We start from the raw sequence: 112,821 nt of genomic DNA on the forward strand, positions 1-112,821 counted from the left end.
AATCATGATTTCAGGCAATTTCTCATAGGCCTACTGGTTAGTCTTGCATAAAAAAGAGAACAAAATGTTATCACCACATTTTAATGGGTTTTTGAAGGGTTGTGTAGCCTATTATCCAAAATAGAGTACAAGCCGCAGACTGAATGTTTAATTGAAGAAGCCTGGAACATTGCTTATAAATAATTCGAAATTATGTGATTGAGAGAAAAAGAACAACAACTGGCAAGTGCTCAATTCTTTAGCAACATAGCAGGTGTTTCGTAACCTTAAAAAAAATGTTTTTTCTTGTACAACTTGGAATTTATGTTTGAGGAACAAAGTCAAGATGAGACCTGTGGGCAACTCTGGCACGACCATAAAAGGCAGTGAGCACAGATGACAGTATCCACACCAGATGCATGATGCATTCAAGACAGGACTATCATGATGTTTATATTTGTTTCACACAAGAGTTTCAATATAAGTCACAGTAAAATAGAATAGAAACTGTCATGTTTTACATCTTGAAGGCATCCTGCATGGGGCAGATCAAAAAGATCATACAGCACACAACATGCACAACAGACTGATCATATAAAAATGCCAAACCATAACAACATAGCCTACTACAGTATGCCATTCTTTAGATCTCATGAGGACTTCCCTTCAAAAAACAATGACAGTAAGTTGCATAGTACAAACATGATTTCCTATTTATGCAATTTCCTGAATTGCAAGTATTTCAAACTGACTTTAAAACAGCTCCTCACGTGTAAAATTGATGCTCTAACTGGATTCATTAATTTCAGTCGTGACGTTTTGTGGCGTGTCCCCTGATATGTGACTTGCATTTTGTGGATACTCCTTCGAGAAACTTTTAATACCAACACCTTAAATTTCATAGTTAGAAGGTTTACTGTAAAGTGAGTATGGGGCAGACAAGTCCATCATTGCAAAATCTGTGAGATTTGACTAACATTTCATTTCTGTCCAGAAGGGGGCAGTCAATCAGACATTAGACCCAAAGACTGTATAAAGATTAGACTTTTTTTTACAGTCTATGGATTAGACCAGCAAAAGTGGAAGACATGGAAATAGAAGTTAACTGGGTATGAGAAAGACAATTATTTTCCCCCTGATTTTTTTATTCTTCTTGAATTTATTAGATTGGAGAAGATCGGTCAGTGCTGATGGGAGTACAGAAAAATAAAAAGCCAACATTTTCATCATATATTCAAAAGTCTCGCATAGCTTTTCTTTTTAATTCACTCAGAAATTCTGTACAGCTCATACAATTTCATACAATTATTCTCCTACACACACACTCGCACACGCACCCACACAGACACACACACACACATACACAGACATAAACAGAACATACAAGTGCATACATGAGCACACGCAAACAAATACTTGAAGCAAACATAAGGGTGAAAGGTTGTCCACAGATTAAATGCATATAGCTGTACTTTGGAAATGGATCATCTTGCATTCCATTTCATGCTATAGTTGATATGCATAGGAAAATCACAACTAAAACAGTAAAGCTTTCATTAGACATCCACAATCAACATTATATGCCAATTCCAGGGATATCTTGTTTATTTTTTGTGAAATGGATAAAATAAGTATTTTTTTGTTTGAAAATGATGATAAAAAAAACCCAGCCTTATTATTTTTTCACCATTTCACAGCAAATTCTTACAATGCTACGGAGGCAAGAGTACCAGTTTAGGGTCCTGGATGCCTTCATGATTTTATATCTTAAATTATATAATTATTATAATCAAGAGACCATTAAAACATAACCCAATCATTTTAGAGTCCATTAAGGTCATGCATAGAAGTTCACATATAAGTATGGGTTACACTGTGGTTTCACTTTTCCACAAACCACTCTTCATTCCAACAGAGCTCTGGGATTGGTCTGTGCTGCTCATATCTTGCTCCAGCTCTAGCACATTGTTTTTCAACGTGCCATTTGGGGCAGCGGCCCCTGGCACAGTGGTAGTGACACTGTTCAATGGGTAAGAGCAGCGCTTCGTATCTCGCTCTGCGGCCGCAGCCAGTTTCAAATTGTCTTTGCTGGCACATCGTCTCTGAGCACCGTGCATGGCAGCTCTGCTGGCCATAGAGGGCAGCAGGGGGAAAGGTTTCCGGCTTCCACTGCTGCCTCCGTCGCTTCCCTCCGAGGGGCTGGTGGCCACGGACTCTCCCACCCGCTTCCCATTTGTCAGTGGACTGGCCTGGTTCTCTGAGAGGCTGTGGTGGATGCTGCCATTCTCACTTGTGGCCTGTTTGTAAACCCCATGTGCTGAATTCAGGTGCTCTAAACCTGTGGGCCCTAAAGCTCCAAGGCTGCCCCCACCTGCAGCAGTCCTTAGAGCTTTGAGACGATAGTGACCTCTGCCCTCACCTCGATGGTGATACTGGCTGCTCCCTTGTTTAGTTCTGCTACTCACTTTCCGTCTCTGCTGATGCACTGGGGCTGCAGAGTTAATGGTGGGCAGAATATTGTTTGTAGGCTTGTTGATGTTGTCAGTGCTGGTGCTGGTGTTGTTGCCTGCAGGGGCACGGGAGGCGTTGTTTGGATTGTCTTGTGCCACCTGCAACAGGTTGGTGAGCTTGCAGGGCCCAGGTCCCACACTGCTGATTCCACTCGGCGTGGATGATGACCGAGCTGATGAGGAGTTATGAGAGTCACCAGGTGGATGGCAGTTGATGAACAGTTGGGATCCCTGCTCAGATGTCTGCACCCCACTCCCTGTAGTGCAGGTGTGTGTGTAAGTAGATATGGGATGGGAACGGCGGTAGCCTGGGCAACATGCCAGCCATGAGGCCTGCACGTCCAGACGTCTGAAGCAGTGGTGCACCACCAGAAACACCCCCAAGACTGTTGCAGCCAACCCATAGAGACAGCTGAACAACAAGCCAGTGTGCCCCGTCAGCCACATGGCCATGGCTCCACAACACCACAGAACCACAAACAGGAAGTGGGTGGCCACCAGAACCAAGTACTGTGTCTTCAGTGAGTATTGGTCCTCGGGAGCCACGGCAGGGTTTATTGGTCCCACCGCTGAGTCTGTGGAGAGCAGGCTGGTGCTTCCTGCCAGTGCAGGCTGGCTCTCAGTCACGGGAGAGGTCAGGGTGGTTCCTGTGCATTCTTTGGCCACACGGTGCCTCAGGCGAAACACAGTGCACAGGAAATAGATCCAGGTCACCAACACAGCGAGGCCAGCAGGGATAAAGAAAGACCCTAGACTGGGGCGCCATACCAGCCAGCAGCTGCAAGAGGCACAAAAGATGTCAGGAGGGTCAGTGTAAGACAAGGACATCTCTGTGTATCAAACATGTCAAACAGAATTATTCACTTTAGCCAAAGACAAAACAACACAAAGTCAAGGGATGAATACTTACTAAGGGCTGTTGTCTCCATAGTTGTTGACATTGACAGCTGCTGTGATCCCACAAATGATAAGAGGGACTCCACCAGCTATCAAATAGAACCTTTAATAATAGAGAAAAAACATATCAAACACAAGGTCCCAGCTGCATTTTCAGAAATAAAGAGCAGTTCTTGTTTGTGCCACAGGATGCTGTGTGACCTTTGGCTGCTATGATGTTTTTAAAGTGTGCATGTCGGTGTCATTTTCCCTTTTTGTGTTTTTATGTCTCTCTATAATCTGATCAGAGCTGTGTGATCCTTCACTCTCTTAGTGAGCAGCGTGTCACAAAGGTCAGTATAGGCTGTGATTTATTTCAGCCCGGTCCCATGTGGCTGAGTGGGCAACAAAGGGGTGTCTGGGGGGCCAGCAAGGTCAGAGGCACAGTGTATGATCGCAGCTTCGGGATCACAGGGGCAAGGGCAGGGGCAGGGGCAGGGGCAGGGGCAGGGGCAGGGGCAGGGAGGAATAGAAGGGAATATTTGGAGAGACAGTGAATAGACCCTGAATCACTCTGCTGAGATTTATGGTGCCCCCACTTCTGCTTCTGTTGGTATGTTGGTTTCATACATTCCTCCCCTCCCCTGTGTTCATCTAGACTTATGGCTCTTCTGTGCCTTACAGCGATACTCTCTTATGTCCCTTCAAGGTTTCCTTTAAAACAGAAGGACTTTGGTTGTTGGGCACAATGACCGCCTTTCATGGTGCGCAGTCTGGGTGGTCGCGCGCGACAACTCTCGCATCAGTCTACAGCATAAACCGTATTGACAGCAAACAACAATCTCATGGTACAGGAAGCGGATGAAGGTGAGTTGCGGCTCGCTCCCTGACCTGAGCATAGGTCGCTGAGTGGGCGGAGCAGGAGACTCTCCCTCCAGCTGGCGCGGCAGCCTCCACACGGCCTCTTTGTAGATGACCCTGGCGCTGACTCCGATCCACAGCAGGGTCGACAGCGACGAGTAGTGCAGGGCGATGCCCACCTGTCGCACACAGCAGTCAGATCAGACATCAGGCTAACACACTGCTCGCTAACCAAAATGAGGGAGTGTGTGCTTCAATCGGGACTTACTGCTTGACAAACAACCGGGTAGCTGGTCAAGCTTATGCCTCCTGCGTAGATGGCTGTTGTCATGGCGATGTGGAAGCAGGTATTCAGTAACGTGTGCCAGCTTTTTCTTGATATGTGAATAGAACTGCAAGGACACAAGAGTGAAATAATGAGTAGTTGACGATAGTAACAAACAACAGCGAGAGGCATGTTAATGCGCACACACACACTACAGTACCTGTGATGTAATATGTGTGTGATGATGATTGTGAAGAGACACAACAGGAGCACTGCAGTGCAGGCATAGACCACAGGGTGGAGTACCCTTACAGGGACGAGTGTGGAGTTGGGGAAGTCGGGCACCTCCTATAAAACAATCCCATGCAGGTTAAATGAAAGTCTCATTGAACCTCAGTGATGCATGAGAGTAAATACTCAACTGTCCTACCTGCAGCACGGCATAGTTGCTAAGCAGAGAGCAGCGCATTGTTGAAGTGCTGCTGTCACTGTGGACCAGCTGACAGCCCTCCTGGCTCCAGCCTCCCTGCCTCTCCAGTCCCCTCAGGCTCCACTGGGCCGCTACAGCATCAGTACCAGGGGACAAGTGCCGCAATGACACCCAGATGGGCTCTGAGTGGTTCCACATGCTGCAACCGTCTGTCACAGAAAGGGAAAGGGATCAGTTGTACTGATGAGGAAGTTTAGAAGAAGTAGTTGAATGTGTATTCGATTTAAAAACTGGTCAGGGATGCTTTCATATTGTTGTCTAAATCATTTTGTGATGCATGATGCATTTCAAAAAATAACTTGAGAGGACTGCTTACCAAGGCCTACAAAAATGACAGGAGTGTTGACACTACGTCTGCGGGAGTGTTCCCCACTGTTACTCGAGTTTCCAGAGAGAGGAAAGAAGCTGCCAGTTCGGAAAGCTACAAACTGTAGCTTACAGTCAGCAGTAGCATCAGGAGGAAATAGAGTAGGCGGGATAGTCACAGATGCCAGGGCTACTGAATTCTGGAGAAAAAAAACACAACACAAATCAAACTGTGTTGAAATCCAACTGCAAATGTGAGTATAATAAATGTCTAATAGAGGCTGAAAAGGCAGAGGGCTCAGTCCTCACCTTCAGGAGAAAATTGTTGAGGGAGGTGTTATGGGAGCCAGTGCTGCAGCGGAAACGAAGCTGTTGCTCATGGGCCGACTCTGCCATGTCTATTCCCACTGTTCCCGGTGAGGCCTCACGACGCTGATATGCAGTGCATGTTATGCCAGTGAAGTGGGCTGGACGAATTAGGTGGGCCTCCATAACAATATTCCTGGACACCTGTAATGAAAAAAATGAATATAAGTGGTGAAGGATTATTTGATTTTTGAACTTAGTCAGGAGTCTAGTATTTGATTCATTTATATTAAATTGATGGGATCTATATCTACATTAAAATTGGCTATTTTTGTTGTGCTATATGTAGGCAAAACATTGTGAAAATGTTTACAGCATAAGTTCACATTTACACCTTGTTATGCACAATTCACAGTTTTCACAAATCATACATATAAGTATCTAAAGAATTTCTTTAAAAGATTGTGTTAAAAAAAAGAAGAAGCACAAATTAAGTTGATAATTGAAGTTAACAATCTCTACCATGGAGAAGTCCTGAGCATGACTGTGTAGCTGAGGCCAGGCCAGTGTTTCTAGAGAGTAGACTATGGAGCTGCAGGCTCTCTTCTCTCTCTGCGCAAGAGCGAGGATCTGGTCATCTACCTGCATCAGGTTACTGCCCATCTCCACCAACACCTCTGACAACTACAACACATAAACACAGAGAGTTTACAGCAAAAGGATGATAATGTCAAGAGAATATATAACATAAACATACATCTTTATTCAATTTTAAATCTGCAATTATATTCAATTTTAAATCAGCAATTTTTTCTTTCTTTTTTTTACCTCTCGTAGCTGCCTGACATATTCCATGAACTTCTCCATCATTTGTGCCACATACAGCACATCTACTGAGTCAGTAAATCCTGCAGCCTCCAGGGTGTACGTGCGCACCTGATACGCCAGAGTGAGTGCATTGGAGGCATTCATGGGTCTCTGTAAAGCAAGAGCAAATACATGGTGGGGACAAAAGGTGTGTCATTAATCTTAATCCGCATTGTGTTGTGTTGAACATGAACAATGTACTGTGTTGCACTGACAACAGCACTGACCAGAATGAAGGTATGCAGGACGCGGGTGATGCCATTGGTGTAGTGACAGTTTGAGTAGTCGCCCTCCTGCCACTTTCCTGCACGGTCACAGTAACGAGAGGCTTTTTTCTGTTCCATACCCCCCTCCATAGACAGGGAGGGGTAACGCAGCTGCAGGCAGTACTGATGGGAGGTGATGCCTGCCAGGGTTCTTGGCCACCTGGGCATTGAAACCACGGAATCATTAGGATGCTGAATCCTTAGGTATGTGATAAAAAGAAATACTGTTAACTGTTACTGACCTGAACTCCCCACGGTTGTTCACAACCTTATCCTCTGGACAGAAGGAGGCGCTGTTCTCCAGCACCACTATTTCCACACTGAGAGAGGTATTGCCCCGCCCAGTAGAAACCACACACTCCCACTCTCCACTGGCCTCCACATGTACGTTGAATAGAATAAGCTCACTGGGTAGAGATGATATAGACTCATTATAACATACATTACCATTATCATAGGTGTGTTTTTTTTAAGAATAGACTGCTCAGAGGGTCTATATTGCTCTAGTAAGCGCACCTGGTGATGAAGGTGCAGTCATGCAGCACACTATTCTCCAGCTGGACGCCCATGTCTGGGTCAGAGGTCACCAGCTGACCGTTGTGACGCCAGTGTAAGGTGGTGATCTTGTCCACCAGGGCAGCAGTGCAGTGGAAGGGCAGCCGATCTCCTTTGAAGACCACCTGACGCTGGGACGGCAGCAGCGACAGGGTGTGCAGCTCCAGAGGACCATCTGAGCGCCATGGTGGGAAAAGACACAGATGTGACCCTTACACATCACTTTGAATTATCTCTGTTGCTCTCTCCTTATTCAACCTCAGCTAAATGTTTCCACAGAAGCTATTACGACTCTGCTGTTCTAGAGCAGATTGGATGCAGACAGCAGCGATTCATAAATGAAACCCACAGGATTAGTTGTCAACACAGTTACTTTTAGAAATATGTCCCTGCTGAGCTGCTGGATTAGGTCTCTTTCAACCCTTTTGGTTGACTAATTCTTGAAATTACTGAGATGATCTTCAGCTCTGCTTTGTGCGTGCTGTCATTGTCATTCACAAGCTACAAACAAAGCGTGACCTAGCCAGGCTCTCACCACAGCTCAGCTGGTTTTCCCTCAGTCCACGCAGGGGCTTTCCCCTCAAGTTCCTCGGGTAAGCACACAGGGTTTCGTCTCCCAACCGGGCTGAACTGCTGCGAAAGAAGCCCGGGACCCAGCGCAATCCACAGTCACACGACAGGTGGTCTGAGTTGAAGTTCCTGGAGAGAGAGGTCAGACACAGTGTTATCACTAGTTGCCTTTTATAGAAAAAGGCACTCGAGGGCTAAGTGACACTCAGACTTGAATTACAACCACCACAACGATACGTATCTGTTACAGTACATACTGTATGTATTATCGTCCCTCTGAAATAATTTGAGTGGTTTTTACAAAGAGTATCTTTTAAAAAAAACAAGAAAAAACATTTTCAGGCTTGAAATGTTTGCAGACTTATGTTCTGATGTACGACGTCTGCCTAAGATGAAATACATCTACAAATTATACATGAATATGTCCAAATTCAAATAAATACATGTCAAATAAATCATTGTATTTATTTGAGTTTTTCTACAGGCTTGAAGGGATTGTAAAACAGTTAGCAAAACCATTAGAAAAATAAATTTTAACTGAAATAAATGTTATCTTTGACTGGGGTATTTATTGTGTTATTCAGATATGGAATGGCATGCTATGAGAGGGATTTCTTATGAGTAGTGGGGTGAGTCTAATACTCACACCAGCTTGAGGGACGGCAGCTCCTGAAACACTCCTGGATCTATGGTTGATATGATGTTGCCAGAGAGGTTCCTGGAAGAAAGCAAATTAAGTACAAGGAAGTTAACTGGATAGCTCCCCAATAATACAGAAATCCATTACTTTCAGGGAAAGTCACCTACAGTTTTGTGAGATTGGCCAGGCCCTGGAACATGTCTGCAGCCAAGCAGCCAATGCGGTTGTTGGATAGGTCACTAAAAGTGTGAAAAGACAAAGGAATGTGTTTTCAAATATTCAAATAAAGAACTTGTCTCAGTCACAGATAATGATATCTTGGCTATGTTGTTTTTCTGATAGTAGATCAAATATAATACATCCAACAAACAAGTAAGACCGTGTTGGACATCCTTCTCTCTTATTTATAATGAAGTGGGTAATGATGAAGTATTTTCTTTGGGTCTAGTACCTTATCCTACAGCAGTCTCCTCCTTTACTAGAAAGTTCAAAAGCTAAATAAGCATGCCAACAGTCCCTGCCACTTTCCCTTATCACAACTCCATGGGACCCCAGTAAAAGTTTATCACCAATGGGGTAAAAGCAGGGCCCCTGTTCTGCCGTCCACCCTTGAGTGTGATGTATAGCCACAGCCAGAGAGGGATCTGCTCTGTTGCACCTCTGACATTACCCAGCAGAGAGCTGTCCAGAGCATGTGTTTATCTCCCCCTGTTTGTTTTGAGAAGCCCCAGACTTTGCAGGGAAAACACAAGTAGGGGGAGGAGGGAAGGGGAGTCACGCGGTGCAACACAGACGACCAACTTCGACCAATGCTGCAACCAGGCCTTGGTATCCAAAAACACAAAGCGCAGCGAGCGGCTGCAAACAGCCACCTCGTCACATCCAATGACGTGTGAGGAGTCTAGCTGCGTGGGCTAGTGATGGGAAATTATTGCTCTTTGAAGGGAGTCTGATCTTAAGGGTATGCTCCTTTCTGAGAGTCGTTCATCGTTCTTTTCTCTTTTTGGCTAGACCACAACAGCGGGGCCAGTCATATTAACATCCCTGTCTCTGACACACTGACTGAGTGAGTGATGAAGTTAGACTTCAGGTCAGCCAAGTGTTAGCGTTCCCCCACTGGCCGTTGCTCTTTCAAAATAAAATGGTGCAAACAATGCAACCTTTTCCAAACTCATTACACACTGAATGGAATATACCTGTCACAAACTGACCGCAATTTCACACACTCATGCCAGCCATATACTAGGATGAAATGTGCACACAATGACAGGACAAACTGCTCTCACCAAATACATGTTGATTCCCATCAACTGCACTACAGCAGTTGAACAGAAACACATCTTCTGTGGACATAACACCACTGGGGGTCTGTGGTTTCCACCAGAGATGACAATGCATGGATCAGCAGAAACATTTCAGTGGAAGTGGCCTTTATGGTCACAATGGCACCAGAAGCTCAATATACAGTAACACAACATCCACCGTGAGCTCCCAGAACAGTACACTCTCTCACAACCTCTTTCAACCGTTACTGTCAATATTGTACAATCACCCAAGAAAAACCTACAGGCCCTCTCATCCATGGCATACCAAACAATTGGATTCAAAATTTCCATGCCTGTGTTTATGATTTATGTTAATATGTTTGCTGCTGTGAAACCGAATGGAATGTGAGTCACGTTAATGTCTACTTACAGTTTCCGAAGCTCAGGCAGGCCTTGGAAGGCTCCAGGCATGATGGTGCTGATTAAGTTGTGTTTGAGGTCCCTGGGGAGGAAGAGAAAATATTAGGTCAGTGAGAGAATGCATGTTGTGATGATGTGGAGGAAGATCTTCAAGGAATATGCTGGGATTTGCTTTCTTGCACAGAGTGAGATCAGAACATCGATACTACCCCCGTGTCTGTGTGGTGAGTCTAAATGCCTGCACCAGGCGGCCCATTATCTTATCCTAGCAGGGGGGACAGTTTGCAACATTCAACAAACAGCACCAGTAAAATGAACTAATTAAATAAATAAGATGTTATATCTGTTTTGCTTAAGCAATACAGTACAAAAATCAAGCTGGGGTGGGTTGGGTTTGTTTACTTCCTGGCCACTAAAAGCTCTCCGGCAGAGTTACTGCTCAAAGCATAGCAGTAGTCCAGAGCCTCCAGTAAAATGGTGGATTATCATTTTATTACTGTGGTTTATGTACAGATTAATTGAATAGGATATAAATGATGTTACTTCATGAGCTGTGGAGGTGCTGGTAAATTCTGTTACCATAGCCTATGCTGTTTCCCACTGCTTCTTTAAGCTAAGCTAACTGGCCACTGGCTGTAGCTTCACACCTAATAGACATTAGGATGTTATCTAGCCCCACACTCTTGTTCCTCTGAGAGTCCAAGAGAAGACTTGACTAAGTTTGAATTGAAGGGGAATGGAGACACATTCCCTAAACCTGGCCCCTCCACTGGGATACAGAGGGGCATTTCTGCACACAGATCAGAAATCTTATCCCATCAGCCACCTGGGCTTGGGGCTAGCAAGATGAAAATACTTGACCAAATGAAATATTGGTGGAATCTAAAACTGCATGGGTTCTGTCATTCCTCTGCTTATTTCACAATGACTTTTCCACAATAAACTTGGCCATTGCAAACCATAAATATTAATTCCTTTAACTGCCTTTGAAGATCTAGTTTCATACTATCTGCAGTACTTTTCTTCACTCTTTTTTCCATGTGTTTCTATTCAGCCAGATGCCCCCTTTGCATCAGCAAACCTGCAATAGATTTTGAATTCACCACGTTTTTTTTACTGGCCAGGTGGGAATAGTGAGGTTAAAGCGGGTCAGGAGATGGATGATTATCGGCAGGACATGGACAATGTGGGTTGGAATGTGATCCATGTTTCTACAGCATGAAAAATGCCTGCTCCCACTGGGGTAATCGCAGAGGAGGATTTCCTTACGGGAGTAGGCTACAGTACACGAGCATCAGAGTGGTGGCTGCATTTTTATCTATTTTACTTCTGACCAACATGCCACTGTGGTAGGCAAGACCTCGGGGGACTTTCTGGTCCTTTTTTCCACAAAGATTATCTGTCATCGCAGTTCTCGACCACGCTGTCTAACACCATGTACAACCTCAGGCATCTCTTAACCATTCTCTTGTCCACTTTCCAAGAGATGAGCTATTTTGATCAAACTAGGGCAGGAAAATTGTTTTACAAAATGGCTTCCAGTAGAAAATTAGACCATGCGGTATGGCTGGGATAGAGTCCGAGATCAGGGGTTTTGCTGTTGGTCCAAGCTCTCGCCAAGCCATTGCTCATATCTGGATTATAGACAAGAGACAGGTTATAATGATGGAGCAAAATCTATCTGGCCTTGGACCAAAGGGCTGAGGTCTGTCTGTTGTGTTTGTCTCAAAGCAGACAGCCTTGGATAGCTCAGCCCCACTCTTTGAATGCATGCCAACTTGTCAGACAGAACTTTTTGCAACAACTTCACAGCTTTTTTTTTTTAAAGGTGCGGATATGTCCACCTCTATGACTGTGACCAAGAATATACCACTGGGGGGAAAAAAAGAAAATCTGGATACAGTTTTGGCGTCAGATCAGATACAAAAGAGAGCGTGTTTGAAAGAAGGACTGTGTGTGTATGTGGCCTTGTGGTGTGGCTCTGTCACAATCTATCCCTATGTGGTAATTATTGTGTGCCTATGTGTCCTGCCATGGATGTACATGTATTTCTGTGGATCAGTGGCTGATTTGTTCACCAGGGTGGGTGGGGGGAGAACAATACTGCTGTTTCCAGTGTGTCCTGGGGTTCATTAGTGCAGCGATAAAACACAAGGCACTGCCCACTGTTTCCTCTCTCTGATAGCCGTCTCACCCTCCCTGTCTCCCCTTTCATACACATATACAATGACCTCAATCTATAACTCAAACATGATTTCACACATGGTTTAAGATGATAAAGAAGTTGAATCTCAAGTATTACCGCTTTGCAATCATACTCTCAAACCACATGTCTTTCAATAGGCTTTATGCACAGCTCCACTACTTCCTGAACTTAGGCCAGCTCCTTTGTTTCCTGTCTTACATTATTGGACAGACTGATTAATACAGGTGTGTCTGACCATTGCTGTGAGGTCAGACACACCTGGATTAATCAGTTTGTCCAATAATGTAAGACAGGAAACAAAGGAGCTGGTTTAAGTTCAGGAAGTAGTGGAGCTGTGCATAAAGCCTATTGTCTCAGAGAGTAACGATTAACATTTTTATACTGGAATACAGAATGTCTGTGCTTGCCTTGTATACAATATCCTGTGTGCAAATGTTGCTCATTCCTTCATAAAAATGTAATAAACAAATAGTAATAGCATGTAATTTCCTATAAATTTCAAGACAGGAGAGCCAAATGTCAATTATGAACCTTCAGCCTTCATGGTCTATGTTGCCAGGTGAGCCACCAGGATGCCCCCAAAATACTATGATACATTTGTAATTAATCTAAACCCTACAGATGATTTTACACGAAATACCCCGAATGAAATACTACATTTAACAAAGGCTTCTGATAATTGTACAAATTATTTAATGAATGATTACAAATAACACTGAAGCTGATGTTTAAAATTAGCTGGAGGATTTAAACATTTTAAATGTGATTTATTGGGGCATTCACAAGAAGGACAAGAAAGCAAAAAATGTTCCTCGCAGGCTAGGGTACATATACAGTACATTCTTAAATAACTAAACAATTTAGACATATTTCTGATAGTGTTTGTTGGATCGTCATCTTCTCACTCTTGGAAAAGTGATCTCAATCTCATCTGATTAAACAGTAAAAGACACAGAAATAATAGAAACAATCCTGAAGTCAAATAAACAGAACACACACACACACACACACACACACACACACACACACACACACACACACACACACACACACACACACACACACACACACACACACACACACACACACACACACACACACACACACACACACACACACACACACACACACACACACACACACACACACACACACATTGTTTACCTGGAGACTTACTGTTACATTAATAACTCATACATGCGTGAGCCTGAGCCAGACCAGACATATACACACACACACACATTCACACAGAGACACAGGTTTTATGACAATAAATTATGCTCTGAGACACCGACAGCATAGAGTGTCCTACTGTAAACTGTCTGACGGTGAGCCTTCTGCTCTTTTGGTCGATGAACTCTGAGGCCAGTCTTCACCAAACAATACACCCCTAACAGCTGCATTTCCTACCCCTCTTGAAAGACTACAGTGCTGTGTGTGTCAGCAGCCCACTACCTCTGATACACTCTCTTATCACCAAGCTGTGGAATTTGAAGGAGCTCACCAGAGTCGACAGAATCTGAAGCCCGAGCCAACTGCTCAGCCCCATGCCGTAGCCCAAATGTCAGCGCTGATTCTCCACTGTAATCCAGGGAAAATCTCAGCTGTGTCCCCTTGCCACTCGTCCACACTCACAGGTTTATTTCCAGCTTAATCTCAAACCTGCAGCAAAGCGCAAACTGCAGCACCAGCGGGCCCTTCACACTCATAGGCGATGACTTGTGTGCGTGCCCTCTGTAGTAGACAGACAACAGCCTCCCGGCTCGGTGGCCTTGACACTGATGACAACAGCTGTCACCAAGCAAGAGGATAATAGCGGAGACAAGAAATACTTCAAAGCCTCACGCTCGCTCAGCATGAAAGTATCTGTTAGAAAGGTTAGAAGTTGAACTTGTAGCGATTACTTTTTTTCATGATCTTCCACTGTAGCCGGATTGGTCGATTGGTGGTGACACAGTACTATTATGACTGAGGCCTTCCTCTTTGAGTTATGCTTTGTAACCTTGGGAGTGCAGCGCTTTATCCCCTTCACCACATGTGGCCTGTGTGATTGGGTTGTGACAGATTCAAGCTCACTCCCAGCCCAAAAGAGCCCATTGTCTGCTGCCACTGGGCCTAACACCAGTGGCTGCCATTAAGGATGTCTTTTTTTCCCCACAAACTCCTCCTGATCAATGGGGCTGGTCCTCTGCCATTCTGAAGAGTCATTTCTCTGTGGGTATATGGGATGAGCACCTGGGCCCCATGCAGACTGGAGAGGACCGACGTGCTTGTAGGGCAGCGGGAGGGTAATAATGAAGACATGGTCTGTAAAGCGCTGCAGACGTGGAGTGCTCCATTATCAGGAGCACAGCGGCAGGGACTGGAGTGCTCCACTGACATTGTTTAGGCCCTGGCCCCGGAGGGAGCTGGGAAAGTGACTGAAGCCAGGGAATAGCCACTCATTATCACCAGACTGGAATCAAGAATTTCCCGTCCCTGGAATTTTTTTTTAATGGAATGACATGAATTACAGGGCTAATTTCTATAACTTTAAGTGCACGTATCTCCGTGCAGACCATAATGAGCAAATGCCTGAGGACAGAAACAACTGTGGATTAAAGGTATGTTGGAAAAAAAAACAAGGGGTGGGGGGAGGTTAACTAGCACCTTGGCTCCTGGCAGAGGTCAGTGGAGACCATTTTTGTGCCGCGTGTCATTTCCTGTCTGGTTGGCGTCTCTCATTGAGGCCCTTGCTCATTTATTTTTACAGTTTCCTTTTTCTCCTTTTTTTACTAGTTAGCTTTCCCCTGTAGGGAGGGGCAGGTGGGTTAGGGGATTCAGTACTGTGCAAAACTGTCCCTGTGTATGGCCCCGCAGACCCCACCTCCCTACTCCTCAACACACTTGCTCACAATGGGGGCTCTGTAACACAGGCCCCAAACGTACTCCTGCCTTCCCCCCAAAACAGGAAACCAGGATATGCCGAGCTCTTGTTTTTCTACTAATTTCCTGCTTTGCTGCCCCTTCCCCAGATTATTTTCTTAATTTTGTTCTGGTTCCTCTCAGATTGGATATACCTAATCAGCTTTTTGTCTGCGTTCATCTGGAGACCGATTGTTCTGGTGAAGCTAAAAGAGCAAAAATAGACAGTCTGTACTATATTCATGGAGCTGCTGTTCTTTGGAATAACACTAGGCACATACTTAACTCTTTAAAACACGCTAACCCACCTGTGGGACACTTTGGCCTTGGTAGCGCTACTTTTAGTGTGTTTTGGTCTACTCTGTACCAAATCAGTCTTCACACAACCTTGACAAATTATACACTGTCTGAAAGCTGTAAGTCTCCTGATTCTATCTGGGCAAAGCAATTTAACTATTGATTTAAACTTGTGCCTAAAGCTCCAAGGTGTTTTACACATAAAGAGTATAAGCCTTTTTTATGCCATTAGTGCCTCTGTGCCTGTGGTTCAAGATTTCTTACACTTATGACCTTTGGTTGTACAATGACCTCTCAGAGGAAACCAGAGCTATGATCTCAGAGGGTTGAAGAACAATAACCTTTTTATTTTGGGTACAGTATTTTTGAGCTCATGCACAAAAATGGCAATGTCTGTTAATAGGTTAAGATATTTCCTTGAGACCTGGACTCTCATTACTGACAGTTACATAAACTGTGGATTCAACTGCACAGCCCATAGCGGGATGTACAGAAATAGCAATATACGCTTTTAATTCAAGTGTAAAATTTCATAGGTTGATTATATGTTTCTATAGTCTGCAGCAAGAGGAGCTGAGGATTATTCTGCCAAGGAAAACTCTGGAACCGCGCACTGTTATTGAGTTCAGGACTTTTGGGGCAGATGAGAGAAGGGGCTGGTGCCCGCTTTGGAGGCTCTGTTGATTTTCATGAGCTCTTCAAACACGCACAGTGAGTCATAAACAGTCAATCTCAGTCTACGGTTTTACTGCAACAAACTGTAGATTATAATCATTGTTGATCAGATTTATGGCCATGAAAGGTCAAAGTTAATATTCTGAAAAGAGAATAGGCTGTAAAATACATGTCTTTTCTCTGTTTTCCTGCCTTTCCTCTTAAAAGAAATATTACGGAATAGCATAAATGTTATTCTTGCACCCAATTGAGTGATTTTAACTGAAAGACCATAGTTATAACATAGCCTCAAAGAATAAAGTCTATGACTGGGAAGGAAACAGGAACAAACACTTTTCATTCAGATTATCAATGAAAGGATAAAGTTGTGTGCGCCAGAGAACTTTCAGCCAGTAGGTGGACTACAGCTCGTCGAGTGAGAGAGGGGAGGAACAGCGAGAGACCCTGTGAGCCGGGAGAGGGGAGATGCAAAAATAAAGCAGAAAAGGAACACAAACGGAAGTGGGGGGAAGTAAGTCCAGGGAAAGCTCAAGTTCCTCCGGAGGAAAACGGCATTGAAACCATATCAAGTTTGCAGAATGAGTGTGCGAGAGAGTTACTGGCGTATATAGCGTACGATTTGGTAATGGGCTTATGAGGGGGCTCGCTCGCTGTTTCAATAAACCCCCAGAGCCATGACTGAGCTAGGCTTGCAATACAAACACACCCCGTTCCTTCAGTTTATCTGAAAGACACATCTGGAGTCTATCAACTCCAGCAGCACCCCCCCTTTCTGTTTCCACTCTCCAGCACGCTTAACCCCTTCCTCACCCGCTCCACCCCTTAATGTCATGCACTCTCATTAGGTGACCGTTTCTTAACCGGGGGCCATTCAGTGGCGTGTGCGGGAATACATACAGTACTAACCCAAACGTTCATTTTTCTGTGAGGGAGAAATGAGACTCCCATGTGCGACCTCCACAGCTGGCCTTAGCTCTCCTCAGAGTGGTGGGCTGGTACAATCTGAACCTTGTCTGGTCTAGACAGAGGGGCTCCTTGCCATTCTCCACTGTTTTTACATGCTATAGCGTTGCCCACCTCTGTTTGGTTCCCACTCATCAAGGCAATGTGCTTAGCCTGTGTGGAAATAATGTTAATCTCCCGCTAAGGAAAACAACTTCAGATTTATATAAGACAAACTGCAGGAGTGTGCTTTCTTCCTTCCCTCCCTCCCTCTCCCTCCTTCTTCCTCTCTTTCCCTCTCTCTCCAGCCACCATACCATCTTTAGCCATCTCGGCTCCACTTCCCCTGTGTCAGATGGTAAAGTTGTTTAAGTTGGACTACATCCTAACCCCAGCTGCTCAGAATGGCAGAGGCGATTTCAAGGTTGGTTTCAGAGAGGCTTAGGCGAAGACTGAGTGGCCTGTCTCCCCTTTTGTAAAACAGATACTATCAATTCAAAAAGTAACATATTGGCCGAAGCATTCTTAACCATAATGTGATAATAGTGTGCATATTTTCCATCATGCAGACATTTTTCTAAACATATCTGCACATTCTCATGGCCTGTGTGACTTATTGGTCACAGGTTTCTATGCAAACTTCCCTTAATTCTTGTTGCTCTACGAGCATAAATCACGAGCAGCTCCTTATTTCCTGCTCTTGAATGAAGCTGAATGAAGTCAACAGGAAATTTTTGGAAATTTCACATGATATTTCCTGAGCGTAAGTCCTCTGTACCGCAACAAGAATAAAATCACAGATACCTTCATATTGTGCGGATCATTTCAGACTCTCTTGTTGACAAAGTCTATCATGCTGCCAACACCTTGAGCCTCTACACCAGTCCTAACCACAAGCCTCACTCCTGCCTTTCAGACCTGTCCACTGCGAGCGCCCTGCTGCTCCCTCATCCATCATCATCACTGCCCTCTGCTCTCCCTCTCTGCTCCCTCTCTCCCCGTAGGGCGAACAGCCCTGGTAATGAGGGCCCCTTGTGCCCTGCCTGCCTGTCCTGTGTCCCATGGTGCAGTGGGGCCCAGTTGGACAAGAGCCAGACTGCCTCGGCCCTCTTTGCTCATTATTCTCATTACCTCGCCTCAAATCAGCGCAGGACAGGCTGCTGGGATCTGTCCACAACTCATAAAGGTCCCGGCTCGTTAGTGGGGCTGCCAGTGTCAGCTCCCATCAGAAAGGGTGTGCACAGAGGTGGAGGTGCTCAAATAGGTACACGAGTACAGTATCAAAGCCCCGATGGATGGTGCGTTTGAAAGTGACTTATTTTGCATATAGCTATAGCTCCGCCACAGAGGAAAGGTATGATTCAACTTGGTCCCAAAAGCTGGAAAGAAACAAGGTATTCCACGATCCAAATGTAGCTGTTGGATGGTAAGCCTATTTAAAAGAGCTACAAAAACACAGTAGTCCAGTAAGAGGGCAAAAACAAACAAGGCTAAATTGCTCCTCTGCACTTGGGTGGTTTGGCAGGTTATGAAGGCAATAGTGGCTTTGAGGAGGTTTGTCCCAATGAAAGGGCTAACTGTGTAGATTGCTGCACTGTCTGGCCCAGGCCTGGAGGAGGGTGGCCTGTCTTGGAGCTGTATTCTCCCACTAACAACAGCAGATCAGACTGCATTCAACTCTGAATAGATGTCTGGTGTGAGTGTGCGGGTGTGGGTGTGCGTCTGCTGAGAGAGTTACCAGACCCATTTGAAATGACTGGACAAGCAGCGAGGGTGCCCATACTAGGCAACACACTCAAGAGCTACAGTACACACTGAAGTCACAACAGAGATGGTCTGAAAGTGAGAGAAAGTGTGTGTGTTGATGAGTGTGTGTGTGTGCCTGCAGTCAGGGGAGCAGACTGTGTTTATCCTTGTCTCGTAGGGGAAGAGATGCAGTGTAATTCCCTGATGTGTGTTTACTCAGCCCTAGTGGGCTGGCCTTTGATTACAGCACTGACCACATAATATGAGTAACTGTTCACTACTGCTCCAAATGACAAGCACATGTCGACAACATACTGGAAACAATGACAAGACCTGAGGAGCAATGGCAGGCTTAAGGGGACAAAAACAGAACTGGAATCTCAGTGTGAAAATACGAAAAAGCAGAAACTGCTATTCCCACTTTCAAACTTTAACTGCAAAATCACATCTGATTTCATCCCTTCAAACCCTTCCATCAATGGTGAATTTCAATGTGGCATTTTTCACATCAGACAGCAATTTTCCCATGAGCTCAGATGTAATTATAAGCTGTGCAAGGCTCAATTAAAGGTTGAGGACGTCAGAGTGAGTGAGCAGACCTCCACTGCTGTGTGTCAGTGAGCCAGCGTCGAGGTTGAGGCAGAGGAGTGAAATGAGGCCTGCATGATTTACGTTATGTCCTCTCCTTACACCAGACGCCCACATCTCCCTCTGTGGAGGATAAGTATGCATGTGTTTTGAGTGTGCGTGTATGTCTGTGTGTGTGTGTGTGTGAGTGTGTTTGTCTGCCTGCTCTGTGTCTCTCCCACAGGTCGTTTAGTTATGGACCTCCAGGAAAGCTCCACCCTGTTGCCCCCTGCTAGTTTTATCACTGCTGCAGGTACGAAGGCCAGTTAGTGGGTAAGCTCAGGTTACCCGACCCACCGACCCTACGGCGCTACAGGGAACCTTGTCCGCGCTTACAAAAACAAGCAACATCAGCTCATTTTACATCAAACACATCATGCTACAGGTCTACTTTGGCTTTACTTTACTCACTTATTCTCCCAAACAGTATTAGTCACAGGACCTCGGCGTGGTGTCTTCCTGTCAACAGCTTTATCAGCGTCTTCAGTGCAAGACAGCTCGTTTGGGAGCTGAGAACTTGGCCTTGAAACTATTCACCCATGGCATTCACATGCCAGACATAAAAACAGCAGTTTCAGCAAATCTGGCTTTTGTTCTTTGACTGGCACGTCTGCTTTGAGCTGCAGTAGGTAGGGTAGGTACTAACAAGGTAACAACTGCAGCAAATTACCATATTTTTCTTTCTTTCAACATTTTTGAGAAGCCCGTTAGCTTCATGGGTGGCAGCTCCAAGTGGCATGTGGAACTAATATCCCTTCAACATACCCCGCCTCCCTCACCACCTCTGACATAATAAGTATGTCGGCCAGACTACAGTATCCAGACTGAAGCTGCTCCATATGTGTTGTTAGCTACCAGGATGCTATAAACCTTTACTAGGATGCTCTGTAAAACGGCACACCTTGCATTGGAAATTTGTGTGTGGGAAACACAAACTAGAAAGAACTAAGTCCCACATCAGAGAGTCAGAAGCTATCAGGGAGCCACAGGGGTGGGATGTAGGATGTAGCTGGTAAACATGACTGTGATGACAGTGAAGTCAACCAAAACAAATTAGATCATGTTGTATATTTAACCATCTGCGCATGATGCTAGTTCTGTAGATCATCTCCCACTCTCCTAACAAATCAACACCACTCATTAGGCAGAGCCCGTTCTAAGCTACATGTTAAAGTCTGATCGTTTTCTGCTGTTTTGCTAACCCTCCTCCCCGGCCATGTGTATTTGTTTTCAACAAAGCAGGCAAGAAAGCAATTGATATAGCGGTAGATAAGGTTATTTTTCATATACGCGTTACAGTGTGTAATGTGTATATTTGTGTAGTCTTGTGCGTCATAAACAAGAGATTACGTTTTAGGAGATGCATTTGTGTCGCAGTGCTGCCAAGAGGAGAGCTGGGGGCGGTGGCACTGATCTTGCAAGGTTGGTATTCGGCCAAAAGATGCTACATGGAAGGCAGAGAGCCTCCATTCTCCCTCGTAATGAAGCTTTTTAATTACGGTAAAAATGTAGCTTACAGTAGTTAAGCAAAACATCCTGCATATTTTCTCTTGAACATGTGGGCATGTGAAGTATATCCATCACCTCAGCATGTTAACATTAGTTAATAGTTTGCATAAACCTAGACACAGGGCAAATTAAAACAGAGCCTTGCAACTTGAAGCTAAAAAGGTGCTATTCTGTTTTCACTGTGGTCTGTTTCCTGTTTGTCACCAGGGATGCTGTTGCTGTCATAACTCCCAGGACATTAGCCTGTCCATCACCTGTCTCACAGCCCATTCAGAGAGATTACACTGCTACTAAGGAGGGCCAGACCGTCTGCGAGCCACAGGCGAAGCTGCCAACACACACCTCCTCCCTGAGATCTCCCTTATCTTGTCCTTTGGAGTGAGGCTTACCTGATAATGAAGCACTGAAGTGTAATTATGTGAACTTTTCAACATAACTCTGTGATAAGCAGTCTGAGTGTATCATCCTCCCTGCTGGACAGAAGCCCACGATTGGATAGAAGCACACAAAACTGCTCAGATCTCTCTGATACCTGGTCTGCTTCTCTACAAAGGCCCTGAGGCACAGTAAGATAACAACTCCCACATAGATGCATCACATAAATCTAACAAAAACAAAAAACATGACAGTGTAGGATATGCTGAAATGCAAAAAGTATATAAAGGATAATAAGAAATGCATTACTCACAGCTTCTCCAAGGTGTTAAGTCCATAGAAGGATCCATTTTTCAGAACTCGAATTTTGTTGTGGCTCAGTATCCTGAAAAGAAGAAAACCCACAATATTGTTAAAAAATGTTCTGCGGAGAATACAGTGAAGCCCATTTTTTGAAGCTGTACTGAAATATGCAAAATCACTATCGTGAATCAGTTTCACTCTTAAGGGAGAGGTCAGGTTTAACCAAAACACAAAGCGAGGTGGTTATGAGAGCAGGACCAGAGCCAAGGTGAAATGTCCACTCGGCGTTGCAGTCGCACGAGAGATTAGCGAAAACAAGCAAGAGCAAAAACATCATCCAAAGATGTTTCCAATTAATGTTGAAGATGGAATAGGACATCGAGATTAGGAGGGAAGCTGTAATCTTGATAATCATTTTGCATACATTGCCACATCAAAAGCATGTATTTCCGCATCAAACGAATGGCGGCACAGGCCATGTTAATTAGCCCTTTCCCTACTGGCGAATCACTTGGCTCGGACTGAGGGCTCCAGGACACACTGGATGTGAGGTTGAGATCGCTTTGTCTGACAGGGGATCATGGGAAATGGATAGTTAACAGTAATCACTCTGCTCTGAGGGACTTGCCATCGCCAGAGTGAGTGCGGACAGACTTTCTGTGTAGACACATTAGTTCACCAAGATAATCATGTCTGGACACTAATTATGAATCTGGAGTCAGCAGTCAGTTAGCCTAGCTTACCATAAAGACTAGAAGCAGGAGAAAGCAGCAACATAAAAAAAAACACTCCTCCCACTGAATAACCTTTTCACTTTTGCCTTTTCACAGCCGCCTAAGCCTAACTGTACCCATGGTGACATGTTCGGAAAATAACACATACACCTGTGTTTGGCGCATGTGCATGGTTATTATGATCCACCCCAGTCTCTTCCAAAGCACATTCACAGTGTATATTAATTCACTCTGCCAAATAACCTTTAAAGGAAACAAAACTGCTGTGTAGATTACATTCACTGGCAACCTTTTTTTTTTTTTCCAGTTCAGGAAGTGTGATGTTCTTATAGTGCGAGCGGCAGGTCAGGGTGGATGGTTACAAAACACAAAACGTTCACACCAGAGGTCTGGGTTCGTTGTGTGTTGTTAGGTGTGGGCCACTAATTCACTCGGGAGAGGTTAGGGAATATTTTGCTTTTAGTGAAAAAACCCTGAATCCTCATGCTGCAAGTATTGACTTTTTCACAGTTAAACCAAGACCAAGTTTTACTATTGCAATGTTGTGGCATAGCCTACAAAACATAACTTTCCAGTGACATGATTCAGTATTCATACTATGATGTCTCCAGCGTAGTGGATGCACAGACCTGCCCAGGTTTACTCAGCAGGGGCTCAGGGAACAGCGGGAGCCTTGTGCTGGCGACAGCCCGCCATCATTAACACACCCTCAAGTTTCACATCATCTTCGCCCCTACCACATGGCGCTTAATGGGCTGTTTGCGACATTAAGTGTGTTCTTAATCGAGAGAGTGGAGCTGTGTGTGCGCCTTTAAAAGAGGGAGCTGACTGTGAACAGTCTGTGAGATTTACAGATTCAGCAGCAGCAGTCGGCCCCCCTGTTTCCTGCCACATCAATAAAAACACTGCCTTCAGCTCTGCGCCTTCCAACTCAGTTAATGGCCAGATTTAATCATCCAGTCTTGGTATACTGGGACAAACTGGCCTGACTCACTTTTTCACTTCAGTAACTTTACTGACAGCCACAACATCAGGACGGGAAGAAGACTCAAGACGGGAAAGTTGGTGATCCATCCAAGAAACAAACAAAAGGAAAAGCAACATGGAAAGTAAATCATCCTCTGCTCCAGTTATCCAGGACACCTCAGCCAATATCTTCCTGTAATTATCTACTAAAATTAGAAACCAGAATTGTAACTGGGTGGCAATCGAGAGACGAGAACTGCTCCACTCATAGTGTCTAATGATATTCAAACCAAGGCCTCACTGACTGTTTTACTTAGCAGTTACAACACAGTCATACTCATTCTGTTGAGTTGTGCTGTGAAAATATGCTATCAGACTAATTACAATCCCAAAATCCACATTAATTCTCGATGTTAACGCCTTGGAAATTAACGTCATCTAAGATCAGAGCCTTATTTCTAAGTGGGAAAAAAAACAAACATGTCATGTTTGCAAATCCGCATTGACTTGTTGGAATAAATCAGAGTTATTAAGTCAAGACATTTATAGAGGGTATGTTAGACAAAAGGCTGTCCTCTGGTGGTGTAGCCTGAGTTTGAACCTGTGACTCTTGGACCTTAGGGTCTCTTACTAGACTTTGGGCACAGTATCTCTTCTATAACTGGATGCAGGCCCCAGATGAAAGCTACAGAAGATCCGGAACTGCCTGAATAATTCAATACAGATAGGAGAGGAGAAAGTCACATCTGGCAAAGAAACAAGCCATTTAATTCAACACAGACAGTTTAGATACAGATAGTTCCTTTTTGACTAAGCTTATTATGCAGAAAAAAATCTATTAGTCTGAGGCCTGTGCACGTTTAGTTTTGGTGTTGTCTGAATGTGCGTACGTGTAACCCTTAAGAACGAAACAACATATCTCTCATGTAGTTACAGTAGGCTATGGATTGCAAAGTTTCAACAACTCAACAACTATTCAGATGTGAATTGTGTGTTGTGCTTGTGTGCATTTGTGTAAAAAATAAAAAACATAATATATTCACATGTGGCCTCCTATCACAATAATTCTCATTTGTCTCAAGTTTAGACATTTCAGCACATAATATTTCAATTATCTTGCTACTCTGTACACTGGGACTTGAAAGCTGACTTTCATAAATAAACAAAGACCACAAAATGAGCTAACTGAAACCCTCCCACAAACAACAAAAGGCACACATTTCCAGGAACGCAGGGGAGTTGCAGAGGCTGGACACTACTGTATAATCCCCAAAGCCTGATGTTTGGAGCACAGTTGTAGAGAAGGACATTGTTCTTTCATAAACAATGAAGAGTGTACAACTCTGAGAAAGAGAGAGGGGCAGAACTCTGTAAACAGACAGAAATAGTCTGCGTTCCCATCAGGCTAAACAGGAAACCCAGCCAATTAGCTGTTTATTCAGAACCCGGTTTCAGAGGTCAGGGGTTGGAGAGAGAGCACTTCCTGGACAGCCTTCAGACAGACAGAGCTGTGTCCGGAGGCAGGTGACAGCTGAGGCATATGAGAGTGCATCACTTCATCACGGCAGTATACAAAGGTTAACAGAGCTTTACAAGCACAGAAGATGAGTAGCTTCTTAATCATAGACTTCCACGCTACCAGGAGCCCTGATGTCTGCTCAGTGCCGTTTCTGCCGAGGCTTCACTGGACACGAGTGGCTTGTTTCTACTCCACATCAGCGACAGATCAGATGGCAGATTGAGTTAATCTGCTTTCAAGAGCAATAAGCTGCATGGTACATGGCACGACAGTGTGTTAACTCAGTCCAGAGCATGGATGGTATCTCAGAACTGCATTTAGTATCGCTCATTCACTTAACTCTTTCAGACCACAAAGGCCTCTGAGAAATTCAGACGGGCTAATTGAATCCATCTAATCAATGTGAAAAACCCAGGGCCACATGTTAGACTCCAGGATCCCATTTAACCATTTCATGTAATTCATTTACATGAAGATCAAAAAACAGAGAGTCATAAGGAGCCATGTCAAACAGAAGCAAAGACGCAGCTTGCACTGCGTGGTGCACTCATATGTAACATAGGGGTTAATCAGGGTCAGACACAGAAACACATGTACTCTATTTACCACCTCTTTACTTCATATTTATGTTTTCCACTTAACTAAAGCTGATACTCAATAGGTTATTGAACAGTGACAAACCTGAAAGTCTTACAAAATCATTAGCCTCTTCTAACTTATGGCCAAATCCTATTAGAGCAGAGGCGCCCCTCTCCATCTTCAAGAATCTCTTGAAAACTCATCTCTTCTGAGTGTTCCTCCTTTCCTACAACCCCAACATGTTCAGGTAGTATGCACTTTTAGTGTGCTTTTTTAATATAATCTGCTTGCACTTATTAAATCTAAAAGTAGCACTTATTTTTATTTACACAAAAGTTCCTTACTGATGTTCCTCACTTGTAAGTCCTGTGCTCATGGAAACTGTCACTGTGTCGCACCTGAGTCCAACCAAGTAGTTTAAATAAGCAAATATTCCAAATGCATTTCTTCAGTTTGACTGATTATGCCCCACAGTTTCCATAATTTGTTGACCGTAGTTGATGTTGTTGAGCTCTGGGCACATTTCTGAGAAGGCTGCTTTCTGTTGAAAAGGGGTATGAACAGGAGAGAAACATGTGGATTTAAAACCTTAAAGAAATACTCTGTCACGCCAACTGCAACCTTGAGAAAATTGCAGGTAATCCGGTAAATGAGTCTGGATAGTAGATTTGGTTTCTTTAGAACCTCTGTGGTACTAAATTGCAGCGTTTCACCGCAGAAAATCAAACTGGGGAATAATGTGCTCTTTTTAATATGACATACTGTAGATTCAAAATGAATGAAAAATCCCTCACATTCCCTTAACCCAGATGTTGGCAGCGCTCTATCCAAACAAATCTGCCATTGACAAAGTAAACTTGTGGATTCATTACTGTGAAATAAAAAGTGTGGCTACTGCTAGTATTTCTTTCTGTTTCAGGATCAAGTGCCATAGCGCGGTGTTAGCTCGGGGTTTCCTTGGTGCGTGATGGAGTGTAAGAAAGTAAAAGCCATACAAAGAGTCTTGTCTAGTAAACCACAGCAGCTCCTCCCTGCACTGTGCCACTCACTTTGTTGGTTTGCTCAATTTGCTTCCTAAACCCACAAAGCCTTTGAGGGCCACACAGGGGCATGACAGCATGTCGCAAATCGTATTTGCTCACTGATTTACTTCCGCTCTTCCCCCTGGCTCTGAACTGTAAGGTTGTCTCGCTGTTACATACCCCCTCAGGTCAGCGGGAAGGATCAGTGTGTGTGTGCATATGTGTGTGTGTGTGTGTGTGTGTGTGTGTGTGTGGATACCTGTGTGATCTGTAAACTACAACTGTCTGTCAAATGATTTTCCTACAGCTGCTTTTGGTTTTGGGTCATTGTCAACCAGTCATTTTGACTGAGGAATCCTCAGTGTGGTGGAGCTGGGACGGTCGGCTGTGTGGTGCACAGCAGTGACACAGGGAGCAGCAGTTGAACAGAGCTCTTTCAGCTTTTTCACATCACAACCTGGTGCAGAGGGACAGAGAAGGAAAACACATCCTTCTAACTCCAGTCCTGACCACAGCTCCAGCGCTACAAACCCAAACACAACAGGATGTCCTGTGTGCAGTCAGTTACCACTGAAAGTTTGGTGTCAATATCTTTGCACCCTTCATCCTGCCTCTCTGCGAGACACACTTACAGCTCCTGTTTTTTTATATAAGTGGGAAGCATACACAGGAAATGCTCCATCCTGGTTTGGCATTTAGTCCAGGACATGAATGAGATGCATTGGAGTAAAAAAAAATAAAAAATGCTGATTTCAATTGGTCTCTGTTGCCTTCCAAATATTTAGGCATGCTGGTCAGACACTGAGTGCTGTGTAGCTGTAGGCCTCCACAGAAAACCACCAACATAAGCAGAAAAATTGGGGTTTATTAAGAAATGATCAGCAGGCTAAGCTCCTCGCTCCAGTTATAATCTCTGAATAATAGTTTTTAGCTTCATTTGATAATCAAAAAAACACCTCAAACCGCTGCAGTGTGACTGGATGCTGCATGGTCACTGATGAAACAGTGCAGAGATCAGACGCCCCACCTCCTGTCTCACCCCGGGCGTTGCTCTGACGCTGAGAGGCCAGCAGAGAGAGAGAGGCGCAGGTTCGGTGTAATAAAGAGAGTCAAAACAATCCGACGGGCCACTGTGTAAACATCATTTAACTTTGGATAGGTCTCTTATACCCTCAAGGACCACACGCGAGGTGAAAGACAAGAACCTTTGAAAGAGATTGGTAACGTGCCACAAATCCAGTCCTAATTCGGAGACCAATGGGAGCCAGATAATGAGAGTGGTTTTCAATGAGAAACTTAAAGCGTCATTATTGAATTAAGCCTGCTTTAATTAGCATGCTGACTTGATAATGCACACGCTGGTCCGTGTCACAGCAGTGCTTAAGTTCATATAAATAAAAAAAATAATTTAGCCTGGAGGGAATTTTCCTTAGACGTAATTAAATTCTGCTGAAAGCAACACGATTATCCACTTTTACACTAACAGCACAGCATAGTGTGAGCACTTCAGTCAGTGTATGTTACAGCTGAGAACTTTCTATACAAGATCATCAGTGTTGCTTTCTTTTCATTTTTTTTTTTTTACTGCATTTTCCCTCTTTACTTTCCATCTCAGTAGCTCTTACTTGCCAGAGTTGCTTTTCAAGTATATTGGCATTTGACAGAGGAAAACTAAGTGGACATGGCAGCGTTTCTCTTTATAAACACATCCCACACATAGTACTCAGTGTAATGAGAACATACATAGTGGATCTAAAAAAATATTGTGGTTGAACCAAATTATGGATTAAAAATGGCATTCCTGTATTTGGCTGTTACTCGGTTGCCAGGCCTCTTTTCTCCATCTGAATGCCCAGTCTAATATATCAAAAGCTTTTGGAGAGCTATGTCACATTATAGTACAACCTCAGTGACAAAGAGTTGGCCTAAGGGACAACTATGAGCTCAGGATACATCAGAGAGAGGGGATAATATCTTCATACCTGCGTTGTATGATTCATTCAGAAATTATGGTCAGGAATCATGGTTATCATAAACACATTTGTGTATCTTGCCATGATGTGCCAAAAAGATCAACTACGGTTTCAGTGATGTGGACACTTGTGTGCATTTATACGCACACATACAGCACAGTGCACAGAACCACTTGCTGAGCTGGGGCTCCTGTGGTGACACACTTGCAGCAGTAATTGGTGTGGACCTTCATTAGTGGCTGAGAATTCTGGGTCATGACATGTCACATGATGTGTGTGTGTGCGTGTGTATGTGTGTGTGTCACTGGTACATACAGCTGGTATGGTGCATTAGGAGTCCTCACAATCACTACAGAAACACTTTCAGCAAATCAAGGTACATTTTCTGTTTTGATTCAAACAGGACTTTAGACTTGTCAAACAGCGAAAACACAAACGTTATTATCAACATTAACAACGTCTCTGTTTTGGTAAAGTGTCATCGTATGTCATCACAGTGTGACTGTGAAGCAGCACACACAAACAACTGCAGCAGTTAAATGGTCTTCAGCCTCCACATGCACAGCAGATTTCCAAAAACATAAAACTGAAAAAATGAAATGCAGTAGTAGTATAGTATAATAAAACTATAACTACATAATTGGTTTGACCAATTCTTCTGCTACTACTGACTTCCTGCCACTGTCTTGAAAAACTCAATGGACTGCGTAATCACCAAGGACAACAATGGAAATAGGTTTTTTGTATTATTATGTTGTCAATTAGCCAGATACATCTAGAGATTCTCACACTTGCAGAATAACAAAATGAGTATAGCACATTGTTAAATGTTTAAAGTGTCCTGGTTTTTCACTTATCCTAGTGCCTGTTGTCAGCTCCTGTACGCCATCCAAGAGCAAGAAGTAATCTATAGTTTTATTTAGATGGAAGATAACATGTTTTGAATAAAGTGTTTAATTTTGTCTCAGATGTCTGAGGTTTGGCCGGCTTAAGAGTGGCTTTTTTTGTGTTTATAGCTTTGGTAGAGTAAATTGTCATTTCAGGAAATGTGTGTATGCGGGCTGTGGAAAAAGAAAATAAAAAACTGTAAAAAATTCATATCTTTTAGTCTGCGTCACACAACCAGCATAATGAATATGGTTCAGATGCTTTGATTATAACAGGATTGTAGATTTATGGATTTGCTACTGTGCTGGCTGTGCGTGGCATGATCTGAATCTTGAGAGAATTATAATTATTGTCATTCATTTTACGGTATGTAAATGATCCGGTTGAGTGAGATTTACAGCGACTGTTAGTGCATTCATGATTGTTGACAGCTGACAATATTTGTGTTGGGCTTCGAGAATCCTGCATCAGCTGAACCCAACCCTATAGTCTCCCAGGCTCTCTCCTGCTAATAGCCCAAAAGAAGAAGAGGAAGGTCGAGGGAGGAGGAATGAAAGAGGCTACAAGCAGAGAGATCTCTCAGACTGGGAGGTGGCTGTGTCATCTTTGTTACAATAAGTACTTTATAAGAGGCCTCCAGACTGTTCAGCGCCTGGGTCCGTCCAAATAGCTTAACCCTTTCGTTGTAAAAAAAAAAAAAGATAGAGAGCCACCTAAGCCAGCGGTCCCAGGAGCCCCTTGCACCCTGAGCTGGTCACGGCACTGAATTTAACAGAGAGACTAAATGCCCTTGAGCACAACAGGCACTTTAGCAGCAAATGCATGTCAAGATGTGAATGTGCCCATTGTGCCTGACCCACCAGAGGGCTCGGAGCAGCAACCAGGGAACGCTGCCAAGCTACAAGCCCCATTTACCGCCTGTCATGGAAAGACGCATCCATGTAATTGCATGCAAAATATTTTTGGTGAAATCATTTTGCGAATCCTGATTGTGAAATGTCATCATCAAACGGAGAGGAGGGCGACAGAGGCCACACTGAGGAGCGGAACACGTCCGATACACGTTAAATAGACAAAATGTGAGTTAGATGATTTATAGTCTGTAGTGAATCTTGCAGTACTTAGCTTTATTATCATACTTTCCTGCCTTGGGGCTAGATATGGGGAGTGTGCTCCTGCATTTGATATGTGCAACCACTTATTATAGAGTATCCTGCATTGTGCTTGGGTTACCAAGCTGGGAGTAAGGCTTTGTGGTTTTGTGGTTTGTGGCTTTGTGTGTGTGTGTGTATGTGCAGATTTAGATGCACAAGTGTGTGACCTATCAGATTTATTTATACGGAAAGTGTGTATGTTTAGCTCAGTGTGTGCTTGTGTGAGTGTGTGTTTGTGCATAAGTGGTCCAAAAGCTACTAGTCTAAAATTAAAATCTGGGTTTTTGAAATGTCTCTAATTAGAGAGGGGAGCACTGAAACCTATTTTGAGAGCTGTGGCCACGCACGCCCTTCCCATATGTGTGTGCATAGGCAAACAGACTCACACACAAACACAATACACACTTTAGAAAAAGGAAGGTCCCCCACTTAGGGTTGGTCTTATTAGACAATTCATCGAGTTTTGTGAACAGGAACCGTCCGTGAAGTGTTTTTCTTGTGTCGTCTACACACAATTTACTGGAGCTGGACAACCCGTGAATTTTTAAGACAAACAAGTAGCTGCTATGAATATTAACAGCCAAGGAGCACCAGCTGAAATACCACCGCCTTACAGTAAAGCTGCAATAAATTATTGCAATATTTAGAGTCAAAGACAAGTCAAGACAAACCAAACTGGAAAGTTTATGGCTGCAGAGCAGGAACACAATAGTCAGTTTAATCACTGTCTAAAGTGTTTTTACACTTTTAATGAGGCAATTTAGTGAATTTAGCCTTTTGAGACAGTGAGTGGAATGTGGTGTATGCCTGGCTAACATTGTCTCATTGTTCTGTCTCATAACCAGCCTCTGTTTTCTGCTCCTGAGCAGAGAGTGCTGGTAAATCAGGCTGCTTTTACAAAGAGTTGGCTAAAATCTTTCTGCTCCAGATACTCTCACGGTAGCTTTAGGGGCATCTGTGAGAAGGCTGTGTTTTTGTTTTGTAGTTTGTAAGTTTTTTCTCTGTGTGACAGGAGCATTTTGAGAACCAGAGTCCAAGTCACCCCAGTTCAAAGTACTGTATGTCAAACGCTCTAGCCACACCTGGATTTAAGAATGCATGTATCATAAAAAAAATATGGAAGACTGACATGCTTTGATTTTAGTTGAAATAGCACACATGCATGCTGTGTCTTTAAACATCTGCCAACTCCATCAACAAATCTTAGTAGCTTATTGTTTATTTCACAACTTATTCTGCCCCACTGGGGCTGTGAGACAGATGGAGCAGTGGTTAAGAGAGAAACTGTGGTGACAGAGTTTGTGGTACTACGTTAGAGTAGTATGCTAGAGTAATAAGTAATAGCATACTCAACAGTATAATAGTTTGGAGTCACAAGAGAAGTTTCACAGATGCATTACTGTAGGTTGAATTGCATGTACTGTAATCAGATGATTAAGGAAAAGCAGCAACAATATATTAATAAACTAAATACTCAAATTTAATATGTAAGCACCTTTGCACTATAGAGGAAAAAGTCCCAGACTTGTTTACTCGGCCGTTCATGCACTATGATCCTGGGATCCAGACTTATAGGAGGTAGGAGTTTGGGAAAGTTTAGGGCAGCAATGTTTAGTTGAGAGTTAGATTAGAAGGATGACACCATTTTCATTTCAATCTGTAAAGTATGAAGCAACAGCCAGCAGATTATAAGACTGGAAACAGGGGAGACAGCTAGCTTGTTATATGGGCCTATCTGTTATTGTAATATGTAGACAAATCAAAATGTTAAAACTCAGCTACACTAACTGTTCCCTGGTTCATGCTTAAGCACTTAGAGTACTGAACTTCTCAATGAAGTAAAAGACAAAAAAAAAATCACAAAAGACAAAGTGAAACCAAAACATTTAGGTCCTGTTCTGTTACAACCCTGCTCCAAATATCTTTTCATTTTAAATCCCACTTACTATCTCATCATAACCTTATGCAACATTATGTTCCGTAGCTCACTCCATATGTCTCAAAGGATCTAATATCATTGTTGACTCAATATGACTCTAAACACAATTTCCGATAAGCCCAAGACCATCACAGGTTAAAGATCACAATTTTCAGACAGCGGAAGATTAAAGCAGAAGTAAGTGGTCCGGTCGTTTTCGCTAATGCTGCGTTCCAGGCAGGCTTTTGAAATCGTAAATTACAGCTTCAAGTCACAACTTACGACTTTGTAGCGTTCCAGGCAACCCACTCGTGTTTTTCCGACCTGTTTTACCGGTGAAAGTCACTATAACGGCCACTCGTAACTTCCGACCGGTGAACTCGTACCAGATCGAACTGGTACGACTTCACGGTCGGAAAAATACGAGTTGCCTTGAACGCACCATAACAGTCCTCGTCCCTACGTCGCCACATTCACGGCGTCCCTTGGCTGCACACACAGCCCTGCATGCCGTTCTCTCTCCTCATTGGATAAAAACTGTAGGATACGATAAATGTTTTCTCCTCGGCTCAGAGCAGAGCAGAGTGACTGACAGACCCGTGTTTCAGACCAAACACTCAGTGATTGCTGTCGGAAGATATAACTATTTAAGAACACAAATATATCACTTACTTCTGCTTTAAAGTTCAACACCACAGCAGAACCCAAAGGCCCTGCATGTAAATTTCCACTTAAGTTGTAGTTTTTTTTTTCTGTTGACAAATGAATTGTTGAGCTGCTGAAAGAGACATCACATTAGTTGAACAACTGTGGAACAGATGCTAAACTGCAGAGCTTTGATCAGTTTGTTCCTCATTTAAATGATAAGGCATCTTCTTATTCATGCTAATAGATAGATATGTATATATGAATACTGGAGTAAATCTATTTAACCAAGAGGCATCAAAAAGTAACTTAAAATGGACAATTTATGGGTTCGGCTTACATCCATCAGTCGAATCGTAAGTGTATAGAAAAACTAAGGGACAGCACACACACTGAAACCACAGGCATTCCCACTATAGACACCCATTATCTCCATCTGTATCCATGTGTTGTCGACCCCGAGCAGGAACTTTGGGGGCTGCTGTGGTCAGACACAGGGAGAGGGGAAGTTAGCAATGGCAAAGAAAAGCCAAAGTCAAGCATTTTTGGAGTAAGATAAGAAGAGAGCGGTGCAAAAAGAAAAACTAAAATAACAAAAAACCACTTGGGGATATGAGATTACTATGACAACACATCCCTATGTTTTGGCAAGTTTTGAAATATCGCAGCCTCATAATCAACAAACACAACGAGGTGATAAGTGAAATGCACATTCATCATCCAAACAGGCGGGGAGCAAATGCAGCACAGTGACCGCGTGGAGATGTCCCACTCTGATCGTGTTACTTTGACCTGTGGGGGCACAATAAAATCCGAGGCCTGTGTGGCACTGGCAGGTGCTGCAGTTGCATATAAATCCCTGAGTATCCAGTGTCAGGTCTTTGTTTGCCATTTTGATTTATTACCGACCACTGCCCCACCTAACATGTGCGTAGGAGAGCCCTCCCCCCCTCCTCTCAACACCTTTCCCCACATAAATAAACCCTATCGCTGCAGGAATGCCTGGGGTCCTGCGCTCACCCAGCTATTGGAATTCTCCCTGCTGATAAGACGACTGTTTGGGACGTTTCATCGACACACCCCCGTCTTAGCACATACTACTGACTCACAGACCCAACATACAGTAAACCACCAACACATCTGCCGGTCCTTCGGTATTCATCCACACATGGGCCACAAGTGAGAGACCGACGATGTGACTCAGATGATAAAGTGGTGATTAAAGGCGCGCACAGATTCTTACTGTAGCCAGTCGATGATACTGCTGAGGTGAGCTGGTTTTGAGCGGAGACGCAGCGGACTCTTCAGCCGGAGTAAACGGTAACAGACGTTTGGCTGAATGGGACTAAAAATGAAATCAGAGAAACCAGACAAATGTGGTGTTGTACGTAAAAACAAGTCTGACCTCTGCATTAGACACGGCTAAATTGGGACATTCAACCTCCAGACTTTTCCAGTGACTGGTTAATTTCTGCTGTATTGCACTCACTTGTCTGGTAACTATAAAGCTACACCCAGGAGCCAATTACCTTAGCTTAGTACCAGTAGGAAGGGAAAACACATAGCCTATTTCCAAAATCTGAACAACAGTTAAAATCTATGAATTTACTAATTAAATCATGTTGTAGCTAGATGTAAAATATCAGGAGTAGGGTGTTCTATGTTAATTGGAGAGCTTAGAGGAACTGTTTTGTTTTGTTGATTTTGTTTTGGCTAACTGCTTCCCATCAAGCACTTTGTAACTGTGTTTTGAAGGTGCTATACAAATAAGGTTTATTATCATTTCCAATCTTTATGCTATGCTAATTTACTGCTACCTGCAGTTAAAGACCATTATTTACAGTAGCTTTAACAAGCAAGTTAAAACTAAGATGAGGCATTTGTTCGGCATCGTCTTCAGCTCTCCCCTATATAAACTGGAATGTTTACAACTGTTCATTTACAACGAGAAAATATTATCACCCTAGCTGGAATATTTTTATCCTACATGCCCTGACTGCCAGCCAGCAACATACTGGGCACAAGTGCAGGGAGCAACTGTCTTGCAGCTGTCTTAGGTGAAGGGGTGAGGGGGCATCGGGCCAGTCACGGGCCTGCTGACCCTGCACCCTGAGCATGTGTGCCCACTCATCCAGACTGGCACCCGCTGAGCCAAAGCCATCAGTCACTGACGACGATGACAAAATAGGCCAAGGGAGGAGTATGGTTTTGACTTGGGTAAAAACCACAAGCAATGAAGCGCCAGCACATTCACACATACACTGCCACTGTACTTTCTCTTCATTTGTCTGTTATCCATTAAAACATTAAAACAGGCACAGCTGCTGCCGCACAGCGCAGAGGAAGGAGTTATTGCTCTGAGTGTTTCGGGGCTATAGCCTGAATGTGCACAATATGTATCCATCCGCTGGCACTGTTTTGTTTTTTTTCTTGACCAAATTAAGTTCCTCTTTGACACTCTTTCAAAAGACTAATAATAACTGTGACATGGAGCAATGCTTTGGAAGTGAAGCTATGTTGCTACACTGAGGAGCTTTGCCTCCTCCTCCTCCTCCTCCTCCTCCCTCTCACCCCAGTGTCGAAGATCTGTTAGTCAGGGGCAGGGGAGTTTTCAGTCTCCAGGGGCACATCCCTCTGAACCGCCTGCCAAGCTTCTCCTCTCCCTCCTCCATCCTTTCTCTTGCTCTCTTCTTTTTTTTGTTCCCCTCTTGGTTCCCTCTTCCCACTTCTTCTGCTCCTCGTGTTCAGCTTTCCCCTTCATTTCAGCCGCTTTTCAACTTCTGTCATTTCTTCCTACTTTCTCCTCAACAACAGCGCTTTTCTCTTTTACACTCTTATCTATTTTCCCCTCTCTACCCTTCCGCTCCTCTTCCTCTCCCAGTGATCCAGCTCCTTTGCAGCCGTGCATAATTAGGCCTAAACACAAGCCTGCACAGGCTCACATCTGGAAGGAGTTTGGACATGGCAGTTTCCTACCAAGACGACTAAATATTTAGGTTGAGAGTTACTGCGTGTGGATGAACTCATGATAGAGGGGATGGGAAGGGGAGAGGAATGGGGAGCTGGAGATAAAGAAAAAGAGGGAAAGTGGGACAGATGACTGGAAGAAAGCTGAGGCTAGCACAATGAATCATGAAACCAGTGATTAGTCTAAGTGTGTGATAGAATTGGTGTATGAGCTGACACACAACAATGTAATCAAAGCTCAGGCACCAGGAAACCATGGAAGCGGGTGATAATATTGGGGCGAATGGTTGCCCCTTTACGGCTGGCAGGAACAACAAACAGCCAACTAATAGTTTTAATAAACAAATCCCCATTGGGATTTCCCATGAGGCTGAGGGGCCTCAGCTGGAATGTTCACAGGGGCCAGCTGTTGTGCATTACACGTAGCACTCGGCCCCGGAAGCTCTGGGCCTGGTGTCCTCCAGCCTTGCTCAGCATGAAGGAGAGCATTCCTCCAGACTGCCCCAGGAGAGAGGGCAGCAGTGCCGGGTGTCAGGCCGTTCGATTGTGGGGAGGGACTGAGGTGGTGAGGGCCACGGAGAAAGCTCCCCTGCTGCACCTGGGATACTGTCTGCAGTCTCAGAGCAGACTGAGGAATGTCAGGAATAACATGAGTATCAACACAACTTCTCACATTCCACATCTGGAGCTAATGTCGTGAGCAACGATGGGAGCACGAGCGCTTGAGGAACCCACAAAATCTTCATGAAAATGAACTTTCCAGACACCCGAGCTCTCGGGACAAGGTAAAGAAAATGGCGGATTACCGGGCGGAATTGTTTCCTCCTCGTACAGAACTTCATAAATGTGTCACAGAACGCTTAACATCTGTACAAAAAAAATCTCAACCAAAATTAGTAGGTGCGGGATGGAAGATTATCTTCAATCACCTCGACCACTGCCACCCAAGCCATTTTTTCCTCTGGTTTTCCAGCAATGTGTTCCCCAGATGTTTATCCTGCCGTTATTAAGCAAGCTACATAAGGCCCTATAAATGGACTGCTGGCTGGCTTTACTTCTCCTGGGGCACAAATCCCCTTACTTTACCCCGTATGTTTGTTGCAGTGAGGCACTTGAACATGTTTTTTTTTTTTTTTCCCTTTTTTTTCACTGTGCCCATGTGCAGCTAGCATTTTTCCCACTAGGTCAGAGTACAGACAGAGTAACATACTGTGGGAATGAGCAATGTCTTCAGAAAGACAGAGCAGCTGTGAAGAAGTATGTTGCATTACAACTGAGCAAAAACACCTCCCAGAAAGTGAGAGTCAGTGATAGATTGGTAGTGCATCCATCATGGTAGATAGTGTATTTTGGCCCGTGATGTGGCTCTTTCAAGTATTGTCCATGTAGACCACACAAATAATGGCTTCTTAATTAAAAAAGACACCAAACTGGACTGGCCAGAACTCATTGCCGAATCTGACAATTTCAGTCTAGTTCTCACCAGATGGTGTTCTCCACACTATAAGGTTGTAAGACAGGATGTTGTGATATTAAAATCAGGCACCAGTCCAACAGCAAAGCACAGAGTCTGATATAAAATACTCAAGATGTGTTCCTGTTTATAACGGTTTTGCAAGGCCAGGTCAGCTGGACCATGTGCACAGGGTGGTGGTGGTGGAGGAGGAAGAAAGAGTGGGCTGAACTCTGAGAGCCTGACTGGGTCAGAGGCAAATTTAAAGTGACAGAGTTGTGTCAAAGAGGCTGGGCCATGATGATGGCTACAGTCAGTCTGCCCTCTCTGTGATCTTCTTAATGCTTTACAGAGAGGCGACTGCTCAGCCCACCACTACAGAGTTAAACTAGATCAAGATGTAAACTTCTGACCTAACAAGCCTTATTACTGCAGCAAGTCCCCAATACAGTTAAAACTAAGGTCACAGGGTCAGAGTCTTGGGTGTGTGGGCCTGATCAGGATACTGAACTCTATAGTCAGAAGCTATAGGGGGTTTTCATACAATGTGTTATCATATGAATCACATTATAGACACACAATTACCAATTGAATTATGTAATATGACATGGAAACACTGTGGGTACTCTGCCAATTAGTAACACCTACTATAACTGTCACTTTGTAACTGGTTAACATTTTCTTTATGATCTTTATGGGATGTTAAAGGAGTGGTGAAGTTATCAGTATATACTTTAAGGTTACCATGTGGTCTATAGGAACAGGCTACCGCTACAGTAGACTATGGGCTATACAGTGGTCAGCTACTCCTAGTGATAAGTCATTAGTTGAGGTTACAGTAAACTGTTGAGACTCACAGTGTGACTGTCCTGTTGGGGAGTAGACTGGGGTCCGGAGGTTCGCTCAGCTCCTCCTTGCTGCAGCTGACCCTTTTGCCCAAAGCCTGGACGTGCGGTTTGGACCGCTCGTCCGTGCAGCTACAGCCGCTGGTGGAGGCGAGCAGCCCGGGACAAGCCTGGGAGAGCCTCGGCCAGGAGGCGGAGAACAGCAGGAGCAGCATCAGTACCAGACGCCCCGGTAGCAGAGGGATGCCAACGCCGGGCGCAAACATTGTCCTTCGGCTGGATCTCACCTCAGCTGCACCCCCGCCTCCAGTCATCCCATATCTCCACCATGAAGCCCTCAGATGGTGCAAAAGAGGAAGAAACAATAAGGTTCTCTTAAAACTTTTGAATGAGAAACAGGCCTGAATTTAGAGAGACTCAGCTCAGCAGTGAACACACATCATCCGGTCATTCCAAAAATATTCAGCACCGTTGATTTTCCTAGTGTCTCATTATGTCATGGCAGCACGGGCGCACAACTCCCCTCGCTCCTAACAGTCACTTAATCCAGAGTCAATCCAAACGCCTCCAACACCTTCAGACAGGCGCTGTTCTGTCTCAAAGAGTTGATGGTGCCATTAAAACCATTAGGAGAGATTCACATCACTTTTGGGGATGCCTGGGAATGTCCGGATTACCGTTATGTCGCCCTAAAAGTTAATCCAGGAGTTGATGGGATTCACGACTGACGGGTCACAGCCAGAACCACACTGTCATCTTTTTGTATGAGTAGAGAAAAAAAAGTTTAGTATCAATCCTGTCTCAGTTTTGTCTCGCTGCTTTTAAAAGTTTTCCTCAGTGTTTCCCCGGATCCCGGAGGTCTCCGTAGACTGGATCAGAGGCGCAACTTGTAGGCTGTAGTCTAAAAAGAGTTGGGGGGGGGGGGAAATCAACAGGCTATTAATTCAGACAAAAAAAAAGTGAGCTGGTCTTGAGCGGCTCCTGTGTAATTCCGAAAATCTAGCGGTTTTTGCCTGCTTGCCTCTGTCACACTCAAACTCACTCCGTTACAACCCCAAGTGCGCCCATTCCCGTCTCCGTCCGCGCTCTGGTCCCCGCGGTCCTAGCGCAGCCAGCCCAGGCAGGCACACAGACTGAACAGCTCTCACAGCGCGAGCAACGTTGGTTTCACCTGAAGTCACTGCACACACCTACATCAGCACACACACAGTCCAGTGGGATGTTGTGTGTAATAAACTCAAAGTTACTTCATTCTATATCATTTGCATTCTCTATTTGTGTTTCATTTAGCCTATATATGTGTATTGTAAGGTCAACTGATTATCACATCCTTAGCCTATATTGAAAAAGTTAATGGTGGCCCATCTTCAGGAAATAGCTGACAGTATTTTAAAGTTACCATTGTTCACGTTGTAAGAGAAAAGATCCAAACCACAACATCAAAAACATAGAGGTGCAACGAATGTGATGACAGGAATAATACATTGTGAGAGGGAATGGGCTGTTTTGTGGACTGATGCAGTTTATAACATATGGATTGGGGGAAATACTGCTTTTTTATACGAATTGGCTGTTTTCATTCAGGTTGTAGAAGACAGGTCTTGATTTCAATGAGCGCCTGCATCAGGAGAGCAAACTGAAGTTATGAATGAGTGCTGAAGGCAGTGTATTGTGTGTTTTCTGTAGATCAAAGGCAGTGGCGTGCACAGACTTTTTGAAGGGCAGGGGCGAAAAGGAAAAAAAGGGGCACCTAATAGCGCGTCCTCGCCACTGAAGAGGGCACTTTAGCACACGTTTTGGCTTCCCTGAAGGCACTTTAACACGTGTTTTGGCTTCCAAGAGGCCACTTTAGCACATGTTTTGGCTCCTAGATGTGGCTCCTAGAGGGCACTTTCAGGGCTGCCAAGTTTCAGAAAATGACAAGAGTGAGACTGTAGCGACATGGTGCGTTTGGCCGGCTACCACAGGTCGGCGGCGAAAAAATTTTGGCCTTTTTTAACATCGATTTGGTCTGTTTTAATATCGATACCTTAAGACTAAAAAAACGTCGATTTGGCCTGTTTTAACACGTGTTTTGGCCCCCAAGAGGGCACTTTAGCACACGTTTTGGCTCCTAGAGAGCACTTTAGCACGCATTTTGGCTTCCAAGGGGGCACTTTAACACGTGTTTTAGCTCCCAAGAGGCCACTTTAGCACATGTTTTGGCTCCTAGATGTGGCTCCTAGAGGGCACTTTCAGGGCTGCCAAGTTTCAGAAAATGACAAGAGTGAGACTGTAGTGACATGGTGCGTTTGGCCGGCGACCATAGGTCGGCGGCGAAAAAAATTTGGCCTTTTTAAACGTTGATTTGGCCTGTTTTATAATATCAATATTTGGCCTAAAAAACATCGATGTGGCCTGTTTTAACACGCGTTTTGGCTCCCAAGAGGGCACTTTAACATGTGTTTTGGCTCCCAAGAGGGCACTTTAACATCTGTTTTGGCTCCTAGAGGGCACTTTAGCACACGTTTTGGCTCCTAGAGGGCACTTAAGCACGCGTTTTGGCTCCCAAGAGGGCACTTAAGCACGCGTTTCAGCTCCTAGAGGGCACTTTAGCACGCATTGTGGCTCCTAGAGGGCTCTTTAGCACATGTTTTGGCTCCTAGAGGGCACTTTAGCACACGTTTTGGCTCCCAAGAGGGCACTTTAGCACACGTTTTGGCTACCATGAGGGCACTTTAGCACACGTTTTGGCTCAGAGGGCACTTAAGCACGCGTTTTGGCTCCCAAGAGGGCACTTAAGCATGCGTTTCAGCTCCTAGAGGGCACTTTAGCACACGTTTTGGCTCCTAGAGGGCACTTAAGCACGCGTTTTGGCTCCCAAGAGGGCACTTTAGCACACGTTTTGGCTACCATGAGGGCACTTTAGCACACGTTTTGGCTCCTAGAGGGCACTTAAGCAGGCGTTTTGGCTCCCAAGAGGGCACTTAAGCAGGCGTTTTGGCTACCATGAGGGCACTTTAGCACACGTTTTGGCTCCTAGAGGGCACTTAAGCACGCGTTTCAGCTCCTAGAGGGCACTTTAGCACACGTTTTGGCTCCCAAGAGGGCACTTAAGCACGCGTTTCAGCTCCTAGAGAGCACTTTAGCACACGTTTTGGCTCCTAGAGGGCACTTAAGCACGCGTTTTGGCTCCTAGAGGGCACTTTAACACACGTTTTGCCCCCCATGAGGACACTTTAGCACGTGTTTTGGCTTCCAAGAGGGCACTTTAACGCGCGTTTTGGCTCCCAGGGGGCACTTTAGCACGCGTTTTTCAACAATTGGGCCACGAGGGGGGGCGACCGCCCCCCCTGCCCCCCCCCTGTGCACGCCACTGATCAAAGGCTTTCCATTCAATCAGCGGGAAGGAGAGGAAGTAAAGACTTTTATAGATACACTTCAGTAAATTCTGTATTGTTACAGTAGAGGGATTTACGGCCATTCACAGGAGTTTGAACTCTAACGTGTATTTAGACCGAGCTGTCATTTTGTAGATGATAACTTTACATGAGTAAGTGATCCTATCATTTTTATGTCCAATCAGCCTCCATGTAGGTTCTTTAATACAGTTTATCATGTGGTGATGGTTGTTTCCTCTGAATGTGAATTAGTTCTTTTTAACAAATCCAGCAGCACAATTAAAGGTCAACTGAACGTGGTGTTTTGCTCTTCACAGATCATATGCTGTTGTTGTTGACAGAGCAGATAACAGATCTTGATTCCACTGATTTCTGAGGCCAAATGCTATGATTTAGAGAAACTCAGGGGGAAACATATTCCAAAAGTTTAATCTTTTGTTGAAAGAATAATATTTCTGAAAACATGACATTTTCCCCCCCTGAAAGAATCAAACGCAATCCAAAAAACACAGAGGATCATAAACTTCCTCAAGATCTCCTTTTCACTTTTTTCCTGTGTGTGGAAAGGTCCCAAAATACAGAATTGGAGTTCTGTTTTAAAAATACTTTTTGATATATGAGAGGCCCAGGGAGGATGGAGACGGAGGTGACTCAAATCTGGAGAATATTTGAAAATATGAGAAGGTGAAAGCAGGAAAGCTTTTGAAAAGGGACTTTATGCAATTGGGCTTGACATGTATTCACTGACATATCCAAACTGCAGGCACCTCAGTCATGCGAGCAGTATAATGGCGCACTGTGCTCTGACCCACACAGTGGACCCTGGGTTTGTTATTCCTGTATATGATACTGTACACTGGAGCGGGCTCAGAGAGCCAGCATGATTATTGAAAGAAAGCACAAGGAGTAGATGGGCGCCTGCTCAGCAATGAAACAGAGGGCTGTTTATCCAAGCTGTTAAATAAGGCTTCAAGTACAACACCCCCCTCCAACTCCACAAGGCCCAAATCTCTCTCATCTGGAGAGCACAGTTTCCATTTAAAATGTCACGTTCCAAACTGCACATTACATCAAATTGTACTTAATGGCATCCAGACAAACTTTAATGTCGTTCCAACATTTTCTCTCTACGCTCCCCACAGCCCCCTCGCTCCTTATAGCCAAGCAAGCAATCTCTCCTTCTCCCTGTTCCACATCTGGACTCCATTCCAGGTGGGGTATTGAGAAAGGGAAAAACGGCAGGATGGAAAGGTGGAACGCAGAGAAGCTTGGAGGCTCACAAAGTTAAGACTGAGATAATGTCTTCAGGGAGATTTTGGTGGAAGTTACGCAAGCTTTCGTGATGTACGACAGACGATGGGAGACACGACAGACAAATACGTGAGATGGCTGTTTGCTGACTCCTCCTGGGCATGTTCCTGTTGTCCTCCAAAATCGCACGCTAGAGCAGAAATATGTTCAAAACAATGAGGTTTTCAGCACAGAGATGTGAAGCAGACCAAGCGAGTGCTGAGACTGAGGCATAGCTCAGGCTCGTGTTTCTGCCAGTGGATAAACAAAAGAAAACTTCCAGCAGGGATGCAAACACATCAGGCCCTCTCTCTCAGGCCCTCGTCTGTAGCTGAGGATTTCTCGAGGAGCCCGTGACATCTAGTGGTGAGAGCAGCAGCACACAGAGGGCCCAGCTCTGCCCTGCTCTGTCAGTCAGTGCTGCATTTCCTGGGTGCATGGTTTTAATTAGGGATTTATGGGGCACGTTAGACCCACTCTTTCCACAATTTATGGGGTTATCAAATCAGTGTGGAGCCATATATTATTTTCAACACTAAATACCTTTGTCAGTAGCAGTAGTTTTGGAATCCAGTATAAAATATTGCTAGTTTGTTTTCGTGATCTCATGTTTGTACGACCTTGTATTTGTGTACATATTTTCCGTAGCAGCACTCAGTAGTGTAATGGTTGAAAGAACTCATACATGTAATCTGTAACCCTCCATGGTAGGTTTATTAAAAACTAAGTCCTCATCTTAAGTGGTAATAAACATAATTTTTATACTTTATATTTAAAGTATTTATTTCTATGTAAAGATTCTATGGGGATACAGGGAAGTTGTGGTTCCTGTGTAGTTTTAGTGTTGTTGTAGCTGTGGTGGTTCTGCTTGTGCCTCATTTGACTTTCCAGTCCTCCAGAAGAGGGTCGCATTTGAAAGTATAGTGGTGCTGCCCTCTTCTGGTTTCAAAAGTGGACTACAGTTGCACACCCCGGGGGGCGGGTGGCTGCAGTCAGTTATTTATTTGACAGTGAGACGCTCTCAGAGGCAGGTATAACTCACCTTACTAACATGCTGCCAAGGCTGTCAGGTGTGGACAACACCCTACTTGTCAAACTTGTCTTGTTCCAACAGAGATGGGACCGCTCCTCATCTTTTTTTCCTTTAAATGCCACGAACTCCATCCAGCAATGTCTGAATGACAAATACGCACTTATAAACACTGACATGAACCTGATCTCAGTCCAGTGCAACATACATCTTCAAGTCTCACAGTTCTTGTGCTGTATGTAAATGTGTGGCTCGATGGAGGTCACCAGTTTACCTCTCCACGAGTAAAGCCAAATCAAACAACATCAGGCCACTGGAAATAAAACCTTCCTCTGTCATCTAAATGATTCATTTTCAAACCTGTTTTTATTACATATGTAGAAACCTGAAATCAGTTACATTTTTATATGGATTTAGTTTTGAAACACTTAGATGAAAATAAGTTGGATGGTTAATGATTTAATGGTCATAACATTTTGACAAGTTAGAGCAGGTTTGGTTGTTTACACCGTGATTTATTTAGACTTCAATATAATAGAGTATACTGTAATAGACTTCAGTGGAATAGAGTCATCATGTTATTACTAACACTTGGGTTTCACTGTTGAGTGTCAGGTGTGTCTTAATATCTATTGAAGCTAAAACAAAACTGTGTTCATTATAAAGCATCATTACCAACAAGATTTTTTTTGTTTATCTATACATTATCTTTAATATTTGCCACACTTCTTTGACAAGGAGACAGAAATAAACTGATTTGACGCCCGTCAGGTTGTACTGTAATAATGTGTTGTGTTCTTGTGTCGTGTGAACTGCTCCAAAATGTGATGAAACAGTGTTGATGTCCGAAAAACATTTTCCATCTCGTCTTTAGTCTTCATTGTAACACAGTCATAATCACTGAAGAAGCTTCTGGTTGTGCGACTTTATTTGTAAGTGCCACATGAAATGAAGACATTATAGTGTGTCTCTGAGTATTGCTGTAACTGGACAAGTGTAATATCATAATCATCAATTCTTTTCACACCAAATGTCCTGTGCATACATTATGCATTTTAAATGGTTTATATTAGCATACAGTTCAATCACAAAAACATCAAAAAAATATTGTATATTGAATGAATCTATAGTCCCTCATAAGCATCAAAACAGCCAAACACGTCAGCAAATATGTTTTTTTTTCATAATTTTTACTCCTTAATTCTGGTTACAAAAGAAATACAGAAAAGCTCAAGAGTTTTTGGCCAAACTGTAGCGCAAATTTCGCAAACTCCTTTGAGTTTGTAATAACCTGGACCTCCTTCCCTTCTCTCTCTCTCTCTCTCTTTCTCCTCACTCATGCACACACACAGTCATGCACAGATGCAGGGAAGGCATGCAGAAGCCAACACACTTCTGCATGGAAAGCATACACACATACACGCCCACACACACACACACACACACACCCACACAGAGCGCCGTCTGTGTACAGTACATTTTGTTTTTAAATGGCATGAAGTGTAGGTGAGATTTTGGTCCCTTTATGTCAGCAGGACTTTCGAATGATTATCCAGATCCTCAGAGAGTCAGAGAGCCAAACCTGCTGAGTTTGTCTAAAGCACTGTCGTTATGTAAATCTGGCCTTAGTACAACATAATGTGGCTTGAGTCCATGGCAGCTGTGCATCATTAGAGCTAAGATTAACCTAAGGAGACTGTGGAGGTGGGGTCTTGTGAGAAACAAAGCCCCCATTCTGATACAATTACAAGAAAGGCAAGAAAGTGAATCATAATATTGCAAAGTATAGTTAAATGTGATCAGAAAAAGGACATCCTCTGCCATATCATTGACCAGTGTCCACCTCCATGCCCCATCCCAGGGTCTGTAACGGAGTCAGATGAGGCGGGCCTTGAGGAAGACAAGGAGCCCTCGACATCCCGAGCGGGACAGATATGGAACAGCAGACTCAATGGCGAGGGGACACGGTGGCTTGGGGGGAACTACCTGGGCCTTGGTACCTCTGTTTGGCGTGCTTCTCACAGTACATCACATCTCCCACCCAAAAGTGACCTCTCATCCTCAGGTTAAGACCGCAATCTGTGCAGGTGTAGCACTCTGGGTGGCGGAAGCGGTCGTCTGTGATGCGCACGGCCTGTGTGCTGTGAAAACAGAGGAATATAGTTCAGGAGAAGGCAGACACCAGAGAGAGTGAACTATTTACAATGCAAATCAGCTTGAGCGCTGCAGAGAACAGCACAGACAAAACATCACAGCTTTGTATGTTCTAGAAAAAAGGTGACACCAGAGTAAAAACATCAGCATATCATATTAATTCAAAGTGAGACTGGTCTTGTTTTCTTCTTTATTGTAAACTAATGAATTGAGAGTGTGGTGATAACATATCTGTATCGTAATACTTAAGATGAAGGCAAACTGAACATTTGACATTTGGGAAGTGAGACAGATTTGTTTTTACTTGCTTTGCTGCAGGGAAACCACCACTGTAATTATTTCCACATCTATGTATGAGGGTGTAACGGCAGATAACAGGAGACTTACACAATGCTGGTGCCACACTTCTCACAGGTGTGACTCTTGTTGCCACCTCCTCCCACTGGTGCGGCTGGTTTAGGGACGCTGGGCGAGAGTTTCCCTGGGAACCGCAGGGCTGCCTCTGGAGTCACACACACACACACACAGACACACAGAAACATACATGAAGAGAGCAGCTCACAGAATGTGTTGACACGCTTGTGTCTCTCAGTTCGTCACATTAACACACTGCTTGTCTTCACTGCCCTCTGTCATTGGAGCTTGTTTGTGTACCTCCATTCGTCATCACTATCTATCATCACCCACAGGACACGCTTCATGAAATAGGTTTCCACACATTGGTCATTATCACGTCATGAAAGAATGTTATTACTATCTGGATTTATTTGCTCCAACATTTATCAAAGCAAAGGGGTGGGGGAAGAGAACAGATGCATTCCATGATATGCTGCTCACTAGAGGGCTGCTCTCTCCAACCAGCACAGGTGATGACCAGATGGAAGTCACTATTCATTAACTCACACATTTGACAGATGATTTCAAGATGGAGATGCGGTCAGCAAACAACTGCAGGAGATGATGTAAATCATTTGATGGACAAAGCCTGAAACCGATGCCTGATATAAATCTGTAACGCGTCCGTTGTTTTCGCTCGTCCATGTAATGTTTTCATGTTCCAAGGATTCTGATTATTAATGCCACTAATGTCTGATTGATGCAGATGTGCTCTTTTCAACAGTGAACAACAATTGCAGAGTTCCTCTAACCTTTCTCATCAGCCTCCAGGACCTCTTGGAGCATTTTAAAGGTGTTGGACTGACGAGGCGCCGTGCGGGACTCCTTATTCTCCTGGATCATCTTGTACACCTCTGAGTCTCTGTCGAACCTCTGCATGGCAAAGTCAGAGCTCGAACTGCTGCAGAAAGAAGACGCAAATAAATTTGAATTCAATAAAATCATGAGCAGGTCAAACTCTTTGTGACGTGTTCAGTTGTAAATGTTCGTTATGAAAGACCTGTGAGTCTGGTTTAACTGAATCCAGAGGAAATGAATCGGAGCCTGCAGCTGGCTTTAAGACTTTGACCTCCAAGCATAAAGTCTGGATTGCACACCACAGGCAAGAGGCCAAACAGAGTCCACATATCACATGTTCAACAGGATCGCCCAACTGTCCCCTTACAAGAGCTGCTGTCCTAACTGAGAAAACAGCCCCAAGGTAAAAACTAAGTGGATGTAAGGCTAACAGTGGTCTTTTCCCATGTGCAATAAGAGTGATCACATATTTTCAGCAACACTAGGACTATCTGACAAACACAAAGACCTGATAAAAAAAAGGAGCGTCTTGGTCTACGAAACAGCCAAGAAACAACATGAAAACTTTGCATCTTGTGGCTGTTTGTAGCCAGTTGGTGCTCAGGAGGGGGCAGGAGGTGAGAGGAAGCTCTCACCTCGGGGTAGTATAAGCTGTCAGCTCATTAAGCAATTAGCAAACAGAACAGTGGCTCCCTTTACAAGCAAATTCTTTACCCCTGGTGTGGTGGAAAAGTGGTTTTGTTTTTACTGCTTCTTCCATACTCAATGTGTGGTTGAATACCAATCCCACCCTGCTGAAGAAACACATGCATTGAAATCTGGACTGACAGATGTATTGGTAAGCTGGCAGCTCCCTCCAGAGAACATCCTTTGTCTTTGTGTATTCCTCTGAGTGTTGGCTGTCAATGGGAACCGGTTGGTCAGGTAGACGTGCGGGGCCAGGTGCGGTTTGATGGCTTCCACCTGTGACCTGTCAGCTGGAGTCAGTCAACTTAACCTGACTGACTGTCCTAGCTGTTGTCACATACGACAGACCTGCCCACAGCTGTGCTGTGAAGAATCTGCTCAGAGACAATGACCTCATCTTCACCAATGTAGATTACTTGCTACACTGATTCAACATATATACTGTAGTTACCATTGGTTTGTTCTAACATACTGTAAGTCTAAGAACAACAAACAACAATCAATCAATCAATAAATAAATGGTATAATAATAATAAATAATAAGTAAATAAATAAGTAAATAAATAAATAGAGCAAGTGACTAAAACCTGGGGAATCTAGGAAACTTTTTCAGAGACTGTTTTGCATCAATGGAAGTACAACTTCCAAGTACAAACATTCAACATGTAAACATAATTCATGCAGGTGCCCCAGCGCTGTCTTTGTCGGGCAAACTGTTACTTCACCCTCTGATGATTCAGACAACACAGGAAGTAGTGCTGTAGATTGACATCATAATGGTGACAGAATGACAAGTAACAAAAGGAAGACAAGATTAGGACATGATTAGGGGTGTGTCAGTAAGACAATAAAGGGTCACATCATGAGAACAAGAAGCTGTCCATCACATGATGGAAGAGCAGCACAGACCTGAACCCATGGAGGTGGTTTGGGATGAACTGGACAGAGTGGTGCAAGTGAGAAAACCAACAGGTTCATCACATTTATGGAGACTACTGCAACACTGATGGGATTGATGGGACAAACCTAAACTGAAATGTTTAACTCAACAGTGTAGAAGGAACACGCCTACTGGTTGAGTCAATATAGAAAAGTCGATGATTTATTAATAAGTTTACAATTTGTTAATTTTCTTACATGTGTACTTGCTTCAATGTCAGAAACAAATATACAAATCAAATGACAACTGAGACATGAGACTGGTACTGTAGATGTAAACCTTTTAACATCACTGCACTCTATTTGGTTGTAGTATTTCGTCTGCATTTCATTCTGCAAACTTAAGTTAAACAGTGATTATGTAACTACGTAAGTAAGTACTGTAACTACGTGTACGTGTACATGTACATGTATAAGTTTTATTTTGAGCAAATGGTGTAACTTTTTATACACAATTCCTCAGTTCCCTGGAATGATGAGCAATTTGTCAAATTAACACAGACTTAGGTAAAGTTGAGTCACATACTTTTGTGTTAAATCTTTTGTAGTCTACAGTATTCATGAACTACAGCCATCAGCAAATACTTGGCTTCTTCCCTGGTGTTGCTCTGCCAGTTCTGGACTGCAGCACTCTTCACTTTTCGTTCCAGGCTTTTGCCTTCACTCTGTGAAACACATGCCTAGTTGAACTAAGGTCAGGTGATGGATTTGACCAGCCAAAACATTAATTGTTTTGCCAGGGAACTCCTCATGTCCTGCTTCGTTGTCTTCAAACTGGGGGGCTGTGCATGAAAAGGGCGTTTAAGTCCTGCATTGAAGAACTCTGACCTCATGGTGATAATTTTACATGAATCCCAGTGTGTAACTTTGTTCATTGAAGAGTCCTCATGAATGATCATGACTCAAACAGGAAATCGTGAACAGACGAAACCAATATGTGACTGAAACAAATGCTCATACCCTGTCCTCTGCATCACTGAACATGGATCAAATTGAAAACAGACCTCTAAAGCACACCCTGCACGTTCTCCCCATGCTCAGCTCCACCCTCAGAAATCCTTTTCCCCTTTTTGCTTCGCTCACCATCCCCTCTGACATGCATCTCAAAACAAATGGAAAGTCTAGGTCAAATGGGAGTAAAACAAACAAACAAACAAAAAAAGATGATCCGTGAGAGTGACATGCATCTGAGAAAGCAGCTGAGTGGACAAAGTCACAGTGATGGCGCATAGATTTCACAAAGCTTCAGACAACTTCAGGCTAGTTTGTCATCTGGGAATCATCCTTTAAAATGTACACATCTATGCAATGTCGGCATCTGTAACAAATGTGACGCTGGGTTCCATACTCTCCATACTCTTCCAGACTTGGCAGTAGGGAGCAACGATAACGATCTAGTCATAGCACTGACTCAAAATGCTTGTAGCCAAAACACATCTAAGATCACAAGGCTAAATTCCTTCCACATTTCTGATCCTTCCTCAGATGCAGCTCAACACCTAAACCAACCAGAACATCCTGACAAAAAAAAGATCAAAAAGATAAAACTCAAGACTCACCTCAAAAGAGAGAACAAAGAGAGGGAGCTCAACTACTCCGCACTACAACAGCCTTATAATTTCTCACACTGCAAGAACAACTCAGAACATACAAGGGAAAAAAAAACAATACTACAGTAGCACACACACGCGCTCTTAGATGCCAAACGCACACCTCTATCTAAACCAGACTAGACAGAAAAACAAGAGTCTGACTGAAAGGTGTGCCCCTGGGCTGAAACTCATTGGCCACGCGACATAAAGGGGTGGGCAAATGGGTGTCACCAAGTCTGCGATTGGCTGTAAAGGAGCAGGGAGAGGCTTGCTGTGCAGGCTGGGGGCTCCAGACTGGGGTCCAATCAGGGGGAGAGGCAAAATCAGACTTTTTTGGCAATGTGGGGTGTTTGGATATGACTGCAGTTGCTGACACGTCATATCACTGGCCGTGTTACCCAGGAGGGAGCTGGGGCCAAAGTCAACCACCCTGCACTGTGGAAACACAGGCACCGGGCTCTCCAGCCGAGAGAGTGGACACAAAGGCTTATGTGAGAGAGACTTAAAAGAAGATTTTCATTTGTGCTGAAAGAAAAAAACAAACACCGGCCAGCAAGCCTGCCACCTGCACACTCTGAAATGAGTCAAATTACAGCTACATCACCTCATCAGAATGGGCGAAGCAGGAATAAGCAAACTGAAGTGCAGGTGGTGGACACAATATAGTGTTTCCCAGAGGCTAAAAATTCATGTAGTTGTCCACTCAGTGCAGCTGCAAAGAGCTGTGAGCACCAAGAGTCAGCTGCAACACTGCATTGCCTTCACACGCTGACTGTGAAACTTTTCACTCCATTTACACCCTCAATTTCCTTTCCACACAGACCTATGAAAGGGGGGAAACAATAATGACAAATATACAAAGGAATGTTTATAGCGAAAGTCTGGTCTCTCGGATAAAGTTTCACATATGGAAAATACAGCAATAATATAACCACTGAGACAAACTACACTGAGGTTTTTTAAAGCCGATGTTGACCCTTTTTGTTCAAACATTGTCATAGCAACAATGTGTGTGTGATTTCAAACATTACAGTACTGATACACCCATTCTGTTGTTTTGAACTCTCACACTAACTCTAATTTGTATGAAAAGACTACAAGCTTCTCGGGACTAGGTCATGTTTACTTTTGAAGACTGAATTTGTGAGTGCAACCTCTACCAGCCCATACATGCTGAGGACTGGCTGCCTGCACATTATACATTCTGTAGATAGATATGACTCTTAACTGTGTGGAAGCTTTGGGCTGTGTTGTACTGTATGTTCTCAGTGTCTGAAGAGGAAGGAGATTGATGCTGTGTTGTTTAGGTAAACTAAAGTGGTGCTTGTGATGTGACTCCGTTTACCTGCGTCGAGGAGACATGGGAACATCCCGATCAATGGGACTCTGGGGTGAGTAGCGTCCTGGTGGGGTGGGGGTTCTGCTGGACACAGAGTTACTTCTGTAGTCTGAAGGGGAGAACTCCTGTGGAGAGAGATGGGGAAAGTGTGAAAAACTTGCTGCAGCGGCTGAAAATAAGTTTGCAGTTCAAAGTGGAGTAATCTGTTGGGACCATTGATTCGTCCAAGTGCTTAGACCATGATGCAATGTTACTGTAAAAGAGTCACAAAAAGAGCTATGTTGAGCACAGAGGGAGGAATTCACCAGCACAGTGTTTCTGGACCACTGCTCCACCAAACAGTTTACTGGCACTCAACAAGTGTAGTGTCCATATCCAGGAAACTCTAAATCTGAGGAGACCGTGTGATGTGACAACTAGGAATAAAACAAAGTCCAAGACACCATCACGTAGGATATATTCAGTTAAGATCAAAAACAGAGAGATTTATCTGTACCTTAAATGAGCTCCAGATGGAGAAAAGACCACATACTGTACAGAACACTTGTTCCTTCTACTTCACCATCATCATCAGCTACATTCGACTGAAACCTAGAGAAGGGGTTTTGATTCTGAGTACAGAGCAAACAATACAGTTTGTCATCGTCGTTTGTTTGGATTTGGTGCCCTGTGCCCTCAAATAGTTTCTGTTGCATGACTCAGTTTGAGATCACTCTCAACAATTACCGCTACCTCCGTCAACATTTTTTATCTTGATTACCATTTATAACCAGAGTTGAACTTCAGTCCCACAGCTGATGGATGATAGATTATGTGGCAACAGATGTCTGGCACCGAGGCCAATGTTGTTTTGATAGCAAAGACAGGGCCAGCATGTACTTCAATGGGTTCCAGCTGCAGTGCAAAACTTACAATTATTCATGCTCGTTATAAACAGTTTCCCCCATTGTGGAACAAGAAGAGACATTCCACACAGTCAGGCCCTCATTCAGCAAAACTGAACACTTGCTGTAGCAACAGTGTAATTCAGGAAGGAAACTGCGCTCAGTCTTATGTCAAGTGACATAAATACATTTTGGCTTTTGACAGAAGAGGGCGCTGCATACCCATTAAACACAGGAGGCTCATAAACCAAGTCTCAGCAGATCTGCCAATGACATTTTTTATCATAGAGATAGGAGCACATGGTTTCAACGTTAGGAGCAAAGGTTGATTAATTCAAATTGTATTATGTTATAACAGTGCTTGAGTGAGCTACTAATGAAACTGACTATAGCTATGAGTTCTCACTCAACACACAGCACACCTGGACCAAGTCTGCACAGCCCATAACTCAACCCAGACACTTTTACTGTCAGGAATCCCAACAAACAAACTGTTTTTGTCCACAACACTGTCTGGCATCTGACCATGTCCACCTGCAACACTGACCAGTACTGATAACAGAGAGCACGCACACACACACACACACATACACACACAAAATATTCCAACTAAGAAAATGACTCAACTAAAAAAAAAGAGAAAAAGAAAAAAGGAACAAGTCTCAAAACAGTTTCACAACTTCCGGTTTGCTGGGGTAACAAGACTATTACTTTATTTTAGGTCTGTGCACGGGCCAGGAAAACTTTGAGTGCAAACAGCCCACACACAACTCACGAGTACAGCTTTCACACTGAAGCTCAGAGTTTTTCTCCCTCATCTGTCACCACCTGGCATCAGTGTTACACAGGCTCTTTCCAATGGAGGATTGTCTCCACCCCACACTTTCAACCAGTGCAGGTCTGAGACTCAAGCTGGGGCTGATGCTGGGGCTCAAAGCTGACACACTGGCACTGATGGAGTCAAAGATTTGTGTGCCCGATGCCAGCACCCGCTTCCAATTCAGCAACTCTTTGAACAATGTCTCTGTTCTCAATTGAGTCCAATTTTCCTCTTCTTTCTCCTTAGTGAGTGGGCAGATTAGTGGTGCGTGCCAGGAGGCCTTTACCAGAAACGATCATTGGGACGTCTCCCTGCGATTCCTCCCAGGATAAGCTGAACATAATAAGTGCAGGCTCATAAGATCACATATTCCATATCATCAGAGCACAAGAATAGAGACATCCGTGTCCTCTCCTGCTGTGAAGCAATCTCAAGGGCATATACATGATAGAGATGCATGCCTTAGGGATTCCTTCAGAAAAACCCAGTGAAGCCACACTGTATGTGCATATGAATCCACAGTAATGCAAAGCAAACTTATGTTATATAAGTGTCTGGCCAGTGAGCGTGGATCTTCGGGCTCTCCAACAGCAGGAGAATTTACGGATAAAATCACAAGTCTAATCTACGAGACTCCAGAGGAATGCAATGAAGTAAAGAAAAACAAAAGGAAGGAGAGAGAAAAAACAAGCGCTCCTCTGTGACAGGGAGAATGCAGCTGTGATTGAGCTTGACCTTAGAAAGTTCAAAAAACTTCAGCAGTTCTTCCATCAACATCATCCATCCTGCGCTACCTGATGCCAAAAATTTTATAGCAGTAACCATGGCATGGCTGGCAACATCCTTAAACTGCACTCTCCAAAACATTGTGCTCTAAAATCATCACTGCTCCATTGTGAGACTTCAACCCATTATAAACGGTTGATCTCAGAGCTGCACTGTTTTTGGTCAACTGTACCATGGCAGCGCCAACAATGCATCTATGTCTCATGCACCATCAAAGCTAGGGAGGGGGAACAGGCGAGCCGGGGGAAGCCTATTATTTTGTCTTGGATGGGAGTATGGTTCAGAGATGGGAGAGACCACTGGAGAAAATCAGTCAGGTCCTCCTGGTTCCTGTGGCTGGCCAGAGGAGGAAGCTCTGATTAAAGCTGCATTGAACTGTAATCAGGGGTTCATCAGTGTTTCCGTTATTATGTACATTTTGCAGTGGTGGCCACTGCCAGAATTTCAACTTTAGATACTTTTCCATACTATCCCACTGCATGAGCCAGCAAAAATTGGCAAGTTACAGTGAAGTTTTCTTTGGGTGAAACAGTGACGAAGTTTTGTACACTGAGGAAGGAAAGAAACAGATTCACTGGCAAAGCAGTGAAGAAAAACATCAGCTGCTGCCTCACATCCTAGCTGAAGCTGAGCGTCATGACTGGTGGTCGTCAGCTGCCACTAATTAATGTTAATCCAATGAGTCACTTCAAGTCGTACTTAAATTAAACGAGGCTGGCTGTTGTTTTGTCTCCTCTGCACAATCTGACAATTCTTGCCAAAGACAGTTATTTTTTGGTGGTACAGTGGCCTAACAGGGTGCAGCTTACATAGTTCATACAGAGTGAGATGTCCTCTTCACAGTAATGTATTTTTTTGACTGTATTTATATACAGTGTCAACATCCTGATAGTTCTCATAAGTACAAAACTATAACACAGAGCCAGACAGATTTCCAAATCTGGTTTCCTTTTGTAACTTTGCAATGATTTCTTCTCCGTCTAAACATATCCTGTCCAAACACCTTTCATTGCACCCTGAAGTTCCTTCTGCACTGCATTTTTGAATTTGCCAGAAAAAAGGGAGTGTAGAGCTCTGGAAAGGTATAAGGGCTCTGAAATGGTGGTGCCCCTGCTGATTAAACAAATCCTAAAGGAAACACTGTTCATTGTCAACATTCCCTATACTGTATCATTAGGGCAAGTCACTGGCATGTTGAGTTCCATATGCAATAAGATATCTAGTCCACCACTTAAGAGTTTTGCAATGAAGACTTCCAAAAACAAGTTATTTCTTTTGTATGCCCAGAAAACCATTTTTTTCAAGCAGCTCCTTACAGTAATATGGACAGAGGAATAAAAGACAGAAAATACTATGGTATGACATAATTTGAACAGTGGAGTATTTCATATGAGACATTTCTCCATTTGGGTTTTGTCTGTGCCTTCATTGCCAGATTCAAGTTTCTTTACAAACTTAAACACATAACACAAGTGGACTAACTCTTTTTTGTTACTGTGAGTGGTTGGATATTATAGCAATATAGTCCAAATCTTAGGTATCTCATGTTTTCAAAGACTTCAGTGATATAAATCCTTTCTTCCTGCTGCATGTGTCTGAAGCGGTACATCTGCCGCAAAGACAACAGACTAGCTGCAGAAGGTTGTGCTTAAGCCTGCTATTTATTTGATTCATGCATTCATTTTCTGAACCCGCTTCATCCCTGGCAGAGGCGAGGGGGGGCTGGAGCCTATCCCAGCATGTACTGGGCGAGAGAACGAGTAAACCCTTATGTGTCAGTAAAATGCAACACTAGCAGGACTAACCTGTAAAAACAAAATTTGAAATTTCTCATGTGCTGTCCTGCTCCAAACACAAAATTGGCATTGTCAGCCAAGTGCAAATGACAGGTGCAATATGACAAGCCACGGCAAGCCACAATTCTCAAAGCTGAATATGAAGGGAGTGTCCACAATAATTGTGCCAATTTGTGAGCCATAAGATGCTCTACCAAATAGTTTCTGTCAGAGATGAATTAATTTAAATGATTGGGGATATACATTTTAAAATCTCTTAGTATTTTGAACAGGATTTTCTTTTTTCTGTGTGTCTATTTCTTTTTTATGTGTAAAGCACCTTGGGTTGCATGCCCTTGCATGAAAAGTGCTATATAAATAAAGTTTGATTTGATTTGATTTGATTTTCTTTTTTCCCTTTGTTTTCAAAAAAATGTTGCTGTTTGTTGTCTAAAAGGATTTCAAGGATCTTTACAAAAAATGTGCTTGAATAAATGACTAAGTGTCTGGCTTCTGCTCAAGACTTGGTATTGGAGGGGGAAAAAATGAAGTGGAGGACAAACAGTCAAAACATGCAAAAGAATGACTCAAATACCAACAAGACGCCTATGATTTGCCTCTTCAAAACACAAACAAACAGGAAATGGCGAACTGAAGTGAGGGCAGCTGTTTCAGATCAAGGGCAATGGGAGACGTTGGGGACAGTGCCAGTGGAGGAGCCTTCAGTCTGGCTCCATGCAAGCCACTCTGCATCATCATCATTACCACCCAGCAGCTTCAATTACAGGGCATGGGCCAGCAGCACACAAGAGCGATGCTTAGAGGAGCTTTTATTTTGGGAAGCTTGGTACGGCTGTAAGAAAGTGATATAACTGCTTATTCACTGTCTCCACCACAGACATGACTGCTGAACTAAAATGAGGCAGGGGACAGCAGCAGACATCCTGGGCAGGGTAATAATCAGACTTGTGTACAGTGTTTCCTATCCAGCCGTGTGCATTGGTGGAGGTCCTGAGCAAAGACCTGAGGCTGATGGTAACCTACTCGTTATCCACTGTCACTGATAGAACCTGCCTTGTAATTATGTCTGAGCGATGCCTCATTATTGTGTCCACATTCTGTAACAAATAAAACACGATCTATGACTGAGCACAGGGCATCCTTTTATATTAAAAATTCACATCATTAACATTCTTTACTTTTTTATTGCCTCAAATCCCACGGCAGCTGCTTTATGGAGGGTCTCAGATTAAAATGCTGATAGACTCTTCATCAAGTGGTGTTTTTTTTTTTTTTTTACACACATGTATCTTAAAAACAGTATTAATACACTAAAGCTATGTCTTGTTTTTGAACCCGTGGCATACCTAGTTCAAGACATCGATGTAAAACCCTTCATAAACAGTACCAAGTTCACCCTGCAGCGTGTGGAGTAAGCTTTCGAAGACAGGCTCAAGCGTCTCAATCCTCTACAAAGGTCTCTACATATAAATTCTTGGCACAGGCTTACATAGTGCAGCAGTCAATAGCACGGAATAAAGTGACAGAGTTTTGTGATGCCAGTGCTAACACCACTCCCACCTCCCACCCCCTCCATTCACCACAGCCACACATCATCAGACTGCTACAGATACAAACCATATGTCCAAGATTAGAGGCCAAATGAGCAGCAGAAAGATGAAGACAACAGGATGATTATGAACACAGAAAGTGCGGCTGTGCACTGTTGCCACTGTGAGCTATAACAGATCTACTTTTGGGCTTTTTTTTTTTTTTTTTTTTTTTTACCTTTCAGGCTGTGGTCTTAATTCAATATTAGTGCCAAAAAGTTTATACATAAATGCTCCAAGACATGTTTGACAACATGAACATCAGGTAACAGTTATGCTGTACTGCAGCTTTAATTCAACAACCCATGATTCCTGAAGCTCAGCTTGTGATAAATGTGGATAAACCTGAATGTGTGAATTGTGGAGGAAGTACAGTAATGGCACAGTGAATACTTTCAGACCCTGAGAGAAGCCAAAGCCGTGTCATGTGATCGTAGTGTACAGTAGGTGGTCTGGGTGAGGCACTCACCTACACTGCCACCAAAAGTCAGGCACACAATGAAGAATGAATACTGAGTCTGAGCGTTTATTTATCCACGGAGGGTGCTACAAGCAACACATTTTTCATCCCTATTAAATTCCCCACAGGGCTCTGACTTGAGCAGGATATCAAGCTCATCAGACATCTGGAGTTCATTATGGTGGGACTGAGAATGCTGGACTTCATGATACTTTTAATTTATGGTCACTTGGATGCCTGTTTTCGTATGCAAAAAAAGACAACAACAATCAAAGACACTGAATTAAAGCCAAGTGTGCTGATTTGTTTTAACATCTCAGTGAAAACTTCTCCATAAAAAAGCTCTAATAGTTAATGAGTCTAACAAATCATCACAACTTCACTAATTAAACAGAAACCATCTGGTTCGTCTCACTCTCTGGTTCACAGAGGTATAGTAACTCTACTGTACAACATAGTAGTATGACTTATAATGCAATACAATTTGATGGAGTACAGCTTAATTCTCATATTTCAACAGGAATTTCTGTTAATGGCTAAAACATAAATCTAAAATGTCAGCAAGACATCATTATGTTGTCTGAGTGTAGCAGAATTATTCTACAGTGTTAACTGCAGATGCCATTTTACCAGCTTAACAATTATGATTTATGACCAACAAATGCAGCCATAGTAACCATTACCCAAAAACGTAGGTGTTGTCCCGTGTAAAACTAGGGGGATATATGCTGACATGTCTGTTTTTATTGGCACGGATACACTGAGGGGCAGTCATACAGGTCGTTGCCTTGACAACAACTTTTGGAATGTTGACATACTACTGAACCACCTTCGTAAACAGCAGCAAACAGTAAAAAGGCCCATCTCTCCCCGCCAACATTTCCCCATAAAACTCACACGGCCAAATGTCCCCATGAGTGCGCCGCTCGGGGGCCTGGAAAGCACGGGGAATCAAAAGTGCCCCAGTTTGCTTTTCCACTCCAGGGGAAAGAAAAACAGGCGTGCTGATCAATCAGTGGGGATGAGGAGAGGCATGCTGCCTGCATAGTGGCCACAATGGACCCCAAGCTTAACGGCTGCGAGTCCACGTGAAGAGGCCTCACGCTGTCCAGTCACAGAGCTCACTGTGCTGGGAAGGAGAAGAAAACATCCCTCCACCGTGGCCACAGCCAGCATCTCTCCCCTGACACTGGCTTGGCTTCGAACTGCAGGGTCCTGCCAAACCAAACAGCAGCCCCACTCATGTCAATCCTGAAATAGTACATCATTCCAAGCCATCGTCGTCAAGGAAAAGATATGCATATCTGTATTTGGTGATGGAGGAGAAACCTACAGGTGAGGTATGGTTACATCTTCAGGTTTTCCATCTCGAAGGGCAAGACTTTCTCACTCTTTACCCAACAGTGCCTGCAATATATCCTTTACGTTTTGAGTCTATTTGGAAAAACATAAACTCTGTCCTGTTCCTTCAAGTCAACTCTCCACTTCTGTTGGAAAGCAATGACCGCAGCTTTGCACTCCAGTCCACCACAGCCTCCAGAATAGAGCAGGACAAAGCCAGCTGCTGGCGTGCAGGCCGGCCTGCTGAGAGGAGAACGGCTTTGAGAGAAATGTATGGGCTAGATAGAGGATGTACAGATCCTTACTTACCATGTCCTGTCTGGATTAGAGTTCAGTGACACATGCCATACTGCCAAGGCCACTCCACCCCAATTTAGCACAGAGAGGAAAAGCTTGGTCTGCATAGACCCAAAAACTGAGCATCACCCTACAGAGGCTGACCATCCTACACTAGGAATATTTATAAAGCTGCCTTCCTAACCCAGCACAGGATCAGGGAGCCCGCTAAGGCAACCCTCAGGAACCTCAAAGTGCAACAACAGCGAACCCAGACATGGAGCCTGGTCCTAATGGCCCAGTGACGGGTCATGTCTCGTGAAAAGCAGTTTGGTTTTGGCCCTGCTCATCGCAACAGAGATCCTGTTGTGGTCACTTCTTGATGATATAAACAGATGCTCTGAATCATGATGGTGCCCGGCCAGTCCAGATACAATCTCATGCTTGGCTTTTAGGAATCCAGGATAACTTTGCTCATTTTACTAAATCCCATGAAAATGGCTGGCCACATCATGGCATGACAAAACAAAACTGCAGGGTACAATCTTACACATAATAAAGTCCACCAATGCCACTTTGGAATCACAGATGGAAACAGCCTTACAGACTGATCCCTGCCAGGGTTTCCAATGTATTTCAGTAGCAATGCATTTCAAACCTCTACAGCTGCTGGACGGTTGGGACTGTTGCTTCAGCAGAGTGGATGCTTCCTGTAACAGGGACTTGAACCCACATCTTCTGATTAAAAAGGTCACCATCCTTACTCACACTGCCCTTTGCAACTCATTATCAAAATGTACTGTATAGATTTCCTGAAAAACATTCCCTCACATGGCCAAATGTATATGCTGGGGGAAATGTACAGGTCAATGCAGACAGAAACCAAGGGGAAAATACTTCTGCAGCCAAGGTTAGGAGGAAGGAAATAAATGTTGGATGCATTAACAAACACAAATGAAAGTAATTACCAGAGATGCTACGTGTGTAAAGTTATGTAAAATGTGTGCAAAAGACCAAGTGCATTCAAGTCAAGGATGTTTGAGAGCCAGGACATGCATTGGCCACTTTTTTTAAACATGCACTTCTTATGTTTGTGCATGTTCTGTGTAGTGTATCTGACATTAAGACTCCATGATGAAGCACAAAAAACCTCCCTGTGTTTTTCAGCAGAGTGGCGTGATGGCCTAAGTACAGTTTGGGAATGTCAGCAGCCCCCCCTCCCTCTTCAGCTCTTCCAGCTCCCATCAGACAACGACAAGCGTTGTGACACCAGGGAAAACTCAGCACCAGCCTCCACAAGCTCTGCCATCACAGCCACTATTGTATAGGGGCTTTTTCTCAGGATATCCAAAACCCTGGAAAATGGGGGATCCTGTTGCGCATCCCACTCTCCTCACTAAGGGAGCCAAAACAGGGGTGGAAAAGCCTTTTAGGAGCTTTTCAGAGGGGCTGATCACCTGATACAGCAGCACTCTGCACCTCTCAGACAGGACAGAGGCCCTTGTCATGGAGGCTCCACATCTCAGCACTCACTGGGCTGCTGTGTCCCTGCCAGCCCCAGCAGCATAATACACAGTGTGCCCATGGAAGGCCTCTCTCCAGCCATTTCCCCACTGAGCGCTCTGAAAGAACTGCACTCACTAATCACAGCGCTGTGGCAGGAGGCTCGTCACCGCTTTAAAACCAGGGTAGACATCCCTTGGAGGAAGGGGTCAGCCAAAACCCAAAATTCTCATCCACTAGGCTTCATGACTGTAAACACCGGGCTGTCGAGGCGAAGACCGCAGAGCAACCAATCCAGATCAGCTTTTAAATCAGAAGAAAGCACATTCTATTAATAATATTTACATATTGAATGAACAATTAAAAATGGTGGAGAAAAAACAAATTGATATTGGAGTAGTGCAGAAAGAAGGAATGAAATGTCTCTCAGACAATACAAATTCCACCATAAAAATAATGAGGAATAGGGAGAATTTAGGAATGGTAAGAAGAATGGGAGAACGGGCGACTCCATAAATACCACAAACATGCGAGGCCGTCCCAGATGGACAGGCATGACAGGAGCAAGTTCATTCCTAGAGGCTCAGTGATGGAGCTCTGAGCCACAACATAGCTCCTAATGTGTTTCTTGGTTGGCCAATACGGAAGTTTGCCCCACCATGGTTTGCTGGCCGCAGCCTCACTATAACTCCACAGTGGCTTTTTGAATGTGGTTTTGGACTGATGAAAAAGAGAAAAAAAAAGCAACTACAACAGAGGGTTGTAGTGCATCCAGTGATAAACCTACAATGTAATATCAGTGAGCATTCAACTTTTGCAGGCTATTGTACCATTTAGCCAAAGAGCTGGACCTGACAAACTCACTGTAGTTTAATCTATGTTCCGGCAATTTGGCACTCTCATCTCACAGGAAACAAAACCCAAGCAGCACAGGGAAGATGACCAGACTGTTAGCTCCAAATGCTGAGACGTTTAGCTCCCACAATACAAAAGCATCATTGGTTAAATTGAGCCTGCTAGGTAAATGCACTCAGGAACAACGGAAAATAACTTGATGAAATAATCAAGCCACAGAAGACCTGCTCTTTGTGACTTTCCAAAAAATGGTGGACTATCGCTTAAAAAACTGTGGAAGTGGAGTTTTGAATGATTTATTATAATATTATATTATTTCCAGCCAAGAGAGACCCAATGCATAAGCCAACTAACTTCCAAGGGTAAGGGCTTGACACTAGACAGCTCTATCATCTCAGCTGTCTGTTGGAGGAGTCACTTGACCTAGTGGTCATCACTGATTCCTCTCTACACACACAGATGTCCTGCCAATGTCCTAAAACAACTAGAAAGGAGACTATGTCATGAGACCAAAAAAAAAAAAAAAGTGGGGACTGTCTTGCATTTCTTGAGACTACATTTTGCTGTGACCAGATTTCATGAGGCATGACTGACAGAGGTATTTTATTTCCATAGAGACTAGTCCAAACTGTTCAATATAAAGTAATAACATTCTCAGGAAACCTACTGGGACCGCGGTTACATCATGGCAACACTGGCTCATGTTTCTCCCAGTGTGAAAAGATCAAAAACCACTGTGACGCAAGACCGCTCTCAGAGACTGGACACGTCCATGAGTGACAGTCCATCTGAATCCTATTTAACATGTAAACAACACAAAGAATCCCAAACTCGAAGAGAAACTTTAAAAATGGACCTTCTCAGTGAGCGGCCTCTTAGAAGGGACACTTGAATGTTTTCAAGTTCAAACCTCTGCATATTTATCTAACTTTATGTAATGTCCAGAGTTATAAAAATGGCTGGAATTCCTCATGTCGTTACAAAAGGTCTTGTATGTTTTTTCCCGCTCTGTCATCTCACATGTTCGGTCCTCAGTGGGACCCAGGCTTGAGACTAAGCATGTAGGCATAGCTCAAATAGCTCATGATGAACTTTCCCACAGCATTTTCTCTCTTTAACTCACTGAAGTCTTTCCAGACGCCCGAGTCCCCCCCTCCCCTGTTTTGGTGCTGGAATGGTAAATAAGTACAGCATAGTTTAGCTGCAGTCTTATGATGACCTCAAGTCTGTATTTTACCACTCACCATATTTTACTGCTTGCCGAGACTAATGGGTCTCCATTCAGACAACTAAAAGGTTAAGGCCATTGTTTTTAAGGAAAGTAATCTCTTTTTTCTTGGGAGCAGGCTGTGAATGAAACAGCTCCAGACTGTTGTTCGTCTTAATGTCAAATATTTTTAAAGAATGACCTTTTTAGTTTATGCACTCCCTGCTGTAAAAATGTCAAAACCTCTTCATATCCTGACTCCACTGTGAACTCCACATACAGCACACCCGAGTCTACACACCCTCAGTAGGGCATCTTCTGTGGCATCGGAGTAACAATTCAAGAGGAAAGGCTGAGAATTCAGATATGTTATTCTAACAGCCGAGGGCAGAGCAGTCAAAATAAATACATTTCACAGAGAGGTACAGCGAGAACAAAAACCTTCAGCTGTACTGTCTGAGTGAACTCCAGCCTGAAACTGTAGCTACAGATGAATGACGGACAGACTTTTGGAGGACATGTGCACGTATTTGTCCAGTTTACTACTCCATCATACACTAAAAAGTATGTGATCCATGCACCCAGACAATAACCTCGACTCCAAACTATCGTACATCTCCATGCAAAATGTGTGTGACAGAATTCACATCAGGTCACCTGAGGTACAGTTTTCACTGGTAGTACCTTCATGCTCTCTCAGAACCAGATGTCCCCATCTAACCTAAGACATTTTATAGTTCAGCTTCAGAGTTTGACCATCCATATGGTTGGCAGCATTTGACTGAAAATCAGCTAAAATCCTGCTTTAAAAGCTGCAGTTAAAAAAAAACTAGATTTATTTGAAACCAACCTGTGACAGTGGTCTGGACAGCCTGTGACTTGGACTCTTTTCCTCTGGAGACCACGAGCGCAGCTGGACACTATAATATAAAGATGACAGAGACTCAGTGATGAATGTGTAATTATGTTGCTCATTTCCAAGTGTGTGTGTGAGGCTATTGTGGCTATTGGACAGTATTGTATTTCTAGATGACGTGATGTAAAATTGACACAGAAGAATTAATGTATGACATAAAATTGCAGAGAAGTTAAATGGTTTCACCACATCACCAACCTCTTGGTGATAAATTCATAAAACACACATGTGACGTCACGTGCAGCATTATATGGCATAGATTTCAGTGTTTGAGGTGAAAAACTGATTAAGATGAATTACAATTCTATTGACAGTGATAACAAAAAAAAAGACATAAGCACAAGGCAGGAAACTTCATCAGTCCAGACACAGGAGAAAATTTAGGTTTGAACTGTGACCTAAAAACAGTTGTTCATTAGAGTCAATGGCCATGCATAGAGAAGGCATGGTGAACGTTCCACATTCTGCCTTTTGTTTAAGTGAATGCAAACGGTGGAATGTGATACCCTGTGCATATCCTTTGTTACTACAGTACAATCCCATGGCTCCACTTTCTGTCTGTTATTCCCATACCTATTGACTCGGAGGCTGTTGTGGAGTCAAGAGAGCACTTGTTGAGGCCTTTTGTCCAGTTGTAAGCCTGTTTAAGCGGCGAATGAACAAGTTTCTGAAAGGAAAAACCCTGTCCATCTAAAATGTCAAGCTCAAAAATGTCTCAAGACTTCATTTTAGACCATGTTCACACCAAAAGCATTAGCTTCAATCTCATCTTGCAGGTTGACTTTTAATCATACGGTACAGTATGATTTACAAGTAACCTGACTGCATGTGTGTGACTTCAGACTGTCCTTTGCTTAATCCTTTGCTTTCACTACATCACTGGTAAACACAGTTATACTGTAGGAGTTGACACAGCAGCAAACACAAGACCAACAATTTAATGGTTTTGATCATTTTTCAAAAGTTTCCAAACTTTGCTTAAACCGAAGGATCCACACTACACTTCAAAGTTAAAGGGAGAAGGAGGTCTCTACCCAAAACATGTTTTTGACTAACTTGAACACAAATTACTGCATTATATCAGACATGCATTCAATTCAAACTTGATCTACATGCTTGGATTTAGCAATGATTTACACCGAGGCTAATGGAGCTACCTCTTATTGATGGTGGGTGTCAGCCTCTCCCTCTTGCCGTCCGGGCTGGCAGGAGGATCTGGTGAATACGGTCCGGGAGACAGGGATGCAGGGCTGGAGATCGTATACTCTCTATAGTTCTGATTCTCGTCTCGACTCACTATTACAGCCTCCTACAAAACATCACATCAGAGGAATGTTACTGCATTAGTATCAATTGAATGCAACTTGATCCTACTGAAAGGCTTAAGTGAGAGGCATAATGAACACCTGCAAGAATGTCAACACGAGTGGGTACACAGAAATAAATGTATTGTGTCTACTGACTCAGTGTCACCAAGTACTAGAAGTTGGTTCATTTGAACTCATGTCAATAAAACACAGGAACAAGCACTAAACTACTGCCATGTCTTGTATTGCTTCCATCCTGAGAACAGTAAAATAAAAAAAGATATGTACAAAACAGATGTGTGCAGTAGCGGAAATGAAGCAGAATATTCTGTGTAGTCAAAACAACACATTATCCAAATAAAACAGGCTCTTGTGAACAATGCTGTGGAAAAGGAAAAAAAAATCTAGTTCAGTTCTCAACACCAATGTAGTGTATGATGTCTAATAATCAAAACAGACTGTAGATTGATCAAAGCTCCTGTGGAGCTGCAGCACTGACCTGGAAGCGTCCAGTGAGCTGTTCAGGTGTGCTGAGGCCATTGGTCTGTCGGTTGGAAGGATCAGGTCTTAAGACAGAAAACGACAGAAATCAAATTACCGTCAACATTGGTGATTTTGGACTATCCAAAATTTCATTTTCCATCTATGTAGTGAGTGGAATGAAGTCTGATCCCATTACTGCTGAATTCCAAAAAGGGAAAAACACAAAAATCATCTGAGGCTGGAAGAGAGTTCATGTTAAATAAACAACCATTGAATTCAAACTCCCTCTAAATCACATTTACACACAAGCTGATGAACATCAAAATATGTAATATCATGTTCAAGAATGTGAAAGGAAAATGCTGAGTGAAGGAAAAACAATCCAGTTTCAAAGAGTTATGAGTCTTTAACTTTATTTGAAAGTAGGGATAGAAAAAATAAAATCATTTATTTTGACATTCCTATTGCTAATGCTCTGGCAAGTATCCAAATACTTTTCCCATGAATCTTGGAGATTAGTGCAAAAGATGAGTACTGTAGGCTCTGAAATCTTGTCTTTCAAACAAGTCACTTTTGCTTTACTTAAATAGAAAACACATTCTGTAAGCAATTCCATCATTGAATTTGGAGGGGAAAATATGGGCAGTATAAGCGCCAGTACAAACACAAAGTGCCCCCCTGGCTGCAGGGCCAGAGGCTGACTGGCTCTGGTTGAGCCTGGGGTAATGAGGCACATAGAAAGGCCTGGATGCCTGTGGTAAATCACCCAGAAACACACCTCTCGTGGCCTGGGCTCCACATACTATGTGCAGAAGAGACATGGCAAGAAGACAGAAACTGATACATCAGCCCTAAGACATTTGTTCCTCTAGGAGAGATATTAATGTGGCAGGCCTGAAAAACTCATTTCGAAACAGGAACAGCACAGCTGAAAATGCTCACCTTAAAAATTCACTTCCTACATCAACTTTGGAGTCTTCAAACAAGGAGAAATATTTTAGATTGGTGGTCGGATCAGTGTCTAGTCTAGACGCAATGACCTGTGGTTACAGGTTTCCTTTACAGAAGAATTTCTGGTCAAAATGCTGACTGACTTTATACCACAGAGATGTGAAACTGACTTAAAAAAGCACCTGAAACCCTTAGTTGATATAACCTGTTCACAGCTGTCATGGACAGGACTTTTCACACTCAGCCGCTCGAGGCAGATTTTTTAAAAAGTGTACAGTATAAAAATACCTCCTCATTCTGAAACTGAAATATTTAAACACTTAATATTGACCAGGGGTCAAATGATTTAAATCAAGTGCACATATTTTGTGTCAAGCTGCGCCCCGTGTTAAAGAAGTGTGCAAGCTGCTTTAAAGGACTGGACATTATTTGAACATTTTCAATTCCTTGTTAAAGTGATATATTTTCTACCTTTACTTTTAGAAAAATAATCACACATTCCTACAATACCCTGTAATTCATAGCAAGACAAAGTTCAAAGATCTTGACTACTACACTAACACACACACACACACACAAAAACACCCGAAAAGTGCCCAGAAACTTAATGGCAACTTGTGGTACATCACTGACTTCCTATTGAGGGCTTCCTTCCTGCTGCTTACCAATGGAGAACAGTTCAAAGTAGTGCAGTCAGTGTGAAAGTGCTGAGCTGCCATGACAAACATCATACAAGCGTTCTGAATCTTTGCTGATTAAACAGAATAATGCCTCATTCTGGATGCACACACACATAAGCAGCACATGCATGCATTTCTCATTATCACACTACCAAAAAGGAAAATCAGGGAGAAGCAATAGGATCAGAATGACAAACGCTTTGGGAAACCTGGCATCATCCGAAAGGGATCAATGAACAATTAAGTCCAATCAAGAGGCTGCAAACAAAGCCCAACTAATACGTTTTCAGGGATAATTACACCAAAGACAGCAACTGAGTGGTTGGTTTGCTATGAAAAATATTCTAGATACTACACATGCACAGCAAACTGCTGCTTCTGTACATAGGAGTAGACAGTACATCTAAAAACAACACTTCGCTACTCTGGGGATGGGCTGATGCCAGCTTCTTTCAGTGGGCAACACCATCTGTGTGATGACGGTCAGTACCCACATCACTGCCGTTTTGATGACGATAAACTGCCAACCAGATGTGGAGCTGGAAAAAGGGAGTGATCTCAACTAAACAACGGACAAATTAAACATTACAGTTTGTGCTACTCAGTTTACAGACCTCATAAGAGTTTGTTTGAACATAATTCAAACAGGCAATATGCTTGATGAGTAGCATTAAAACAGGAGCCTGTGAGGTGCATGAGAGACTAGGTGCTGAGAATCGCCAACAGTTAACAGAGTGGGATTAAAGGCATGGCAGAGATACACAGTGGCATTGTCCAGGGCAGGGAAGGAGTAATGGTGTTGTTTCTGGCTTGGTGGGAGACATGAGGTCAGCTGGGAAAAATTCACTCACATGGACATAGGACATCCAAGGAGGAAGTATGTGAGAACATACAGTATGTGCGTGAGAGGGCGTGTGCGTGTTAGTGTGTGCGTCTGTGTGACTGAAAAAGAAGGAAAAAAATGTGACAAGAGGCGACGGCGACAAGAAATAAGAATTTAGGGAGGACCTTTAATCAAAGTGCCAGCCAAGAGCAGTCCTGACTCAAAGGAAAAGCTTTGTAGTGGTAAACTCCCTGTCATCCAAACAAGGTCTTGGCAAATCTCAAAACAAGGTTTATTAAGGAGGCTCAGGGACGGGAACAGTGTGGCTCTCATACATGCTGGCATTTCCCCTGATTACAATCACTTGTTTTGTTTGTACAGTGCTTGTATGATAAAGTTTAAGTCAGTGTAGAGGAAGACAGCAGCTGGAGGACTGCGGTCTGGGCACAAACACAGAGAATCAGAGACATGTATGTATATGCATGGGCTTTGCTGCAGAGGGTTGCATAGCACTGTATTTGTATATCATGAGACTGCATGCCTTCATACCTCTCCACCATGAGCTGCAGTTGAGTCTTGGAGCTCTTGATCTTGTTCTGAGCCTCCACATTCAGCATGTCGGCCGTATTTTCCCCATTGATCTCCAAGATAATGTCACCAGGTTGTAGGTCTGCCTGCTCTGCCTTGCTGCCCCCGTTGACCTGTGGAACAGAAGAATGAGCTGCAGTGAGCTGCTACTGGCCCCAGGTCGTGCTCTGAAAATACCACTTTATGGATCCTATCCATCTGGCAAGTAAAGACAGCTTTGTATCTTATGGCTGCTACAATTTGTCAGTGACTTTAACAAATGAGTAAATGAGAAAAGGTGTCGACAAGTTGACAAACTGTCTCTCTCTACAACTCATAACAGTCAAAGCAAATACCAACAGACGCCAAAGTGTTTCAAACACACATGGAACGAGGCAGTGACGGTCAACAGTGGACAGATTCATGACACCCTTGGGGAGAAGTCATTAGTGTGACACTACTTGATGGTTTGACTGGGCCTGACCTTTGAAACTGGCCTCACTGCGTGTCAAAGCCAATACTATACCACCACATCAGAGTGAATTCCACACTAATGGGTCAAAACATAATGTCCAAGCCACCAGCCTCTGCTTGGTTCCTCTGTCTCAGGCTTATGCACCAAAACACACACAGGCTTATTTATAACAAAGGCCAAAATCAGGAGGTTGCTGCTGCAACTGTTTTAACTTCAGTATAACATTTGCAATGAAAAGCACTCGCATTCCAATCGAAAACAGAGGGGTAATAAAGCAAAGAATGCAAACCAAAATAAATACTGAGGTAGTCAGTGACGATGGGAGTCTCTTTCCTGCATCTCGAGAGGAACAACGGATGCAAAGAGAATGCCAGTCAAGTGGCTGATTGTAAGTTTAGCCAAGCAAAGGGGCAGAGGTACCATGTTTGTGGGCTCACTCGAGAGGCAATTAAGCGTTGCTGTGGTGACCCACAATAGTGCGTGCCTTTTCTGATCAGGACACGCCTGGTTTCACATAAACTAAGAGCAGTTGGGGTTCTTTCTTTTCCAGGGTCTGCGCCCGAGAGAAACAGGGGCAAGCTATCTTTCAGGCCAACAGGAATAAAAGAGGGCATCGATGTCGTCTGCGTGCCAAGCGACATTCAGATGGTTCAAATCTACAGCTGCTTAGCTGTGGAGACGAGCCATTTCTCAAACTGGACTTTGGAAAACAATTTCAGTGATGAAGTTTCTCTCCCAGCAGGAATCCCTGACACTTCACAGAACCTGTTTGATATTTGAGACAAGCAAACATGTTGGTGTTGTTTACCAGACAGCAGTAACAAAATCAGAGTTGAAACCCATTATTCAAGAGAAGACCTGTTTTTCTAGCATATGTTGTCAAGAGGGGGCAAACAATAAAAGCCTTTAAAAGGGCCTTGAAATTTAAGCCATTTGGAGCTGGGATGGGACGGCCATGTTTTTCCCATAATTTATCCTTTATGGCCCGAGGAGCTACAGAGGACCCACTGGAAAATCCAGGCTGAGGTGATAATAAAGGACCAGGATGTGGAGTGGGCAGAGCTGGGTGTCTCTGGCATGCAGGAGTCTGAGCAACATTTCCTGGTGGTGTTTACTGCCTGCTGTCTGCTTACAGTGGCAATATTTCCTCCTCTTCTAATACGGCTCTCTCATTTTTTTTTTCAAACAGTGAATGGGAAAATATGCACAGTAAAAACAAGTTGCACGTGCTAAAGTACAAATTTAATGATGCACGTGGTAATACACGCACTCTGGGACCAGGATCCCCCTCAACTCCCACCACAACTTCCACTGTAACTGTAATCAGTGGTTTCCTTCTAATGTAATCCACTTCCATTCTATTCTAACGGCTTCGGTAGTCAAGGAAACAGGTATGAAGCAGCTATGGACACAAACAAAGACAAGAAAAGAGTCGTAGTGAAGAGGAAGTTGACTTTACATGACATGCCATTACAGACTGTTTTGACAAAAACAGAGGATATGGTTTGATAAGGTGTGACGAGGTTCAGCAGCAGGGCAGCTGCTGGCGAGTACCTTTGATACTGTTATGGCCTTCTTAAAGTCCCTTCCTCCAAATATTCTGAAGCCCCATGGTGAAGGACCAATCAGGTTCACTGTCAGCGCCATTGATCCGGTCAGCACAGTCACTTGTCAAAACCCTAAGAAAAAAAAGAGAAAGAGAGCAAGAGTGAACATAAGATTTAGTGTGAGTAATATGCAGGACCTAAACATGTGTATGGCTGAATATTTTCATCAGAGCCATGTGTTTCTGCCATCCAAGCTTCACATTAGATCAACAGGTGAAGAATGAACATTTGCATAAGCTGCCTTTCATCTGCGGCAACACTTCGCTTCCATTGGCCTAAGTCCCTTTGACATGAATTGTGTAACCACATCAAATAGGAATGGGAGGAATCTGAAACCAAAGACACATGACTAACATTGCTAAAGTGCCTACAAAGCCAGAGAGTTTCATTAAATCCAAATGCTCTTTCAAGACAAAGAAACCCAAACAAAAAAAAATCGTGCACGCACCGTATACTGTACGAGGAACTTGACGTCTCATTATGTTAAACTGCGACCACTGACTAAAATGTATGTGTATACAGTATAGTGGTGTAGTATGATTTATGACAAGCAGTAAGGTGGTGCTTTAGGTCCAGTTTATGAGAGAAAAGGCAACACAAATAAACTTGCCCTGCAGTTCTGTTGATATGTTTTGTAAATCTGCAGTTCTTTCATGGATATTTTACAAATGCATGGTGAGGGTTTACACAGAAATACAGATGCGGCCTTCCACAAAGTCTGTTTTAAATTTTTTAAACCAAATCATTGAAAATGCCAATGTGTAGTGAAACCATATGAGGAGTTTTCTATTCTTGTCAAGTGACATTTCAAGAAGGGAATCAATGCAATATTAGGGAAGAACAAATTATACTGAAACATCATCCATTTTCCATGTGGGACAAATAAGTTAATATGAACAATATTTTGGGGTTTATAGTCAGCGTTGTTTATCATATTGGATGACGTTTTATCTATTACATATTTAGACAGACGCATGAAAGAATAGAAGAGAGACAGATCCCCCAGATGCTGAACTTTAATTACTGGTTAGAAGGGAGCTTTTAAAATATTACATAATTCTAATTGGTGATGACAGTGTGACGTATGCTACCGTCTGTGGTATGTAGATTTCCGCCAGAAGTATCTCCGTTGACCTGGCAATGATTATTGAGTATCCAGTTCTATGTCACTTGACATTAAACACGTCATGATAAAAGTTCCCACATCTTCTGAGGTTGTTCTTGAGTTCTTCTATGTACAGTTCACTCAGTGTAAAACTATCCTTATGTTGTTGGGGTGAATATGATAGATACACTCAGCAAGGTGCTAAACGATAATCTAATATAATGCATAATGTATGATATAATGTAATACAGACGTTGGCAAGAAGGAAATATATAATACATTTACAATGAACTGTTAATTGTTTAAGATGGATGGTCTCTACAGCAAGAGTTTCCATTATGTCACTGAGCAGAGTCCCAAATAATCATCTAAACTGTCGGAATTAGCATTTATACAATCTTGTAAAATATTAGTGGGCCAAAGCCAGAGCACACAAAGCTTAAAATGTAATTAATTATGTATGTTCACTTGAGGAAAATGTGTGATTGTGTGGCCAGGTTACTCAGACTCTACTCATAGTTGTAGAGGCGGTTTGTCTTCTGTGTGACTGCATGTGGAGACACAAGGCTCTGTAGGAGACAGTGATGATGAGATGAGCGCTTATGGGTTCGTAAACACATCAACACCTGCACACTGCAAACACATACAGAGCCATTGTGTCTCTGATGAAAATGCACCTTACAGCAAAACTGTGCTTTAATTTTAGCTGACAACATTAGTCTAACAAGTAATATATAGGTGTGCTTCGGGTGATGACATAACGGAATTAAAGCAGATATCAGTGGAATGTTTTTGTTAATATAAGTCCTAAATAGTCCTATTTTCCGTCAGCAATCACTTACATGAAGTATTTCAGCCTAAACACGAGTCTCTCCGTCACTCTGCTCTGCTGTAACCCGAGGAGAAAATTTTCCTTGTGGGATACAAGTGTTATCCAATGAGGAGAGAGAACGGCATGAAGGGCTGTGTGTGCAGCCAAGGGATGCGCGTGAATGTGGTGACGTAGCACGAGGACCAATTGATGCCTGACAAGGGCGGGGGCTGCTAACTCATGGTGCGTTCAAAGAAACTCGTACTTTGTGTTTTTCCTTCCTGTGAAGTCATACCAGTTCGATCTGGTACGAGTTCACGGGTCGGAAGTTACGAGTGGCCGTTATAGGGAACTTTCACAGACAACAGGATGGTAAAAACACGAGCTACGGGTTACCTGGAACGCTACCAAGTCGTAGTTGTGACTTGAAGCTGTAACTTACGGTTTCAAAAGCCTGCCTTGAACGCAGCATTAGCCGAAACGGCCGTGAAGCTGATATCTGCTTTAAGTATGGACTACTTCTTTCAGAAAAACAGTTTTCCATTATCTGTTGCTTAACTCACCACACAAAGTCAGGTGTTGCATTAACCTCTGAGCAAAATGTGCAGAACTTGCACCTCAGTAACTTTTACAAAATAGATTTTCTATTTTCAGATCAAAACAAACTGCACATTAATTGTTTTTGAGGATGCCAACCTTTCATACATACACTATAGTTAAGAATAACATCTTCTTTACTTGCACCCATCAGCTGATCCTGGGTTAATGTCTTCAGATGCCACAAAGAGTTTAATATGATATTGCAGGTTGATAAGTGTTACACATGCTGATGTGCACTATGGCCAACTATGTAAAAAGATAATCTTACTCAATGTCCCAATGATAAAAGCCTGTCAATGATAAGAGATAGTAGTACATAATAATAATATAAACTTATCAAAGATCCTGATGATGCAAGGATGGAGCAAGACAAATCACAGTCTACAAAAGTGAATCTAGGACATCAGCCACGCTACTCCCCTAAATCCCTCCAAACACTGGCCCATTTCATTGTCTGCACATTCCATAAGTGTTTGGGACGAGCGATTCATTCCCAGTTACTCATTAACAGTCTGGGCCAATTAGCAGGGTTACTGGGCTCACCAACATTAGGGTCTCTTAATTGCTGTGGCCTCCCAAATTGAGTGCAGTTGTGATAATGACAGGGAGCAGCTGCCCTAAAGTTTCTCAGCCTCTGGGGGTGTCAATTACTTCCATGAGCCTCTGCAGCTTCTCCTGTAGAAGAGTACCATTATCAACCAAGCACCCTGGTAATTCTCCAAGTAAACAACCACTGTTCACATCATAAAAGGTGCTTGTGGTGTATAGTGTCAAAGTGAAAGGATGTGGCACAGCTAACAAACAGCGGAGAAGAAAAACAACAGTGGTACCGAGGATAAGTGGCTGCCACTCATGGGCTTTGATTAATTGGCTGATGATGAGGTTTTAGGACTGCACTGCTGCTCACATAAAACAAAGTGCTGAACTGAGATTGATGAAACCTCTCTATCACACAAAAGTGCTGCTGGGCAGCTGCCAATTTACATAAAAGGTGAATTCTGTTCTGGTGACATCTCGTCGTTTGTGCTGGCAGGCCAAATGTGGCAACACGATTCAACCCACCTAACACAATGAGAAGAATTCCAGTCATGAAGTATTTTTTGTGGCTCACAGTTCAGCATCAGTTGCAGGATGTGAGGAGAATGTGCGTGAGGAGAATGGAAACTGGTACTGTAACTGTAGTGAAATACTCTCACTTCCGACCACTACAATAGACAGGTTTATGACTTTGCTTGCATACCTACATACCAACAAACAGTGGGGTATCAGGTCTGATGGGCTGAAATAGGCAGCATTCAAAATTTCTTAGACAGGTTTATCCATTGGTTCATACACCCAGTTTATTATGTACACCTTGTTGAAGCGAGGGCAGAGCCCAACAACAACACTACAATGAATCGGACATCCTGCATGCAGAGCTGTGGATTCAGCTTAACAGTAAGGTTGGTTACAGAAGACTGTGCTGTTGAAGTGCATTACAAAAGCAGTTTCTAGAACTTTGTCGTGCTGACACAATTAATTGATTGCTCATTCCTGGAAAAATATTACCACCTACTTATGTGATTAAAGCAGAAGTAAGTGATATATTTGTGTTAATATAAGTCTTAAATAGTTATATCTTCCGACAGCAATCACTTACATAGAGTGTTTGGACCGAAACACGGGTCTGTCAGTCACTCTGCTCTGAGCCGAGGAGAAAACATTTATCGTATCCTACAGTTTTTATCCAATGAGGAGAGAGAACGGCATGCAGGGCTGTGTGTGCAGCCAAGGAACGCCGTGAATGTGGTGACGTAGGGACGAGGACTGTTATGGTGCGTTCAAGGAAACTCGTATTTTTCCGACCGTGAAGTCATACCAGTTCAATCTGGTACGAGTTCACCGGTCGGAAGTTACGAGTGGCCGTTATAGTGACTTTCACAGGTAAAACAGGTCGGAAAAACACGAGTGGGTTGCCTGGAACGCTACAAAGTCGTAAGTTGTGACTTGAAGCTGTAATTAACGATTTCAAAAGCCTGCCTGGAACGCAGCATTAGCGAAAACGACCGGACCACTTACTTCTGCTTTAACTAACAGCTATGGTAAATTTTCAAGCAAATACTCCAAACATTATGTTGCATTCAAAAGACAGTTTGTCCAGACTGAGTGAAGGTTAGTGTGTTAATGCTTCCGTCACACAAAGAAAGCAATTATCAACTTTGGCTTAAGGAAATTGTGATGTGACTTAATCACAATTCTCTGATGTTTGATCAAATAATCAAGAAAAAAAAAGTATGAAAAAAAAACTACCTTATTTTATTGGTGAGGTAATGTCAGTACATCTCATTATTTTCATTTGTCCCTCCAAGTACAGGACAGCTACGCTCTGAAGACCAACACGTTTTTCCACTACGCCACTGGAGCATAATATTACCCTGCCTTGAGGAGCTACCGGTAAGTATTTTGTCACTATTTTTCAATAAAAGGGTTTACTGTCACATGATGAATTACACCGGTTGTTCAACAAATCAACATTTAGACCCAAATCTCAGTGCTGCTATTGTAAATATAAAGCACAGCTTGAGTTGGGTAAACAAATCAAAGGTAAAACACTCTCTCTCTCTCTCTCTCTCTCTCTCTCTCTGGGGGATGTTCAAGCATGTCATGTATACGCTTTGTATGTTAAAGGCCTTTTGGCTCTTGTCACATCTGAAAGATTGACCCTACAGGCAAAATGAGATAGCAGAGGTATGAGCGGGAAGACAGGGCCCTCATAATATTGGATTCAATACTCACTGCTCCAACATGCAGGGAGCCTCAAGGGTTTCATTTACAAAGGATTTTTCATTACACACGCTCTACTTATGGTTGTATATTACATTTATTGACAGACAACACTGTCAAACTATTTTATTTTCTGTTAATAACTGCAAACTGCATTTCTTATTTTTATAATTTACTCCAATTTGTCTCCAACTAGAGATAAGACATGTGCTGCACACACAAGAGTCCAACCCCCTAGTGGACAGGGGCAGTAAATCCGTGCGTCATTACATCAAAGCTCACACGTACACACTGTGAACACCTAGGTGATGTTAGGGTATTTACTACCATGTGTGTATTTATAGGTAAGTTTGGGTGGAGCGAGTGAAACCTGCAAACACAAGTCTGAAACTGTGCGTGCAATTTACTGGCGTATGACAAAAAGTGATGATTCATCACTGATGACTTGTTACCTCTTATCTGTAAGTTACCACAGCATAGTTATGGCAGCAGTCATGATGCAGGTCTTTGATGTAACGGCTGTTAAAGAACTATTTACCATTATATTTGACAGAGCCAATCTTAGGAATTAACACCTCATTTGATCCAAGGAATGAAACACTTGGAAAAGGCCATCTACACCAAGTCTTTACCTCTTCCCCTGAATCACCTAATTGCCTCACTGAGACAGATTTATTTATCCTTGAACTTTGGGCCAACCTACACTGGATGGAAACGAACAAGCTCTCTAACATGCTAACACTGAAAGAGTGGCTGATGAATATAGCAGACACAACACATGCATCTGAAATCTCTGGCTGAACTTTGATGCAAACAAACACTCGGATGAACCGCTGTGGCTGCAGGGGAATTATTCCCAGTATGATTCACACTTGTCAAAGCTCTCGCTGGTGGCCACATGCCAGTGTGATGTTTCCACAGTCCGCCTCAGTGATGGTGTCCGCTGTTGACTCTATCCCTTGTGACACACTGGTCGAGATTTACCTGGACACACACCCACTGAATAAAAAGGAGAAGAATGCACCAACTGGCCTCTCCCTGGACTGGGCAAAGTAGAAAAACATTCTGTGCATTCTCCAAAATCACACCCATTTTGTCATTAGTGGATATAACAGCAGTCACTAGGGAGATGAGAACATATCAAACAATAACACATGATGTCAAAGGGGTGTTGGTAGGTGAGTTTCTGCACTGTTGGATATAGCCACTTCAGCTAATAATCAAAGGCTGAGCCATACCTGTAATATTTGTGGTCACTCCCTTTTCAGTGGAAAAACTTAGGATTCATGTTCCTGTCCAGCTCCATGATGTAATGTAGTCATAAAATGTTACATAATCTTAACTACTACACTATAAAGAGATGATTTCACATCAGTTTCTGAAATCCCCTTATCACTATGCTGCTTGAGTGGACTGGTTTGTGTTTACTGTGAAGTTTAGTTGTTAACAAGACAAGGACACAGTGGTACTGTCTCCACTTATCTCCCTCTGCATCATCATCATCATCTGGAGATCGTGTTACTGCTGTTCACACTGAACAAATTGCACACTCTGCTGCTTGGCAATCAGGACAGTTCACCACATCCTCTGCACGCACCATTGGGCTCTCCTCACAAAAAGGCGCGCAACCAAGCACCACTCTGTTCATTAGATGCACCCTCTCAAAATACATGGTGTGATCATGCACCTCTGTGAGAAACTGATGCTTGGTGAGAAACTGGCATCCTCTCTCACACAAGCTGCTGCTTCTACAAAAACTGGTGTGATGTTAAAGAAATGACAGTCAAACCAATCCTGCAAAGCCTCTGCCTCAGCTAAAACCGAAAACCACACTTCTGTGAGACGGGAGCCAAAAAAAAAATCCCTTTCATCATGCATTTAACTGATTATACTGACTTCCTGCATAACTGTGCACATGTTCATCACACAGTAAAGCTGCCTGTTAAAGGCCCTGAACTGAACTGAAGACATAGTAAGATTCAGGAAAACTCAGAAGAAGACTAAAATGTTCTTTTGCTTCAACCTCAGTGCAATTGTAAAAACAAACATTTCTCCGAGTTAGAAGGTAACCAGCTGGCCATTTCCCTGTTTTCTCAAAAGCCACTGCTTTGCAGCAAAATTACAGTGGTGTGTTTTTGGTTCCTGGATGGCTTTATCCTGTCTGAGCAACAACATAGTGTTCTCCCGCTCTCTCCCTCTCTCCCTCTCTCTCTCACACACACACACAAAAAAGCAAAGCCATCAGGAAACCAACACAATCTAAAGTGAGAGGAGGGTAGGTAGGCAGAGCACACACATGAAAGGCACTTCGGGCACAGGCACAATGGAGAAGTTACACAAACAGCAGGCGATGGGGGGTTTGGGAACATAAGGGTTTCACCGGGACTGTTCTGGATTACACATGAGACAGCTCAAGTAGTTACCCACCTGCTGAGCTCACAAACCAGGTCTGTTTGTTTCTTAACACTTGATTAAGTGTGCAGGAGAACCAGCCACGGTTAGCTAATTTAAAAAGGGACTCAGAGGGTTGGAGTTACAGCACTTCAGACCTGGCTAGAATTTGAAGTTAAGTGGGTCTGCTGAATAAGAGCCATTACCCTCAGTGGAGGAGAGAAAAGATAACTGGATAATGTGACATAAATACTGACTTCAAGTTTCCTGAGGCTGCACCTGGTCCAGACCCTCCACAAATCACTCTGACTGCTCCATGTGCAAAATAAACCATCCCTGCTCCCATGAATACAGAGGCTGTAACAGGATGGAGGGTCAGGGTCCACGCAGTAGGAGCTGGAAACCTGCACTCTGTGTGGGCTGAAGTTTTTCTACTCAATTAGACTGACTTTCAATTTCAGCTTAAACCATGCATGATTAGCCAAAACAGCCCATACGGTATGTGGGTGCTGCACTCATGAACTGCGTACATAACTCGCCATCAATCAACATTTAGCCAAGCTTCATCGCCTCCTCTTCAGTTCCCACACTGCATGAACAGATATGTGTCTAAACAAATAGTAAACACACACACACACACAGCAGCTGCCATAAAAACAACAACATAAAAGTTACAAGCAGTTTGACACTTTTATCAATGCTGTGTTCACTTACCTTAGTGTGATTTCAGGCGCCTTCTCCACCTGTTTAAAACTTAGTGCGGACAAAACCCTGAGCACACACCAGGTCCCCGGTTCACCTCAACCTGGCTCAAGTCCGCCCCCGAAAGCAAAAAGCAGCTGTAGGAGAAGTCTCCGTCAGTACAGGAGCACTGAGGATGTGATGAAGCAGCAGTAGTCCCTTGTCTCTTCTGCTTCAGATGTTTAGGTGGCACGCACTTACGCCACCTGTGGCTGCGCGCGCAGAGGAATCACAGGGGCGAGCTCGCGATGCCATGTGCTGTTGCCAAAATAAAGGTTTAGACCCAGGCAGCAAACCGGGGCGTGTCGCCTCAGAGGGGAGGTGAGGGGAGGGGAGGAGGGGAGGAGAGTGCCGCGGTGATAATTGAGCCATTTATCCAAAGTCACACCGTGGCTGCCATTTGAGTCCGCGCGCCATCTGCTGGTGAAGTCAGGCAGAGCAGCACGTGCGCAGCTGGTTATGAGCCCTCACTGGTGACGCAGGTGTAAATAGTTTGACTGATTAGATGGTTGGTTTTCATACTGGATTATGTCAAGCTTATGTACATGTATACCCAATGTGAGCAAAGGTTGCTGCAGATTGTTGGTTTCCATGGTTTTTAAAGAGAAAATAAATAGGGGAGACAGGGATGGTTGTAACAGCATCACTTTCACCAACAAGGGATAACATTAGAGTTATGATCAATATTATGTGTACCCACTCTAACTAACTACTAATAACTATAACTACTAATAACTACTAATCTTTTGTACCATGACTAAATGTCACTGTGTACTGTCTCTCCCTCGTCTCCCCCTGTATGTCTCTACCCTGTTTCTTTTGTGTCTTTGTAAGCGTCTTTGGGTTATTGAAAAGCGCTATATAAATTAAATGAATTATTATTATTATTAAATTTTGACTAGTACTGATACCGTTGATAACGTTTTTGAGATGGTTCTAAGGTAAAATGTGAGTCATTGTGTTTATGTTATTGTGTTTAAGGTTTATTTCAAACCACCATGCTGGTACAGCCAGTCAACCAAAGGCTGACAGGGGTGGGGATGGTTCTAACACCTTTTATCTTTGTTGTTTTATTAAGTGTCATCCATCTTTCCTGGAATTTTACACGGATTATTGGCTGCTTCCAACCTCCGGCTACACCATTCACTGGTAGAACAGAATATGTTCTTTAAGCCAGCTTTCTAATGTTAGGATACACACCACTGACACTGTTCTTCATTTAGCCATCATGGGTTCTTTTTGTCCATACTGAACCATAGGAAGATGCTTTAGTGTTGGAAAATGCACAATAAACTTACATAGATGCATATTTTGTGGTCTCAGTTTTTAGTTTTTAATCTCACTGTTAGAATTTACCCCAGGTTGTGTTACAACCTACCCTGGTAGTGGGGTAGGTCGTAACAGTGGCACTCCTTGCATTTGACATCAAAGTGAATTCTGTGATATAGTTTAAGAAGTTTAAGACACAAGGTACTAAAGTTGAGAGCCCTACCATAAACACTCAGCAAGTTATGAGCTGAGACAAAAAGTTGTCTCCCCTAGTGCCAGTTGACGGACATTGGCATTAACCTTTTTTTTTTTAGAAGTGTACTCAAATTTTTTTTAACTTAATGACCAAAGAAATCCACAGTGATCTTACAAAGGTGTTGGACCTATTACTTCTACACGATGAACTTCATTAACCCTTTAGGCCTTGAGTGACTCTTGAGTAACTGCCACTGGGAACCTTCCACTCATCACATTTTTTAGAGTTTGATAAATTCTCTCTTCAAAACTTGTAACACTTCAGCAACCATGGGACCTCTAAACTAGTGACTGTTTGCCAGAACGTGAAACTGATTCCTACAAGATAAATATTTTTACTGTCCAAAATGTTGTGAAGTAATGACAGGAACTGTTGAGGTTGTGAAGATGTGGCAGATCAAGAAACCTTTTAGATACATGTGTGCATTAGTTATACATCTCTTTTGATGGCAAATGAGCTGCAGGGAGGTTTAGCTGCTAGAATGGCAATGTAGGCTATTGCTATTGCTTATTAATGCACAAACAGGGTCTATACATGGAGCAGGATCATCAGTCATACCTGTGACTGCATCACATAAGGCAACATCTTAAGTATGCAAAACAACATCTGGATAAGCCAGGTTCATTGCGCTGAGGACAGATAAAGTTAAAATTGATATATATATATATTTTTTTTTTACATAAACAACAAAGGTGTGACAAAATAAGCAGTATTGGTGGACAAAGCACATTGCTGACTAACCGTTGGAAATATTATACCTGCCAACATAAAACTCACATTATTATTCTATAGTACAGATAGTGGGAAGAATGGATTTCAATAACAATGCTGGTGCAAGTGCAACCATTTCATTTATTGTATTTTCACAATTTTGTGTGAAAGTATTTTGATTTAATTTCGGTTACCACTTTTATTCTATAGGATATTTGTATATTTAATGATCTATGTTACATTTCCTGGTCCTTCCTGATAGTTTGCTTCACACCTTTCTTAAATGTTGTTGAATTAAGACGGGAAAAAAACACAAGTACACAAACTCCTTTCAGTCTCACTCTGTAATGTCTAATTGCTTTTAGAAAAAAAGTGCGTACCATACATATGAGATACATTGTTTTATAAGCAAATATATATTATACTTTCCATTTGATAAAAGGTTACAGTCTGTACAATCATTTCCTGTGTCTATTTAATATGATTCATTTTTACAGTGAAATTATGAATATATCATATAAAATAGCAAAATGACTTCATGATGAGGATTTCTAATTAGACTTGCAAACATCCCACTCATCAGAGCTGGCACAAACAAGTGTTTTTCTCAATACTGTTTTCATAGAGATATTATTAACTCCCAAAGCAGAGAAAACATTGTAAAAACAGTAGTAACAAACATGGCAGAAATAAAGTGAGCTTGGATTGTGGGGATTGCATAAAAAAGAAATGTTATGAAATGTCTGATTTGGCACATACGCATTTCCTACTTCAAAATTTCACTCAACCATTTGCTGTGGAGGCATTACTTTGATTTAACTCAACACAGAGATTTAACAATTCATTTCAGCAACATTATCTGCCTCTTCTTTACTTTCACCTTCGGCATTTCACTCCATGGCTTATGTCAAAGCCATTACATACCATTACACAAATTAATTATACTTGCTCCTCTGCAAAGCCTTGTAGAAGGCTATAACTTGGGAACCTTTCTGAGCCCTTACTGTGCTTTACCCAAACCACATATCTACAGACGTTCATGTTGTTTCCGAAAACTTGCCCAGGGTCTATTCAGAGATCTGACTGGAAATCTGGGGGAGATATTTGAAGGAAAAAATTAATAATCCAACAAAATGTCAGAAAAATGTGCCACCCTCATTCAAAATTCTCAGCAGTGGTTTGTGATGGCACTGTGGTGACAAAAAGCCGAATGCAGCGTCATACTGTATCAGGACCTCGGAGGGAACAGTGGTTGTCAGTGGGAAGGAATGCAAATTTCCTGCAGCTGCAAATAGTTGCGGAACAAAAAAGACCATTCTTCGCATTTGAAACAGTATCATCAGCATTCATCCGTTCCTCTTAAGTGGTGTGAGTGAAAACACTCTCCAAGCTTCAGTTCAACACACACACACACACACACACACACACATACGCCCGCACACACGCATACACACACACACTCATGCAGGGAGGTGAGAAACCACACAATTGTCTCTGCCTTCACCTCTGTTCTGGGAAAAGGAGTGAACATGCAGGTCTGACTAAACCAGATTTGGGAGTGTGGTGAAGAAACGCTGGGGTGACAAAAGCAGGATCTGTTGGAGTGAAGTGAAGTGATAAGTTGGACTCTTAAGAGTTCAGATGGATGTGGGCAGGCAAGTTGTGAGGAAGTCAAACTGGTGCCACATAATTCCCGGGAAAAGTCCCAAAAGCACGAGTCCGTTCTGACGTACCTAAAAAGAGCAGAGACACAGCTGTGATCACACAACACAAACAATAAACAAATCATAATAACTGAGGCCTGTATCCTCCATCTAAAACAGTGTATGCCAATCACACCTGTAATGTTTCAAAATGTCCACTAGAGGGCGAACTAACACTGTAAAATATTTTAATACCGATTACAATGAAAAAAAATTCAGTGTCTCAAACATGTTCTTTTCTTTTCTTTTTCTTTAAATTTCTATGAAACTGTATTTAATATCTAATTTAATAACTTTTGCAAATAATCCATACTGAACTTGCTTTATTGTCCCAATTGATACCTCAATGGTATAACAGAAGAAACAAATTAAAGAGAAAACCTGAATAAAATCACAAAAAAACCATGACAAATTCCCAAACTTCATATGGGAGTCTGTTGTGAATCAACACCATCACAGAAACATGAAATGATAGAATATATTTTAGAAGAGTTTTGGAGGCTTATGGTGCCCATAATTACATGTTTTTAATTATCCCACTTCACTACACAAGGGAATAAATTGTGAAAGTCAAAAACCCTGAATTAAATTTCTTCATTCCTTACCTACAAACCAGCCATCATCACATTTCTCCATCACTTGTACAATGTCTCCTTCTCTGAGCTCCAACTCATCTGAATTCTGGGGTTTGTAGTTGTAAACAGCTTTATATCTAGAATTGAAAACACAAAAACAGACAAACAACTGGTCTGAGCCACAAATTCGCCAAAGCATCAACACTTGGTTTGCACCACAACAATTTCAATAACCAGAAACAATTTCATGTCGAGACGTACGGCTGACGTTGCACTGCTGTTGAAACAGGGTTGTTTAGGATGTTTGTTTGCTTCAGGGAGTTGGCGTGTGCATTAGGCGGAGTAGCCTGGCTTGGTATGGCACCCTAAAAAAATGGAAACCACAATATGTCAGGCATTATGAAATAAATAGGGATGTGCCACATTTCTGTCAACATAAACAGTAAGACCACGGTTCTAGTGCAGAGACTTTCTCGGGGAGGCGGTGAGAGCAGACCTGCGATGGGTCAGTGTATCTGGGAGTGATGGCTGTGGTAGCTCCTGCTCTGTGTGCAGACGCTGACGACTGAGTGGAGGGTGAAATGGCTGTAGGTGAGGAGCTCTGGTTAGCTGAGTGTGTCCCAGCCCAGTGGCTGTTCTGGTTGGTGGTTGAAGCAGTTTTGGAGGTGCTGTGGGGCCACTGATAGGCCATTTCTTTGGGTGCAGGTGTTTGGGTGGGGGAGCGTGACTGTGAAGCTGAGCCGCCATAAGGTACAGGTGAAGACGGCTTCAGAGGGGAGTGCTCGGGTTTGGGGCTGAGGGAGGTGGGGGTGAATGGTGAACGTGGACAGGGAGAGTGGACTGGACGTCCTGGACTCTGAGGTCCAGGGGAGATGGGCGACATGGGGCCAGGCGTGTAGTCGTCCGTGGAGTATTTGGTGCGAGGCATCTTGTTGACCTGGACATAATTGACAGGGAAGATGCCGCTCCGGCTGGTCCCTGAGATCCTCCCCTCCAACCACTTATCATCGACACGCCTGGTTACACTGATCACCTCACCCTGAGGAAAAAATAAAACAGAATTTGAAACAGAAGATATTACACAAAAATATCCACATCTACATTGTACAATAAGAATTAATACTGATGTATGTTTAAATTAAAATACACATTCTGTGGTAGAATCATCATCGTAAATAACAAACCTACTGTAACATCGTTCCCTGATTTAAATTCCCTATTTTGGTTTGGGTTAAAAAAAAAAAAAAAAAGTAAGAAGTAGTGTTATTATATATTACAGATGATTAAAAGAAGATGCAGAAGAAGATGAATAAGGTCATGTCTGTACTGAAATATGAAGCTACAGCCAGCAGTCTGTTATCGCTTATCGCGGCTCAAACAACTAAAAAGAACAATCAATAAATAGTGGAGCATTTTGGGAAATATTGTTTGTTTTTCTTTTGTTAGCAAGAGTTAGAGGAGCAGATGACAACTGATGCCCGTTTCATGTCAGTAAATCAGACCAGGGGCAGCAACTGCTTAACTTAGCTTAGCATAAAGAAAGGAAACAGCTATAGCCAGGCTGTCTCTGTAAAGCATGTCCGCTTTTAAATCTATTCCAATTAAAATTATTGCTTCATGGACGTATCCCTCCGCTAACCACTCAAGGGGCAATTTACAACCATGTCTGCCCAGATGTGATGTCACAGTGAAGTTGACCTTTGACCTTTTAGACTGAGTCAAGGTCAAAAACACATTTTGAGAGGTCACAATGGCCTCAAACTTTGACCTTTGTCCACCAAATCATCAGCTCATCTTTAAGACTAAGTGAATGTTTGTGTTGCAGTTTTATCCTTCACAGAGACAAGCCAGCTGTGTCAAATCCTTGTGTTAAACCAAGCTAACCAGCTAAAAGAAAGGGCGTTACTGGTGAGGGAAGAAATCTTCATCCAGTTTTTAGCTCAGGCTGTTTGTTTACACAAAGATCCATATCAGCGAGTTCAGTGACACACTATCTGAAATGAGAGGGTTACTCACTTTACGAAAGGAGAGTTCGACAGGTAAGTCGCCGTTAAAGTTGTACAGAGCCACAGCTTCCCCATAATCCAACACCTGTAGAGTGGGAGACTTTATAGGTGTTGGCTTCTCTGTAGGCGCCAGAATCTATTAACAACGGAAAAAGTTTTTAGTCACATGGTCTTAGATAATAAGCACATGACAGATAAATGAGAGGCTTGAAGAAATTCACCTCAACATAAGATGTAGGGAAAATGCCAGCTCTTCCATGATGTTCCCCTTCAAACCAGTTGCCATCGACTTGCCTGTGGATGTAAACAATGTCGCCTTTCTGCAGTGGAAGCTCCCTGAAGTAAAGAACAAGAGAAGTTATGATTTGGACTTAATCCAGTGGTGTAAATCTGATGTGACCATAATTTAACGTTTTCTCTCAGAAATGTAAATGAGTGTGCAAGAAAGGAAATGGCTTATTTATTACGTCAGCTAACTCACTTGGGTGACTGAGCCTGGAAATTGAACTTGGCTCGCGCTGCTTTCATCTGGAAAAACAAACAGGTCATTCAGTGTTTTGTTGGAAGATTTGTTCAAATGCCATAATCATATGAAGAATTCTGAATCTGTTCAGATCACAAAAACAAAATGCCACAACTTCAAATCACCACTTAGCAAAATGGTTATTTGACAGATTTACCAATCCTTTTAGATAACAAGAAAAACGTACCTTTTTCTCCTCTTTCTTGGGTGGGAGCTCCATGATTTCATTTGCAGGGGAGAGACGTTCTACTGTTGAGCAAAGTGAGGGCACAATAGTGTGTAAGCTGTGTGAGACATGCAGCTTTGTTCAGCGAATGTTGTTGAATGTGTTGGTATGAAAAAGCAATCACAGCTGCAGCACATAAGTTCAAAAAGGAGCTTGAACTTCCAGGAAAAACAATCGAGTAAAGCTAATCTTTAATCAGGTCTTCCGAGTTCCACTTCCTATTTTTGTGGCCTTCCTCCCCACCCATCCACAGCACCTTCTGTTTCTATAGGGGGGAAAACTACACAAGTTTCCATGTTCACATTAGCCTCAACTAAAATGCCAAAGCAGGAGACAGCAGAGGCAATGGGAGGGAATCATGAGACCATCAGAATACATTAGATTACTAAAAGCTTTCATCAAATATATGCAGCCTGATTAAATGATGGCATGCTAACTGAAAGTGCATGGATCTTTTGTTTGGTCATTGGGTTCAAGAAACTTATGGACACTTCTGATTGTAGACTATAAACTACTAAAACTCTTAGCAAAATCATAACCAAAGTCAAGGCAGAAGTGGTGGGGAAATCACAGTATGTTTGGGCTTTGGGGGGAAAAAAGGGAAGAAACTCCATGTTTACCATATGTGGGAACGGAAGCCAGTGATGTGCCAGCTGGGCGATGGACAGGCTGCTTTGATGCTGTAAAATTGCTGAAAATGAGAAGAAAATATTATCTTTGAATGTTTATATTACTGTCACTTCCAATAAGGGTGAATGATTTCTAATCACATCAAAAGACACACACACACACATACAGAGGAAAAGTGTGTGTGTCTGTGGGGGGGGTTCCTGCTGATTTATTGTGCAGCACATCTGTTTACAGCTGCTTGTTTCTGGACAGAGATGAGACAAATAATCAAACAGCTAAAAACACGCAAGATGGAACTGAGTGAGTCATCCTTGAATTGACAATATGGTTTACTGATGGATGTTAAATTAGCCTTACACCACTGAAACTCTATTCACAAGAGTGAGCCTGGTTGTTTCTGGGTTAAGAATTAATCCAGAACCCAAATCTTCCTGTTTGGCAACAATTTGCATGTTTGCAGACCGCGTTGTGCTTTATTCCATGGTTTGCAGCTGGGTGCCCAATGGACAGTTTGTTTGAGAAACAGGAAAGTAGAAGAATAAACTAAAATAAAACAGTCAGTTTCTTGCTGCTGTAAATTTTCCATTCATGTGTTCCCAGCAACAAACTCTTTCTATACATAAAAGGGCACTTAGCCCAGCCACGCAGAAAAGGTCACAACCCATGAAGTCAACTTAGCAAACAACAGCGAGAATCCACCAAGAATGCATCACACACATGGTGAGAAATGTGGAATGCTGACTGCTGTTTGAGGTTACAAATACTGTACTTGAGCTTGTTAAAGTTCACCAGTTTCCTAACAGAGTGTCGAGCTCAGCGAGTCAGGTGATCGACTAACAGGTACCCTGCAAAGTGTCACTGCACCGTCCAATCACAGTGCTCGGTTTCTTAAAACAGCAGGAAACAATGGGCAGATATACTCCCACTCGATGAAGTAACATCAAAGTGAATGAGGAGGTGGGAGTGTTGGGCTCAGAGGAGGTCTGTTATGGGTTAGTTGACCCTGTTATTTTTTTTAACATCTCCATCTAAATTGTGCAAAAAAGTATTTAAAAAGCAAGAAAGTTCAAGAAAACACCTCATATTTATTGTTGGTGCTAAAAGCCCTGAATCTAATTTAAACTATTTTATTGGTATGTGTAGAACATCTGTACACGTTGAGCACAATGCTACATTTAAGTGAAATCTTAGTATGTTTGTTTAATCACTGATTGCTGTCATGTCATATAACATAAGTATCAATTATGCCATAATACAGAGAAAACATTTATCATTGGTCGTTTTTAGATCTTTTGTAAAACAAAAAAAAAAACAGAATTCTAAATTGTAAAAATATGGTTAAAAAGTCAATAAATATGCCATTATAAGCTGCTGAAAATCATGTGGAGTAATGATACATCCATATCACCCTCTTAAGTTCTGTTGCCACTGACCTGTAGTTTGTGGTTCCAGTCCTTGGAGCAGTTACTGGAGCCTTGCCACTGGCCTCCTGCAAGCAGAGTGAGCATTAAACACAGCCTTCTGTATCTCACTGCTAGGAGGAAATCTCACAACAACTCAGACAAAGTTGAGGTGCTGACCACTCCCAAAGGAGCAAAAAACTCCCCTGGGTCCTATCCTCCCCTGCCTACACACAGCACCACTCATGATCTGTCTGGGCTGACTGTGATTTCAGTCAGATTACAGCCTACAAAGCTGATTTAATCACACCAGAAACGGGAACAGCACAAGAATCCACAACATTTTTTTTTTTTGCCAAGGTTACAACAAAGTCGCTCTCTAAAAGAAGCACTGAGGGATTGCAAAGGGGAGTTATCAAATTACAATTTGAAGAAATTTGATTTCAGAAGTTCTTCATTTTTTGGCAGCCAGAGCTACACAGCTGAGATGGGTGCAGGGAATTTGCAGGCAGGTAAATTAACAGAGCAGCTCAATCCAAATGCAAGGCAGGCAGGTGATTTCAAGGCTGTCATCCAGGCCACAGAGGAAAACAAAACTCAAAAAAACAAACACGTGGCCAAAGCTAGACAAGCAGGGGGATCTCACTGAGACTCACAGCCTTCACTGGGAGTGAGGGGAGTAAGGGGGAGGGTGGGATTCTACTAGATTGGTGGCGAGGGGGGGATGCTGCAGCAGAGAGAGTCAGGAGGGGGCCTCAGTACCTCACCCCGGCCTCGTCGCTGCTGCTTCTTCTGGGAAAGTCTCCTCTCCAGACCCTGGATCTCCGAGTCCAGCTCAGCCTCAAACCGACTCAGCTCAGAGACCAGACTGGCCTGAGCCAGCGATGGAGTTGGAAGGGCAAAATTAAAACAACAATTCACAGTGTGACTTTTGTCCCTCCCTTTTAGTGGACAAAAATCGGCAATATCTTGGTAGAGCAAATACAGAAAGTTGTGTCAAAGCTGCTCACCTCAACTGAAGGTGACTTTGGTTTCTCAGGCTGTTTCTTCGGAGACAAATAAGTCTAAGGACAGAAAAAAATATATAGTGAACAGAGGTTGTCATAAAACTGTTTGTAGTTACTAAACTAAACAAGTAAACAAAATTTAACTTGTTTAAAAATACATGCAGCAAGGCCGAATTAGCAACCAGGAAAAGTGGAAAACTATCCTTGGGCCACAGATAGCAGGCATCCATAAGGACTGATTATATATAATACAAATGGGGGTTTACACCAACATCAGCTCTATATAGGGACATATTCATTATTAATCTGCCCTCATGTTCCATATCAATAAATATTAAACAGATTAAGTTGTGTTTTTATGGTTTTATTGGTGCTTACAGGGAAATAATCATGCTGCCATGTGTAATGTCCTTCATGTGCACTTTAAAACATGCTGTAGCTGTTCTATGAATTGAAACTGTATGTTAAATGTTCAAATAAATTCCACCTAAAGAGCTGTAAAGGTCAGTACTGTATGTAGGTTATTTTTATTCTAATTTCAGAAATCAAATTTCAAGCGGTGAGAGTTTTGTATCTTTCCTTCAGAAACAATTTAAGAGGGATTTGGGCACATGCTGGATGTCCAGTTGCCAACAGAGCCATAAGGAAACATCCATAGTTTAGAGAGCTTATTTTAACTAGGCAGCCAATACTGCTTTCAGCCTCAGAAAATGAACATGAGTACAAGCAGCTGACTCTATCAAGTATTACTTTAAAAGGCTGTGCTGGCGAGATCCACAGACACCCTGCTCAATTTCCTGATTTTTTCTGTAAAATCTTGGCTGAATGTGTCCCTCGGAGCGCCAAAAACTACTCCTCAATTGGACGTCATCCTCGCTGCAATCATTATAATATCACTGTGAAGCAGCACAACACCTGATATGGTCTGTACACGGATTTTCTAAACGCCATCGAGGGGATAGAACATTGGGCCGCTGTCATAAAGAGGAAATGAATTAAGTCTCCATGCTGTGAGCCATTATACACCACAAGAGGTTAACACCATAATACGGATCACAAGACACCTCCGCTCCCGTGGGGGAGTGGAAACAAAGATTCCTTTTCTTCACAAGCACAGACACATGGCACAATATGCACCAGATCTGGGACAATGTTGCAAGATCCATTCAAATCACTGTAGAGACGCCGCTCTGGAACTCACCAGGGGTATTTGAACACAGAGACACATACAAACGGGTGCACACTCAATTGCAGCAGCACAATGAATCACAACCCCAATGGTAAACAAATACTGTATGAGTCAAAGTGTCAACCTCACCAGCTTTGTAAATCAGACATTCAGTACAATACCTGATAGAAACACTAATAGAAAACACTTGGATAATGTATTTTCTTGTCTAAAAATATCAATGAATGAAAGAATAAAAGGAGGAATGAGCACATGTGGTGGGAAGCAGCTGATACACTGGTGAATGACCACACTCACAAGTTATCAGACACCTTGCGTGAGAAGATGAAATACGAGGACTCGTACTGTAATCCTTAAAGAAAAGGTGCCCATCCTCAAACCTGTTCTTGAGCGGAAAGAATCCCTGTGACTGGAGCTTGCAACAGTGTTGAACAAATCTACATAATCGTGCAGAAACACTTACTTTTTTCAGTGATACCAGATCTTATTTTTAAACCGTGGCGGCATGTGAAGTCGTACCTGGCTGTGGCTCTCTGAGGTGGTGCTCCTTCCGGGCTCAAAGTCGAATATGCTCTTGGGTTGAGGGGGCTGTTTTCCCGGGTCCGACAGCTTATCTACATCCTCCCTCCTGAAACACAACACCCCAATACACACACATACCCAGACACACACACACACACACACACACACCATGGACAACTACTTAATCATGGCTTCATTGTGAGTGCCTGTAGAAACAAATCCAAACTTGTCTCTCCCACACGTTTTCCCTCCACTGCTCTTGGCCTTAGTTTTGGTTGGTATTCAGGTGAAGACGTCACCTACAGATGTTATCTGATGTGGAAAATAAATATACAGGAGTGGTGCATAATCTACCATCAGTAGATGAAAGAGATCAATATTACATACACAAACATAAGTATACTGTTAAATCTCTGCTCTTACTAAACATCTGAAATTCTAAATCCAAGGTCTCTGGAGGTATGGAGAGGTTACGCGTAAATCCAGACTAACTGTTTCTACCTGTTTCCAGTTTGTGTGCTAAACTAAGCTAAGCTAAGCTAATTTGCTGCTGGCAGTACACATTTAGACATATTTAACTGCTGAGAATCTACTGCATTTCTGGGCAAGATGCAAAAAATGTGCATGTTTCCAATTCTGTCTCTCTAGCTTTAAGTGTGACTCTTGTTTTGGGCCGTCTTGTGTCACGTTATTGGCCTTTAGGTTTGATTTTCACACCAAAGTGAAAAAGAGATGCAGCTCCCGTTGACTGCAGACTTTAACAAACTGCCCTAAGGTGTGAAAGTAAGTGATTTCCACTCTGTCTGTGTGTACCATGTGATGGACTGGAAAATTGCCTGTGTACTTTCCAGCACGTTCTGGGATACACTCAGCCAACCCCGTGACCTTGAAGCACTTAAATCAAATCAATGTAAACTCACCAGTCTGGTAGAGCTCCATACGGTGTCAGTCTGAAGAGATTCTTGTCATTACTGTCTTCTATGGTGGCAGACAACTTGAGCCCTGCACATCAGATGATCAGTGCTGGTCAGTCTTAAGTATGAATTAATGATGTATCTATGGACAGGACAACAATGTGGAGTCACTTACGTTCAGCTGACCAACGCTCTGAGTCCTCTGACTCAAGTTCTGGTAAACAAGTACAAAAGAGATACATAAATACATACATAAAAGATGGGTGTTTTTACATAGATAAATCAATAACAATACCATAGCTATACATTTCTAGTGCATTATTAAATAAATCCTACAATATGCATGGATTTGTCTCAGTGAGACTGCACTCATTGTTACAGTGTTTGTGCAGGACAGAGTATTCTACATTCTTAAGTAAATCCAGAGTGATGTATGTATGTTATCTGGATGATATATGTCATGTTATGGCTGGTCAATGTGGAGCCATTTCTAACCACATTAAACTATGTCAGAGGAAAAAGGTTTCCCACAGCATCTTCAGATGTCATCAAACTCAATAAGTTGTATGCTCACGTGATAAGTTACACTGCAGCAGAGATTCTCAGTGCTTTGAAATCCAAACTCGTTTGAGAAGACAAATCACAGAGGGGGAGAGTTTCAAACATTCCTCTGAAACAGAGCTGATCCAATGTAATCCACTAAAACCACCTCTGTGCTGCGGCAGTGCCATTAACCATACAAATAACAGGGAATGTGTCTCCATTACGCAACACGTAATAGAGACAAATGGAGAGAGAGATCTGGGAGGGGCTAAGATAAGAAGTGGGATTATAGTCAGAGCTAATAAAACCAAATGATGTAAGACATATGGGCTCTTTCATCGTGTCTTATTTTGCCTATGCAATAATCTGTTTGCTGGATCCCCTCGGCAGTAGCTGACGCGGGCAGAGAGGAATTCACTCTGGACCTGAGTGTGTGAGAAGAGGAGGAGGAGGAGGAGGAGAAGGAGGAGGGGGAAGTCCTTACCTTCTGGCTTCTTGTGAATCTGTCTGAACATGCTCTTGTACCAGTCTCTGGGCTTGTTCACACTCTGGTATAAGAAGAGAGGGAAGGTGCATAAAGTAAACAAAGCTGTTGGAATAAGGTTTTGAGAAAAGCAACTCAACCTTGTGTGTGATATTAGGAAGTGCTTTTTAATCTTACGGATCTGGAGGCAATGGGCATCCCAGTTTCATCCACTGGACCAATTCCAGAGAACTTGATGAGCCTCTCCTCCCTGGTGGGAGTCCAGCTGCGTGGTAAAGTGGCACAGGCCTGGACACCATTGGACAGTCCACCTAAGACACAACAACACCATTTAAATAATCATATTGTTTTGACTAGTTGATTTCAGCTAAAGTTGACAAGCTAACAAATTAAACTAAATTTAAACTCTGTTCAGGTTTTTAAGAACATGTTGCCTTTTCTAATTGTCTCCATCCTCTGATGTAAACATCCTTACCATATGACTGTGAGGGGCCATAATAGGATCCAAAGCTGAGAGTTGTCGGGCCACTTCCATTCACCTCTGAAACCTGAAGAAAGACAGAGTGATTTTAAATATCTCAGTGTAATGTGAGTGAAACCTACAACAGTGATGGCTGCAAAACATAACGCGCATGACTGGATGTATAGTCTGTCATTCTTCATAGGTCCACAGGGAGGAGCACTTGTTTACTGAATTTCATCCACTCCCCCTCAGTATTGTTATTAACACAGCCTCCAGGATATTTATGTGCATACCTTGAACTCTCCAGATGGCAGCCTTGCAGAGCGAAAAGGACTCAGAGGAGGGGTCGGGAGTCCAGGGGAGATGACAACCTCATGGGTCATCTCTGGAGATGTTAGTATCCTCTGCCCTGAATAATCTCCAGACTCCCCAGAGAAGATAATCCGGGAGCCATTTGTGTTGCCAACTGCATCCGCAAGTTGCTAAACATAGAGGAAATGAGAAATATAGATGAATACAAACAATGCACGAACTTTGCTCCTGTCATGTCCTCCTGCTGGCCCTGGGTAAACACTGTTGTCTATTGGGAGGTCATGTGAACTTGTTAGCGGCCCGGCTATTCTCCGGAGAATAACTGGACTCTGTGGGGGAGCCTCAGATGAAAAGGCCCCTAATTTATTTAAAGCGGGACCAGTGGGAAGTGGTGTTCCACCCTCTTCATCATCTCTCTTGCCACAACCACAGAGAGGCCTTATTCAAGGTGCAGAGTGGGGGCACTGAAACAGGAGAGGACCATTATGAGCCCATTAACTCCCTATTCACCAGGCTTCCCTATTCTCCAGCCAGGGGGCGGAGCTGAGGCCAGTGAGGTTGGGAAAGGGTCGTTGATGTCAACCTCAAAGACCAGCAGGGTTAGCAATAGTCTAGTGGTTTCCATAGTGATCTTTTTACACCACCTCCCGCTCATGATGACCAGTCTAGCTCTTCTATTGGAACGCTGCGTATTTCAATCAGGTGCTTTGGTCACTCTGTGCGGTTGTCGTAGGGTCATGGGGGTCATGGGAAAGCCCCCTCGTGCCTCTCATCTACAGTGGCTAATGGTAAAACTGTCATCTGTACCAAAGGCATGTTGTTTTGACACTAGCCTGCCCTGGGCTGACTTTTGCGTGACACTTGCATGTTGCTCCTGGATTTAGATGTGTTAATTCAAGACAGTGGGTTTTGTTCAAAGATTGAAAATGTCAATATTTAGCATAATTTAAAAAAAACTGCTTTACCTGAGACTGCATGTGATCTGTTATGGTCCTTCTGTGATGGAAACCAAACTTGTTTACCCAGCATCAACAAGTATCTGCAGAGACACACAAGCACAAACACTTACACAATTTTCATTTAACTGTTTTCCAGAAGAGCCCTAGCAATAATATCAGCCATGCTACATTTCTTAAAGCGAGAACCCTGATAACAGAGCGTTGTTGGATCAAGAGTAATGTTTTGTGTTTTGGTTTAGATTCTGTATTTCAAATCAAATAGCTGCTCATCAGATTGTCAGTTCATTGCTCCACTATGTGGATAAATATATAAAGTGACATCCTGGAGTAATGTTACAGAGGAAAATCACTGTGATATTGAAATATTTCCTACAAGCAAATTTCTTTCTTTTTTTTTATAGATATTTTTAGGGCTTTTACGGCCTTTGTCATGATAGGGACAGAATGAGAGAGACAGGAAGGACTGTGAGTCACATTTGAACTTGTTTGGGACTATAGCCCACGTGGTACGGGGTCTATGGAATGAGCAACTGGAGCTTATTTGATAACTATGTTGATGTTGTTCAGGACTACAAATAAATGAGAAAAGTGTTAACATAACATTTATGATTTATTGTACATTTATTAAAACAGATATTTTGAATTACAGTGTCTGTGAGAACTGAACGATCGGAAGATTGTATCCAATTTTTTTTTCTGTCTTGTCTATCTTGTCCCTTGTCTCATCAGCTGTGTGGGGCTCTACAAAGCCTCTCTGTCATAAATCTCGTCTTACATTCAGGCAGACCTGACAACTGTTCCATTATCCCATCCCACTGCTATTCCAGAGAGGGAAAGTTAGCGTCACCCACTTTTTTCCCTGTTACTACGGAAAAACCCACCCAAAACAATAAGTGTGACTCACATTACTGCCTCACTCTTCCCATTTATACAGTGTTGTAATCAGCTGGACTTGAGGGGACTGGATGATGGAGACGGTCAGCTACTGGTGATGGAGACCAGCTCCTAATCGGTCGCACCTCAGAAAAAGTCCAAGCCTGGTGTTTCAACATCAAAGGCATGGGGAGAATGAGGGGGAGGCTGTTTCCGCTCCTCCAAGAGACAGGCACCTCTGAACAGCAGTAGCTAAATGAGCCATAATAACAGTGTAGGAGAAGAAACCAAAGCCAGTGCACAGCCCAAATCCCTCCGACCATGGCCTCTGCAGAAGCAAGTTGCTCAATGATTCTTATTCTTCCGCATCAAGACACAAGTAAACATCTTATCTGTTGAAGCAAACATTAGCTTTAATATAAGGATTTAACTATTATTTATGTTCTAGAGCAATCTATGGCTCTGTGGCAAAGAAAGTAACAACCAATAGTGGACTATATACTGGCTGAGAGCAGCCCAACGCACTGATGAGTTTTCCATGTGGCATTTGCAGTTGAGTATTAGAGTCTATAATCACTGTGGTGAAGAACTAGAAACTATACTCACTCAGAGTCTCTGTGTCAGGGTTAAGAAACAGCAGAGCACGTACGGGGATAGAATCAATGTTCCAGTTTCCAGACAACGATGTCATTTGATCTGAGTCATCATCTCCCAGTAAAAGCTGTTACATAACAGGAAAAATATGGGAATTGGAGGATTGTGTCTACGACAATACCGTTACAGCTCAGCCATGACAAACGACCTATCGCCACCCAAAGCAGTCACAGACAGCTGATTATCTGTCCAACAATGAGCAACACTCAAACAAGCAGCATTGTAAAAAATGACTTGTCCATTCATACCTCGCTTGTGCAGGCTGCTGCCCACCATTAGGGCCCCATCACACTGATGACCGAATGTCTAGGTGAGGAATTCACTATCATTTTAAAGAACTACTATTTCCCACACATGCCCATTTAATTCAAGAAACAAAAAGTAGCTTTTTCACTGCTACATTGCTACCATTTGAGTATCAACAGCAGATCTGTTTGTGATATAGGTCGGTGTTGGCATGGTTACATGAAATTTACAAACACATTTATGAATGAGATTTAAAGGAGCACTCCACTGATTTACCATGTTATAGTAAGTTCCACAAAAGACTAAAGCACCAGTGAATGAGATTACCTGCCTTTTAATCTCTAATACGGGTCAATCTTAAAAAAAACACCAGCCCCAACATATCCCATAATGCTCTCAATACCATATCATTACACTCTTACCTCTAAAATTTCTTCCAGGCTCTTTCTCTATAGGATTGAATTATTGTTCCTATAAAAAAATATATTAGAAGTAATACTGAGGACGTTTGTTTTCACTATTTTATTATCTCTATTTCTGGGGCTCCGTCCAGCCTAAAAGCTGAAACCCATGTGTCACTGACGTAGCATCCGGATGAGTAAGCTCATGTCATAACAGTGTCTCTGCATCTCATTTCTCTGGGGAGCAAAAATCCAACAGAGAAATACCCAAGTGCATTCCCTGTTTGAGAGCACCAAACACAATCCTGCCTAATAAGGAGAAATCAGTGTTGATATCTAGGAAGAAAATCCCTGTCCAGAAGTCTGGCTCTCTCTGGGTTTGGTCTGAACGCCCAGTGCATTCTTATGTAATTACTGAGACTCAACAGCGGAGGCAGCTATAAGCTTTCTCGTGTAGACTGGGTTTTAAAATTGGCAATGTGTGAGTACCTTGATGCTATCGCTCTGAAAAATGTGGACGTTATAGCCTGTGTATTTACAAGACAAACCCCCCTAGGTGAGAGGTCCATAATCACCACTGGATCAGTTATGGAAGGAAAACAGAGCCATAAAAGGCCCACGTGCATCTCCAGATGAAGATGAAGTGATGTCCTACTTTAGACATGCCCTCACAACACCAGTATTTTGAACATCCAGCTCACTAAAAACACATTTCTTCTTCTGTAGCATCCTACTCTTGCTTTACATTTGGTCAGGGTAACCAAGGATTTACTAAATGAGAATCAAGGGATTTTGGTATGGAAATCTCTGACTCTGTTCCCAGGAAACTCATCCGGTCTCTTGGAGCACTGGACCAGATGTTCATCTCTGTAAACGAACCCTGGAAACAGAAGTGTGCTCAGCTCCGTCAGCTATGTAAAATTAAACAACTGTGTTGTGACATAGTTCAAAAAACTAAATTTGGCATGAAGATTTCGTTTTCTTCTCCCTTTTTTTTTTTATCTGAAAGGAGCGGATGAGGAACCAGACTATTATGTGAAGTTGCTGAGCCAGAGCAGACCTACTCAGCAGCTTCAAGGTCAGTGAACCTCACCACACCCCTGTGATTCCTGAGAATCACAATGGGAGGTTTCAACAGCAGGCAACAGATGCACAATAGTAATGCAATAGTAACACAACAGACTTCCAAATGTGTGAATACATAGTTGACTATATAAATGCCATTCAGCACTGCAGCAGGATCAACTTAGACACAGAAAACTTGCTATGAGGTCAACATCTCTCTGGACTAATTAGTCATCACACTTGTCACTTTTCCACAGAAGGATGAGACGAGGTCTTTCTGAGAAGACCCTGACCTATGATGACCTCCTTCTGCAACACACGCAGAGCTACTTGCATTGTTCTCACTAGGAGTAATGCTGTCAAGGTGACCACACATACCCTAATGAATAACTGTCACAGCACTGATCCATATAACCCCTGTAATCTGTTGGGTCAGGAAACTAATGATTTGTGGTCAGAGGTGGAATCGTGTTGTCCATAAATCATCTGCTGCACAAGCAAGTGGCATCACAGAATATCTTGGCATTATGAGCAGAGACAGTGGACTTTAAATAAAACAAATAGAAGTGGCACTTATGAGTTATTCTCCATTTATTACTAGAGGTGTTATCCGCTGCCACTAGTGCTGGGTGCTAAGCAGAAATGTTAATCATTGACTCCATAAGGTGGAAACTGTCACACAGAGTCTGTTGAACGGGTCCAATCCATTAATATGAATGAAACTGGCCAAACATATGAGCTCAATATTTGCTTAAGGTGGTCATTTTGTTTGGTTGAGCGCTGACCTGTAGTACAGTTATGATTAAACATATGTAACAAAATAATCTGCAAAACAGACTCTGATCTCCAAATGAAGAGGTTAGTTCCTGTTAACAACGTGACAGACGGCAGGGTAAAGTCTTATCACCGATTTGCACGAACACTAAGTTACTGCTGGTCAGCAAGTTACATAACAAGAAAAAAAACTGAAGTAATTCTGCCTTAAAAAGCAATGAAAAGTAATTAAAAGCACATTTTGTGAATAAATAAAGCAGCCATTTATTTCTAAACACATTACATGAGTCACTCTGGAGTTATGTGAAAGATGTTAGAGGTCCTGTGAGGTTGATAGCACAGCCACACTTGCCCCTCCGCAACTTAGCAGATGTGCAGACGCAGTCCATACAAGGTCCTGGGGCTGCAAGTTTATGATATGCAGTTATTGGGGGATACACACATTTATCAAGAGGGAGGTATTTTACCTCCTTGTATGGTGCTCCTCCAGTCTGAGCAACAGGAGGAGTCAGGCTGTGTGCTTCTTGTCAATGAGGTGGCATTGTGTTCCCGGGAAGACCTGCTCAGCAGTAAATCACAGCCTCTCTCTCTCTGAGAAGAGCACAACGCTGAACTGAAGTACTGTGCAGTTTTATCAGATTTGCTCATAAAAAACAAACAGACAATATATCATTGAAGATACTTCCCCACTTCCCCTGTTTGCGTCAGCATGTTAAAGTAAAATCCTGAGGAAAAATAACACACCAGAGGGGGGAAAAAATGTCACAAATCCTCATCATGCCTGTCATTCTGCATCTTCAAAGCTGAGTGCAGCCTGTGGATATGAGCACTGGCAGCTCGACCCCTCAGTAATATCACAAAGGGGATCAGAGCTGGCTGTGGAAATCACCCTGACAGTAAGGGGAGCCTCCAGTGATGCCTGGACGGTCCTGGGGCCATTAGGCGTAATAGCTGCAATAAGGGCTGGCATGTTGGGAAACACTGCCCACGGTGCCCTCTCTCCGCGCTCCAGCTGTAACTCACAGCTGCTCTCCCGCAAGTCTGTCTCAACATCAAAACTATACACACATCACATGGGTCAACTTGTTTTCCATTGCAAAAAAGCATGAGTCTCTGTTTTTTAAGACACTGTGGTCCTGCCCAAGTCTGCAGCACTAATCCTGTGGAGTAAGCATGTAAGCGTGTAAACCTGGGAGGTGACAGGTTACTCACTCTTTACAAAACACTCCCGCAAAACAGCTGAGCACATACGTATCTATACAGTCACCATGTTTATGATGACTGAAACCTGCGTTCCCATGGGAAAGAGTGCACTCACCTTTCACAGTGGCAGCTCAGCACCTCACTCTGTTCTCTGTCCCGCAGCACGCTGTCGACCTGCCCTGCTCCCTCTCCCACATGAAACTAGCCAGGACACACAAACTCTCTCCCTCTCCCTCTCCCTCTCCCTCTCTCTCTGTCTCTGTCTCTCCCAGCCCTTGCTCTGCCTGCCTCCGTGCAGAGAGGACTTCCCGGTTGACAGGCATCACCATAGCAACCAACTTCAGGCCCCCGTTCAAAAGCCACCCTGCTTCTTGGCTTGTCAGTGCGGGGCACCTCCTTCAAGTGAAGCGGCGCTATTGTTGCGATAAGGTGATATTTCACAGCACAGGGTTAACCAAAGGGGAACGCAAACAGTTCATCACCTCCACCACCCAGATACTGACCAGTGCATGGCACCCCCTCCTGACTTTATCTCCCCCGTGTCTCCCACTCCTTTTATGTGCTTGTTCACCCTGTGTGTGTGTGTGTGTGTGTGTGTGTGTGTGTGTGTGTGTGTGTGTGTGTGTGTGTGTGTGTGTGTGTGTGTGTGTGTGTGTGTGTGTGTGTGTGTGTGTGTGTGTGTGTGTGTGTGTGTGTGTGTGTGTGTGTGTGTGTGTGTGTGTGTGTGTGTGTGTGTCAGTGTGTGTGGAAAGGCCAGGTCTCTGCCTAGCTGAAGGCATGAAGACAGAATAGGAGCTCTTTCTGTTCCAGTGGCTCTGGAAGCATTTCGGAGTCATTACTCTACTACATGCAGTCAACCACTGACAGCACAAAGTCCTGCTGACTTCTCTCCCATGATCACACACCCACACCAGAAAGACTGTTGAATGCCATGGCTGAAATAAACAACAAGCGACTGAAACATGTTTTGCACTTTTAACTGCAAATTATTCAAAGTAGGAGATGCGGTATTTGCACTGATAAGTCAGTCAAATTCCAGTTGGGTGGTTGGTTGGTCAGAGCTCAGAGCCAAAAAACTTTCAAAAAGGAATGAAACACATTCTTAAATACCGCTGTTGTTCTTGCATACAAATCTTGACCAAATAAAAAAACCAGGATTTCCAGTTTGTCTGCGCCTCTTGCCAATGAAGACAAAAAACTGTGAAACCTGAAATCTAACCTGCTGACAGACTTGTTCTGGCACCGAGTCTGCAGCTGCTACAGGTAGACTCTGTAACGAGGTCCACGTTGCAGGTGAGTGAGCCAGTCACCTGCTCACGCGTGCAATCAGCTTTCTTAGTCATACACATTAAGCGTTTCTGGCAATAAGATGAAGACTGGGCGGAGAATAACATGAAACATGGTGTAGTTAGTGGTTTATCCATTTGTTTCAAAGTATGTGTCTGTGTGTGTGTGTGTCAATTCCAACTTGAAATGGAAGGACTCAGCTCTTTTTTAATAATTCAGCGGTCTGGCTTGGTAGAGAAGGGCAGATATCCACTTACAGAGCCTGTTCTCTCCATAGGCTTGTTTTTGCCAAACGGTTGAGCCGCTGAACCTGGAGGGCAGGCCGGGCAGGACCGGCTCCAGGCTCCAGGCTCCAGGCTCCAGGCAGAGGCTCCTTTTGGTAATCTGTGTCCCGCTGGAGCAGACTTTCACCCCGCTGTGACCACATCTGACACCCTGTCACTCTGCAGCCAAATGAGGTAATCACGCAAGAGGTGATTGCAGCTTTGGCCTGGGACTCAACACCTCTCCCACACTGGATCCTTGTTCACTTTGTCTTTTCACTAAACAAACACAGGGCTTCACCCATTTCCCCCCTTTTAACACAGAGAAACATTGTCGGGACAGGAGGGAAGATGGTGTTGTACCTCTCTGCGTCTGAGATGAATGGACTCCGGTACAACTTTACCATGCTGTAAAGGCCTCTCTCACTGAGTGGTATGTTACTACAGAAGCTCATTAAAGAGCTGGAGAGCCGTGGATTCCAGCGAGTGAATAAACCATGACATAAAGCTGTTATGTAACACAAACCTATATCACTTAATTACTACAGCCCGAGGCTTGTCATTAAACTACCAGCTCTCTCAGGATACAGCAAGTCTGTGAAAATAACACACAAGGTGAAACTTGGCAAATAGAAAGATATAACCGAGGAGATTGGAGTGAGCAAACAGCACCGCAGAGGACAGACAATGTGCACTGGACATCATACAATACTTGCACGTGTCACCTCTACCACAGGTTGATCTCTGAGGTTGGGATTGAGGAATGTCTCTGAGAACAAACAAAAGAGCATCAGGGTTTATTTTGCTGGTAAACAACATTTCTCTGAGCCGTGCACGTCCCAGGACTCAGATTTTTACTGTTGGCCGACGAGGACAAACGTTGTTAGGACAGTCATAAATCTTCATGGGATCTACTGTTGTAACGATTCTTCTGATGAGACGTTTTGTGTCAGTGAAAGAAAAAAAAAAAGATTAACGAGTATATTTATAAAGTAAAAATGTAAACACGCTGAAATGCCTTGTAGACTAACACAACAACTAAAGCCACAACAGGGAGATTCAGGCTGATAATAAACTACTTTTGAACAACACACACAATAAAATATTTGGCGTCTGACTGAAGTCAAGTCTTCCTCATATTTGCCCTGTCCCATGTACCTGCTCAACTGTTGCTCAACAGCGTTGTGAGAGAAAACAAACTGCCACCACTGTGACAGATCGAAGATAAACAGCCCTAACGTGTTTGTCACAGTGGTTTCCAGTGACAGAAAAAAATCCAGTGGTCAAGCATAACAGCAACAACATGATGCTCAGATATGTGTCTGAGGCAATCCCAATTAAAAATGTAACTCAAAACTCAAAACTCAAAAGTAACAAATACAAATAGAAGTAGGAAGTCAGTCACATGACAAGCACAGTGTCTGGGAAAACATCTTTTCAACTCTGAAGCTGCATTTCCTTGTGATATGAACCTTTGCTCTATAGTCATGGTGTGAAGTGGCAGCACAAGCTGTGCAGTACTTACAGGCGAGCCCGGGCTGAGCAGTGAGGTCTCCTCAGTGCAGAGGGAGAGAGGAAGTGAATGAAAAAGAAGGAGGGAACCACTGCTACTCCTCTCTCTCTCTCCCTCCCTTTTTTCTCTTTCTAAGGGCAACAGAGTGTCTTTTATCTTTACTGAATGATTCAGCGTGGGTCTGAATGTTTGACTGGGTGTTCGTGGGCGTGTGTACGTATGCATGCGTCTTACTGTTTGCATGTCTGTGTGTGTGTGAGCGCGCACTGTGGAGCTCATCAGGGAGAAGCCACTCAGTAATAGTTTCCATCCACAGCTGGAAACAATAGAGATTCCCATACAGGCCCAGGCTCGGTGGCACCGCCCTCTAGTGTTTTAAAGCAATGGAAGAGGTGGAGATTTGCTTAGCCATCTCAACTAAAGAGGTCTGAGTGATACACATATTATAACAGCACTGTCTAGTCACTGCCTTTGGTCTTTACATGTTGTGTCCCATTCACAACGAGCAGAAAAGAGTCATTTCTATGAGATCCAGAGGGCTCAGCTGTCTTCTTCACCTGTTGCCTCCTGAACATCCAGGAAAGTACTACAAATAACCAATAACTACAAATGTATACACACATAGACCCACTCACACACGCGCACAAACACTGGAGAGCCTCAGAGAAGTCTCAGTATTTCCATGTTCTGATCCAGCAGCAGGCCTGACGTACTGACCTTGTTTGAGAAAACCCCCCTGCAGCAAAGCCAAAAGGAGAAGTGCTACTGCTTTCCTTTTATAAATCCAGTGTCATCAGCTGCATTTCTGTAACAGCAGTGCACAATTGAAGCCCCCAGGGAAGTTCATGCGACAGCTCCCACTCCTATTCTTCCTTGTCCTGAGATATGAGTGTGCAGACGTCTGCTGGATTTCTCCAGCCTGAGTCCAGAAGCAGCTCTCAGCTCTGCCATCCAAGATAAATATTTAACAGGTTGGCTGCCTGCAAGATCAGAAACCAAAGGTCACATCTGTCGTCTTCTTCGTCTTCTGTAGTCCATCTTGGCACTCAACCCAGGGAGTGTCATGCAACAGATCCACAGAGACACCTTAGACAAAAATCTGACAAGCAAGAAACATGCCACTGACAGATACTGGAAGACATATTTACTTTCTCAAACTTTGCCTTCACTTGTCTTAAGGTTTACTATATCATAATATAATGTTTCTTTTGTTTTGTTTTGTGGAAACCTGGAAATAATTTTCTAGAACAATGTACCATTTCTGAAAAAGCAGTGAACAAGATACACTTTGCCAAAATATTCTCTCATTTCACAGAATTGATCATTTAATAACCACTCAAATGATAAGCAGTACCACACTGCCTCCCAGAGGCTCCACAGGAGAACCACTGTGTGGAGTTTGTATTTTAGCAGATGAACCAACAGATGTCGCCAGAATCTCAAAGATGCCACCACCAGGCCAGAGAAATAGTGTCAAAGCGCAAGCTGTCATAAAGCAATCTGCAAATCAACTAATGCTCCTACACATATTATCAACATGTATCATAATAAACAATAAAGTGGACAATAAAGTCTTTCTATTCTATTCTAATAAATACTGCAATATGTCCAGTAGATTAAATATAGTATATTAGACTTCAAATGTATGTGCAAATGTATGACATTACCACCAATATACTTGAATATACCACCAACATGAAAACTGCTAACAGAATGAACTTCAATCTGTCCAATTTTAGAAATAACTTAAAGCGTAATCAGCAAATACGTATTTTAATGCTGGGCACTGTCCTGCAAAACCACTCTAAAATCCGTTGAAGTGGCATAAAAACAAGCTCTAAAAGTTTTTTTAGATAAAAAACACAACTATGTATCATCACTGTAATATTCTGAAGAAGCATGATTTATTGAATTGCGAGAACATGATCAAATACGCTAACCCTAACCCCTAACTCTAACTCAACATTGGTATTTAAAATCCTGCCAACATTGGTATTTCTTATTGAAAACAGACCAGATAAGAAACCCCATGTGATCTGTACACTTGTGCAATGGGCACTGTGCAATTTAACTCGCACTTTAATACACTTTGAAAGCGAGCAACGTGCAGTAACAACAGGATGTGCACTAGGGAAGTGTGCAATTCTCTAAGCACTTGAAGACCAAATGAAATCGGGCAGCATGCAATAATATCAGCACTGAACACTTCAACTCTAGCACCAGTATATTAGCACCACTTTAACATTTCACTTACTCAAAATGGAAGATGTTATTAACAATATCTTATTGTTGCCTTTTTCTATGAACACCAACCTGCCAGTGGGACTGAACACGGAAATCAGCCTTTTATGCATATTTACATGGAAATGTTCATTGATATGCATGTCTGTTATATGTATGTTGACACAACACACACAGTTATAAAACTGGAATGTATACATACCAACTTCATGAGGGTTATAATGAAGAAACAGAGTTCCTTCTTCATGGTCCAATCATGCGGATCAACCTGCAAAACAATGAGCACAAAACAACAGTAAGTTGCTAAATGGTGTTTCTGGTGTATCACAAATTCCTGCACAAGATGGTCTCCCATAGAATTATTTTTTTCTTTAATATTGATTACTGAGTTGATATTAATAGTGATCATGTAGGGTTTCCGTGAAGCTACACAATTTCAGACCTCTCAGGTAGACAGCATTTTCAGAGAGAAATCATACAATTTCATTTCAGTTTATTATTGGGTTATGGTTTTACACGTGCAATGTCAAGTTAATTTAAAAAAAGTTACGTTGATGCACAGAAAATTAACCTTGTGGCAAATGTGTAGAGCAAATCGTGTTTTTTTATTCATGGTCCACAACAGCAGGCTGAGGTCAAAACTTGTTATGAGCTTGATCTGTTGTAGCTTGTCTCATGAAGGGTTAACTCCTTGGATACATGTTATCAGCAGGCAAACCACAATGGTGATCTAACAGGGTATTTCAGGATTTGTTTTCAGTCTGGAAGATAAAATCTGTATTGTTTATCGAACACAATGAAAGATTCAAATTCATTAAAAAAAAACCTACATGTAGCAGACAAGCAAACATTTGGTAATGTGACACTCTTTCACATTGACCAAAAGCTTTTGATGTCCATTTCTTGCAGCTATATTTGGTTTCCACAGTCAAACTGCAAACGCATGACTGTATTTTGTTTAATCTGAAATGGATTAATCATTTGCTTCTTATTGATTCTAAAAGAGTCATAATGAAACTGGCTGTTCTTTCTCTTTTGAAAAGTCATATAAAAATAAGCAAAGGTTCATTACTGTAACATAAAGCAGTCCCACTAAAAGCAAAATCATAATAAGTCCTGAGCTAGTTTAATGCTATTTAACATACAAAATAAAGTCAATACTCCAGTTCACTGTCTTTACAAAAACATCATCAACATTGACATCATGACTCCTGGCTGGGTTTCAGGAAGGGAGCAGTAGCCACACTGTTATATCTGGGCATTCTGGTTGACAATAAGCTTACTTCCACTCAAGTGGACGCAGTGTGCAAGAAAGTACATCAGCGTATGTATTTTTATTGTAAACTTCGGAATTTTAATGTGGACAACACTTTTATGCAAATATTTTATTATTGTTTTATTGAGTCCGTGCTCACATTCTCTTTTATCTGCTGGTATGGCTCAATCAGCATCAAGAACAAAAATCGACTGCAAGGGCTCATTAAAATTTGCAGCAGAAGATATGTTGTCCCAAGGTGTAAATAGGCTGAAAAATTCATTTGCCCCTGTTGCCACTGGAGTCCTAAATGATTTTATGAAGTGATTGTTGTACCTGCCTGCACTTTTATCCGTTGTTGTTGTCTTGTTTGTTGTTTTTTTTTGGTTTCTTTTTTGTTTGTTTCTTTGTTATCTGTTTCCTGCTGCTTGCTGCAAAACAAATTGCCCCCAGGGGATAATAAAGATATCTTTGACTTTGACTTTGACACCAAACCTTATCAACCACTGCTGCCCAAGGACACACCAATGGTTTCTCTTGTGTTGTTTATCACAATATCCAAATTTATTGAAGCCTCGGCTGTCGATGTCCAGACATCATCGTCAACATCAGGTGATGTAGGTGCAGGATGTTCGTGTGCAAATCAGCCCCATTTTGTCTGAGCTTGTAGCAACAAATACATGAAGAGACGTTAAACCATTTGAAAAATGGATGGATGGATGGATGGATGGATGGATGGATGGACTCCTTCTAGTGAGGGAGACCTGGGTTTTTGACACTGCTGTCTGTATACTGGAGCTCCTTTAAATCAGTGCATTCAAAATGTGATATAAACTAGTTACATGTGTCTGCCATGAAATGGCACAGCTGCAGGTGAGTGCGGGCTGAGCAGTGAGGTCTCCTCAGTGCAGACCTAGGCTACTGAAATTCAAAGAAAACATAAAAAATACTACTAAAATTTTGGTTGGAGTAGGTTAACATATATCATTGTTTTTAAAACTAACCCAGACAAAGTTTGATGAGTTTAACTACAAAGCAGGCAAAAATAAATGAAGTAAAATATATATTTCCTAGCCTCAAAATTATTTTTTTCCTTCTAAAAAATTGTCTGTCTGCCTCAAGGTGCTACTTTCTTGCTACTTGTTCCTTAAAGGAGAAACTGAAAGTGTTAGAACTGACCCCTGTCTCCCCTCTACTTTGTGTGTCCTCTTGTTACTGGTTTGGACATACATGCTGCCACCTCTTGAAACCCAGAACTTTAACTCTGAACAGTAGCATCCATGTGCAGGAGCGTCCCAGTGCCCGGGGCGCTCAGTGAGGTTTGGGGTGGCCAGGCAGGGGAGAGTTTAGAGATCTGACCAGATGGGGGCGAGGCACAATATGTTGCAGGAGTGTGGCTCAACAGCTGCAAGAAAACAAAAACAAATTTGTGAATCTTGATATGCAATCATATTTTCATATTTCAGTGAATTATTTGTTCAGTCCAAACTTGGGGATTATATCACCACAACAATATGCATTTGTAACAGGAAAACAACAACAACACACATCTATCTACTGCACTGCAGTAATCAAGCAGTTTTTGCAGAATTTGAGAATAGAGCAGTTGAAAATTGACGATTTTCCTCTCTTCTACACATTTCTTTACATATAATACTACGGTATTAATGAAAAGTGTGACATGAACTACCATCAGTGGTAAGTCCATCTACTCGCTCACAAACTCTGTTGTTAATAAATGACATACAAGGTCAGATTATGAATACATTGCCCATGTTTTCTCTGTATCTTCACTTTAAACAACTTAGTTTCATTGTTTTATTATACTGTAGCAATGAAATTATAACAACCAACTATAAAATTGGAAGCAGTAATAATGAAACAGAGCAATTATCTTAGATGTGACTCATACACCTGTGGTAGGACTGTCAACCTACTACTGTCCGATAGCTGTTTACTCTCACCTGCACATTTCCCGTAAACCGCAGCCTGTGGTTTCTGTTCTTCTCTTCTCAATTACTTTACAGTAAAAGGCACAGATCACAAATACCCTCTCCCCCCATGCTAATCCTCCACTTCTTCATTTGCTAATCAACTGCTTTACTGTACTCATAATGGGGGCGGTGCGTGGCGCAGTGGGTAGAGCGGCCGTCCCATGTAGAGGCTACAGTCCTCGCCGCAGGCGTCCCCGGTTCGAATCCCGCGTCGGGCAGACCTTTCCTGCGTGTCATTCCCCCTCTCTCTGCCTCCCCATTTCCTGTCTATCTCTACTGTCATCACTATCAAATAAAAAAAAAAAGATGAAACTCATAATGAAAGAAATATAACTGCATTTTTATAAATATATATCCACCCCAAAGCCTGTCAATGTAGGTTTGAATACACTTGCATAATATACAGTACTGTGCAAATTTTTTAGGCAGGCGTGAAAAAATGCTGTTAAATCAGAATGCTTATCCATCATGCTGACTGGACCCAAATTTATTCCCAACAAACCCAAACATTCAGCCAGTGTCATTTAGAACCAGCATCAGCATAAAGAAGAACAACAAGTCCTGGAAGTCCTGGAAGTGATGGTGTGGTCTTTGAAAGCATTCAGCTTTTTTTTCCCCACACCTGCCTAAAACCTTTGCACAGTACTGTACATTAAATACATAAATTGCCATTTTTGATTGCAAAAAGTAGTAAATAAAAAAAAGCATAAATGTATTTAATAGATAGATAAGATAAAAGATATGCAAATGCAATTTTCTATGCACATATGAGATGGCAACGTAGGGCATCCCTCTAAATAGGATAAAGGTATTTAACTTGAAACTTGGAACTTGAAAACAAGAATAAATAACATCAAATCATCCAGGATTAGACACAATCTACAAGCCCAGTACCAAAAAACCAACAGACAGGTGAAAAGGCGATAAAGGAGGGATAAGAGCCTACCTGGAGGAACTGGCAAGCACAGGCGAAGAAGCAGCCTCCCATAACCAACAAGGAACAGTCTACAAAATCACCAACCTGATACGCGGAAGAAAATTCAGAAACAATGAGCATACCAGAGGTAAACAAGGACAACTACTGTACTTACCACGGTAAAAGAACAAGAAGATCGCTGGACAGAACACTTTAAAGAGATCCTCATCAGAGATCCCCAATACACTCATTAGAAATACAGGAAGCTTCAGAAGACCTAGACATCAGTACCAACTCACCAACAAAAATGGAAATCATTCAAGCTATTCAAGCTTTAAAAAATGTAAAGTCCCCAGGCGCTGACAACCTAAACGCAGAACTCTTTAAACCAGATAAAGAAGTAGCTGCAAACATCCTCCTTTCACTGTACATCAACATCTGGACGGAAGGGAAGATATACTGATTGGACAAAAGGAGTGATCGTTGCAAAGAAAGGCACAGAAGAATATTCTACAAAATCATTATACATCAGATAACAGCAGTCAACAAAACATTTTGAAATTAACAAGCTGGTTTTAGGAGGAAAGGGATGTGTTGACCAGATCTTCACTCTCAGAAACATCACTGAGCAGTGCAGTGAATGGTAACGACAGCTTTACATCAACTTCACTGATGGATGCTTTTGACAGCATCCATTGTGATAGTCTCTGGAAGATTATGAGAAGTTATGGCATCTTAAAACTTAAAAGCAAATCTGGAAATCAAGCCAATACAAAACTAAAACAAAACTCAGGATCTACCAAAGCTGTATATTGTCGACGCTACTGTACGGTGCAGAATGCTGGAAGACCACAGAAAGTGACATACACAAACTATCCACATTTCACACATCATGCCTGCGCAAAATCCTACATACATTCTGGCCCAAGACCATCTCAAACAATAAACATCTACAACATGTACAACATAATCACTAGGCAAAGATGGTCCTGGATTGGCCATGTCCTCAGGATGGACACCAGTGCTACCCCAAGAGTCGCTTTACATTGGACCCCAGAAGGCAAAAGAAAGAAAGGGAGGCCTAAAATTACATGGCATAGGACTATAGAGAAGGAACTCCAACAGCACCACCAGAGCTGGGAAACCATCGAGAAGATGGCCAAAGACAGACAGAAGTGGAGGGACTTTGTTACTGCCCTATGCGCCAGCCGGTGCAATTGGGCAATAAGTAAGTAAGTAAGTAAGTAAATGTTATGTATTATATTTCTGAGTGGGTGTCCTTGTCCTCCATACACACCAGACACTGGTCATCATCAAGTGTTCATCTATGATCAGAAGAGAGGAATCTTTACTGCGAGGCTGACAACATCAACTCAAACACAATGACGTATAAATGAGCAAAACACTAAAATTGGAGGGGATGTGGTTAGAATGACTTTTTTCCTGCTGGGTCGTCCATGTCACTTTTTACACAACAGTTTAAGAGGAGCTTGGGACATAGGACGACATAGGTGAACGCATGGACAGCATAGAGGCAGTACACACACGAGTGTATGTAGTTTGATGCATAGAAAATGAACCAAAACGTTAAGTAACCCAATAGAGCTGCTGCAGCTTGTCATGTGTAAACTCCATGAATGCATGTTGCAGATATGCAAACAATGAGGGAGACCCACCAAAAAAAAATCTGCACAGTTTGTCAAACTGTAGGAGAGATCCAACATGTATATTTAAACCTTCATGTAGTAGAAACACAAACATATGTGCACATGTGGAACTGTCTCACTTTTGCATTAAGTAAATAATTTACAAAAAAGCTTTTGATGCTCATTTTGTTGCACAAGCGGATGCATTTGCAAGGTCAAACTGCAAGCACGTGACTGTACTGTATTTAGTCTTTAGTGTCTTTAATCATTTACTTCACAGTGATAAGACTGTAAACAAGTCATAATGAAACTAGCTGATGTTGTACTTTCACATTTAATGAAGAAAGAAAACACGCACTCTCAAAAAAGAAGAAAAAAGTCTGGCAGTAACCCATTTTGTATCCTTTAACTGAGACTGAATTATTCTAGACCTAATCAGAAAAAAATAAAATGGTCTTTTTGCCTAGCACGTTTCATTTAATAGATGTATTAATTGTAAGATTACAGTTTGTACGAGAACTGTATATAAGCTTGTAACGAAGGACACATGAGTGTTGCTGGCTTTCTTGTTTGTACTTTCCCATTTGAACATGTTTTACATGTTTGTGAACTGTCACAAGAACAAGGATTGGCAGCTGCAGGTTTAAACTCCTCTGATGTGTATCTGCAGTATGGATCATTGCAGATATTGATATTTTATATCAATTGCTGCTCTTGAATTAATTTTAAAAATTACAAATCAACAAGATTGCATTTTCAAAATCTACTCAGTAACACCCTCTTATTTTAAGGTTTCATTCATGACCTTGTAACAGAACAGAAAACTAAACAATATCCGACGTTGAACAAATCAGTGAGTGGAACATGAATGGAAATTGTATTGTCAAGTTCTTTCATGAATTATAATAATCTCATTTAATAAATCATGTTAAGGGATGAGTATCAACTTAATAAGTGAATAGATGTAGGAAGGAAGGAATTGAATTAGTAGAAAGTAGACTTGCGTGATGTTTACAGGGTTTATTTTCACAGA

General features: G+C 42.8%; 3 protein-coding genes across 8 annotated transcripts; all 3 read right to left on the bottom strand.

Moving 5' to 3' along the window:
- Positions 1-1,847: 1,847 nt before the first annotated feature.
- adgra2 (adhesion G protein-coupled receptor A2) lies at positions 1,848-38,737 on the bottom strand (the record flags this gene model as incomplete). The annotated part of the gene is made up of 19 exons (XM_083979782.1): positions 1,848-3,267; positions 3,400-3,489; positions 4,257-4,405; positions 4,495-4,618; positions 4,712-4,839; positions 4,922-5,130; positions 5,298-5,487; positions 5,597-5,797; positions 6,116-6,277; positions 6,422-6,571; positions 6,688-6,886; positions 6,969-7,133; positions 7,243-7,456; positions 7,817-7,980; positions 8,498-8,569; positions 8,659-8,730; positions 10,187-10,258; positions 21,771-21,842; positions 38,436-38,737. The coding sequence occupies 19 exons, from the start codon at positions 38,735-38,737 to the stop codon at positions 1,848-1,850; spliced, it is 4,155 nt and encodes a 1,384-aa protein (XP_083835908.1).
- Positions 38,738-45,033: 6,296 nt separating this feature from the next.
- pdlim2 (PDZ and LIM domain 2 (mystique)) lies at positions 45,034-80,011 on the bottom strand. Its single transcript, XM_083978699.1, has 10 exons — positions 79,739-80,011; positions 71,302-71,426; positions 69,255-69,406; positions 66,268-66,334; positions 65,619-65,770; positions 64,396-64,465; positions 52,035-52,153; positions 47,426-47,574; positions 46,665-46,779; positions 45,034-46,264 (listed from the first exon to the last, which is right to left on the bottom strand). Exons 2-10 carry the CDS (start codon positions 71,392-71,394, stop codon positions 46,072-46,074), a joined length of 1,110 nt encoding a protein of 369 aa, XP_083834825.1. The 5' UTR covers positions 71,395-71,426; positions 79,739-80,011; the 3' UTR covers positions 45,034-46,071.
- Positions 80,012-82,374: 2,363 nt separating this feature from the next.
- Positions 82,375-103,884, bottom strand: sorbs3 (sorbin and SH3 domain containing 3). 6 transcript variants are annotated; one of them, XM_083979509.1, is made up of 21 exons: positions 103,749-103,884; positions 95,464-95,537; positions 94,480-94,668; positions 94,199-94,271; positions 93,901-94,034; positions 93,724-93,787; positions 92,872-92,910; positions 92,703-92,784; positions 91,780-91,888; positions 90,075-90,128; positions 89,827-89,937; positions 89,098-89,153; positions 87,655-87,725; positions 86,996-87,057; positions 86,767-86,813; positions 86,507-86,621; positions 86,296-86,421; positions 84,776-85,318; positions 84,541-84,644; positions 84,310-84,416; positions 82,375-83,596 (listed from the first exon to the last, which is right to left on the bottom strand). In XM_083979509.1, exons 2-21 carry the CDS (start codon positions 95,473-95,475, stop codon positions 83,502-83,504), a joined length of 2,193 nt encoding a protein of 730 aa, XP_083835635.1. In that variant the 5' UTR covers positions 95,476-95,537; positions 103,749-103,884; the 3' UTR covers positions 82,375-83,501. The 6 variants fall into 6 exon arrangements, with proteins under 6 accessions (XP_083835635.1, XP_083835638.1, XP_083835634.1 ...); XM_083979512.1 differs by lacking the exon at positions 103,749-103,884 and adding an exon at positions 100,789-100,900 and having other exon boundaries at positions 82,375-83,092; XM_083979508.1 differs by lacking the exon at positions 103,749-103,884 and adding an exon at positions 100,789-100,900.
- Between the last annotated feature and the right edge of the window lie 8,937 nt (positions 103,885-112,821).

Source organism: Trachurus trachurus (assembly GCF_905171665.1).
Source record: "Trachurus trachurus genome assembly, chromosome: 9".
Classification (NCBI taxonomy): Eukaryota; Metazoa; Chordata; class Actinopteri; order Carangiformes; family Carangidae; genus Trachurus; species Trachurus trachurus.

Bases quoted from the DNA above. Each gene is read 5' to 3' on its own strand.
- pdlim2 (XM_083978699.1), bottom strand. From the start codon at position 71,394: ATGGCGCTGACAGTGAACCTGATTGGTCCTTCACCATGGGGCTTCAGA. The intron at 69,407-71,301 runs GTACTCGCCAGC...TCTGTTCCACAG, and splicing joins AGGCCATAACAGTATCAAAG to GTCAACGGGGGCAGCAAGGC. The intron at 46,780-47,425 runs GTTAGAGGAACT...GTGTGACTCCAG, and splicing joins CCTGGAGGCTGATGAGAAAG to AGGCAGCCCTGCGGTTCCCA.
- sorbs3 (XM_083979509.1), bottom strand. The intron at 94,035-94,198 runs GTAAGGATGTTT...GTTGTGTCTTAG, and splicing joins TGGCCCCTCACAGTCATATG to GTGGACTGTCCAATGGTGTC. The intron at 86,814-86,995 runs GTACGTTTTTCT...TTGTTTTTCCAG, and splicing joins CCAAGAAAGAGGAGAAAAAG to ATGAAAGCAGCGCGAGCCAA.